We start from the raw sequence: 144179 nt of genomic DNA, 5'->3' as shown, positions 1-144179 counted from the left end.
TTTATTTTATTGTTGTTCATCCACATCTTTGTCTCCACAAGAAGCTATATATTAAGGGAAGAGACTATGCAGCTTCTTAGTGATACATGATCACTAATATCTTGTGCCAATCTGTGTTTTCATCTTCTTTCTTGAGCTAAACTTTACTTCAAGAAAAGTGATGCTCAGGTCTTGGGTATGCATTATTATGTAATATGTATGAAAGCTGATACTGACTTACCTCTTCTCTGAATAACTGGCTGGATAACTGTACTCAGAGAGTAGTTATTAATGGCTCCCAATTCTGCTGGAAAGGTATAACAAGTGGAGTTCCACAGGGGTCTGTTTTGGGACCGGCTCTGTTCAATATCTTCATCAACGACTTAGATGTTGGCATAGAAAGTACGCTTATTAAGTTTGCGGACGATACCAAACTGGGAGGGATTGCAACTGCTTTGGAGGACAGGGTCAAAATTCAAAATGATCTGGACAAATTGGAGAAATGGTCTGAGGTAAACCGGATGAAGTTCAATACAGACAAATGCAAAGTGCTCCACTTAGGAAGGAACAATCAGTTTCACACATACAGAATGGGAAGAGACTGTCTAGGAAGGAGTATGGCAGAAAGAGATCTAGGGGTCATAGTGGACCACAAGCTAAATATGAGTCAACAGTGTGATACTGTTGCAAAAAAAGCAAACGTGATTCTGGGATGCATTAACAGGTGTGTTGTAAACAAGACACGAGAAGTCATTCTTCCGCTCTACTCTGCGCTGGTTAGGCCTCAACTGGAGTATTGTGTCCAGTTCTGGGCACCGCATTTCAAGAAATATGTGGAGAAATTGGGGAGGGTCCAGAGAAGAGCAACAAGAATGATTAAAGGTCTTGAGAACATGACCTATGAAGGAAGGCTGAAAGAATTGGGTTTATTTAGTTTGGAAAAGAGAAGACTGAGAGGGGACATGATAGCAGTTTTCAGGTATCTAAAAGGGTGTCATCAGGAGGAGGGAGAAAACTTGTTCACCTTAGCCTCTAATGATAGAACAAGAAGCAATGGGCTTAAACTGCAGCAAGGGAGATTTAGGTTGGACATTAGGAAAAAGTTCCTAACTGTCAGGGTAGTTAAACACTGGAATAAATTGCCTAGGGAGGTTGTGGAATCTCCATCTCTGGAGATATTTAAGAGTAGATTAGATAAATGTCTATCAGGGATGGTCTAGACAGTATTTGGTCCTGCCATGAGGGCAGGGGACTGGACTCGATGACCTCTCAAGGTCCCTTCCAGTCCTAGAGTCTATGAATCTTCTTGTCACTTTCTAATCCTCCCAAACTCAGCAACACAAAGCTCCAGGGTACACTTTTGAGATATTGTTTTGACAATACTCTTTAGATGTCTTTACAGAATTGACAAAGCCACAAGAAAGTTGCTAGGAAAAGTTTGTACAATATTCTCCACCTGATAGTTATGAGCCCAAGGCAAAACCAACTGCAGGCAGCCAAGCAGCTAACATTTGGATTGGACTATCCTAGGGATCCTAATTGTGTCATACATCCACATGCACAATACAAGGAAAATAAAAACAAAGCACTTTAGTCAAGAAAATTGTTTTCTAAGTTAAGAAATTGCTTCAAAACAAAGAGCAAGGGAAGAAAAAGTGGCAAGACACATGATGATTTTAACAAAATCAGTTTACAGCACTTGTGCATGGAGACTCTTGGTGGGTACTTGTCCCCTTCTCTTCTCCACAGGCCTTTGGGAAAGAGCAATTGTGATAAAAGAGATGCAGAATGCTGAGCAAACAGAAAAGTGGAGACCTGTCATGTTTCTTCTATGGACAGTCTGGTTTAGTTAGGTTTTGGAATGCCTTGTAACTTTAATTCCACCTCCTCTGGGACATGAGCAACTGCACTGGGGTGGGCTTGTTGGGCTTAGCAACTTGGTGGTTGCCGGATAGTCACCTGACTATTCTATTTAGTGTCCTGCTTATTGACAGTCTGCATTTATGAGTCTATATTATGGAAATCATGGACCACAATAATAGGCAGCATCCTTGCCTCAGTGACAGGAAAAGTTTTGCCAGTTTCTTCCCCTCTCATCTCTGTCTGCAGTTACCCTTCCTTGCTCTAGAATAAGGTCAGCCAGACCCACATAATTAGAGGAGATTGTATAAGGTTGACCCTGCACCCTGTCAAATCCTTTCATGTGTGGGCAGTCTTTATCAGTAGCAGCGTAGAAAACAGAGTGAGAGATGTGCTTATAGGTGTGAGAATGAGATGGTTAAGAATTTTTTTCCTCACTCTCCGCAAACTAAGATAGTACCTCTGCCACTTGGGTGAACTTAGGTTATTCCCACTCATATCTAGCAGCCCATGGTTTCTTTCTTTATCTTGACTTCTGCTATTTTTGTTCTGTGATGTCTCTACTTTTGCACTATTGGGAGTGGATTGTGTGTGGATCACTAACTTTTGGACAGGTCAGCTGTCTCAGCCTGAACACCACTAGAAGGATACTAATAAGAGGAAACGAATACATCAAAAAACAATTCTCCCTTTTTCACTCCATACCCCTCTCCCAGGCACACTGCTTTCTTCTGCTCTCGTTGTTGCTGCCCTTTCTCGCTCTGCATTTATACTCTGGTTTCTGTAGATGGTACTGTACCAAGAAGAGATGAAGATTGACTTTTTAGGTCTGGTGGTCCTGCCTGAACAAGTCAGAGTGGAGTCTGCAGTTCAAAAGGGGCAATGGAGAAAAAGATCATGGACATTACAAAATCTGCAAAATTGTTTCCATTAAAAAACAAACAGCAGCAGCAAAAAACTACCATAGTAGTTGTTGGAAGAAAAGTGAAGATGCTGTAGGGAATGTACCTATGCAATTTGAAAATGGTTCTCTGAATGTCAAATCTGATCTCTGGGGTGTTCTGGGGCCCCTAGCACAATTAAGAAGCAGTCATTGACCACTGGCTGTTGCTGAAGCTAGGCTTGGGAAGACAAGGAAGACCTAGGATATATAAAGCGTATCTGTTCATTCCTTGACTGAAGCTGAGGTGTAGAAACCTTGTAATAACCGAACTTGTGGAGGTAGCAGCTTCATTTTGCATGGCAGGATCACATGGAGTGCTGAGAACAGAAATATGGGGGTGAGGTAGGGTGACCAGATGTCCCTCTTTTACAGGACGGTCCTGATATTTGGGGATTTTTCTTATATAGACGCCTCTTACACCTCCCACTCCCTCCCTCAGTCCTGATTTTTCATACTTGCTATCTGATTACCCTAGGGTGGGGGTTGCTTCAGTATTTTTTCATATGGCTGGGCAATGTCTAAGACCATGCCAATATACCTACCACACACTCTTCTATCAGCCTGCAAGGAGTTCTTGTAAACACTTCACATTTGCTTCAGTTTATAGAAGAAGAACTGTGCAATGCAGCCCAAGTCCTGTGTTTCATGAAATCTGTAGGGAGAAATATCTACAACTAAATCACGTGAGTTTCACATAAAATGATAGGTATGTTGAGGCCATTAGTACAGGTTTGCCTGGGAGCTAAGTAATGAACCAAGCTTTGGTCTCCAGAGACCTCCAATATCCCTGGAAAACTGGAACTGCAACCTGTATTGAAAAAAAAAAAAAGAATTTTCACTCTACTTTCACCATAGAGGGAATTTCACGCTACCCACGTTCACTATAAACACCCAATTCCATATCCCTAAAATAGGCAAGGCTACCAGTGAAGTCAGTGGAATTTCAATGGGAATTTTGTCTGCCTGGGGATATTGGACTGGTGTCTTTGGGGATTCCCCTTTATTGGATAGATGGTGGAACCCGATACACCATTGCTCATAAAATCCTTTGCTTATCAAATATTATCCCTGCATTTGTATTAATTTATCACCATAAATATGGGTTGGCCACATCACTCGCAAGTGGAGAGCTGCACATGTCTTAGTTGTGTTGGCACAAGAGTCTCTGGGGACCAAATTTGGCCTGCAGAATCTTTATTACCAATGATGATCCATGAAAAGGAAACAGCCCATTTGGACTCTCAGAGCCCAGACTATGTTTACAGGGGTGGCAGTTAGAAAAACTATTCTTTTACTTGTATAAAATGAGCAAATTGATTTGGAATCAGTCAGCTACAGTCAACATGGAACCTCACAATAATATTTCTACAGTCACTGTATTTTAGGGATCTGCTAGGGCAAGAAGCAAGCATTGTGTCCACTGGAAACCTGAGACTCTCCTCTTTCCACTGGACTAAAGCTCTCCCTTTTAGACCTGATAGATTACAAGTTACCAGACCTTAAAGCTATCACTGGTCCAGCAAACAATATTGTCCATTCTGTAGCCCCGATCACAAATTAGTAAAAATTTATCTGGGAGAATGTTGTGAACAAATGAAAAGTGTGGTAGTTTGAAGCTGCTCAGACGTTTGAAGTCGTCTTAGTGGAAATAGGCTAGTACAGAAGTTCTCAAAGTGCAGCCAAGGACCACTAGTCTGCATAACTTTTGCTGGTGGTCCACAGAGATCAAGCTGCTAACATGATACTGGATTTATGTAGCCACTTTTGACTGCATCAACTTTTCCAAATAAGCAATTGCTGTAGTTGCCACAGGAATGTTAAGAAATTGCAAATGAGAGAAGAGGTGGTTGTGACTGGAAGGGGAGGTGGATAATAAGAATCTTTCCACACTAAGATCCACACTGTGGAGAAGTTTCCAGACTCTTGGTTAGTGAAGAGGAAGAAAGGGAAGCAGACAAATATGCATAATAAAGTAATAGCTTTGTAGTTTGTCATGTGGATAACACCACTATACAAATGGTGGGTATTTATGTTGGAAAGATTAAACAGATACTGAGATCTTGTGCATAAAAAACATGCAGATAATTTTCAAATCTAGGTTCCAAAAATGTTAAGTCTAGAATTTATTTTTTATAAAGACCAAGTCTTCATCAATTATTCATTTAAAAGGGCTTCACTTTATTATGGAATATATTTTTTGTTTGATTCACAGAACGTGTATTCTCTTAATAGGTTTGTTTCTTTAAGCGGAATTAATATAAATGAATCCAGTTCTACCAAAGTTTCATTTAGATATGTTGTATTTCTTATTCCTCTTTATATGTAAAGTACCTGTTTGAAATTGTTTTAATGTAAATGCTATACACCATCACCCTCTATGTGATAAAGTATGGACTAGTCCAGGGACAGCTCCAGGCACCAGCGAAGGAAGCTGGTGCCTGGGGCAGCCAATGGAAAAGGCCAGCACTCCGTCCAGTATTGGAGCGGCATGTCCCGGTCTGCGGCGGCAATTCGGTGGCGAATCCTTCAGTTCCTCTCTTCCTCTTCGGCGGCACTTCAGCTGCAGCTCAATCGGATTTTTCTTTTTTTTCCCCCACCGCTTGGGGCAGCAAAAAGGCTGGATGAAACTTTTGTAAGGCATCTCAATTGTCTTTTCTTTTTACGAAATAATAAACAATCTCCATTAAGTTCTAGGGCCAGCTGTTAGTTGCAGCTCTGGTTATTAATGAGTTAACAGGAATCACTGCCCATTTATTCTCAGAGGACCTGTTCCAAAGCCTATTGAAGTCAATCTATACTTACATTGTTAATGGTTCAAGTAATCAGAAATGAAACAAGAAGTTGAGGCAGATGTGGCTGTTGTACGTACAGACAATGTTGTCTAGTGGCTAGACCATTAAACCAGGACTCAGGAAACCTGGGTTCTAGTCTTGGCTCTGCTACTAGGTGACCTTCAGCAAGTCACTAGACCTCTGTCAGCTTCAGTTTTCCTTTCTGTAAAATGGGGCTAATCATGCTTACCTCCTCTGTAAAGTGCTTTGAGAACTATGAATGAAGGGCACTATGTGAGAGCTAGATATTATCATCATTATGGATGTTTGGAGCCAGAGTGCAGGGAATTGTTATACTGTACTCTTTATTGAAACCAGGATCCTGATAGGCTATGTCTACACTAGAAGCAACTTGCCAGTATAGTTATATGGGTGTGCTATACCTGCAAAGGGCTTGTACTGCAGACACAGCTTACAGCAGCAAAACTGAACTTTTGTCAGCAGAGTCTATTCCAGCCCCAAACTCCTTACCCCAAGTGGAAAAAAATAACTACACCACCACCCCACCATTTTGCTAGTAGAGCTGCATCTATGCTCAGGACTTCTTTCGATATAGCTCTGTGGGTCAAGGATCATACCTCTTCACGCTCCTGCCCCACAGAGCTATATTGGCAGAGGTTTGTAGTACTCAATCACAGTGGTGTTACCATAGAGTTGTGAGTCAGTCATTGGACTCTGGTCTGGTTTGTCGAGATCATTCCACTTCATTATGAATACATAAGTGGCACTTGCAAGTACATTCTTCACTTTATGTTACGGGCCCATATTTTTGTTTTCAAACAGCACTGTTTCCATGCAGTATTTCAAAGACTAAAACACTAGTCACCTCTGACACGGTTTCTTTTTAAAACCATGCACATTTTTATGTAGGATGACATTTTTATATATCCCATGGTACAGCCCCCGTGGCTGTACTGGCAAAGTGCAGTATGTTTAAATTTCTCAACATAGACTGTGGAAAGATCCTCCTGAATATTTTCTGTAAGGCTGCCTGGAAAAGTGGGGGGAGGACCTCCGGAAATCACTTTTAATTTTTCATCAGAATTTCAAAATCTTAGAAATTTGCTGACCAGCTGTCATTTTCTGCATTCTAAGGCATTTTCAGCCTGCTGAAGTGCCACTGAAAATCAGCTTGCATGCCACCTTTGGCACGTGTGCCATAGGTTGCCTATCCCTGGCTCAGAGCATTGGTGAGCATAGCTATTTAGCCCCATCCTGCTGTTGGTTCCAACAGTATGAGCAGACTCTTGTGCCCACATAGAGCCTCATTGACTTCCAAGGGGCTCTGCACTGGCCCATGCAGATCTGAGCTATCCCTAGTCAATGTAATGACTTACAGTGAGGCCTGGTCTACACTACGTGTTTAAACTGATTTCACCAGCGTTAAACCGATTTAATGCTGTACCCGTCCACACTACGAGGTCCTTTATATTGATATAAAGGGCTCTTTAAATCGGTTTCTGTACTCCTCCCCAACAAGAGGAGTAGCGCTAAAATCAGTATTACCATATCGGATTAGGGTTAGTGTGGCCGCAAATCGATGGTATTGGCCTTCGGGCGGTATCCCACAGTGCACCACTGAGACCGCTCTGGACAGCAATCTGAACTCGGATGCAGTCGCCATGTAAACAGGAAAAGCCCCGCGAACTTTTGAATTTCATTTCCTGTTTGCCCAACGTGGAGCTCTGATCAGCACGGGTGACGATGCAGTCCCAAATCCAAAAAAGATCCAGCATGGACCGTATGGGAGATACTGGATCTGATCGCTGTATGGGGAGACAAATCTGTTCTATCAGAGCTCCGTTACAGAAGACTAAATGCCAAAGCATTTGAAAAAAAATCTCCAGGCTACACAGTGCTGGCTTGTGACAAGCATAACGGAGAGCCAAAGAATCAAATGGATGCTCATGGAGGGAGAGAGGGGTACTGAGGACTCCAGCTATCCCACAGTCCACAGCAGTCTCCGAAAAATATTACATTCTTGGCTGAGCTCCCAATGCCTGTAGGTTCAAACACATTATATGGTGTGGTTCAGGGTATAGCTCGTCAATTTACTCCCTACCCCTCACTGAAAGAAAAGGGAAAGAAATCGTTTCTTGACTTCTTTATGTCACCCTATGTCTACTGAATGCTGCTGGTAGATGCGATGCTGCGGCAGTGAAGAGCAGTATCCGCTCCTCTCCCTCCCTGGTGGCAGATGGTGCAGTAGGACTGCTAGCCGTCCTTGTCATGAGCCCATGAGTGCTCCTGGCTGGCTCAGGTGAGGCTGGCCGGGGGCGCCTGGGTAAAAAATAAGAATGATTCCCGGTCTTCCCAGTAGATGGTACAGAATGGCTGTAACTGTCCTCATCATAGCAACTGGGGGCTGAGCTCCATCAGCCCCTCCCTTTCCTGTATAAGAAAAGATTCTATACTGCCTGGACTGTCATAGCAGTTGGATGCTGGGCTCTCTCCCCGCACCGCTTAATGTTCTTGCCTGACTGTCAAGCAGCGGGAGGCTGCCTCTCCCTCATTTTATCTCACTAAAAAGTCACTGTTTCTTATTCCTGCATTCTTTATACTTCATACACAAATGGGGGGACACTGCCACGGTAGCCCAGGAGGTTGAGGAGGAGGGAAGCCATGGATGGGGTTGTTGCAGGCCCCCACCCCCCGTGAATGGCATGTAGCTCATCATTTCTGTGGGATCCGACACGAAGCAGCTGTGCTCTCTGATACACTGGTTCTCTAGCACACTTGCCCCATATTCTAGCAGACTGACTCTATTTTTAGAAACCATAAGAGGGATGACTCGGGGAGTCATTCCCTTTTGCCTTTGCGCCCCGGCCAACCTCAGCCAGGGGGCACCCATGATAGCAGCAGACAGTACAGAATGACAATAACCGTCATCTTATTGCCAATTACAATGGCAGCAGACGGTACAGAACGACTGATAATCGTCTCTGCTATGATGCAAAAGCAAATGAATGCTGTTGTGCAGCCTGCCAGTCAGCCTTTGTTAGCGGCATCCAGTGCACATACGGGTGACAGTTAAAAAAAAGGCTGAACGGGCTCCATGGTTGCCGTGCTATGGCACCTCAGGGCAATCCAGGGAAAAAGGGCGCGAAATGATTGTCTGCCTTTGGTTTCCCGGAGGAAGGGATGACTGACATTTACCCAGAACCACCCGCGACAATGATTTTTGCCCCATCAGGCACTGGGATCTCAACCCAGAATTCCAAGGGGCGGGGGAGACTGCGGGAACTATGGGATAGCTACAGAATAGCTACCCACAGCGCAACGCTCCGGAAATCGATGCTAGCCTCAGACTATGGATGCACACCACTGAATTAATGTGCTTAGTGTGGCCGCGTGCACTCGACTTTATACAATCTGTTTTACAAAACCGGTTTATGTAAAATCAGAATAATCCCATAGTGTAGACGTACCCTGAGATAGCATCTTTCCTCCTCTATTGCTCCAAAGGGCGTTACAAACTCATTGACAAGATCTGAGTCTAGGAATTGCTTGCCTTCGCTCACCACTGAAATGCAGCTCCCTCTGGGGTGAAATGCTGCAGCTGTTTAACAGACCATAGCTATTCAACTGGACAGTTTAGGACAAGAAGTGAAGAAGGTCATGTCCATTTACACTGCTGTATGGGATGAGTGGGGTGGAATACCACTAATGGCCCAGGGGACTGAAATCTCTATTGTTATGCATTGGCTCTGCTGCTGCTACTTTAATAAGACAATTCATTTAAGCAGCCTTGGTGGTAGGCAGACAGGTCCCGGAGATGCCAAGTAAAACAACTTTTTCCTGCAAGGCTGATACACGGATGGAACAGTCTAGTGAGAGGGGCGGGAAAGTCCATTTCTGGACCTTTTGGCCTGTTGAATTGTTCTACTTGTAACTTTTTGTACCAAACCTGTAGCATGGGACCGATGATTCATAGATGCAGTTGAATGAATTAATACAAATATTGGTCCAGATCATACAGCTGTGCAGTAATACTCACATGGCAGCAGGAAGCACTGCCAGATTATTCTTGAATCCTCACAGGGTTTCCTCTGCATTTCTCCATTGCAGGGGCAGGGGGGGTACGGGGTTCGCTTACGGGAAGAGCAAGGGATCAGATTCACAAATACTGTGGCTCTCCGAAGCTCCATGTGGGCTGCATGGACTACAAGGGGACACAGAAGCCCAGTTCCTCACAGCAACTCTGGTAGCCTCTGCCCCAGGCAACCTGAGTCCACTGTCAGTAACTCTCTTGACCATGCCTTCCCTCAGAAGCGTCTTTCAGGGGAGTAGCAGTGTAGAGGGGCTCTCAGAGAGTGTTAATATATCTGTGAGTCCCCTGCTCATTCCTGGGAGTACGCTCTACCCAAACATGGATCCTCAGGCCTGGAAAACCCTCCTCTCAGGGGCATAGCAAGGCTCCAGAAGGCCCTGGTACAATAATATGATAAAGGATCCCTTCCCAGTTCCAAAATCTTTCCTTCACTGCCTTTGAAAATAAAATTAAAAAAAAAAGCCATCTTACCCATAAATATATAAACACACTGTGCAGGCTACTCAAAAGGTTCTACGTAAACCTTTATACAAAATGCTCAGTGGCAGCGACGTAGTGCTACATCTTATAGTGCAGAAGTCCTGCAGAAATGATCTCTAGCTAGCAGTTCTGTCACATGTGAGATAGTCGCCAAAATCTATCATATGTGATGTCATCAAAAGATAAAGCATCTATACTCAAAACTTAACTTTTACAAGTAAATTTTATCTAACACACATCATATCACCATAAAACCCAAGTAACACAGCTTTTATATGCCAGCTTTCAACTAAGTAGTAAGGCACATATGTAGTTAGTCAAACAGCCCAAGGGCTTGAGTCACCATTGTATTACTCCAGTTTCGAGTTTGTGCAACTCTTCTGGAATTAAGAGAACAAGGTTACACTGCTTTAAAAGAGGAATAATGCAATGGAGAATCAAGCCCCAGATCTTTAAACCTGAACCCACAATTTTACCAATGGAGCAAAACTTGCAATTTGAGCATAAAGAGGATTTTACTTGCATTCACAAATCTCATGGTTAGGCACCAAATGCAGACAAGAGTTGTCATAAATATACAAAGCACTCTTGAAAATGTGGTGTCTGAGTCACAGAAGCAGAACGCAAGGATCCATATTGTCATACAAACAAACAAACAAAAACCACTAGTCTATTAAAACAACTACTCCCTCAGCACTTTTCCAAATATCATGATAGCTAGTCCATTTTACACTGCTATCTAAATCAAACCCTTATTGTATATCTGCTTCCGTACCATAGAAATGTTAACTGGTCTAGATTAAAAAGCCAGCCACCACCACCACCAGCTGTAACATCTTCCAAGTATCTCTAAGATACATTATTCAGATAGGGTTTGATCCTGCCCCATATGGGGCAAGTTTCACTACCAAGCCCCAGCTATCTTTGGACCACTCCATAAATCCAACTAATTGGCTGATCAGACCAGGCTGATGATGGTTTTCCACTGTCAAAATGTTCCCTGGAAGCTAGAGTACACCAGTGAATGTAGACTTGTTCAGAGAACACATTCTAACAGAGTAAGGAGACTGATTCTGATCAAGGGCTGCTCCCTGTCTGTCCCCTGCCACCCTCCCCTGGCTGCCACCTCCTCTTTCACTTCATGGGGACGGAGACCATTCACCATCTGCCCTTCACAAACCTCCCCCAGCCTCCTCATCCTCCACCCCAAGGGGGCTGGGGCCTCCTGCCCACACCTGCAGTTGTTCCCCTGGCGTTGTTCAATTCAACCACAACAGGACCCAGGAACCCCATGCAGCCCCCTTCCCTTTGCACCCCACCTGCGCACTGCACTCCCAGCCCACATACCCCGCCTGGGCCCCCATTCTGCCCCCGACACCTGTCCAGATGAGCTCCTCCCTGTTGGAGCAATGGCCATAGTGTGAGTCCACGGTGGCAGTCAGGAGCTGCCCAGAAAGCAGGGCCCTTGGGGGCTGGGCTTGCCATGAAACCCTAACCAGGAGCAGACCCTAGCTGCTCAGAACCTGAGTCACAGCTGCAATCTTAGCCAGGGCGGCGGTGGGGAGCAGCTGAGTTGTGGGCAGCCCAGTAGGGGGGCACTTCTTGCTCCTTGGAGCCCCATCTGCCTAGACTGTGGCACAACTACAATGATGCCAAAGGTAGAGAGGTCTCTGCTAGTTGGGTCCCCATATCCTCTTGGGCCCTGGTGTCACTGGACCACTTGTGCTCCATTGTAGCTATGCTACTGCCTCCTTGGAGGGTGTAGGGGGAGGGAGAGATCTGCAGGAGACAGATCATAAGGAGACGATCTGGTCCGTTGTATTAATAAAAAAAATCCCATATATCCCAGGTACAATATCTAGGAACCAGCAGATGGGAACTGTTGAAATAAGTGTTTGCTATGGATGGATTCCATTCCTTCCTGTGCATCATTATCGGAATTGTTTACTACATTCCAGTTATAAGGCCAATCAGTAAGACCTATGCAAACCCACTGAAGGCAAGGGTGCTGTTCAGGTCTGACCAAGGGCATGATGTGGCCTGCTAAAGCTTTGTCTTTAGTAATAAATAAGAAAGAAAAACCCCACCTTGACTCTTAGCTCAGGCTGAATTTCCAGGGCTGATACCTGGGAGGAAAAAACTTTGCTCACAGAAATGGAACACACTGGATATAAAACAATGGAGACACCTAACCAAGCAACCCTACAATGCTATTTTTATCATCCCTTTTCAAGTAGAGCTTCATCTTCTGTAAATGTACAAGACTGATAATTGTGGAGATTAAAGTCCTCATAACCCCCCAAAAATTACAGCATGAGCAGCAAGGTCCCCCTTTGCTTTTACCGTCTTCTGCAGGGATCACTCCTGTACAGTAACATTAATATTAAATTCTGTAACCTAGTTCTTATACAGTGCTCTCCATCAGTAGATCTCAAAGTCTTGGACAAAGGAGGTCAGTGTCATTATCCTCACAGTTACAGAACTGGAAACTGTGGCCCAACGAGGTGAAGTGACTTGCCCAAGGTCACCCAACAGGCCAGCAGTTGACCCTAGTGTCCTGAGTGCTCTAATAGGTCACCTTGCTTCTCATAACATATAGTCACTGCCCTTTTTGCTGAGAATGCCAAGAATGGTGCCAATGAGGGACAATGAGGAATGTGGTTTTGTAATGTGTGAATGCCTGTCCCCTAATAACTATACGGAGACCAAAAAGCAAATTTCGCATAAGCTACCAAACACCTGCCAGTAAAGCTTGGAAAACATGTGATTAAACAAATGAAACAAAGTTCTTTTACCTTCCTAATTTTCTAAACGTCCAGCCATTATGCATTTATTTAGAATTCATTGCCATGAAGTCATTGTGTATTCAGGTGGAATGTAAAGTGAACACCATAGGAGTTTGACAGTAATTCTGCATTAGTTAAGCATTAGTTGACAGATGTACAAAGCAAAACCATTATTTCTCCCATACTTTCTGTCATGACTTTTTTTTCCTATTGTGATTTTCATCCAATGAACTGACTCTGAGCTCTATATAAAATGCTGAAATGAAAGCCTTAGCTTACAAGAAATGTTAACTATTGTATGGCTATTATCGCAAAGGGTTTTCAATGATAATTAGAGGTGAACAAGAGGGAAACAATTTTGTTTAGGATGGAAACATTTTGCAAAACGTTAGGATTTTTCATTTAATCTGTGTTTCTCTTACCCAGATTTCACCAGCCTGAGTTTCAGGTATGTACAAAATTTCAAATATAATGTCTTGCCTGGATATATCAGGATAAGTTATACAGCTAGATATATTGAAATAAAATTCAGAATTTACAATCGTTTATGTGAATCCCAAATTTTATCCAAGTCAGAGTTTATTTGAAATTCAGCTCATGATACTGTGAAATCACCAGAACTCTCTGGAAAATGTTGCCTTTAATTAGCACATTAGTATGTACAGTACACACTGACCACAAACACTATCAATACTGAACTCTTCAGGCATCTTGCACTGAAATAAGCAGGATCTATAATTATATAAAGGAATAGATCCATATTATTATTCTATAGAGTAAATTTCTGAAAATATTAAACAAAAACACTTTTTTAAACCAATGCAAATTACACATTGAGCTCAAATTGTGGTTATTGAGCACAAACCTGGAGATAAGTTGAGCAAATCATTAAATCTATATTAAGTACTTTTATGTTCCCATTTACTATAGTATCTAAGCGCCTTGTAATTTTCAATATATTTCTTCTCATAACAGACATGTGAGATAGGGAAGTACTATTATCCCCACTTTACATTGTAATCATTAGAATAGATCTAATATTTATACACTGGTGTGGAAGGATTCAATTTTTATTGGTAAAAGTCAGTAAACATCAATTTCACGACACACAAACTGACAAAAAATACTTCCATTGATAAAATCAAAATTTACAGATAGGCAAAGAAAGAAAAACGCTGCTTGAGAACTTAGAGTTTGATTTAAGGATATTTACTGTGTGTATTTTGATATGTGATGTTGACAGTTAGTGTTTTACTGGTTAAAATGCTTTAACTTTTTGAATCTCAGCATCTACTCATTAAATAATTATTGTCCAGCCTCCCTCAGTGTCTGACCTTCCCCATAATTTCCCACAACTGTGAACATTTAAATCAATTTAAAAAATTAAAAAACATTGATATTATCTATGTAATTATTTTTTTTAAAAAAAGAAAAATCTAATTTGCCAGGCCAACTTAGATAACACTTTACATCCTTAAATCTCAGAGCACTCTAGAGGTTAGAGAACATTATTCTTCCCATTTTACAGACAGGGAAATCAAGGCACAGAGCAAGTAAATGATTTGCCCAAGCAAGCCACTGTCAGAGCCAGGAATAATACCTGTGTTCTCTGACTTTCTGCCCAGTGCCTTAACATCTGACCCAGGTTGTCTCTATAAACTTTGTACTGGTACAAGGAAAAGAATGTATACTTACTGTTGGACCTCCACCTTGGTAGTATGCTAGGAAAAATAGATTGCACAGTTCATACCTAAATTCACCAGTGAGAAAACAAGTGGAACCAGACCCTGTGCTTCCATGAGAAACTACTGATAGATTTTACCTTCTGCGTTCACATTGGACTAGAAAGTCTTAAGACTTCCAAGTCTTTATGATCCTACTGGAGTTTATTAAATGTTTATGTTCAACTATTTGAATAGGAAGATTTGTTAAATTTCAGCAACGTCAATCCCTCCTGGTATTAATTTTCAGTATTTTCCCCTATATATTTTGCTGTGTTGTTTCAGTCATTTTTGAGGATACAGATGGACAGTGCTAATAGTAAAGATATTTGACTGTAATAAATCTTTTTGTTTTAACTTTGTACAAAGGCTCATTGGAACAAGAAAATCAATTAGACAAAACTGGCTAGCACATCTAAGCAACAAAAAACTATTGAACAGTTAGTGCAGGGGTGACCCTGGCATTCCCATTGTTTGGGCAAGTGGAGATCAGGAATATTTTGGCATTTAATGTTTGATTTCCAAGAGGATCAAACACAAACCATTTCTCTAGCAATGAATAATGGAGTATTAATGCAGTTCTCAAAAAGGCCGCAGATTTTTCCCACTAGCCCAGAAAATAAGTCCCAATTAAGAGTGAAAAAGAGACAAGACTCCAAATGAAATTTGCTCCAACTTGGGGTTTCCTGCAGTCTCTCTCTCTCTCTCTCTCTCTCTCTCACACACACACACACACACAAAAAACAAAATGGAAGAAACTAGAGCATAGGTTCATCTCCCATTGACCACACTTCGTTGTGTCACACTAAATATCCAACTCAGTAGTATCCCAGTTGATCAGATGTATTCTTAGGGCTTGTCTATACATAAAAGTTGTACTGCTTTAACTGTACCAGTATAGTTAAAATGGTACCCCCTCCCCCAGTGTGGATGCATTTATATGGGTATGAAAGCACTTTATATTGGTAGCGCTATTTTCATATCAGAAAAGAAATAAGGTATACCACCATAACATACCCTATACCAGGGGTCGGCAACCTTTCAGAAGTGGTGTGTCGAGTCTTCATTTATTCACTCTAATTTAAGGTTTTGTGTGCCAGTAATACATTTTAACATTTTTAGAAGGTCTCTTTCTATAAGTCTATAATATATAACTAAACTATTGTTGTATGTAAAGTAAATAAGGTTTTTAAAATGTTTAAGAAGTTTCATTTAAAACTAAATTAAAATGCAGAGCCCCCTGGACCAGTGGCCAGGACCCAGGCAGTGTCAATACCACTGAAAATCAGCTCACGTGCCACCTTTGGCACGTGTGCCATAGGTTGCCTACCCCTGCCCTATACCAATATAACTGCATTTGCACTAGGGTTGTACTGGTATAATTAAATCAGTATATCCTATAATCGTGGATAATACTTAACCATCTGTGCAGTGAGCTGAGACAAGCCCAGAGCAGAGGCCATAGTGTGGGCTATGATGTGGTATAACTTGAATACTGGTATGGACAGGGTAGGGAACAGAGAGGGGTACTGAGTTTCCTTTAAATAAAAAGCCTTTCAAAAATTAAAATAAATAATGAATCCCAGGAAGAAGAAAAGCTGGTGAATGAACAGCAGTTTGCTGAGACCCCAAAAATGTGTCCTCTAAAACACTTTTTTAAAACGTAATTTTAAATTCAAATACAGGACTCAGGTTTGTGATTTTATTATATTTTATCTTATCCTGTGACTTTTGACTAGTTCATTATTTCCTGCAAAATTTGTGTGGCATATATCACCATCCTCAACAAAATAGATGAAGGCTAAACAGCGAGTCTGTCCCCTTCTTCCCCCCAGTATCATGTTGCTTTAACTACTTAGACACCAGCTATCTTTTAATGACTGTCTGGAATGTATTGCTTTCCTTTCCTATTTCATATCAAACTATCTTTTTTCCCTTCCCTCCCACCTGTTAGATCCCCTTCTTAATAAATTATTAAATGCATTTATTTAGATCACAGAAGGAAGACAAAGAAATTAGATTAAATTGATCCATGGCAATTTGCTCTCAAGTCATTTCTCCATGAAATCCGTCCCATGTTTTATTCATGCAGACATCACTAGCTAACTCTTATTGCCATAGTTCAGTAACATTTTCATTGTGCTCAATTTACAGTTACAACTGCAAGTTACGCTTGGGATGGGCATGAGTGTCTGTATATAAACACCACAATGGCCTGCATCTCAGTGATGCCTCAAATTGTCTAAGTGATGGTGTCTCAGCCAGGCAGATGCTTTGAAGCATAACAGACAGTGATTCTAGTAAGATCTAGCAGGCTTTGGTCTAAGGGAAAAAGGTTTCAGAGGGCAGTCTAAGAGAAGATACAGTGAGCTATAATGAAGAAGCTACTGCTCTTGAGGGAAGAAGTGCTGAGGGAGAAGTGGTCCCCACTGAATAAGAAGAAGTTTCAGGCAGCTGTTAGTGCTAAAGGAGAGAACTAATAGTAGTCTCTACCATGATCACAGGGTCAGCTTGAAGGAAGATGTCGGCCATGACCAAATCCATTCAGACTCAGGTTCTTACTAAGGCTGCAATGTGTCCCTAAAGAAAGGTTAAGCTTTTCAAAACTTAAAACGTGATATTTTCTTTTTTCCCCGGCATTTTCACTAAAGCAGAAAAGACCAGACAGTTGGATTTTTTTTTTGAGACTTTCCCAAAGAACAAATCTCTCACTGAAGCAAATAAATGTTGACAAATCCAGCTGTGTTAACCTTCAAGGGTATAGTGTATGACAGCAGACCTCTGATAATGTTTGGATAGCTACATTCCACAGTAATGAGGTTGGTATAGCCAGCCTCAGAGCTCTGCTTTTCTAAAATGCAGGCAAGAGGAGACTTTCTAGCTAAATGCCTTTTTTTTTTTTAAGTACAGACTCTCTGTTGCACATTGAAGGCTTGGTTTGCAAAGATTGGCATCAAAATTAGGCCACCAAATCCTGCAGTTAGGCGCTGAAGCCTGCACAATATCCAAAGTAGTATCTAATTGCAGACACTACCCAACAAATAACTCTAACTATTGTATTTTACATACACAGATAAACAGTATCTTTCACTAGAGGATTGCTAAGTGCTTTGCAACTATTCGTTAAGTCCAACTCATTCATAACCCCCTCTTTTGTAAGGTAACAACTCCACTTGTATGGAAGGGCAAAATGAGGCACAGGTAATTGAAGTGTTTTGCTCAGGGTCACATGCGGCTGGTCCTCTCTGGTAAATTGCATTCCAGAAACTAACCGAGTGTAAAACACTCCATGTGGATCAGGCCTGTTTAGTTTAACATCACATCAGCTAGTTGTGGTTATTCCTAGGATATAGTTAGACACAACCAGATAACAGGATATTAAATAGGACAGTCCTTGTCTACACTGAGTGCTAAGTTCTGTTTTGTAAACTGCTAATTAGCGTGTGGTCTAACATGTTGTAATTTCCCAGTGTGGGTAAGGCCATAAAGAGCTGGTAGTAAGAATCCTACTCTGACCGCAAGACAACACTTAACAATGGTCCACACTATGGAAAGGAGCCAGTTTTCCAATGTAGCCTTATCAGTTACAAGATATGCTTGTTTTTAATCTTGTCATTCTGTTTATCTTGGGTCTAATTCTGCTCGTCTGACTCACATCAGAAAGCCTGACATCCAAGAAGCTATTGTGAGAGTAAGAGAGGCAGGATCTGTGCCTTGTTTTAACATTGCTTTCTAGTGGGATCACATATGTTTTATCATCTCTGTCTGTGACCTGTGATATAACAGTATCTTTTTATTGCTTGAAATTTAGAGCAATGGCCTGAGATTTTGTTTTTGTTTTTAATTTCTAGTGGCAATGGTGTAATGAAGCCGAGCTGGAATACAGTGGGTGATGTTATTTCAGACGAATCCAGCTTGATACATTGGTTTGATTTACAGTTTGGTCTCTGAGTACATTTATTTTTAAATCAATACATCTCTGCTAAATTAGCATTTTTGGAGGCTAAAGAGGTGATATTCCACAGGCATAATGTTTACAAGGACAAATTCTGCCCTCACCTCTGTATGTGCTCCTTTAGCAGCAAAATCAGCGCAATGGGAGGCAGGACATAGGGAGACCATGCAGGGGGAGATCACACCCTGAAAGTGGTCTCTGATCTGCTACATGCAGGGAAGTTGGGAGGTTAATGGGCTGGAGGATCTTTTGTTACAAAGCCAGCCTAGCCCATCCTCCCTCCCTAACGGGGGCTGTGAGTACCATGGAGGCTATGCCACCCTTAGGCTGTGGAAGAGGATCCCTTTCCCCATGGATCTCCCCAGACAGACTAATGGTTGGATTGACAGAAGCATGCAATGATTTACTGACAGATGGCAGAGCCACAACTGAGTCATACAGGTCTACCCACAAGTGCTGTTGGAAGTGATAAGTCAGTAAGAAGTAGAGGTGAGAGCTGTGAAAGAAAGGGTTTGGCAGTGAGTCCATGGGGTTCTACATAGATACAGTCAGCTGCCCTCATCTTTCCTATCTGTCCAGGTATTTACAAGGCCCTAGTCACCTTAGGGTACGTCTATACTACCTGCCGAATCGGTGAGTAGTGTTCGATGTATCGGGGATCAATTTATCCTGTCTCGTCTGGATGCGATAAATCGATCTGCTAATCGACACCCGTACTCCACCTCGCCAGGAGGAGTAAGCACAGTTGATGGGGACACCATGGCAGTTGACTCACTGCCGTGAGAATGGCCAGGTAAGCTGAACAAAGATACTTCGACTTCCAAACCCGCCCCCCACACCAGTGTAGACCAGCCCTAGTGTGCGAGTACCATTGCTTCCAGCGGAGCCACCTCTGCTTGGACCAAGGTGGATCATCATCCTTGTGGAAGGCACCTGTCCATTAAAGAAGAAAGCAAATAAAAGCTGCTCCATTTATGTAAATTAAGTGCAGCTTCTTGTTGCCAGTGTGGTGCTCGCTCATTCGGGCAAAAGTTTGGACATCTCTGTTGTAGAAACGTATCAAGTAAATTCTTGAGATGTTACGAATGGTCATTTTGCTGCATTTGCATCCACGTCAAATCACTTTGTTTCATTTTGCCACTTTAGAAACTTGTGAAAAACAATATTGTAAGTTGACTTTGCCACTACAATGTGTTGAGCTGTTACAGGAAGGAGCCCGTGAGTTTTCCTCAACGAGGCAGATTCAGTGGGAAACAAATGCTCTAAAATTGTTAAAGCACTTTACAGATAGAAGCCTTTCAATAGCATTTGTTGGGAAAGTCTAGGATTCATAGGAGAAGCAACACAAATGAAACTCCATCTGCTACAGCTCAGTATGACAAATTAATACAACTTTTGATCTGAAGAGGATGTCTAGGTTGAAATCACCTTAAATTTTGCAATATCCAGTTAGATGGTACAAGCTCTGTTTGCCTCTTTGAAGGCTTCAGAGAAATCCTTAAGATGATAGGACAAATTCAAGGCCTTTCAAATGAAATCCTAGCTGAGGACTCAGGCTTTTCAGTTCCTGGCTGTTTGAGCTGGGCAATAAATGGTATTGTCACTGAAAACATTCAGACAACATGAAAAATTGTTTCCCTTTTTCCATTGACATTTTAAATTTTTTAACAAAAACAAAAAAACCCAAACTATTTGGGCCTGGAGGTTTTCAGAAACCCCAAAATGTTCAGTTTCTGTTCCCCTTCTCTCCTTTTTCCTATTTCCATTTCCAGTTGCAAAAAAGGAAATTGGAGGGGCGGAGCAGTGCAAGAAACTCTAAACAAATAGTTTTCCTTCTAAAGGCTTTAATGAAAATTTTCATTTTGTGGGGGAAAAAATATTTTGATTAAATTTTTCCTATCAGTGCTTTCAGCGAACTTTCCTTTGCATTTGATTGTCATAGACTCAGGGCCTGATCTTTACCAAGGTTGTAGCTGCAAGACTCACCCACAGAAAATGGCTTTTACAGATGTCATTGTTCTTCTATGAACACCATTTTCTTTTTGAGCATTTATCTCATGGTCTCTCTCTGCCCTATTTCCCGCAACCCTGGTTTTCAGATTGTTGCCTTTTAACTCTGTGATTTTCCCCTTGGTTTTTACAGTTTCATTTGAAAAATCTCATGTTATGCAGACTTACTTTTCCCTTTGTATTCCTTCCATCTGCTCATTATTTCATAGTTTGAGAGAAAGAGCTGTTTATTGGCTAAGCACAGTGTAGAGTACCAAATCCAGCACAAATATTTACACCAATGGAAAGACCAAGACAATTCCTGCTAGCTTCCCTGCCCCTCCCACCCCCCAAAATAAAAAAAATCTTTAAGTCAGATATCGTAGTGTTATACTTTCAGGGCCTGTGCCATTAAAATCAGTGACTTCAAAAGGCTGGCTCATCATGAAGCAAAATTTGGATTCATTTTTTTTCCCTCCTGGGAGCTTCCATAAGATCAATCTCACCCAGGGGCGGCTTTAGGTATTTTGCCGCCCCAAGCATGGCAGGCAGGCTGCCTTCGGCGGCTTGCCTGCGGGAGGTCCCCAGTCCCGCGGATTCGGCGGCACGCCTGCAGGAGGTCTGCCAAAGCCATGGGACCAGCGGACCCTCCGCAGGCATGCCACCGAAGGCAGCCTGCCTGCCGCCATCGCGGCGACCAGCAGAGAGCCCCCCGTGGCTTGCCGCCCCAGGCATGCGCTTGGCGTGCTGGTGCCTGGAGCCGCCCCTGATCTCACCTATACTACCTTAGGTTATTCATATCACCTCTCTGCAAAGACCACAGCCAGTTCTGCTAGTTTTCTCTCCCTTCTATCTTCCTATTCCACTCTGCACCTCTCTACCTTCCTTCCTGGTTAACCTTCAAGGAATCACTTAAATAACCCAGCAAATCACAATAATGAAACTTTTGACCAGAGCCCCAGATAAAGAGCAGGCAGGCAAAAACCACACTAACAATACTGTCCAAAGGGTCAGCAGCATGGCACCTTCTCTGTTATGACTGATGGTTATTTTTACTTTGCTTAAATAAAAAATAAAAAAAATTCCCCTCTCACCCCTATGGGTGGTATGTGTCTTCCTCAACCTCGGGTCCTCTACCAGAGGCCTGGGAGTTTGAGGGTTCTGCGCAGTATCTTAGCTGTTCCTAGCACTGCACTCTTCTGGACAGAGAGCTCTGATGTTGTTCCTGGGATCTGTTGGAGCCACTCACCCAGCTTAGGAGTCACAGCCCCGAGTGCTCCTACCACCACTGGGACCACTTTGGCCTTCACTTTCCACATCCTCTCTAGTTCCTCTTTCAGGCCCTGGTACTTCTCCAGCTTCTCATATTCCTTCTTCCTGATGTTGCTGTCACTTGGCACTGCTATATCTATCATCACCGCTGTCTTCTGGTCCTTGTCTATTACCACGATGTCTGGTTGATTGGCCAGTACCTGCCTGTCCGTCTGGATCTGGAAGTCCCACAGAATCTTAGCCCTGCTATTCTCCACAACCTTCTGTGGAATCTCCCATCTGGTCTTGGGAGGGTCTAGCCCATACGCTGTGCAGATGTTCCTGTACACAATGCCAGCCACTTGGTTGTGCCGTTCAGTGTATGCTGTTCCTGCCTGCATCTTACATCCTGCCACTATGTGTTGGACTGTCTCTGAGGCCTCTCTGCACAGTCTGCACCTTGGGTCCTCTCTAGTGTGGTAGACCCCTGCTTCAATGGATCTGGTGCTCAGTGCCTGTTCCTGTGCTGCTATGATCAGTGCCTCAGTGCTGTCTTTTAGTCCAGCCCTTTCCAGCCACTGGTAGGATTTCCCAAGGTCAGCCACCTCAGCTATCTGTCGATGGTACATCCCATGCAGGGTCTTGTCTTGCCATGGCACTTCTTCTGCTTGGTCTTCCTCCCATGTCTGCTGCTGCCTCAGGCATTCTCTCAGCAGCTCATCTTTGGGGGCCATCTTACTGATGTACTCCTGGATGTTCCGGGTTTCGTCCAGGACAGTGGCCTTGACGCTCACCAAGCCCCGCCCGCCTTCTTTCCGGCTGGTATACAGTCTCTGGGTGTTGGACTTGGGGTGGAAACCATCTGGACGAGACAAGAGAACCTGGAATATATATATCTATATATCTATATATCTATATATCTATAAGCAAAGTAAAAATAACCATCAGTCATAACAGAGAAGGTGCCATGCTGCTGACCCTTTGGACATATATATATATACATGTACATACACACACACACACACACACACACACCATATTCTGTCTCCATCCAATAAGTTTAGTGAATATTTTGCTTTTTCGTCATTTCCTTTCTTGCTGCACTTTCTCTCATTTTCTTCTTCTAAAAGAAAGGTGGTTGTGTGGGGTTTATTAAACAAACACACTCTCTTCTCCATAGCCTCTTTCCTCCAACAATCCCACCCCCAGAAAAAAAACAACTGATAATTTAATACCTGTGAATATATGGTTTGCTGTTTTATCTGTTTTTACAATGTTGACAGTTTTGCCTGTATGGAACAAGTGTTTTCCTGCGTATGAGAAAAGCAGACACATAAGTACCTAGTGATTTATTAATTTTAAAGCTGGAATGCAAGAGCCTATCACATTTAAAAAAAACCCACTACAAGATGATACAAATATAATGGTTTTCATTCTTAACTCACTCACATTGCTGTTTGTTAAATTCTCTTTTAGTAACATACCTCTGGAATCTGCATAACCCCACTTTCAAAAATTACCAGAAAATAGATTTTAAAATACCATTATTTTTTAGAAAATACAATTCTGCAAGGACACTAACATCCATTCCAGGATTTTTACCAAAGTTAGACATTTCCTGAAGTAGATACACCACAAAACTGCTAAAATGTGGAGTCTGAGGCAGTTTGCAGAAGGGAAACACAGCCCAGCTGAGCCCAGTTTGTCTGGGAGAAAGGAAAAGCTTATACCAGTACTATGAGTATCTTACTGGCCAAAATCTGATAGGAATAGAAAGGAACTGTTAAATGTTTTAAAATATCAGAGTTACATCTAAATCATAAAGATAAAATACAGAAAGTCATATATCACTAATAGGATTTTTTTCCATTGTTCCATAGAATATTTTTCCTATGGTGGGGGAATAATAAAATAATAGTTTTTATACTGAAATGTTATTTCCGCATTGCCACGCTGTTTAGTACTGTTAACAAAATTGTAATATCATTCTTCCTTGCACAGGAGTAAATGGTAACTGTCCATATTTTAGTCAATGAATGCCCCCTTCTGGCAGAAAGCAAGTCTTTCTGTAACCAGAAAGTGTGAGAGGCGGGGCACTGTAATGCTTTCTCATGTGAATGATGTGCAGTGTGATCGTGTAATTCACAAAGGAGTTGTGGCCAAGTTGCTTTTTAACTTTCTTCCAGGGGAGTTTTGTTTAATGGCAAGACCACCCTGTTCCATTCTTACCGCCCATATTTAAATTTTGCATGGGATCGCTCTGTGTGTGGGAGATGGAGTGGGCAGATGAAGTCTAAAAGGTATTTTATCCATCTTTTTTCCCCCTCTAAATCACTGCAACATTCTGTCTTTTCTCCCCAAAGCAGAAATGGCAGAAAAACCATCCTTTCCTGCATACCTCAAGAACTCCTGGGTGTAGCCCATAGGATTATTTTGCTAGCTATTATATTTTATTAATCCAGCCAACAGTATCACTTAATATGTTTCTTTTTCTGAAGTTCATCCAGTTTATTTTTATATTTTATCAATATTAATTCCTTGGAATTTAGGATGTGTTGAGGCGTGTGTTTCCTAATAATAAGTTTTGCTGAAATGCAAGAAGCCTGCTGACCTGTAAGATCAAGTAAGATCTGCTATATAGCAAAAAGTAGATTTAGTTATAAATAGATCATAAAAGCTGGCAAACCTTTGGCACTGATAAGAATGGTCCCTGAACTTTGGGGAACCAAACGGAGGAACTATCCACATCACATCACAGGTTTATCTGGCATCTACAACCGGTTGATAACCACAGGGTACACCACAACTTGAGGTCATCAAGAGAGCCTAGGTTGGCAGTTTTGGAGTGAGATAATCCTTATTAATATATTTAGAAAGTAAGTGTCATAATCCACTAACCTATAGAAGGGTACAGAAATAAGATTTGGGTATAGTAGGTTGGGCCTGAATTATACAGGTCAGGATCCTATAAAATACCTTGTAAGAGAGCTCTTAGTAAGCTCTCGCTCCTCTAAATTCTAAGCTCTTCTAACTCCTGAAGCTTCGGTTAGTTGGAGTGCTTTTCATCTATCTATTCTATCAGCTCGGCTTGTGCAGTATAGTAGAACTACTCAACATTCCAGCCACTGGGGAAGTCAGCACCACTGTGTAATTGGGCATGCCAGGAGTGAGGCTGATCCTTCACCTCCTATTACCAGGTGCTCAAGGAAGTGTGCGAGTATGTCAAGTTAAGGTACTTACAATAGAAATGTTACCATCAGGAGTTTTGGAATTCTTTTACTGTTTTGCAGTTATAAGTTTCATTGCATTCCTTATTTTTATGTTAATAGCAATAAAGATTTTAATCAATTTGGTATGGTCCTCAGTGTATGCATTCTTGCCAAGCACCCCGAGAATCCTCTCCTAGTATAGCACTCTCTAAGTTCTTGAACTCTGTAGTCTGAATTGGGTAAGAAGTTATAAGTCTTCTGGTTGGATGTGATCAGTGGCGAGCCATAAAAACTAACCCATCAAATTCAGGTCAACATGGGTCCTAGTCCATGCTTCAGCTATTGGCCCACTCTTCTCTCTTGAAATAACTAAATTAAAAGGGGGTAAGAAAGAGGAAGGGGTGCCAGGAGGAAGGGACTAAAGGACCTTTTGCTTTGCCTCTCCTGGAATTGACACCTCCTCCCCAATTATTGGGAATGGACCACATCCACCCTGATCGAATTGGCCTTGTCATCACTGGTTCTCCACTTGTGAGGTAACTCTCTTCTCTTCATGTGTCAGTATATTTATCCCTGTATCTGCAATTTTCACTCCATGTGCCTGAAGTGGGTTTTTTTACCCACGAAAGCTTATGCCCAAATAAATCTGTTAGTCTTTAAGGTGCTACCAGACTCGTTGTTTTTGTGGATACAGATCAACACGGCTATCCATCTGATACTTTTGCTTAGTTTCAGTTCCTTTCTTGCTTCTGCCTTGTTCTAAGCATCATTTTACCTGAGAAGAACTGGCGAGAAAATGGAGTTCTAAGGGACCAAAAACTTTACTTTTTAGCCAGAAACTTTTTGGTTATCAAGTTTTTGATGAAAAGTCAAAATTCTCCATGGAAGACAGACACTGTCTGTGAAAATTTCAACTTTCCTTGAAAAATCTGATTTTTCATCAAAAAAACTGTTTTAATGAAAATTTTTGACCAACCCAGTTTCAACAGCCTCTCCCTAATTACCAGAGCTGCCATGCGCTGACAACTGCTGTTGTTGGGCACAGGCTTCATCTGGAGCAAATTCAAAGAATCACAGGTGTGACGATGGGGAATACATGGGAAGGAAGGTAAGAAGGGGATTGTTGCTGTGTAAAGGACCTGAAACAGACACATCCTGTCCTGCTTGGAACTCCAGGAAAGGGTGCCAGGGAGAGGAAAATTCACGTGCAGCCTCAGGAATGGAGTCTAGGATTCTGCTTGTGCCTTTTGTTTATGTGAACTGTAAAGGCAAAACAAGGCTTGTGCTCTGGTGTGCTTCTTCGTGGCATATAAAAACCCTAGTTTTAAAGCAATTCTTTTTCATTTTTGTCTTGTCTGGAAACATCTTAGACGTGTCAGGTCTTGGTTTTCCTTCCTCATGTTTACTGGAGGAGTCCTTGGGAAGGCTAGAGAATTGGAGTGGGATCTTTTGCCTTCCCCAGATGAAGGGGCACAGGGGTTTCAAACAATTTCCACTTCGATCTCCCCCTTTGCAAACTGCCTTTCATAGATATTTTGTACATTAAGTCTTCTTTGGCAAATATAGTGGCTGGCCTGGTTACACTGAATTACCCTGAACTATCTTAAAACTGGTTTCAGAGAAGCAGCCATGTTAGTCTGTATCAGCAAAAAGAACAGGAATACGTGTGGCACCTTAGAGACTAACAAATTCATTTGAGCATAAGCTTTCATTGGCTAAAACCCACTTCATTGGATGCATGCAGTGGGAAATACAATAGGAAGATATATATAGATATATACACAGAGAACATGAAACAATGGGTGCTAACAGATCACTCGTTATAGTGTGTATGGTAAGGTGAGCTATTACCAGCAGGAGAGGGAAAAAAAACAAACTTTGTAGGGGTAATCAAAATGGACCATTTCCAGCAGTTGACAAGAAGGTGTGAGGAGCAGTAGGGGGGAAAATAAACATGGGGAAATAGTTTTACTTTGTATAATGACCCATCCACTCCCAGTCTTTATTCAAGCCTAATTTAATGGTGTCCAGTTTGCAAATTAATTCCAATTCAGCAGTCTCTCTTTGGAGTCTGTTTTTGAAGAAGTTTTTTTGTTGTAATATTGCGACTTTTAAATCTGTAATCGAGTGGCCAGGGAGATTGAAGTGTTCTCCAACTGGTTTTTGAATGTTATAATTCTTGACATCTGAGCGTGTCCATTTATTCTTTTACATAGAGACTGCCAGGTTTGGCCAGTGTACATAACAGAGGGGCATTGCTGGCACATGATGGCATATATCACATTGGTAGATGTGCAGGTGAACAAGCTTCTGATAGTGTGGCTGATGTGATTAGGTCCTATGATGGTGTCCACTGAATAGATATATGGACAGAGTTGGCAATAGGCTTTGTTGCAAGGATAGGTTCCTGGATTAGTGTTTGTGTTGTGTGGTTGCTGGTGAGTATTTGTTTCAGTTTGGGGGCTGTCTGTAAGCAAGGACTGGCCGGTCTCCCAAGATCTCTGAGAGTGATGGATCGTCCTTCAGGATAGGTTGTAGATCCTTGATGTGCTGGAGAGGTTTTAGTTGGGGGCTGTAGGTGATGACTAGTGGTGTTCTGTTACTTTCTTTGTTGGGCCTGTCCTGTAGTAAGTGACTTCTGGGTACTTAAAACTGCAACCACTGTTCCAGCCCAGCACAGACATTGTAGGTGTGAGCGCATGTTACTCTTCTTCATATAATTTTCTGTTCCTGGGCACGTGCCAGGCTCATCATTCACATACACAAACATTTCTACACTCCGAAAAGTGGCAATATAAACACAAGCTGGATATTTTAGGATGGGAGGTAGTGTGTGGCTGTCACAATATATATCTATATTTTTAAATACTGGCAACCCTTCAGGAATAACAGAGCCAAATCAGTTCTTCTCTCAGAAGTTTCCTGGTATCTCTGATCGCTAAAAAGCATTCAACATCTTGCCAGTGTTTGGGCTTTTTTATCTGTTATGTGAAAACACAACCAGATGCGCTTAATCAATGGGAGTTTATCTGCAGGAGTAGGACTGTGGGATTGTACAAAGTGTTACCCAGATTAGGATAGCTCAGAGATCCTCATTCTCCCATTCTCCGTTCCGGTTTCTTCTGCTTGTAACACGGTTCTCTTTGTTGCTGGAACATTGATCTGCAGAGAAGTTTCTCACTTTGCCCATTATTTACCCTTGGTCAGGGATTCCATTTGTGTCCATACTTTGTCTCTCTTCATTTTTGTATCTTCCAATGTCCATTTTTCTCACTGTCTTCTCTTTCCTTCTCTCCCATTCTGCACCCACTGAGTAATTCCATTACTGTTTAATGGTGACTGCACCACCTGTCATGGTTGCCCAGGTTTCCACAGGCTGCACGTCAAAACTCCTTTTTAAATATCCTCAAACTCCAAATGGGAATGGAGGTTGTGATTGTTTACAAATATGGAGGGGGAAATCAGTCCCCAGACCATGCAAAATATCTTCAATGCCTTGAATTAAGATTTTTATACATATGCAGCACAAAGAAAGGGGCAAGTACTGATCCTCCTCTCGCAGGTTGGAGGAAGGAGAGGGAATTTTTTGGAAAACAATCTGAAAAGTAATGGTGCACTGGGGAGGTTACTTTTCATTCTGCAGAGTGGAAATGTTTCCCTCCATTTCCTGTTGGGTCACTGCACTTAGGACTCATAAAACAAGGCACCATCTTAAGTAGTCAGTAATGAGCTCACTATTCAGTGCCAGGTTTTGATTCTGCCAAATCCTAAATAAAGAAAAAGCCACTGTTTTTCATCATTTGACCTCTGCTTCTTTAGCTATTCTTGCAAGAAGCTAGAGCCTTATCAAAGTGGCCATCCTCCCCCCCAGGGAAACCCTGCTATAAGCCTATTACTACACATTACAAGAGGAGCAAACCATTGGCAAGTGCTAACTTGGTACTGGTTTAGGACTTCCAAATAATGGTTCATTTTATGAATAGGAAAACTAGTTCTAAGGAAGGACTTTTTGCACTAAATGATCTCTGGCCTTGGATTAGAATGATCCCTATAGAGGCAAGGAACCAGGATGTTCAGAAACATGCAGTTGTGCAATGAAATAAGTGCACCTGTGCGGCACAGAATTGCGAGAGAGAGGTGTCCAGTTCCCTTCAAAGGTCAGCCCCTCAGCCCAACTGATCCAATCAGCTTTAAATAAAACATTCAGAGGGTAACAGTCTCTCAGTCTCCCAAAGAAGTGGATGGCAATAGGAGAATGGTCCAGAGATAACATCCCTCCGCAAATTCCTTCTTCTCAGCACAAGTGGAAACCATGACCTGCCAATCAGTTTGCTTTGGGAGGACTGAAGACCACGAGTGAAATCCTGGCCCTGTTAAACTCGATGGTAAAACTTACATAGACTTCGATAGGGGCAGGATTTCACCCAATGTCTCACCTGATCAGCTACAACTAGACACCTTCCAGCATGAATGGCAAGTGATATTTTGTACAGTGGGCTGTGGAGGGTTGGGAGTGCAATTGGTAAACTTGCAAAATTGATGTAATGAATCAGCAATATCGTTAAATGGCTCAATAAAGGTGACACTACACCAGGACACTGCTTCAGCTACAAAGACAAGAATATAGCGAGTTAGCTGTGGAGTTGCATTAATACCAGAGCACAGTTTGGCCCACTCTAAGAGACAGCCACAGGGCAAGGAGAGGGCTACCGCTAGTGCGTACTCTTTTGCTGTGTGACAGAATACAGCTAGAATCAGTTCCTAGTTTTAATAGTGTGGTGATTGTGTTGTAAAGGCACAGTTAATGTTTAAGATTATTTACAATGGAGGAATGGAACAAAAAAAAATTACCTGTGATTAAATGTATTAACTAGATGCACTTTGCAAAGTAACCACTTATGGGGAGGTCCATGAACCTATTAAATTAATTTTCAGATCAACTCCTCTCGCCTGAGACCCAGCCAGGCAGAAGTTTTTTTCTGTCATAAGCCCTGAATTATGTAACTATTTCTTGGTACTACTAACTCAACAAAAAAAATGAAGAGCTAACAGTACTTTAACGCTCTAAGCTATTTTGTAACCTTTGAGGAGAGAATCTGAATGTTTTCAGTGAAAAGTTAAGACAGGCTGAAACCTCACCTTTTCCTATTAAAAACGGTGATTTATTTGCTCTTGCAATTTCAGTTCGGCTCATGAGGGAAAACAGAGCAGATGAGCTTTCATCATACATATTCTCATGCCTAAATTGATGTGTCATATTCACCATCCTTACCAGTACCTAATGCATTTTTAAATCACGTCTGGCATTGTTCCTTTTAAAAGTCAGTTTACTAGCAGAGTCATCAACAGAAAAGACAGAGAGAGTAGGAAAAGTTACTTACTCTTTCCATAATTGTCTTGTATTGTACTACACTTGAGAATTGCCATTGAGCAAATAGAAAATGGATTGCTGCAGTTGTTGCTGTCAAGCATGTTACTCTGACGGGTTAAAAGGAACAGAAACTGTCAAGAAATCTATAAAAAAATGACAGATTGTGACAGTTACATTTGCTCATAATTGGGAGCTGAAGCTTTTAAATTATGTAAAAGTGCATCTTTTAACAGTTTTAACATTAAACAGAAGCTCTAAAGGCTAATTTCAATAAAGTTCAGTAACGGGTTTGAGTGTCTCAGTTCAGCTCCAATATCTTCACAGTTTTGTTACATATGACAAGAGTTAAAGCAACACAATAACCCAGGGGCTGGCAACCTTTCAGCAGTGGTGTGCTGAGTCTTCACGTATACACTCTAATTTAAGGCTTCACATGCTGGTAATACATTTTAACGTTTTTTAGAAGGTCTCTCTCTAAGTCTATAATATATAACCAAACTACTGTTATATGTAAAGTAAACAAGGTTTTCAAAATGTTTCAGAAGCTTTATTTAAAATTAAATTAAAATGCAGATATTATTTTAGTGTGATCCTTGCCCTTGCTTTTCCTTGCTGAGTTTTCCAATGTCTGGCACATATTTGGATACTTTAGGCTGCACACAGGCTTCTGAGTGATCGGTTGTTAGCTGACTGGAACCCCAGATCGGCAGTTGAGGTGAGTGGAGCTGGCGGCTGGTAGGGCTGAGCAGGGCCAGAGATCTGGACCCTGTCAGGGGGCCTGTGCTGGAATTCCAACCAGAAGCAAGGTGAGTGGGGTTGCAGTGGGGACCCCGGCTAGCAAGAGGCCAGCAGCCAGATCCCCAGAGCAGCGACTGAGTGGCTCAGCCCGCTGCCGCAACTCTGGGGTTTCGGCTGCTGGCTCCTGCCAGCTGGGATCTCAGCCCGCTGCCAGCCTGGGGTTCCTTCACCCAGGCCAGCAACGGGTCCCAAGTGGGACTTCGGATGGGGGGGACACCAGCTGGCAAGGGGCCAGCAGTGGGAACCCCAGAGCAGTGGTGGGCTGAGCCGCTCAGCCCACGGAGTGGCTCAGCGCGCCACTGCTCTGGGGTTTCGGCTGCTGGCTCCTGCCCGCTTGGTTCTCAGCCTGCTGCCAGCCTGGGGGAAGGAACTCCAGGCCAGTGGCAGGTGCTGAGTGGGACCTGGCTGGCAAGGGGCCAGTAGCGGGAACCCCAGAGTGGCGGTGGGCTGAGTGGCTCAGCCTGCGCCACATGCCATCAAAAATCGGCTCGCGTGCCACCTTTGGCACACGTGCTATAGGTTGCCGACCCCTGCACTAACCTATGAACTATTCCTTTAGCAATGCACATCATACCATTCTTCTGAAATCCAAATAGAAAGTCATTGTAGATAGGGCTGGTTGTGCCACTTATTATTTAGGTTCACTTCACACAATAAGACTCTTTTTTCAGTTGCTTACAACTTCGGCAGACTTCAACTGTTTGAACTGAAATATTGCGTGCAGGGTGTTGGACTTTTCTGAGAAAATGTCATCCAGAATGGTTCTGCCATTTCCAAGAATAAAACTAGGAAAAAACATAATTTTGCTCACGTTAAAAAATTCAGATAACCCTTTCTTTGAACAGCTCTAGTGCCTCCATGCTTTAGAGCCGTGATTTGAAATTTGGAAGGAGGATAACCTTTGCATCAGGGCTGTATATGTTGTCATGCCCATGAAAATCTGCCCAGATTTGGCCATTATAAGCCTCTGGAAAAAAAATCATAATTCACACATGCGATGTAGAGACTTGATTTTAACAGCTTAAGTCTCTGAAGAGTCTCTCCGGGGTATGCTTAAACCTTTCATATCTCCTAGGCTGACCAGCCTATGCATGCACCATCCCCACAAAGCAACTGAGCACATGCTCCCTCCAGCCCAAGGCTACAAGGGTGAAGTTGGACTTCCTCTTCAAAGGCTGCTTTGGGCTAGGGTGAGGCCCAGCCCTGGAACAGAGAGCAGTGAACCTGTCTCTTTGCTCATAATGACCTCCCACTCAGGCAGTGTGAAGGAGAAAGCCATGTGACTGGAATGTAAAGGGAAAAAAAACTAGAGTAGGATGGGGAGGGAAAGCCATAGACAGAGACTGCTGGAGACTAGGACCTGGGTAAGAAGCCTGAGTAAGCAAGGAATGGGTTAAGGAGCCAGGGATGGGAAGACTGAGGACTAGGACAGTGACAGATTGGAGGGGACAGGGCAGAAGAGTGTGTCCACTAGGAGCATTCCAGAGATTGGAATGGAACTCAAGATTCCCAGGTCTCAACATTCTTCCACACATATCTGTGAAACCCACTGGCAAAGCACACGTCTCATACCATGCAAGTCTGGTTCACATAGAGGATGACAACCTACTGCTGCTAGTTACTCTGTTAGCTCAAGTGGCAGAGGTCTGTAAGGTGCATCTAGCAGTTTGGTATCTGTTTGCTTTTTTAAAAACCTAGGAAGTTATACACCAAACCTGCTATTTTTTTTCCACAGGACCTCTGCCTCCTGCAGCACATAGAACAGACCTGCCTTGGGAACGAATCAAGGTTGTAGAGTGAAGAAAACTGTTGGCTGGATGACCCCTGGTTCTCTTGTTGCAGAAGTTGAAAGGTCTGTGTTGAATGAGACAGGGCTGCAGGAAGAGAAAGGATGGTCATATGGCTAAGGAAGTTGAATGCTGCCCTGCAGAACTGGAATCTATCTCTAACTCTGCCACAGAATTTCTGTGTGATCTGCGCAAGTCAATTAAACTGAACTTTTCACCAGTAGCCACCAATTACGTGTTCCTTATTTTCTGGATGTCCAAGTTCATACCCCAAGGTCTGATTTCCAGAAGAGCTGAGCGCTTACAGTTTCAACTGAAGTCAATGGGAATTGTGCTTTGAACCTATGAGATGCTGTATAATCCCAAGTACTCTGACAAAGTCAAGTTTAGCAGGGACTTTTCATCTTAACTTCTCTGTGGCTCAGTTTCCCCATCAGTAAAATGGGGATAATACATACACACCCTTACCTCAGGGAGTTGAAAAGATAAATCAGTTAATATTTGTGAAGCACTCAGGTACTATAGTGATGAATGCTACAGAACAACCCAGGACGGAATTAATAATTTTGTCTTCAGAACAGAGTTTGAATAGTGTGCTGCAGATAAGGCCTGTGGTCACTCACTGACCAACAAGAGTAAAACAAAATATTGAATAGATGCTCATGTCTACCCTGTGGACTGAATGAGGCAGGGGTCCTGTTGAAAAATATAGTCTCTTATCATGTAATTAAAGACTTTATCATGATGCATACTCATGCAAGTGCTCAATTAAGGTTGCACAGGCAACATTAATTCTTGCAGTTCTTAACTTTTAGTGCTTGACTTTGCAATCTTAATATTCTTTTAACATACAGTTTTTATATGATATATTACACACAGTGCTATAGCAATACACAGATGGCAAGTTGATATCCCCCTTTTATTAATTTCAGAAGCTGCCATTCAGATTAAGATCTACTAGTGAAATAAGGAATTATAGTTACAGTGTATACAGAATATGAAAGCGAACAAGTCTGAATAACTAGTTCTCACTGAAGTGATATTAAGAAACCAACAAGATATCAAAGCAATTTAAGTACTGATAAGCCAACAATTTACACCATTTCATTCATGACAGACCTGAGAATGGAAATCCTCCTCACAAACACATCCTTTCAATATGTAACAATGTTATAGTTCATTAATAGTAAGTAGTAAAATAAGTTGCAAAAATAAAGTACTAAGAAAAATATGCAATAAAATATTTATTTTTACGAACATCAGAAAGCTTACAGTACACAAATGAACACAAAAGAAAGCAAAAGGACTTTGTGTTCACCCCATTTAACTTAGTCTACAGCCCAAGGAAAATCAAGTGCCATACAACATAATTAACTGTGTGTAACAAGTGGAAATCTCTCTTGCTGGATATCCATGCAATTTTCCCCATCTTTAAAAGAACTCAAGTTTAATTATTACAAACGTTTTTAACTATGTCAAAGTAAAAAGTATTTTGTATAACTGACCCATAAGCTGATGGACTACCACAAATAACTTCCATAAAAATGTTTGGGGAAAAATGATAGAAATTCTGATGGGGAAATTTTTTAAAAAAGGCATTATAAAAACATTAAAATGCTTATTTACCAAAATTTCATCATGCATTAATAAATAAAAGTAAACATTCACCTTCTCATAACAAGTACTACAATTAAAATTGTATTTTTCATTTGTATTTTTCAGCATACATTTGTGAAAGTTTCATGGGTGCAGACTGACATTTACTACCATGACAAGCTGAAAGAAGGTAGCCAAGCTTCTGGCCTGCATGCTTTGCTTTTAAGTAACTTGCAAAGAAAAAAGGAAACTTACCCTTTTCTTTATGAGCCACACAGTTGCCCTATGTGTTTGGGGATTTCTTTATGTGCGTGTCTTGGAGGTTTTCCCCCCTAATGTAACAAAAGCATTGCAATGTTTGTCCTTAGAATAAGGCTCAGCTCTCCTTTCTGCACTACAAGGAACCAGCAAATGGGCACAAAGTCATTTCCCTCACCTTCTTCCAATTACATTTAAACAACCACCTCAGATCTAAACAAACCTCTAACTGAAGCAAGCTGTGCTAATTCATAGGTTATTCTGATCATAGACAGATGTATCATAAAATAGCCATTTACCAAAGTACGCATTTCCCCCTGTACAAATACAGCATTATGGCTCAGGGTGTTAGCGGCCATTACAAAACTGCTGAAGCTGTGGAAATGTGTTAAAAGCTAGTTTGTGTTTTTTCCCCTCTACTAAAGCTATCTCACAGAGACTGCTGTTCTGCAGAGGGGAATGAATAAGTCTAGTACCTAACTGCTAATGTCTCTGCACCTTAAGGGTCCCCTTTGCCCCACTGCGCAGTACAGCTGAGCTCCCCATCCCAGACTGGTGCACAGCCCAGCATCTCACCTCTCCCCCACAGGCCATCTCCGCACACAGCTTTTTCCCTGCCCCAAGCCTAGCTATATCTCTGGCCAACCACTCTCACTAATGCCACTGAAATCCCCTAGATCCCTCTCAGCCACTCTGACCCACTTACAGAACACTCTTCCCTCCTCATCTTCAGCCCTAACCCACACCCTTGCCCTCATCCACCAACTGTCCCTTCTGATCAGTCTGCCTCTAGCTTTCCTAGACTATGAACACTGACTTGTAGTGACACTACATATAGACAACCATGAAAAACAATGCTCTAAATATCACTTTTAATCTATTCTGGGGCTGCAAACACTAACATGCATTAATCCTAAATGTGTTGTTATTGCACAGCCTCACTACGGGCAGAGCGAGGGCTGTTTGAGGGCCTAAATGGTATATTTTCTCAGCATAACACATTGGAATTTAGGTTTAACCTTAATTCTGAACTTCCCACATTTGTATCACTTGGCTTTGGCAATCATTCCAACATCTCTGTTATATTTATACCCTTATTAACTCTCAACTTTAACTCCCTCTTAAATTTTTTTTGGTCTGGAAATTCAAATAGAATCCTTCAGAACTGGTCCAGGGTATTGCATTCTCTCCACTGCAGCCTTTGGATAATGCAAGCCACCCACTTCTAACAAACATTCCTTGAACTGTTATGCTGAAAAGTAATTTTGTAAAACTGGCATTGTGGGGTTCTATGCTTTGTCTCAGCTAATCCCAGCACTGTTTTCTGAGTGAGTTTACACGAAAAGATGTTTTAGCTGCTAGTCCTGCAAATTTAGCCGGGAATCTGAAAGATCAACTATTTAGTTTTGCTTACGTATCATAACCCGTAAGAAAAAAATTTCAGTCCTACATTCTTCCTTCTCTTTGAGAGCATATGGGGGCAGAAGGAATTTAGTTAAAAATTCTGCATATGATGCATAAATGGACCATAATCCAGCACGCACCCCTAGCTCTGGTGAATGAGTAGCTATACAAGAGTAAAATGCTTTGTAAAGAGTGGGGTTTAGTAAACTGCTAAATGACTAGTCATGGTCAGTTTCATTTCTTTAACAATTAATTTAGGGCTTATACCCAATTTCCCCTTTTCCAGAGTAGGTATATTAGGTACCACAGCAGCACCTGCCTGCAGACAGCCAGCTGCTGCTCCCAACAACAGAAGGCTGCTTAGATGTGTGTGTAAATAGCAACTGCTCCCAGCTCTCTTCAGCTGGGGGGCAAACACTATGGGTCTTTTTTATCCTCATTAAAATAAATGGACAGCTGAGGGAAGGAAATTATCTGCTTTGTCACACGCTGCTGAGATTGTAGCAACTACAGGGTTTTCTCTAGACCCTTGGTAGCCCTTTGATCTGCTAGTGCAAGGGAACCCCAGACAGCCTTTTACCATTCTAGCCTGTGTGTAAATCCAGATTCAGAGTGAAGAGCTGGAAGACAGAAGGGCAGGGTCCTGCTCCCTTTGTGTCAGCCCTTTAAACTGAAGTGCCCACAACAGCCCCTACACTCTTTCAAAGAGCTCAGATGCATCTTCTCTTTCCCATTTATTTTGGGGGGGAGGCCATGGTTCTTGCTTCTCTCTCCACAATGTCTTCAGGCTGATGTTGCTATTGAAAGCATTAGACTGATGTGGGCCTGGAGTCAGAAACTGCTGTATTAAGCTATTTGTAAAAGGGAAAATGAATCTGATGTCCCAGAGTAGGGTGAAATGATGTCCTAGTACTGGGGCTTTATCTTATATAGGCAACTATTACCCATCGCCCTGTTCTAATTTTTCCTATCTGGTCACCCTACCCCCGAGTAACCTATTTTTTTAAACTAAGAAAGGTGGGTCATTAAGTCACCAGTATCTTCCCTTTTCAAAAGGGGAGCTCAAGTGAATAAAGCAATTATATCCCCCACCCCCCCACAGTTTTAGTGTTAGTTACCAGAACAGGATCATTGCTGAGCAGGAGACTTGGCTTCATCAACAAGACTTCTGTTTTACTCCCATTCCTACACATACAACACTGAGTTCAGACACAGACATGCATCCACTGGAAAACTAGTGAAAAATCGAGACATACTGCCAGAAAAGCTAACCAGAAATAGATGGCGAAGGGTGAGAAGTCAAATACAGCTTTGGGAAACTCTGATACTCAACGGCTAAACGCAGAAGTCAACTGAAGTCTTAGTGGTGTGAGGGATGTTTAACAATTCAAGCATCCCGGTGGATATTGGCTTCAAGTTCACAGTGAGTGTGTCTTCACTTTTTTACTCTAGTCTTAGACCAAGTTTCTGGTTAAAATCACACCAGACTTTTTTTTCTCATTTTAAATACGATTGAATGTTATAGGCACTAGATCAGGAGTGGGCAAACTTTTTGGCCTGAGGGCTGCATTGGGTTTCCAAAATTGTATGGAGGACATTAGGGGAGACTGTGCCTCCCCAAACAGCTAGGCATAGCCTGGCCCCCACTCCTGTCCGACCCTCCTGATTCTTACCCCGAGGCTCCTGCCCCATCCAACCCTCTGTTCTGTCCCCTGACAGCTGCCAGATCCCATCCAACTCCTCCTCCTTCCCGACGGCCCCCTCAGGATCCCGCCCCATCCAACCACCCCTTCTCCCTGTCCCCTGATCACCCCTGGAACTCCTGCCCACCCCATCCAACCCCCCGCTCCTTCCTGACTGCCCCCTGGGACCACTGCCCCCACTCAACCCTCCTGTTCCCTGCCCTCTAACCATCTTGACCCCTATCCACCCCCCCACCCCGAGCACCACCTTGAACTCCCTGGCCCTCTATCCAACACCCTCTTCCCTGCTCTGTCCCCTTACCGGGCTGCCTGGAGCACTGGTGGCTGGCGGTGCTACAGCCGCACCCCTCAGAGTGCCAGGAGAGGCAGCCGCGCTGCCCAGCCAGAGCCAACCACACCACCATGCAGCACAGAGCACCGGGTCAGGCTGCGGCTCTGCAGCTGTGCTGCCCGGCAAGAGCTTGCAGCCCCGCCACCCGGAGCATTGTGCCAGTGGCGGGGCAAGCTGAGGCTGCGGGGGAGGGGGAACAGCAGGGGAGAGACCGGGGGCTAGCCTCCCAGGCCAGGAGCTCAGGGGCCGGGCAGGAGGGTCCCATGGGTCAGATGTGGCCCGCCGGGCATAGTTTGCCCACTTGTTCTAGATTATACCTTGATGCAGCTAGGCAAAGTAAACTCAAGGCCTTCTTGCCACTAAGATTTTATATTGAGATAGCTACCCTGACGGAAAAACCAAAACCCAAAACTCATTCTTTTTTGTAGTGAAGACATAGCCTCACGTCCACTGGCTTTCATGGGTGTAGGATCAGACCCTTAATGAATACAGACTATATTCATCTTTAAACCCTTCTTTCAAGGGGGAATGATCTTGTGATTAAGGCATTACACTGGGGTTCAGGACGTCTAGGTTCAATTCCAAGTATTGTGACAGACTTCCTGGGTGCTTATGGGAAAATCTTTAAGTCTGTGTTTCAGTTCCTCACCTGTAAAATGGAGATAATACTTCTGTACTTCATATGAGGGAAGATGCATGTATTAATGCTCGAGGCCCTCAGATAATTACACAGTAGGAACTAAATGGGCTACAATCACTTCAGAGGACCTACGATAGCAGTTTATTACTAACATAAGAGCTTTGAAACCCATACCTACTTAGAAACAAAAAACCCACAAGTTAGGGTAAGAGTTGATTAAAGAATAAATTACATACACACAAAATTTAGTCTGAATAAAAGTTTGAGTTATCTGGCAGCTGGTTCCTAATTCAGGATGGTTTAACTATTACTAGAACCAAAAAAGTAGCAATAAGATTGCATAATGCCAATTAAAATAGATTAGCACGCTTTGCTGCACTGTTTTTAACCTGCAGTAAAAAACAGGACCATTTTCCTAGTGTTCATGTTGGGGACTGTATTTTGTAGCAGCTCTGCTGAACTGAGACTTATAGATGAGTCCTGAGCTAAAAGTTAAATAAATGCATTTGTTGAAACAAGTGAATTTCGACACAGCTGGCCAACTAAATTCTTTCTACTATGAGAAGAAAATTGCACTGGAAGTTAGTTTTGTAAGCTTCTAATTGATCAAATGCTCTACTAAAGAATCTACAGTGAAAGTACTCAAGAGTGGCTATAAATATGACAGTGAAACACCAACAAAAATAGATTCCACATTAGTCAGTGCTGCTTTAGCTCGATGTGTTAAGACTCGAAAATCCTGCATCCATAAAATGATTAAGAACAATTATAACATATACAACTGACAAAATTATATGAAAGTAAGAACTCTCCAAGTTAATTCCTATTCTTAGGAAGATACATCAACTTACAAAAGTCATGTTTTTGTCTGAAAAAGCATTTTACCTATTGTTATCACAAGTGATACCTATGATTAAGAAGTTTTTTCAGTTCTTTTAACTTGTGTTTGTCTGAAGTTTAGTTACTGAGCTAGCTGATTCTTTTAGCTGTATTGTCATTTTCCCCTTTTGTTTGTGTGGGTCTTTCATAAAAGGTGAGAGGAAAAGAAAACCCACAATAAAATTTAAGGGGCTAATATTGTAATTTTGAACTTTGACACTATAAGTGGGTAACTGGGTGCTAAACTATTTTTGTGATAACTAAAAAATTACATGTCAGTTGGAACTATATTTCATGTTTCAGTGGAATGACTGTACACGATTCTTTTTTAAAGATTTTACACAATGTAACTGTATAGCTTAAATTAACAAGTTAAATCTTGTACATTACTGGTCTGTGTGAAACTACATGGAAATTAAGGTAGTTCTCAACATTAATTTTCTTAATTGCATCTGGGAGAGTACACTGAGTATAGAATTTTCCTTAATTCTTTCACATCCTGTCATTAAACTTCAAATTATAGTAGAAATGGAAAGACTAACATTCCAACACATTGAAGACATAAGCTATCATGGCATAATATAGTAATAAACAAGAGATCTCATTTTAAAATATTTCAAAAATATGAGAAATCCTAAGCAAGTGACATACTGAATAAGGGTTGAGATATGGTCAACGTGTATTTATCTTTACTCAAGGAAGATGCACGGAAAGTAGAGACAACACTTTTGTATTATATAAAAAACACAAAATCCCAACAATCCATAGAGACTTTTCACATTTAGAAAAAGAACAAGAAAGAAAAAGAAATTGCATCCATCTCTACCCAGCACAAGCACTGAAATGAAGTCTGACTGGGTCTGCTTATCTTTCTAAAATAATCATATGGAAGAGTCAGGTAAAACTTAACCACAAAAGAATCAGTGATGAGTTGTGTAAAACAAATATTTTATTGTGTGACCATATCTATTTAAACAATTCCTAATTTATAAGACCATGAATCTACAACACTGACCTTCCACAAATACCAATTTTGTCTGAACAGAAGAGCGCCCTGAAATTTTAAAAAGTTCCCATAGGAATGTATATTACAGAAAATGAGATACATTTAAGTTTGTCTGGGTGTACGGACACTAGCAATACAAGTTTATCATGCTCTCTGCTGTCTTGGAAGAGGGATGCCACCATCAGGTTTAATGTATTCCATTATTAGTCATGGTGTCTGTGATGTCGTCTCAGTTAAGCAAAGGCTTTGGTTTAGCTGCCCGTTGGTGTTGCACAGGTTTAACATGAACAGCTATGACAAAGATAAAAATAAACAGTGAGGCTGTTTTACATATAAATGCCCTGCCCTTCCCTCCCCCTAACTAGCTAGATGTGCCACAATCACTGAGGACTCCTCACCCTGTTGCACTGGCAAAAGGCTAACAGCTACCTCTACTTTAGAGAGTTCTGTAATGCCCATCTCTGCAGCTACTGTAAAGAACTAGATTCTTCTATAACTTTCCTGTTACTGCCTTCAGATTTAAGAGCAATTGTCCACAGCCCTGGAGTCGTCTCAGATTCCATGCCACTGAAAGCCCAAATAGCAGCCAAAGACTTCCACAGAAGTGATTGCACCCCCAACTTTTTGACCATAGGTATGACCACAGTGATCAATACATTTGACCAACATCTTCATTATTGCAGTTCCTATCTAGGAACAAAACCACCCCTCAATGAAAAGGCTCCAACATATGCTTGAATAATATGTTTCTATGCTTGAATAATAAAAATATAGCAGTAGGGATATACTACCGACCACCTGACCTGGATGATGATAGGGACTGTGAAATGCTCAGGGAGATTTAGAGAGGCTATAAAAATAAAAAACTCAATAATAATGGGGGATTTCAACTATTCTTGTACTGACTGAGTACATGTCACCTCAGGATGAGAGGCAGAGAAAGTTTCTTGACACCTTAAATGACTGCTTCTTGAAGCAGCTAGTCCTGGAACCCACAAGAGAAGAGGCAATTCTTGATTTAGTCTTAAGTGGAGCACAGGACCTAGTCCAAGAGTTGAATATAGCTGAACCACTTGGTAATAGTGACCATAACATAAAAAGATTTAATATCCCTGTAGTCGAGAAAACACCAAAGCAGCCCAACACAGTAGCATTTATTTAAATATTTTTGGATGTTTTCAAATATATCGATTTCAGTTACAACAAAGAATACAAAGTGTACAGTGCTTACTTTATATTTATTTTTATTACAAATATTTACATTGTAAAAAACAAAAGAAACAGTATTTTTCAATTCACCTAATACAAGTATTCTAGTGCAATCTCTATCATGAAAGTTGAACTTAGAAATGTAGAATTATGTAGAAAAAAACTGCATTCAAAACTAAAACAAATAATGTAAAACTTTAGAGCCTATAAGTCCACTCATTCTTACTTCAGCCAATCGCTCAGACAAACAAGTTTGGTTACAATTTGCAGTAGATAATGCTACCCGCTTCTTGTTTACAATGTCACCTGAAAGTGAGAACAGGCATTCATGCGGCACTGTTGTTGCCAGCATCACAAGATATTTACATGCCAAATGTGCTAAAGATTCATATGTCCGTTCATGCTTCAACCAACATTCGAGAGAACATGCATCCATGCTGATGACTGAGTCTGCTCGATAACGATCCAAAGCAGAGCGGATTGACGCATGTTCATTTTCATCATCTGAGTCAAAATCTCTTTTGTGGTGATTCGGGTTCTGTAATTTCCGCATCTGAGAGTCTCTCTTTTAAGACTTCTGAAAGCATGCTCCAAATATCATCCCTCTCAGATTTTGGAAGGCACTTCAGATTCTTAAACCTTGGGTCGAGTGCTGTTGCTATTTTCAAAAATCTCACACTGGTACCTTCTTTGTGTTTTGTCAAATCTGATGTAGAAGTGTTCTTAAAACTAACATGTGCTGGGTCATCATCTGAGGTTGCTATAACATGAAATATATGGCAGAATCTGGGTAAAACAATCCTCCCTGAAAGATCAGTCACAAAACTGAACTTAAACTTAAAAAAAAAAAAAAAAAAAAACAAAAAAAGAGACGAGCATCTTCAAACATGCCTCTGGATGGTGGGCCGAGCCATGAAGAGAGCATAAAATGTTTAGCATATCTGGTATGTAAATACCTTTCAATCATGGGCTGGCTACAAAAGTGCCATGCAAACACCCTGTTTCTCACTTTCAGGTGACACTGTAAACAAGAAACAGACAGCATTATCTCCAGTAAATGTAACCAAACTCGTTTGCCCTAGTGATTGGCTGAACAAGAAGTAGGACTGAGTAGACTTGTAGGCTCTAAAGTTTTACATGGTTTTGTTATTGGAGTGCAGTTATGTAACAACAACAACTCTACATTTGTAAGTTACACTTTCACGATAAACATTGCAATACAGTACTTGTGTATGAGGTGAATTGAAAAATATTTCTTTTGTTTGTCATTTTTACAATGCAAATATTTGAAATCAATAATATATAGTGAGCACTATACACTTTGTATTCTGGGTTGTAACAGAAATCAATGCATTTGAAAATGTAGAAAAACATGCAAAAATATTTAATAAATTTCAATTGGTGTTCTATTATTTAACAGTGCAATTAATAACGATTTATTTTTTTAATTACAAGTATTTTTTTTGAGTTAATCACGTGAGTTAACTGCGATTAATCAACAGCCCTAATGTATAGTTCGGATTATGTTTTCTAGTGTGGATTACTTTGCATTTATCAGCACTGAATTTCATCTACCATTTTGTTGCCCAGTCACTCCATTTTGTGAGATCTCTTTTTAACTCTGTGCAGTCTGCTTTGGACTTAACTATTTTGAGTAGTTTTCTATCATCTGCAAATTTTGCCACTTCACTGTTCACTCTCTTTTTCAGATCATTTATGAATATGTTGAATAATACTAGTCCCAATACAGACCCCGAGGGAAACAGCTATTTACCTCTCTCCATTCTGAGAGCTGACCATTTATTCCTACCCTTTGTTTCCTATCTTTTAGCCAGTTATGAATCCATGAGAGGACCTTCCCTCTTATCCCATGATAGCTTACTTTGTTTAAGAGCCTTTGGGAGGGACCTTGTCCACATGCTTGTTGAGGCCCCTCAAAGAATTCTAGTATATTGCTGAGGCATGATTTCCCTTTACAAAAACGATGTTAACTCTGCCCAACGAATGGTGTTCATCTGTGTGTCTAATAATTCTGTTCTTTACTATAGTTTCAACTAGTTTGTTCAGTACTGAAGTTAGGCTTACAGGCCTGTAATTGCCAGGATTGCGTCTGGAGACTTTTTTTAAAAATTGGCGTCACATTAGCTATCCTCCAGTCATCCGGTACAGAAGCTGATTTAAATGATAGATTACATACCATAGTTAAATGTGAAATTGCAGAACTACTGAGTTCTTTCAGAACTCTTGGGTGAACAAACAATAATAAGTTGCTACGACCAGATGGTAATTTATCAATTTGTTCCCAGACCTCGTCTGATGACACTTCAATCTGGGACAATTCCCACTGAAAAAGAATAGCTCAGGTGTGGGAATCTCCCTCACATCCTCATCAGCAAAGACCGATGCAAAGAATTCATTTAGTTTCACGGCAATGGTCTTATCTTCCTTGAGTGCTCCTTTAGCATCTCGATTGTCCAATGGCCCCGCTAGCTGTTCTTCAAATTCTTTTTTGGCCCTTCTAATTATATTTTTTACACTTCACTTGCCAGAGTTTATGCTCCTTTCTATTTCCCTCAGTAGGATTTAACTTCCTCTTTTTAAAGGACGCCTTTTTGCTCTAACTGCTTTTGTTGCTTTGTCGTTTAGCTACGGTGGCATTTTTTTGGTTTTCTTACTAGGTTATCTTAATTTGGGGTATACATTTAAATTGAGCCTCTATTATCGTGTCTTTAAAAAGTTTCCATGCAGCTTGCAACGTTTTCACTTTTGGCACGGTACCTTTTAATTTCTGTTTATCTAATTTCTTCATTTTTGTGTAGTTCCCCTTTCTGAAATTAAATCCTACCGTGATGGGCTGCTGCGGCGTTCCCCCCTCATCCCTGTAGCCATATGGAACTCACCCCTGCAGTGCCTCCTGCTGGTGTCTTGGGAATTAGCTCGTTTCTAGCCTTGGAGCGCCCTCTGCAGGCCGATGTCTCACTGCTGCTAGGCCCCTCCATCCCTTCCTGTACTCCAGTGCCCTGTTATCTGGGGTGCTGCCCCCTGGCAGTAACCCCTCACTCTCGGGGTTTCCCTTCCCCGGGGAACCCCCAACCCCTATGCCCACCTCTCCTCAGTCGTAGGCTACTGCCAGTCACCGAGCCCCCGCTCCCTGGGGCAGATGCAGTATAAGCCACTCATCACAGGCAAGGTTGGGTTTGGACCTGCTGCCTCTGCCTAGCCTTGGGCTGTCCCCTGCAACCCCAGTACCCGTTTGGCCTTATACTAGGCCGCAACCTGGGGGTTTCCATGCCAGAGCTCCCCAGCTCCCATAGCCTTCCCCCAGCCCTGCTTCACTCCAGGTACTTTCTCTAGCTCCCCAGCAACCAGGCCTGTCTCCCCCTACAGCTACAGGAGACTGTGTCTGCCCCTGGCTTCCCTATCTTTTATAGGGCCAGCTGAGTCTGCTTGGGGCGTGGCCTCAGCTGAGGCTGCCTTCCTAAGCAGCCTGAGCTTTTCCTTACAGCCCCAGCCCTCTCCCAGCGCTGGCGTTAACCCTGTCAGGGCTGGAGTGGGTAACCACCCCGCTACAATCCCTCAGATGTTAACATTTTTTATGTTATGGTCACTGTTATCAAGCAGTTAGCTATATTCAACCTTGGACCTGATCCTGTGATCCACTTAGCATTTTGGATAGAGTACAGTACATAAACAAATAGAAACGGTTTTGTATTAAAACATCTTGGTTCCTTGGAGATAGTGTAATTAGTACAAGGGTTTTCTGATTCTATATGTCGCTTTCACTCTAATTGCAATCATTATACATAAAGCAAACATATCCCTCGTTAGCAGATTAGCCTTTTTTAAGGAAGATTATTGCATTTGTTTTCATTGGAAATCTCAAAACTTTTTAGTTAGGAGAGAAATCTGGCTGGCTAGCATCAGAAAGTTTTTAGCTACAAGAACTGCATCTACTACAGTAAATAATATTAAATCGATGTTCAGAAAGACAGCAAAGTAGCTGGTTTCAAAATATTACAGATTCTAAGAATCTACAAAGCTTTCTCATCCTCACCAGGTGTTGGCAAAAGTCCAGGTTTCTCTCCAAGTAGTGGTCGTTTTGCAGGCTGATGGGGTGAATATCCTAGAAGACCAGGTCTTTTAGCAGGTGCTGCTAGAAGAGGTGGAGGTTTACCCTTTGCACCAGACATCCCTGTTTGGAAATTAGGGTGTTGTTTTTTTTTTTATTATTTTTTAATAAAAAGAACATTTAATTTGTTTGAGCAGGATACTCACATTAATATTTAAATAAACATTGATTTTAATTATAACAATATCTGGAAACATTCAGCTTGTAAATGCTGCTTCACTATTTGAAGTTTCTATAAAAAGTAGAGTTGCTACTAGCATCATTCAGATTTTGTTAAGTCTTCAACTGATGACAGTAAGAGCATTACTTTATAAAAAAGATCTAACACTACAGAAGTACAAGTAAAATCCTTCCAAGTTATTTAACACTACACCTACATGCAGGCATGCATATTGGAAAGTTTTACATCTCTACCACAAAGTACAGTTTTCTGCTGCATTAGTGGTGACCTGTAAACATGTTTACACTACAAGACAGACAGACAAATTAAATTAATAAAGTGTCCTCGTTAGTAAAGGAAGATTGATAAAGACAGCAAGTGAAACAGGACTAAATTACTATGTTACAATTCTTGTTAAATATATTTGACAAAAGATCCTAAGCAGACCCAATAACGACTAAGACAAGACAACATAGCAGGACACCAGCTGTGATGCAAATTTGTGCCTAGTATTAGCCCCGAGGCTGAAGATTCAGATCATGTACAAACAAAATTGTGAATGTCTTATATTCTTATCATTAAGTTATGCTGATTTCCCAATAATTGTTAATATGCATCCCAATCATAAAAGCAACAAGCATTTAATTTTAAATTAACCCAGCACAGGCTTACTACTGCACAAAAGTCTTAAGATCTAGGAGAATTCATCTTTAAATCCTGAACTGCTCTCAAATATCCCCGACGCCCCTTTGGTTTTCTATACGCTTTTGTAACTTCAAAGAATTATTTTACTAGAGCTTAACTTTGGCAACTGGAAAAGAACGTCCCTATACTTTCATAATATTACAGGAGATTCATTTTTAGATAGGAACAGAATAGTTCTTCTGTACCCCCATCCTGGAAAGTTTGCTATGAAAGGTAGTATGGCTAAAATCATCCAACTTTTCTTTTTATTTCTTTAAACTACTGTAGCCTTTTTTATTTAATACAAAATTACTAAATTCAATATAAACTCCCATGGGTTCAGCTCCTGGTGCTACAGTTTCAAGCTCAAAGTGAAAATCACCTCTGGTGCTTTTCTCAAATTTGGAGACTCCAGGAACACAAGAGGACCATGGATAGTGACCATAGAGACAATCAAGTACAAAGTTTTATCTGTACTACAAGTTTTATTAAACCAATAAGCGAAGCTATAATTACCCATGCATATATAAACCCTACAAAACCCAAGACTGTAGTCATATTCACATCCTCAGATATTCTAGGGTCCGATGGACCTCTCAACAGATGATCATTGACAGAGGATGGTTCCTGCTAGATCTTTCTACTTTTACCCAACCAGGAAACATCTTTTATATTGTTGTTCTGACCACATCTAACACCCTATGCATATGCATGGGTGTTTCAACCCTCTTTTCCCTTATCTGTAGTTCCACACCCCACGAATACTGGGGTGCCTCATTTTTCATAGGTTACTTCTTAGTTCATTTTATTCAACTTGTAACCTGTGGTCAGGACATGATGTTACAATCAGATGTCTCGTGCTCTTGGACAATACACTGCAGTCTATTCCACTTTTCTGTAACATCACCTAGTGGCACATCTTTTGCAGTAATCTTGTGACCTTACTAGCATAGGGTTATTCCTCGATCAACCACTCACGTCAAGCATTCTTAAGCCTATGGCTTAATATGGTGCAGCTAAAATCTTACAGGCCTCAGACTGCAGGCCTTTCATTCCAGCCATGCTTTACTTATATACCCAATACATACTCATCACTCCTAAATACTTGTAGGATTATAGAAGTGTAAGACTGACAATTTAAATCTATTTAGCATATATTGATTATATATGAAATAGCATATGAACTGACCATAAAAACAAAACACAATGATACGTGGATGATAAAATAAACTAATTGGCTACGCTATTATTGAATCACCACTCCAAATATTTGCAAACGACTCTGATATTTTTGGAGTCCACATCCCTTCACTTTATTATACTTCCCGTAACACTGATTATAATATTTCTATTACTTTTTTGTGAGCAAATCTATTGCGTGAATGATCGAATCAGTCATGAAAAAAAAATCAAGGTAGTAAAATAGTTTTAAATATGAAATTTGACAAACAAGGAAGTTAAATTGTTACTAACCTGGTGTTGGAAGAAGAGCTCCTGATGGCCTATCACCCAACAATGCAGGTTTAGCTGGAGGAAGGGGCGACTGGCCTAAAAGAACGTTCCTGTTGGGTGTCGGCAGAAGGGGTGGAGGTTTACTTAAGGTATGGGTGGCAGTGCTTGTACCTGGCATCACGTTTGCTTGATACAACGTGTCTTCAACTTCAGCTGAAGGATCAGTTTGTTCAACAAGGGCTAGTTTAAGAGAACAAAAACAAACAGCAGCAGAGTAAGTAACTCTTAAGAGTACATCATTACAAAGACGGCGTGACCTATAATGATAAGATTATTCTAATTATTAACCCCTTAACCTAGAGGTTCAAGAAGTTTCTATAGGGCTGCTCCTAGGGATCAAGAGAACACCAGAATATCTTTCCAAAATACACGTTTTCTGCAACTTATGCAAGTTTTTTGGTTTGTTTTATCTGTTAAAGTTGTTCTGCTGAATTTCTCTTGAATACTTTGCAAAATATATATAATGGTTGAATTAATGGTTTTTATTAAACCATACGTGAAATTCTGCATAATGATTCCTTCTAAGTGACTTTAATTTAGAATGCTTTTATATGTGTATGGTATTATCAAAACTTAAATGTGTGTCAGTGTTAACAGAAGAGCTACAAAAATTTACTTGTAACAGTGAATCTTATGGGAGAGTGATTGCTCATTTGGTGGCTTGGATATAAAGATGAAGTGTTTGATGTGTGACCATTTCTATAGGGAATATGTATCTGATTTTAGGATAGATATACACGTGCTTTAATATACATTGACATTTACAGGTGGACTTTTGACCTTTTTCACATTTATCTTTTATATTTGTAGACTATTTATGTGTAATGTACCTGAGAGCTGGTTTTGTAACACAGGTTGATTTAAAAAAAAAATGTTTGAAGTTGTATTTTGGGGAAAAAAGCATGAATACCTTCAAGCTCATCTTTCCTGGTCTTCAGGTAGTCACTTATTGAGTTCAACTCCTCACGATATAAATATTTTCCCTCACTTAACAGAAAGAGAAGATGTCTAACGCCTAGAGGCACACTGTAACTCCCACAGAGCTCCCGTTCTAGGTAGTCATCCGCCAGATCAGCTGCTTTGTGTGAAATTTCGGCACGTTCCTGCTGCTCACGCTCAGCAAAAATTTTCCCAAATGCTTTAACTACCAGAGCCAATGCATCCTCCATGGGCATATTACGGTGTACTACAGAGAAGAGAGATAGCTTGCTTTATCAGTCTTGTGTTCCCATCTACTTGACACATTTACAAAAAGACAAAAAACAGAGCCGTTAAGTCTGTGTGTAATTCAAATGAATGAAATTTAAAAGGTTTCTGTTTCAGTATTGACATGGTTACCCTGTAATTACAGAAGTTAGTTTGATTCAGCACAGCTATGTGCAATGTTATTTAACTACAAGTTACATTTAAAAAAAAGTTTCCCCAATTAAAAGATACAAGTCACTTGTCATTTTAATTTAAGCTTGGGCTAAAAAGATTCCTGGTTTCACCTTTGTACAGTTGCGCACACATCTGATTGAAATAAGAGGAAAAGTAGGATTAGCATAGACTTTTTTCTTAAATTCAGAACATATTTTACCTGAATAGGGGAACAGGACAGTTAGGTATTTTTCATTTAAAAAGGAAGTGCCTTTTTAATAATGACTAGAACAGCTGTGTTCTTGTTGAGGGGAAAGATGTGAAATCTGAAGTTAAAGTTTTAGAAAACTGAAGACTTAAAATAGATGGATTTTAATTTGATCCATCTATGTAGCAGTAAGATAAGAATGTGAACTGTAATCATGTTATTTATATATAATGCCCTACTATGTTTGACAGCTTTTGTTGTCGATTTCATGCCATTTAGGAAAAAGAAATTCAGGGCAGATGGATTTGTGTTTTGTGAATTATTGGAAATTAATTCAATGAAGTATTTACAAATTGTCACATCTTAACTAGGTCAGGCTTTGTTACCAAGAGGTGTAATGTGTCAGTATTTAATATTTTAACATGTTCAGAGAAAATTAAATTGCAGTTCTGAATGGGGACTATTTTAAGTGACATTTCTACATGAAGCTAAACTTACTTTTGATAGACTCATGAAGCATGATTACGGTGCAAGAGGAAAGTGCTACATTTGACTGTTCAACAAGAATACAAAATGGGGAACCATCATTTTTAACTTCTTGGAGGGCGCGTGTGAGACCCAACTCAGATGTAAGGTATATCATTTCCACCACAAGGCCATGATCCTGCAACCGATGGCCTATGACTGTTGCATATTCCCTTAAAGAAAAAAAAGAGGCTGGTTATTTTACAAATAAAAGTCTGTGTCACTGTTAGTTGTTGCCATGCTGTAGTTCATGTTTTGTATGCTCTAAGTTACAGGTAACAATTCTAGTTATGTGAAGTGTAAGAGACAATTTTCTTTCCACAAATGGCATGTTCCTTAAATCAGACAAACTCTTTTAGACGACAGAATGGAGATATTTAAAAAACAAAAACAAACAAAAAAAAAAAAACCCCATATACTGTACCGACTATTTTAGAAAATACTTGTATTAAGGTTCAACTGTTTGGAAATCTGATCCCTTCATATATGGGATTTTTTAATTGAGGATCCCTGTGGGTCATGTATTAAGTGCTATTTTTGGAAAGTATGTATATATATTAATACATTAATGACTGAAACTATTTATATTTAGCATTTTATTAATTCTAATTCATCACCTATATATCATCGCTGATATAGTCAATTAAAACTTGACCTCTTTTCTCTTTCCACAATAGTATAAACTGTTATGACTGGCTTTAGTGTAAGCCTTTTAGTTACATTAACTAGTTGGCTTTTTAAAAATAAATGTGTGAAGATAAAGAAAGGACATTAGGTTTAATAGGTATTTATGCTGAGCAAATGTATAGCACACATCATACTATATGTGTACACTGCTCCCTATGTAACTTCCGAGTCTTATCTGCTTATTTTACAGTTGAAAGTTTATTAGTGTCAACCTAGGGAAGCAACATAGATAGGGAAAAGCAAGCCCTGATCATTTCGGCTTCCTCATCAGAACTGTTAGCTAACAGCCAATAACTATATTATTACATACACAAGACAAAAATGCAGATAACTTTGCGTACTACATGGCACTTTCTGTTTTGGCAGTTAGGAAGATTCTGCTTTAACATGTAAATTAAGTATATTTGATGTGAAAGCCAGTGAAGGAAAATGGTGATCAAGATATCAATTTTATACACAATTATTTCTAACTGTATCAACTTTAGAAGTCTATTTTTACTAACTGCTTAGAGAACTGAGTATGATCACTGCACTTCAGGTGACTCAACCAGCCAGGCTAAGTTGTTCCTTCAGACAAAGCTATAATAATGGCAGTGTTTTCACCATGATCGCAGGTCTCTCGACTACTGAATACAGAAGAGACATGTCACAGAGCACTGGCCCCGACATCATGTTATGCTGGGTACTGACAGAGAATTTGCCAACTGCATTTGAAGTGATCACCCACCATAACATCTTTCAGACAAATTAAGAGATGCCACGAATTAAGAGATGAGCAAAATATCTAGTGTAATCCAAGTAACATCTGAATATCAAAAGACTAATATGTCAGGTAGAGAGAGGAAAGAAAGGGGATTCTCAGGTATCGTATTTACAGCACCAGAATCTAACACTTGAAGGAGAGTAGCAATATCAGCACCACTTTAAACTGATGAGTTTGATTCCCTTACTAGAAGTCGTGTAAGATTCTAAAAAGTATGATTTATTATCTATAAGTTTCCATGTAGTTAACCCATTTAAAAATAGCATATTGGTAATTAATTTTGTACTGGACACTAAATATAAAACACTCACTTTGTTATGGAAATGTCGAAGGCAAGAGAGAAAGGAAATAAATACAATTTAAATGGTGATATTGAACATTAACTAAACATTGGATGTTAAAGTTATGCTTTCTTGCACCAATCCTTCTGGTCCTCAAATAAATCCTATGACGAATGTATCAATGGATTGTCAAGACCTCCATATCCAAGTTGATCCTGGTCATCTCCAGAAGGTGGACAATTATGATATGAAAGTTAATAGTTCTATGATAACCAAGAAGAAAGTTCTTTGCACTCTGCCTCATTTAACTCTCATTTTGCCATATATGTAATTTCACGATGTTTCAAGCGTTTTCTTTGTATTTGTTAGAAAATGACACTGAATGCTTTAAATAGAAAATGTAAGGTCTTGCTATGAAGACTTCACTAGTCATAAGGATTAATCTGAAAGAAAACCAAGTTACCTAAGAGGAAAAAAACCCAGAAAGTTTGCTTTCAGTTTAAAGGGATGTTACACTTAAAACTTGCAGATTTTTTTTTTTTTAATTTCTTTTGCTGTAAGCACCATTTAACATGACTAAAAGATTAGAGAATAAAACCTGTCTGAGTTTGTGCATTTGATAGTGGCTTGTATATAGCCAGTTCCCCTTTTGTTTATGTGGATCTTTCATTTTGCAGCTGCAGAGAAAAACATTTTTTAAATTAGGAAAATATGTAAAATATTAAAATTGTCAAGGTGATTCAAGGACAGGTGTAGGATCTGAACCTACTTTTAACATTATTTTATATTGATTAGATTTCATGGTTTCTAAGAAGATCCTCCTATTAAGTGCTAAAATGTAAACAAAAAAATTAAGAGTTGATTCAGAGTTAATTTGCTTTAGAACTAACTTTTAAAAAGTTCCTCGGTGTGCCCCCATGCACACTTAATATGCCCAATGGCCAAAGAGATGCATAACAATTTAAAATACTTTAGAAAAGACTAAATAGAATTATGTTAAGGAACTTCAGAGAGGAAAAAGTAGGCTTAACATTCAAATATTACCTACATTCTCAGCTCTGAGAGAACAGTATTATTAAGTGAACATCTTAACTGGAAACCTTAAACATTTCATTTTTAAATTAGAAACCTACGTTTGTTCCTTGCTGATGGCCACAATGATACAGTCAGAAGGTCTTTCTTTATCATACTCTTTCTGTATCTGCTGGTAAAACTGTAGGTATAGCTTCTCCCTACGATCATCCCTGGTATAGTCATCATCTAAAATCAAAGAACAAATTGATTAAAAGGTAACAGTGACTGGAAACCAGCATCGGAGCTTCAGGTATTTTTCCCATTCAGTTAAGTATTGTGGAAACAGAGAAGTCCACTAAAAAGTGAACTGTGAAGCTAGTAAAAATGTATTTGTCTTAGACATGACACAAGGAATGTTATTTAACTAGGCAGCAATTTTATTAACTCATCTGGGAATTATCTAGTAATAACTAATCCTATGCATGTCACCCTTCCTCTCTAAATCTCTTCTACCTGATGGAAGACTGTCTTCAGACCCCTGCTCCAAACCTGAGCCCAGCCCATTGTTAGCCCACTGCCCACTCTTCATATTAGGTCTAAAATGCTGGGGGGAAGAGTCACTGTACGAGACATTTGGAGGTCCAACCCTGTTCCCCTATCTTCTTTGGAAGATGCCTTCCCCTAAATCCACTTCCCACTCTGGTTCATCAAGAAACCAGACCTCTATTTAAAAAGTACTTGCACTGGAAACATGCAATCAGCATGGCTACCTCCCCACATCCCTAACCAGGTTCCCACATGTTAACAACTTCTTCCCTAACATTGGCCAAAAATATACTCAAGTCCCTGTCAGAGTCTTCCCTGAACAGCTGTGGTAATGCAACAGATTTTTACAAATTTAATCACTTCCTGATTTACACATTTTCTGGCCTCATGAACATGTGGAGGCCTAGTGGCTCTCTACCATAATCTCTGCTGCAAGATTTCAAACTAGATTACAGATACCCATAGGAAAAGGTCCTGATTCTGCCCTCTCTCTTTGCCTTAGTTGTTAAGTCAACCCCCTTACAAGATCCCAAATTGTTTTCACCTTGGTGCGCAATAATCCTTTCAGATGGCTACCGAAGAGTGTAAGAAGAAATCAGCTAATCCAAGAGCATGCTGCTCCTTCTATGCAATCATCCCCTCACCAAGGCCTAATACTGTGAACCTTCTGGGCAACTGTCTGCCCACTTCTGGGCCCAATGAACAACATTGTGCTCACAGATCTAATCACTATCTCTTGTCATCCTCCCTTGATCCAGAAAACCAGGTATGCAGCAAAACATAGCACATTCATACCACTGGTCTCTAATTCTCAACTGGAGGCCTCATATGCACCAAGTATGCATTTGGATTCCATCAACCAATTATATCCCTCAAGCCCCTATTGCCAGTTGCACTGCAGAAGTTGCTGCCCTGATCCTGAAAGAATGGCACCCAAATTCACCAGCAGGGAACCTGATAATGTAAGCCCCTTTTATAAGACTGACACAAACTGGAATTTTCTTGAGAAACTCTTTTCAACAGGAAGAAAGAGTGGCCCAGCATTAGCCAGCCTCAGCAATATGTGGGTCCTTAATGCTCTGACTGGGCAAGTCCCTGCCTTCCCAAACTTCCCAAACTCTTGCAATACTATAGACTCCCCTTCCTCTCCCTAATCCATTGACATTATCAGAGTCAAAATGACTGATCTCTCCCACAATGTAAGTCCCTAAATTCCAAAACTCTACCTGAAATATCCCCTTGCTGATGTAGGCACGAGCTCATTAACTAAATACTAAAAACCATTAATACAGCTGCCTTGTTCAAATCTCCATACTGGCTCTATTAACATACCTGATGAACTCCCACTGGATCCCAAAGAATCTGAATAATGATGGCTTAGCAGGAATCTTCTGTAAGGCTTGTGGGGCGAGACCACCCATCTAACAGCTTCCTAACTAAAAATCCAGAATATCCAACATCCTGCTACAAAAGGTAATGCTGATAAACAACTGAGACAGTCATTGATGCCAGCCCATGGGGTATCAGACACCACACACTTCAGGAACTGGCCAAATCTTGGGCAAGCCTACCCCAAAACTGAGTCAATTCTCTAAAACCCTAAACGTTCATTGGGCTGCTGATCTCTGCATTAATCCAAGCACAGTCACGAGCCAAGGTTCCAAAGGGCCAGCGACATCTGCTCAGGCTCCTTGTCAGCTCCTGGCGCCAAATCTTGAAATCCATCCACCTGCAATCAAGACAGCATGGGCTATGCCATTATTAATCCCTGGCATATGTTAGCAGTAAAATAGATTTTACAAGTTAAGCACTGCAGGACAAGTGCCCTCACCAACCTTGTAACTCTGAGTGATCTGGCGGAATGGGTGTTAAAATGTACCAATGCCATGTTGTCGCTATAGAATTTCACTTGTTTGGGAGATCCTCTCCCCCAGATCATCACTGCAACTAAAATGGGGGAAAAAACCCAGTATAGTATCTCCCAGTGTATATGATCACTAGACATCTCCAAGTGCACTACCTGCCCTGGTAAAGGCCTCAAACCTGGTGTCCCCAATGAGTAAACTTGGGTATTCTGGAGTGAACTTTCAGGTCTGTCTCTACCCCAGCTAGGCATCTAGCAGGAGATGCTCTTCTCTCCAACAGGTAATTCCCTCAAAGTGATTTAGGAACTGAGCTGTTCCCATGCCCATAAATTTATCTTCATTTCTTTATTCATACTTTTAAAATGGCTGGGCCTAGCTATCCCTGACATGGCAGCTGATGGCAGGGGACAAAATGCTTATCTGGGCACTATCAGACTGCATACAAAACTAAGAAGGCAAACAACAGCCTGCAGTTCATGCAGCATAATCTACTTGGCTGCTCTGTCCTGTTTCATCCCAATAATTCTGCAAGTTTATGCACAGAAAGTCTAGGGATGCAAGTCTCTATATCTAACTTGATCCATTTTTTCTTCTGATAGCAGTTATCACAGGGCACCGGCTAAGAGGAGATCAACAAGCTGGCACACTTTACAATCTGCCCTGCCCATAAACAAGAAGGCATCCAGGTAGTTTGCTATTTGCTGTAAACCCAATTCCCATACCACTGACCTCCAGTTTTGGGCTGAGCCCAATATTGAGCATCCCACTGCTATGGCCTTGTCAAAATAAAAATCGACCTAGCAAATAAAACCCGACAGGTCTGAAATCTGAGGGGGTTTACTGGTAGCAGTCAAAAAGCCAATCTAATGTTATATTTCACTAAAATTGCCCTGGGGCTGCAAGTTCTCACCATGTTCACAATGGTACCAAAAGAAGAGTAACACACTGAACATAATTCCCGGTCTATTGCATCATACATGGAGCTTCCAATACTCCTTGGTGCCTTTTTGGGGATCAAACCCAAAGGAGAAACTTGCAGGTCAGTCATAAGTAAGTGCATGAATAGCCCTGTAATTCTGTTAGAAATAATGTGTTAAATCTTGCCCCTTATTATGTCTCTCAAACCCTCTACAGATGTCAAATTTTGAGAGATGTGAATTCCAACTCCTTCATATGGTATCCCAAATCCTACTATAAACTCCTCCCAAAAATATGCCCCATTTATCTTGTTAGGGTAAACCCAAGGAAACACCCAAAGCACCTTGAGCTGGAGATAAAGCTCCTTCCTCCATTCCTGCTACTTGGTCCTGTGTGTGGGGATAGAGGGAGCATCTGACTGATCCCTCCTTCTACTGGTCTGGAACTTTCCACAAATGCTGTGGCAAATGAGTGCCCGGTGAACACCGAAACACTTCTCGCATGTGATTTTTTTATCTGCAGAAGTCCCAAAAACATCCACTTTCACTGAAGTCCCAGCATACTTTACTGCAAGAATCAGATCTCTGGTTAGCCTGCTGTGGAAACAATAAACTGCTGTTGGTATGTATGAATGGCACTGACCAAGTCAGGATCATCTGCTCTAACCAGAGGCCATTATCAGCCCTGTCACACCTCATTTGTGGATATGTAGCATTCAGTCTGCAACTTAAATTCCTTACCTTAATGGGCCCATGCTATACCCCCAAATGTATTGCAGACCCAATAGAATATGTACATATATTTGTACAAGGCTAAGCCTCTCTGGATATTTGCCAGACATCACCCCAGCGTACATCAAAAAGGTAAGTTGTCAGTTTTCCCAGGTTCAAGCCACCCTTTGATACCTCGCATTCTCAGTGTCCCCCTTATTCCTCTGCACTCTACCTTCCATCATTGTTTCCCTGTACAATGATAATATTTCTGTGGTTTTTTTTAAGTGGCTTTGAGGAGGTGCACCCCTGACTGGAGATAGCATTCCTGTACAAGCCTGTCTTATTTTCACCTGGAAGACAAAAAGCTGACAGCTGCATTGGAACCCGCCATATCACCTGCTCCCCACCACCCTGTGATGTACCCATCTCTATGGCCTTGGCACTTATCCCTACATTGCAAGCCTAAGTGAGATTCAGCACCTGCATTCCTATTCCTCCTTGATTGGTAGCTCTTACCCTGCTAATGAGACCAGAATTGTTTTGGCTGCTGCCATCACCCCAAACTGGAGCCCATGTTGGGCATGCAGTGGTTCCCATGCTAGATTCCCAAACAGAAGTTAGGGGATAAGGAGAACAAACTTCTGTAATTTGAGGACCAGAGAATCCACAATGGAGGATAAGTCTGGCCACCTGGCTGGAAGACTAATTTCTCCTGCAGCTTGTACCCTAGACTGCCTGGGGAACCCAGGGCAAATGGGATGGAACCCTCTGTGGAGGCCCACTCAGTCACCCCAAGAGGAGCTCCAGGGGTATCCTCCAGCTCAGAGGCTCTCTCCATTATCCCTGTGGAAAAATCTGCTGCCTATCTAGTTCTCTGATTCTGTCCATGGGGGAAGAGGCATGGCCCTCCACACTTTACCGTCCTGTTCCGCCCCCCACCTGTCCGGGTGCATCTTCCAAAGTACATGCCCTCTGCACTCCCCAGAGCCCAAACTCACCCACTACCGGCAAAGGAGATACCCCTGCCGGGGGGACCACACTTGCAGCCCTTGCTGTTCTCCACTTCTCTCGGGAGCAAGGGACGGTTGGGCCAGCTTCCACTGCTGAGGATTCGTGCTCCGGATCCTGTCGCCTGGAAGAACCTGGCTGCTGGGCTGCCACTGCTGCCTCTTGTCTTCCGGGTATCCCTGGGGTCTCATGCAGACTGGGACCTGCTGGGACCACCGTTGTCAACTTGATGTATCTTGGGACTTCCTCACACCAGGAGGCACCCCATGCTTCCACTCTGCTGGACTACTTCCCTGCCAGCACCTAAGCTATTGCTTTGAGTGTGTAATGATGTCCCAGCCAGAGGGAAAGGGCTCAGATGCATAGGAGTCCCTGGGCTTCTAATGTGCTGCTCAGACCAGACAATTGTCCAGAATAAACCCAATCATCCCTTCCAAACCTAAGAGGAAGCTGAGTTCCCACAGGGCGTGGGTGACCCTTAAAGAAGCCTGTAGACTGCTGGCCTGTCTCCTGAGCCAGGAAAGATTGACACCATAATTAGAGTGTGATTCGGGCCCTTTTCTCAGGCTTCAGCTTTATTCTTCCCACATAAACTAACACAATATGTCAACTGTCTCTTCCTCTCAGTGCAAGGTCTTTTGAAGAGGCCTACTGATTTCCCACACGATTAAATTTTTTCCCGGCCATTTGCCAGAATCATCCTGCTCCAGGGCCTGCCAAAGGCGCCAACTTGCTTCCTGTAGCTCTCCCACATGAGCCAAGAATTTCTTACCAGAGCCTCCTGGCTCCAGGCCTGCTACCAAGTCACCTGCTGTCTTTTACAGTAACCTGATCCCTAACTGATCAGTCAAAGGTGAGGTTGGGCCCCAAGTTCTCTTAAGGGCCAGGCACTCTGTGACCAAACCACGGAGTTCCTCTTTCTCCTGAAGACCCACACAAAGGCTGCAGGGGGTATATTCTAACAAAAAGGAATATCAATTAGTTATAAATTCTTACCTTTGGGGGAATACTGATATCTCTCATAGTAATCTTCATTTCCAGTTGAATAGTCATACTGTTGTCCAAATAGTTCTTCAAAACTAAGGAGGAAATAATATTTTGGGGAAAAAAAAATATATTCAAAACATGATAGCAGGCCAATGCATACAGATATATACACAAACTAGGAAGATAAAGGTTTTAAACAGTTGTAGTGCAAAAGTTGTCAATATTGAGTTTCAGAATAGATGACTTTAAGCCATGGAGAGGTAAGAAGTGTTAGTCTTTCCATACTTAAAAGACTAAGCTAATTTTCCATTAAAAAGCATTTGACTTCCCAAGTAGCTTCACTAAAGCTAAAGTACATTACAAAAAAAGATCATTGTACAATGATCTATAAAGCCCTGAAAGTTCTTGGATCCAATTGCTAGAGTTCAGTCAAGACTGGTTGAAGCAGAGAGCGGAAATGCCTCCAAGACTCAACTCTATGATCAGTGGCAGGGCATCTTCAACAGACAGCTCTCTCCTCCAAAATTCACCCCTGTGAAGATTCAAAGTTTGGTGTTTCAGGGTGCAACCTTGGTAAGTTTTACTACTGGGGTCTGACCATCATACAGAAATAATCTTATTTTAACTCTATTTTAAAACAACTGTATGGTGCCCATGTGCTATAGCATTAAATACCATGAACAAACTAGTTGTTTAAAAAAAACTCAACACTAATTAGGAAGTTTTAACAGATATACAAATTCTTGTCATGTAAATATCAGCAACAAAACCATAGTCATTACAAAAGTGAGGTTGTTTATAGACAGAAGTATTTTCCTACAGACAGATGGGTTGTTCACAAAGTCTTTAAATAATTTATATAGTTATCTTATTGAAAAGTGTGTCTTACCTATTCAGATCTTCAAAGTCCTTTGAATAACTATCTTGGGGAGAATAAGGACTTTTCTGGTATGGTCTATAAGGATTTATGCTAAGAGAGGCAAGAAATAGGAGATTAGGTATGTTTGATCAAAAGAGCTTTTGCATGGCTACAATTAAAAAGCTTAAGTTTTACATACTAGTACTCTAAAGTTCTTAATGGACTTTCCAAATTCCTGTTAGTTTTGGTTTTAAAACAAATGCCATTATAAAAGAATCTGCTTAATTCCAGGGCTGCAGTATTATGGTGAAGCAAAACATATCTTCCTTTCAGTCAAAGGTAGACAAAACATTCCCAAAAACTTTTTCACAAATCTTGGGCATCTGCAAGCCAGTGACACTTTCATATTTCCTCGTAAGGTTTTGCCTGCATTGAGCTAGGTCTACACTGCAAGCTAGGGGTGCGATTCCTCTGCTCCTCACACATACTTACACTATCTCTCATCAACATAGTTCAAGTATAAATAGCAGTGCCGCCAAAGTAACACTGGTAGTGGCCATAGAGGGATGGCTGAGCCGTGCCAAGTATGTACTCGCCTGAAACCAGCTCAGCCATGCTTCCATGGCCGCTATCAGTGCTTACGCAGCTGCACTATTATTTATACTTGCGCTATCTCAACAAGAGCTAGCATGTGTGTAGGAGCAGGGGAAATCACATCCCTAGCCTGAAGAGCAGACAGTCTTAGAAAAAATGCGTTATGACAAAAAACAAGGCAGCTACATTTTGTTTATAGCCAGCTTCTGCTGATGTTTTATTCTTCCTTTTAATAAAACGTTGATGTCATACCAGCTGTCATGAAGTTTTTCCAATCACAGATGAGACATTTTAGGGCAAGTGTTATTTACATTCTGCTTACACCACCTCTATCGGTAGCTTTGGATGATCTAACATTTCCCCCGAACCCATAGTTGCTAGTGAGTGTAGAGTCTGAAGCACATGCTGTTAAGCACAAGCTAACACAACTGATTTTGGATCTTGCAGTTAAGACTTAACTGATTTGTTGTCCATAACAAGATGCGGTAATGGGGTGAATGGGGGAGGCTAGTATGAGAAACTTAAGTCACGAGTAGACCTTGTGCCTGAGGATTTGATGAAGATCACATAGGCTTAGTAGAAGTTTTGTTTCACGAAGGTAGTGCCAAATATGAAGTCCATAGGATAAAAGGAATAAGCAGATGGCTCAACATGAACTAGTCAAAAGTAAGTTGCTTTGAATGGGAACACAGGCTGACTAGGATGATGTCCAAAACCAAAATCAATAGCCACAAAGAAAAGTAGCATGATATTTGGATGCCAACCAACCAACAGGAGAAAAGACAAAGTTAAGACAAAAACCTCTTGTCAAGAGATCAGGAATCTTGTGACACCAGTAGAGAGCCAGCTTCACTTGAAATAAATACTGTAGTTGACTTAAGTTATTCATATTTTTAACTATGTTGTCAAAGTTACAAATATTTTATCACCAGAAAAATGGAACTGATAGCTATTCATGATAAATTAGAAAACTGTTTTGGAAATCCTAGCACATCAAAAAACTATTCAGGAACTAACTATATATAAACTGGATGTGCCTAATGCTTAGTTGCATGTCAGGCACCTTGACAAGGTAGGGCCAATTTACCACAAGAGAAATGGTACCAGCAGCAGGTAATACAGATTATCACATTGCTCAAGTACAGAAGTGCTGACATCTTGGGAGATATCAGCCATTTGAAATGGACAGGGATCCTGCAACATTATCTTGTTGCACTTGCAGTCAGCTCTACCAGTATCAGCACTTTTGGGCTGTGCTATTCCGTGGCTGCTGCTGAGATAGCAAGAAAGAGACAAGGATGAAAGGATGACGGATGGACAAAAGTGGTGGTCCCAATACTAGTCCAAAAATTATTTTGCAAAGAATGAGAAGAGAACACTTCCATATCCAAAAGATTAGAAGTTTAGTTTTTAAAACTTAGTTTCTAAGAATTTGGATTCTCCAGGAGTCTTAATTATTTTGATGGAATAATCTGATATAGCCAAGAATCTAAGGTGGATCATTCTAAATAAAATATTGTTTCCACAACACAAATCTAATAACTTCTATAAGTTTTCATTCATTATCAGAAAACTTTTGAGAAAGCCAGTAAAAGAATGCAACTGTAGAGTTACTTCACATTTCAGGATTTCTTCAAAAATAGTCATTCTAGGAAGTATCAATGTTTATCTTATAGTCAGGAGAAACAGACAAAAGTCTTAAATCACTGTGTTGGTAATACAGAACAGAATATGAAAATGTGGGAAGGAAATGAAGAGGGAGATAAGAGGCTAAGGAGGCACTACTTGGGGAAAGAAAATGGTAATAATAGAAGAAACTGGGGAAAATAATATGCACATTGTGAAGACCTGAAGACTGATCAAGAACTCGTTCATGCTAGTACTAAAGGAATATTAAGAAAAAGTGAACAAAAGCTGTAAGATTGTCCCCTCTAACAATTACTAAACGAGTTTTGTTTACTTTGATACAAGTCTAACTTATGAAGACATCTAGAAGGGAAAACAAATGTATGCTTACAAATAGAATGCACAATAGCGTTTTTACACACAAAGCTGGATGAAGAAAAAGTCCACCTTTTTATAATCTACTTAAAAACTCAATAAATCTGTTACATATTACTTACTCCAGAAGGCGTGGAATCCATCCGGGTCTATGCCTGGACCCAAAATGAAAAGAGCTTGGATTAAGTTATATTGACGACAAACCGTAAAAAAACAGCAGTTAAATCAAGATTAGTAAAATGTGCTGAGTTTCTTCAGCAGCATGACCTCATGCACCACACTTTCAGGTTATTACAAAACGTTTTAAAGAGCGAATGACAAGCTAAAGAAAAAATGGAAATTGTGTTGTAAAGGAATCTGATTTTTGGAGTAAGCGTGTTCCTTGAAGCTCTCTCTTGTAGGCCCCAAGTACCCAGAGGCATATGCAAACCTTACTCACCTCAATCGCAGGAAGAGAAAAAGAGCAAAGAAAGGAGAGTTAGCGATACTGATTAAATGAAATTCAACTATTAACACTAGCAATCTATATTTTGTTCCTCATGCCATGAACTATGCAGCAGTTATGAGCCATATAGCAGGGCATTAGATTGCTCCTAAAATTGCCATTTCTAATATTCTATCAAGAGATATGTACAGATGAATATTTTATATGTATTTATACAACATACCCCAAAAATGATCCAGTTGGCTGCTCTGCTACTGGCAAACAAAAGATTTCCCTTTCTCCAGATGCAGATTGTTGGTAAATCTGGCCTTTCCTTGACAAACTTCAAAGGGTTTTGAGATACATGATTTAGTTCACCTGGCAAGAATAATTGTTGGCCAAAATAAGAAATCCTAAATTCTGATCTCCTTACCAAAAGACATTCTTGGATATGTAGATTAATTTTGTTTAGAGAGATGAAAATTTGGAAAGAAACAAAGGTAATTGCTTGCTAAACATGAAATTTAGAACGCTGTTCAGAAAAGAATTAGAAATTGAGTAAGAAGTTACCCTTGGGTAACTGAACAAAAATTACGATAATAATCCTCCAGAACTTCTGGACGAAGTAGCTACAATAATAAATAAATGGCCTTATACAAAAGTGGGACTGACTGAAGATCTAGTCTCAAATACTTTCTACAAGAGCTTGAAATTTTAACACTAGAACTTTAAAGTGACATGGTGCAATAGGAGAGTGGACTGTACAGAGAAATAACATGAAGAACAGCACAGGAGGAAAGAAAGAAACAAGTGAGCTGTCCTAATTATCTCCTACAGACACTGCTACCAGATGCTCTTGCTTATGCTCAAAGTATCACTATGAGATCTAGGAACGGATACCAAAAGATCCTGTACCAAGCGAGAGAGATTTTTTTTTCTCTCTGTACCACAAAGAAAAGACACTTCATATCTAATTCTATGCTAAAAATGCAGGAGTCTTCACACTCTGAGTTTCAGATATTCTGTGCATTTAACTACTGAGAAATCAAAATGCACTCTAAGCCCTTCCATTTAAGCCCTTCTAGTTATAAGGCTTCACGCACAACAGCAGAAAGATACATCTAGGATTACACTGACAGATGTATAACTTAGAAGAAACAGATTCTTCAAGCTACAATGGTAGTATAATAAGGACAGCTGTTTGGTCTTACTTCATTTACTTTGACTATTCTCAATTGAATGTCACTGGACAGGAGAATGTAAAAGCTACTTAAATTCAACTGATGGTATCAGGTTCTATTTAACTGCTTGAGTTAAAAAAAACATATCCTGGAAGTTTTATATGAGGTCTGAAGATAAAGATATAGGTTTGGACTTAGTGCCTCCTGGGTCAATTCTCATTGCTCTAAAAATTGCTTCTTGGTGTAGGTCAAGACTTTTAGTGTCCCAAAGGTCAGAAAATTGACAAAGTTACTAAATATCTACTAGCTAGAGGAGTAAACGTACTAGTCAATGATAGATACAAAAGATAAGTAGAGAGCCTTCACATCAGTGAGCTCCAGGAAGAATCATGTGTTGTAAAGTACAACCTCCTGCCATAGGTAATGGAAGTGCTAGAATTCATGCATTGGGCTCCAGCTTTCATATCAGCATCTGGCTACTTGATATCTGATAAATGTGAAGCTTCACCAACTTCTAGCTACTGGAAAGGAAAAGACGCTCTCTGGATACTGCAAGGGTAAGAAAAACACAGAAAAAGCTTCCGGTACTCTGATCTTCTCCCACACCACAGATTTTTCTTATTTATTTATTTATTGGGGGGGGGGGGGGGGGGGGAGGAGTTGTGAAAAATTCTAGCACTGATTTATACTGATGAGATTTTGCCAGATGCCAGCAGACCAAAACTGATACTCTCCACTATTTCACTGATGCCCACAGGGTTGCCCACACAAATAGGAGTGATTAATCTCATTAATTTTACACTGCTAGTGGGCACAGCTATGAGGCACTGCAGACTCAGGAAACCACCAACAGCACATTGGCTTATGTTCAGTAGGTCATCTTCACAACAGAAGTGGCTAGAAACAGTCTGTTTTTTTTATATGAAAGTTTGAATTCTGCAAAGAAGTGATGGTTTAGGCCTCTCCATTAAGAGAAGGCTTCCCACTGGTGAGCAGGCACATGATTTTTTCAATCTCTACCCTTGATACAATAATGCTTTGATGTCTGTGTTACCTTGAATAAGTTTGTTCAAAAGATATTTTGTAAAGATAGTCCGTCTTATCTATTTTAATATACTTTTAAGTTAGACAAGTTGTAATCCAGTTTCATTTTGGTCCTTTATTATTTATCAAACTATGGAACTCTAGGCCTTACCCACCCCTTAACATTTTCTTGAGCAAATATCCACATTGAAAATGGGTGGAAGGACAAAACCTTTCAGGACACTGGCTGATAATTAGCAACAGTAGTTCCTCTGTAAGAAAACTGTGAATTATTGCTTCCCAATCCTTGGAGACTAGGCTCCTCAACAGAAGCCTGCTCTCTACTTTCACAGTTCATCCATTTAGCTCTGAATTATCATGCCCCTTCCTTTGAAATGTTTAACAACAATTACAGAAAGAAGTGTATGAAATTCTTTGAATCACAAACTGACCTTCCACCAGAGCACTAAAATGTCAAATTTATCATTGTGGATGAGATTTCTCATACTTAATTTCAGTGCAAGATTGATTTTTTTTTTTGTTTGGTTATGCAAGCACAAAAAGAAAACACTTTTACACAGTGATTCCTGCCCCCCTTCAAAAACAAAGAGATATGAAATTTGAAAAAAACAACCAATTTGTCATGTACTGGTCCTCACTGATATACATGAAAAAATGTTCAACGTCTTGATCCTGCAATTTACAGCATGTAGGCAAACTGCTGCACCCTCATGGAGCCCTACTGAAATCAACATGGCTCTGTGTGGGCACAACAGTCCATACATATGTTGCAAATTGCAAGATCAGGGCTTAAGGGTGAAATTCACTCCTGTACAGAGGACCAGCACAAGGTCTGTGCACCACTTGAATTCTCATAGGATGTAAAGACTGCTTTTGGACATCACCTGGGATTGAAGTGGTGCATAGACTTTGCGCTAGTCTTCTGCACAGGAGTGAATTTCACCCCATAGAAGTTAGAATTGAAAATGTAACTGACTGATTGAAAATGTGTTGTCCAAGGACAATATTTTAGGAATGCTTTTGAACACCGATTCACACAGACATCTGAAAGGTGTACTCAGGGTGTGTTCAAACAGTACAGTACTACCAACAACTGGATAGAGTAATTCCTTATTCTTCTATAAATTACACAAATGACACTAACAGTATATACAACATTCATTTCAGAAAATTTTACAAAATTGTAGTTCTGATACTGACTATAAAGTTCATTTCAATCTATTGTTTCATAACATAAAATGCACACGATAAAAGTAACAATTCCCAGCGGATACCAAATGCTTATATGTTGATATTTTAAATGCTTAGCTAATTTGTTTTCTAGATTATAGAAGTAGAATATCATTGTTTCATGCTAAACATAGGCTCAAATGTTAAGCGTGTGATTAACTTCACACACTAAGTAGTCCCACTGTAATCAATGGAATAACTCACTGCATCAAGTTAATATGCTGAAGTCTACCCAGAACTGGAGCCTTAAAGAATACTATAATTCTATGAAATACATAATTGTAAGTAGAATTGTGTGTGGCTGTTTCTATTTCCTTTCTTATATATTCTTTATATATGCATGTTTGTTCTGTTAAAGACATTCAACTCCTTAAAGTGACTGAATTTTAAAACAATGACAGTGAAATGAGCACAATTCTCAGACTTGTATATGAAAACACTAACACATATTTTCATAAGTATCTGTAGAAACAATTGTTGAAGTATTTATATTTATTTTACTTTACCTTTTATCCACAATAGGTTTCTGAACTTGACCCCTGGTAACCTTAACCCAAGATGACATTTTAATTCCTAGGAAAACAAAATACATTGCATTTATTCTCTTCACAAGTGAAGTGAGAAAACAGTCTTAAAACAGCAATAGTACATTGTAAAACTGACAGCTTGCAACTTGTTAAAAATATTGTATTTCATAATCAAGCTTGTGGATCATCTCTAGTTGAGTGAGATACTTTTGTATGTTTTTGCAGTAATCTTAACTATCTTGAGTAATTTTTATCATCATCTGTAAATGTTGCCAGTTCCCTGTTCACTCCCTTTTCCAGATCATTTATGAATATGCTGAACAGTACTCATCCCAATACAAATCCTTGAGGGACTCTGCTATTGACATCTCTGCTGCAAAAACTGACCATTTATTCCTACTCTTTGTTTCCTGTGTTTTAACCAGTTACTGATCCATGAGAAGCCCTTCCTTTTATCTTATGACTGCTTACTTTGCTTAAGGGCTTTTGGTGAGGGATCCTGTCAAAGGTTTTCTGAAAGTCCAAGAACACTATATCCACTAGATCACCCTTTACCAAATACTTGGACTGGACTTGATGACCCTTTGGGGTCCCCTCCAGTTTTATGAGATAGGCAAATACTTGTTGACGCTCTCAAAAAATTCCAATAGATTGAGGAGCCTGGTTTCCCTTTACAAACATATTGTGTTCATCTAGCTCTTTGAATTTTATTCTTTACTATAACCTCAATCAATTTGCCTGGTACTGAAGTTAGGCTTCATGACCCGTAATTGCCGGGATCACCTCTGGAGCTTCTTTTAAAAATCCAGTATTACATTAGTTATGCGCTAGTCATCTGATACAGAGACTGATTTAAGCAATAGGTTATATACCACAGTTAGAAGTTCTGCAATTTTATGTCTGAGATCCTTCAAAACTCTTGGGTGAATACCATCTGGTCCCAGTGACTCTTTACTGTTTAATTTATCAATTTATTGAAAAACCTTCTCTATTGACCCAGATTCGAACCCCCTCCCAAACCCTAACTCCTTCCCAGACCCCACACTTCCACCCCAACCCCCTACCACAGGTTGGAATCCCCTGTGTATCCTAACTCCCTCCCTGCACTCCCACCTCCACCCCAACCCCCTGGAACAGGTTGTAAATCCCTCCCACACAGTAACTTCCTCCTAGAACTCACAGCCCCACCCCAACCCCTGGGGCTGAAGCCACGAGAGCCTGCTTGACCCACTGCAGGGGGAAGCCTCAAGCCTTACCGCCCCTTACGGGGCTGCGTGTGGTCCGCAACCAATTTTTTCTGTGGGTTAGCAGCCCCGATAAAAAAAAGGTTCTCCTCCCCTGGTGTAGCACCTTTATTATCCAGTGGCCCCTCTGACTTTTTGGCAGGCTTCCTGATTCTGAAGTACTTTTCAAATTCTAATTGCAATTTTTTTTTTTAGAGCAACTAGCCAAGAACACAAAAACTTTCTTGGACTGCCTAATCATACTTTCTACATTTGACTTGCCAGAGTTTACGTTCCTATTTTTCTCAGTAAGATTTTACTTCCAACTTTTAAAAGATGCCTTTTTGCCTCTAACGACTTCATTTACTCTGCTGTTAGCCACGGTGACATTTGTTTTGGTCCTCTTACTGTTTTGTTTTGTTTTGGTTGGGGGCGGGGGACGACAAAAATATTTAGCTTGAGCTTCTATCACAGTGTTTTTAAATAGTCTGCAAGTTGTTTCCAGGGATTTCACCTTTGTGACTGTTCCTTTTAATTTCCATTTGACTAGCTTCCTCATTTTTGTATTAGCCCCCTTTTTTAAGTTAAATGCTATTGTAGTGGGTTTCTCTGGCAATTTCCTCCCTATAAGGATGTTAAATCTAATTACATTATGGCCGTTATTACTGAGCGGTTCAGCTATATTTACCAGTTGGACCAGATCCTGTGCTAAATCAAAAATTGCCTCTCCTTACATGGGTTCCAAGACAAGCTGCATTTATTCATGTTGTTCCTGCTTCTAGTGACATACCTAGTCAATATGAGGATAGTTGAAATCCCCATTATTGCATTTTCTACCTTTGAGCCTCTCTAATCTCCCTAAGCGTTTCACAATCATTGTTACCATTCTAGTCAGGTAGTCAGTAATATATTCCTTCCACTGAACTCTTATTGTTCAAGCACAGAATTTCTATCCACAGAATCCTACAGTACAATTTGATTAATTTAAGATTTTTATGTTGACTCTATGCTTTCTTTTAGTGTCATTCCCAAACAGCATGACCTACTGTGTTATTCCTATATATTTGAGTCTTTGTATTACTATGTCTCATTGACTATTCTCATTTCCCCAAATTTTCATGATGCGCATTATACCAACATACTCATTTAAATGACACTCTGGTTCACCCGTCTTAGTATTTAGACTTCCAGCATTCACATATAAGCACTCATACATTTTATCAATATGAATTTGAAGTCCAGTACTGGTAGGGTGAGCATATTTCCCCAAGGGAAAGTGGACACTGTGTGGTGCTGACCTGAACCCCTATGCAGGGCTGGCATTGCATGTTCCGCCTGACCCCACTTCTTGACAAAAGTGGTCATTTGTCCTGTTTGCTCCTGCCAACTGATCAGGGCTTTAAAAAGGGACTGCCCCAGGCAAATCAGGACCATATGGTCACCCTAAGTACTGGTTTCTTTGCAGCATAATTTCAGAAGTAACAGAGTGCGCAAAATGGTCCGGATACATGTACACTTGGATGTATTCTCAAAATACAGTTTATGAAAACAGGGTGACCTGATTAGAGCAGCATTCTAGACACCAAGGCCCCATCTCGACAGGCAAAAAGGTGTATTTTTCAATTGAGGAAGCTTAACACCCATAGAGGTGCCAAGTTCAACGGATCTCAGAATGGTGCAATATAAACGGAGAGAAACAAATGGTTGCATCTCTACCTGGCTTAACAACTGGTTGGAAAGATACAGTTAAAGAACGATAACTATCTGAACGGAAGTTTCCCTTCACTGCTCGCTAATGGACCGCAGGAGCCCCAGCCCGTCAGTGCAGCCGGCTCCCTCCATCCCCGATATGGCTGCGCGTCGGGGGAAAGGGCCTCGGGGGAAAGGATGCTCTGCACTAACAACGTAATCAGAGGCCGAAGCTTCACGCCCGCCAGCCCTTCGGGACTCCCCGCAGCCTCCCGAGCTCGGGCTGGACCCAAAGACATTTAACCCTCGGCCGCAGGGCGCACAGTGGACGCCACCCACCCCTCTCCTCTGCGCCGGGGATGGGCTCCCAGGCTCGGGCGGGGACACCAGGGGAGGGCGGACAGCCCCGGCCCAGCAGACCTGCCCCTCTCTAGGCCGCGGCCCGGCAGGGCCTGGGAGTCCCGCACTCACGGCTTGGGGGCTCCGCGCAGCAGCCGCCGCCGCCTCCGTTCCTCGCGCACAAAGCAACGGCGGCCGGTTAGCGGAGGCTGCCTGGGGTGAAATGGAAGCACCTCCCCTTCCCTCTCGCTGCCAGGAGAAGACGGAGCCTCGGGGCCAGCAGCAGCTGCAGCCTCCCACCACAGTGACCCCTTTCGGTAGTGCCGGGGAACTGTACCCCTGAGAGAGAACCATTGGGGCACCCATCTCTCCCTGCCCTCGGTGGGGCCCTGGTCACCATGGAAACCACCCCAGCACCCATCCCTCCCCTCCCTCTGTGGGACCCACTTACCATGGGGACCCCTCCTAGCACCCATCTCTCCCCTTCCCTTGTGGGGCCCTGGTCACCATGGGAACCCCTCCCAGCACCAATCTCTCCCTGCCCCCTTGCCAATGAGTAAAAATATAGTTGGTCTTAAGGCATTCTTATGATTGGTGTCCCTGTTATTTCTAGTGTTTGGTTTGAAGGGGACTAGTTTAAAGCATCAAAAGAAATAGTTTAGAAGTTTTATTTGAGGTTCTCTTAAGCCAATTTACTTGGATTTACAAGGAGAAACATATATATATACAGTATTACATTGTTAAAATCCCAAAATATATTTACTTGGGGTGTCAGTAGAAAGACTGCAGATGCAGCAAGGTAACCTTAACAGAATGGAAAGGCTATTGGCTAGTATAAGCATCCAATAGCACTTACAAGGTTCTGCAGCTTCTTTGATAGATTCAGCAAACTCTGAAGTTCCACACTAAGGTTCCACTGTTTTAGTTTTAATTGGAAGAGAGCAGATCACTTATTTTGTACTGGTCATTTGTCAGGCTCCCACTTTTCTGCTCCCTCAGTTTCTATGCTACTTACCTTGATATCCAGTAGATGGCAATGGTGTATAACAAATGTCTTTTATCCTTCCCATACTCTACTTTTAGGGCACAGTCAGGATGGACTAAGCACTCATTTCTCCCTATGTAGAATCTGCATCTGTAGGGGCTCCCCTTTACCTTCTAAGTACCCAACTTTCTCCCTTTGACTGATACAGGACACTCCAACCCCATTATTAAGGAACTAAACACAAAGCACGTAATGCTATTTTAGATGTACATGGCATGGTTTAGAGATGTCACCTTCTGAACTGGTCCAAGGAAAACATGCCACTAACTAGAAAACCTTGCTGTTTGAATGGGAGAAAGGGATTAAGCCAAGCACCAACATCTTTGTAGGAGCAGCAACAATTTTAATAAAGTTAGAGGAGGCCATGAGAGCTGAACTCTAATAGCTCAAGAGAGACTCCCAGATCCTAGGAAAATATAAACTTTAAACATTGCTGTTGGCCACTGTCTTTTCTAAGCAGAAATCAACAAGCCATTTTCTGAGCGTAACATTTAAAGAGCAACACAAGTAATCCAGATTAAACTCTGGCATCTTTCAGGATAGTGTAGAAGTAGTAGCCAAGAATTTTTATAATTTCTCCACTCTTCAAATGTTTGTCCTCTCTCTCAAGTATATGGCAACATGTGCAGAGCATCATTCTATAGATGCAGTTGTACATCCATAAACCTTTTCAAGGCCTCCTCTGTGATATCATGGGTATCATCCCTTTGAATCCATATTTGGGGCATTGCATTATGATTGGATGTTCTCATCACAATTGCATGAAAGGGAGTCTTTGATTTTCCACTTTTGGGTCAAGTAGCTTCATCTTCCATGGTTTATTTGGTAAGTCTGCCTGGCAGATTAAAACCATGAGGTTGGGCTTTTGGGGTCCACGGTAGCATGTTTCTTTGGAACAGTAGATGTAGCTGACACTTTGCTTGTCCTAACCATGTTTAATATCTTTCACAAGCGGACAGAGACAGAAAAGGACTACATCTGTGTGAATTTACACCTTGTTCGCTTTGAAAAAATTAAATCCATACACAAAAAACACAGGGAGTTTGGTTTTTGTTTTGTATCCCCTATTCACTGCCCGGGCCACTACTTTATATGGTTGTTCAGACACGTAAATTGCTCTGACCCCTGCTGTGCGTTTGAAAGTGTCTTCTTTGTAAACTAAACATAATTTCTAATGATCCTGAAAACTAGGCTCTCGCTGTGGAGTTTTGGCATTACTCAAAGGGGGCATCTCAACTTTGTTATTTTTACTACATATATTTAAAGGCTGACATCAACTCATTAATCCTCATAACTAGTCAAACCTACTTGCAACACTAAAACAAGAATGAGGTTTGATGGTATAATAAAGTTACCAAAATAAGTTATATCCCTTTTTGGACTACATTTTTAAAGTGGAACCTATTAAACATTCAGTCAGTGTGCCAATATAACAGGTATTCATAGAATCATAGGGTTAGAAGGGACCCCAAGGATCGTCTAGTCTAACCCCCAGTTTTAAGTGACTGTGACTTGTTGTGTGGACCAGATTGCAGGACTGCGGCCTGTGTATGGCCCCTCAACAGAAAGGAGAGGTATTAAATACTTTAAAATAGAGCTGTGGGAGAACTTCTCACATTTATTTTCAACTGCAACCTCCAAACCAAGCACTTATTTTTGCTGGCCTTTTATAGTCCACATCCGTGTATTGTTTATACAGATTCAATTTTTTGATTAACATATAATAAATATACATTGGTTTAATATTTCTTTGCCCCACCCCCCACACCTACACAACCCCATGCAGGAATTTGCAGTACTTAACATTAAGGAGATACATTTACTGAAATGGAAAATTACCCTGCCCACATTTTTCGGGGAATAGTCTGAAAGAATCGCAGAACTGTCCCTAGAGTTGTAAGTGTAAGAGACCAAGGCGTCTTTTCACTGATCCCAAGTGGTCCTTGGATCGGGCCTCTCCTCCTCGCTCTGGTTTTGCACGTGCAGACCGATGCCCTCGGGACTGTGACACATGCAAAAGAAAAGCAGCACCGCACAGTTTGCTCAGCCGGGTTCCCGCCCGCAGCTCCAGAGCGCTCCGCTCTAGTCGAACGTTACAGCACAGCGATAAGCCAATACGACACCGACCCCGCGCCGCAATCTTTCCTCCTGCAGCCACGCCCCTTCCCTTCCCAACCAATGGGGATGGGGTTTGCTAGGGAGCGGTGCGGTGTGGAAGGGATGTCCAATGGAGAGCGGCGTTGTTGTGGGGGGCGGGGGACTGCGGAAGGGGCGGAGAGTGGGACTAGGAGCCGGCTCTCTGGGCTGCGATGTGAGCGGGTTCGAGGCGCTGAGGTGGGGGCGGCTGTGCGCTCTGACCGCCCTCCCCCACCCGCCATGAATTCGCTGGAGCAGGCAGAAGGTAATTGCGGTCCCCGCCCCGCCGGGCCCAGTGACTCTTTCCCGGGGACACGCCGCGGGGGGAGTTTCTCTGTGCGGCTCCCGCGCCCCAGAGCGGTCCCTTGCCTCTGCCCCACGACCCGGGAGCTCTGAGACCGGCCCCTTCAGCTAGAGGCGTCAAAGGGCGCTGCCCGGGGCCACCCGACCTCAGTCTGAGAGTGGGGAGGGACGTTCTCCGCGGTATGGCTGACAGCGGGAGCCAGCGAGGGGTGTGAGGGGCGCCCCTCAGCCGGGGGTCACGGTTTTCTGTAGGGTCAGAGGGGCGCCGTGCAAACCTGCCGCAGGACAAGGTTCCTAGTGCCCACAGCCTCACGCACTGGGGGAATGGCTCAAAGGCGAGCGGCCGGTGAGTCGAGCAGTCCGGGGGGTGGTTTAGTGTTTTGTTTGCTCGCTTGTTGATGGAGGAGGGGCATGTTGCTGGTCTGCAAGCTGCGCTTGCTATAACGATGTGGAAAGCGGATTTGGTTGTAAAAGGGCAAAGTTCTGCCTTTTAACTGAGCCAAGTTATTTGAACGAGTGTGTGTGCATCGGCTTTCTCCACCGGGGACAGACTGAAAGATCTTCAGTAGTTTGCAAAACTTCCTTTTTGTCACCTTTCTTTGGTTGCGTTGTTTCATGATGGAGCCTGGCTTTTACAGTGTGGTCTGTTATTTCTGCGTTGGTAAGAGATTTGCTGTACAAGTTAGAAACTTGTTATAGACTATTCACTAATTCCTGTTATTTTTTAATCTAAGCTATATAGTCAACACAGCTGTAATTCTTTAATTGCATTCTATATCTCAAATACATTGAGATGTAATAATCTAACCAAGGAATTCTTTTTTTCAGGAAAAATACAGCTCACTGAGCTTCACATTCTTATTTGCTAAAAGAGATCCTTGTTTTAAGTTTTGGTGCAGATTTCTAGTAAAGGATATTAAAAAGGAACTTAAAGCTGCTTTCTTTCTGCAAAAAATCAATACAGGAGACAGTACTTCAAGATTAGATTAGTAAATGTCATATAGAACAAACAAGATGTGTATATACATTAGCAGAAGTACTAGAAATTATGGGAATACTGAAGTGACTGTCAACACTTATTGTAACACTGTAAATATCAGAATCATCTCTTTGGTTAGCACTGGTAGACAAATTTTTAAAACACCAAACCCATCTTTTTTTTTTTTTTTTTTTTGAAAGAGGTTCTTAACAATTTGGGCTTCCAAGACTTTTAAAATGTAGTTCAAGCCTTTATTTTTTTATGTACACTTTATTTAAAACACAAAATCATATCTAATTTACAAATGTTTTCTGTTGGTTAACAAAGTAGTTATATTTTTTCCAGCTGATAAACATTGAAATAATCTCTGCATATATTTTAGAGTAAGTACACAGTTCAGTAACAGGCATACATTTTAATGAAGGTATTTTTCTTGTAGTTTTTGCATTGTTACCTTTATTGGAACTTGACATTCTAATATAACATGAAATTGTTTCAAAGAACAGTAGTTGTTACTTGAAACCAGTTTGCCTTTAAAGTGTATACCTTTATAAATAAATAAATATCAAATTTCAAACAATAAATTAGTGGGACAGTTTTAGGCCCAAAACTTCTCTGGTTGAAAAGGAAATCTTCACAGACGTTAAAATGAATAGTTGAAATTTTTTTTTTAATCTGAAAATATTTATAAAGTAGACTTCTCTTCATGTTAAATAGTTCCCCTGTAATGTTGACTCTATTTCATGAGTCAGATTCTAAAGCTGGCTAAAACTTAAATAATTTATGACTGTATTTTCATTGTCCAAGATGAGTGGCATGTAAAAATAGATTATTGAAACTGAAAGGACTGTTAAAAAAAAAAAAAAAATCTCAAATGATGCCAACTGAGGTAAGAATTTTTGTAGTGAGTTATGGTGATAGAATCATTCTAATCACAAACAAAATACCAAACTCTACTTATCATTAGCGCAGACCATAGAGTATAACAAGATTTTCCTAACACACCTTACATTTCAAAATATACCTTGTTTTAGAGCATTTTAATCTATCAATATAAATGGCTTGCATTTTGACTTACAAAGGGATACCATGTCAAGGTATTCTAACCTCTTCAGTATATATTTCTGTATATGGAAATGCCTGTCACTTAATATATTAATTTTTAGTGGGATGCTTAACCAAAAAGTGTGGTAAATTCTACAGCTAATGTGCTGAGATGTAGTGCTAAACATCTTTCCATTATCTATTGCTTAATCTGAGATGCAAGCGATTTTTGATAATTACATCATCAATCCATTACAGCTTTCCTCTGCAAGTTATGGGTCTGAGCTGCACAGAACATAAGTAACAATAGAATCTGAGGCATTAACTATTAATCTTCAACTAATAGACCAAGACTTATTAGATCTCTGCCTGTCTTTTCCTCAGATCTCAAAGCTTTTGAAAGAAGACTTACTGAATATATTGCATGTTTGCAACCAGCTACAGGACGTTGGAGAAGTAAGCTTAATATTTTAAAGAAGTTGGATTGGTTCTTTAATACTGCAGTTGGCATTTACCCATGTATATTCCTATGGATTATGTTTACAAAAACAAATCTAGGCTTTAAAAATCTTATTGTATGTACTTTGTATGTGAGCCTAAAAATCTTTTAAATATTTGAAGGTACCACACATACACAAATTTAACAAAAAATAGCAAAAGTAAAATAATGGATTGATGTTATTGCATCTGTACCATGTGCACAAAATGCTTATAGCATTTGCACAATTGCTATTCAAAAGTAGATATTAGTTTACTTTAAGAGGAATTAGTCTCTTTAAAAGGAATTCTCCAGGACAAGTTTGAGGCATATTGAGGCTTTGTGATTAAAGTCATGTCTACACTACCACTTATGGCAGCAAAATGTATGTCACTCAGGAGTGTAACACCCCCCTATTCTCCCCCATGAGTGACATAAGTTTCACTGGCATATTGGTAGTATGCATGTGCTATGTCTGTTTATCGATGGCTTTCTCCTATTCCTTAGTATATTTTCCAAGGTTCCCCCAAAAATCAATATATTAAGTTCACTGGTTCTATAGTTTATTTTTTTAACGAGTGTGTTCATTTTCCAGTTGTTGGCAATCTCTTCCAAACTTGTTCAAATATATCTAAATGCAGGCTCAAGTTTTACTGACATAAAGTGCACTCATGAAGAAGTTTTCAATAAAAATTGGATGTGGCATCTAGTGACTTCATAATTCTGTTGTCTGTTTAATAACACCAGTTTTCCAGGAATAAAGTAGTTGATATAGGTAGATCTTTACTATCTTTCTGTGTGAAATTGGAGTAATAATTTTCATTTTATATGGCATATAAACTTCTTTCATTCCCCTTTGAATGTGCCAATTCCAGCCCCTAACTGTTCCATTTTTATTTTATCAGTATTATCAGCACCCAAAATTAAGACGACATGAATATGCTTTACAAGCATTGAGGTCTGAACCTTTAGAATGTGCACTGTTCACATCTTTCTGGCTTTTATCCGCAACTATGAGTGGAGGGTTAGAAATAAAACTTTTTTAATAAAAGCTGAGATTCTCACATAATCACTTGCCTCACGGAGCTGGAGCTTTAAGAAAAATACCTGCACCTACACTTGCAATGAAATTGAAAGAGTTGGCAAGGCTGCCTGCCTCCGTGCAGAGCAGCTTACAGGACTGGTACCTTAGTGTTATTGGCTCTTGGATGTTACATGCAGAATACTGTATGGGTTTTTAGCATATTGCTCAAGAAAGTTATTCTGTACTACTTTCCCTCAATTTTCTGACTAATGTTTCTAAATCCGTGTCTCTAGTAAAAACTTCTCATAGCCTCCACCCTCCAAACCACAGCATGTCTTTACTTATCAAAACACTATCTGGTACTACGTTTTTGTCCTCTCTAGGAGGCCGATAGAATCTTCAAAGGGTTGCGTTGTTTTAAATGGTAAAACATTTTTTTACCTCCTTCCACTTTGACTGCATAAATAGAAAGGTGGGAGTCCAGATGAGAAACAAACATGATATGCAGGTAGACCTCTTCAAATAAATCTTGCTCTTCTCTGGACATTCTTAATAGAAGAATGAAGAGGGGAAATAAAATAGAATGTAATCTCTTTCAAAGCTTTTCATGAGCTATTAAATACTTTCTAATTAATATGAACCAGATGTGTTGCTTATGACTTTTATTTTTCAACAGTGATTCTTATAGTGGTATCAGTGTGCACGGCAACTGGTGCTTGGAACTGGTTAATAGATCCTGAGACACAGAAGGTAAGTTATACTCTAATGCTGAAATATTAAATGTCTCAATGTTTGTAATCTAGATGATAAAAACCAGGTTTATGTAGTGAGGAGTTGTGGACTGCTTTGAAGAGTGAAAAGCTAATAGCACGGTTATTTCCCTGACTGCCTAACTCAAGATATTAGTGACTAAGAGCAAATTCAGTGGATTATTTACATCACAGGAATCACACTTTGATTTGAAGGGGGGGAACTAAGAATATTAGAGGCATTCTGCAGCTCTGCTGAATAGGGGTGATTTCCCCCAAAGAATAACTTTGTTCTCTCTGCTTATAGAGCATAGTCTGCTAAGGCCACCTTCAGCTAGACTGATCCATGATCAAGAGAATTGAACTTGTGAAAACACTAGCAAGTTGACTAGTCCTAAAAGTTTTTTCTTATGTACCTCTGCACTTTGGAAATATCTCCCCCTTTCTCCTTGAAATAACTTTTTGTAGCAATGGAACAGTTTAAAATTTGTCACACTAGATATGCATACACCAGCTATGCATTTGTTTTTGTTTAACGTGAATATCTAAGATGATCAAACTGATTTTTTCCTAAATTGTGTGGGTAGAGTACTTTGAGGCTTGGTATTCTAAATTTCAGACTTAGGGTGACCAGATGTCCTGATTTTATAGAGACAATCCCAATTTTGGGGGCTTTTTCTTATATAGGCACCTATTAACCACCACCCCCATCCTGATTTTTTAAATCTTGCTATCTGGTCACCCTATTCAGACCAGACTTGTGTTGAATGATGCCAGACTTCTAGGCTACATTGTATCTGTGAAACTGAATCTGAAACTATAGTTGTTCAATGAACTTTATATGGTGCAAGAGAACTTTACCACCAAACTGAAGTAAACTGATAAAGGATTCTTAACTTATTTCCATTTTTACACCTTAGCAATAAACTGAGGTAGAGCTTTTATATTCTATTCAGAAGTGGAAGGGAAAATATGAGATGAGTGATGAACAATTGATGATTTTTTGTCATTAATAAGAAAGTACTTTTTAATTTTAGACTGTTTCCATGGAACTTTAAAACAAAAACTTAGCTTAATTACAGAGACTCAAACAGCACTACTGCAATGAGAAATGTCGTTATCAAATCAAGAACAGGAGTACTTGTGGCACCTTAGAGATTAACAAATTTATTGGAGCATAAGCTTTCGTGGGCTACAGCCCACTTCATCGGATGCATGTAGTGGAAAATACAGTAAAAAGAGATATATACACACACACAGAGAACATGAAACAATGGGTGTTACTATACACACTATAAGGAGAGTGATCAGTTAAGGTGAGCTATTATCAGCAGGAGAGAAACTGTTTGTAGTGGTAATGAAAATGGCTCATTTCCAGCAATTGACAAGGAGATGTAAGGAACTGGGGTGTGGGGGTGGAATAAGCATGGGGAAATAGTTTTACTTTGTGTAATGGCCTGTCCACTTCCAGTCTTTATTCAAGCCTAATTTGATGGTGTCCAATTTGCAAATGTATTCCAATTCATCAGTCTCATTAGAGTCTGAAGTTTTTTTGTTGTAATATTGCGACTTTTAGGTCTGTTCAATCTCCCTGGCCACTCAATTAGTGTTCTCCAACTAGTTTTTGAATGTTATAATTCTTGACGTCTGAGTTGCGTCAATTTATTCTTTTACGTAGAGACTGTCCAGTTTGGCCAATGTACATGGCAGAGGGGCATTTCTGGCACATAGTGGCATATATCACACTGGTAGATGTGCAGGTGAACGAGCCAAACTGGACAGTCTCTACGTAAAAGAATAAATGGACACAACTCAGACATCAAGAATTATAACTTCTCCCAGGAAAACCAGAGACTGTTTTCATAGAGTTTAAGGTCAGAAGAGATGGGCAGATTTATGTTACCTTCCAAAATATCTGAAAGCAGAAGGGATATTCATTGGGAAGATGTTTGGCAGAAGCACTTTTTGTGAAGAGTAGCAGGGTTACAAAGAAGGAGTAAGTTCTGAGTAACAAGGGAATTTTTAAGAGATCTATTCCATCTTAGATTAGTGGCCTAAACATCAGGTTTGCAATACTTCGTCTCCAGCTTGATGATGTCCCTTCAGTCATGGAATTTTTTAATAATTTTTCTTCAAGCCAATTTTATTTCTCTCCTAGGTGTCCTTTTTCACATCACTCTGGAATCATCCATTCTTCACAATTAGCTGCATTACTCTAATAGGCTTGTTCTTTGCTGGCATACACAAAAGAGTGGTGGCACCATCAATGTATCCTTTGATAGTTTGTCAGGTGAAAGTTGAGGTAATTCTTACTGTAACTGCAGCCCACATAAAATCTTTGTTTAGTACTTTTCTTTGACGAAATCCACACAGCATAGCAGCCCGATGTCGAACAGTCTTGGCAGAGTATAATATGTCCTGCGATGATGTAAGTGACTCTAGTCTCACTGACTACATGTACATGTTTAAGGCAGGAATAAATGCAAAAAAGATGAAATTGCTCTCTTTCTGAATAGACATTGCATTCACAGATGGCACAGGTCTAAATAGCAATGTAGATGGTGAGACAAGGCTTAAGTGTGTAGACTGGCTTACTTGCATGAATCGCCTGAGCAGTGCCTCTCACATAGCAGCATAGTATCCCAATACTGGAGCTTTCTCTGCTTCAGGGAAAGGCCCTGGCGGGGAGGAGCAGTAGTGAAAAGCTCTGGCAGTTCCCTGTTGCCAGAGCCTTTCACTGCAGCGCCTGGTCTCTACATGCTGTTAAAGAGTAGACAGCCTAGAGTGCATATTTACATTTTTGCAAATATGTATGGTTAAAATGTGAAACTACAAGTTACTTAATGGTTCCATGGAGGCAAACCCTTAGTTTTCACCCCAGTTGCAGACTAAAGAGAAATTAACACAGATAACACTCATCTTTGTAGTAAGGCTATTTCAGGGTTTGTCTGAACTTTAATTTTTCTTTTGCAGACTGGAAAACTAATTTTGAAACCTAGGCCCCATGTTCAATAATCGTGATCTTCCTTCAACTCTGTCCACTGCCATGGAAATCAAAAATGACCTTTTCTGAAGGTAGTATGGCACAAAAAAGCCAAACAGGACTGGTTTTCAGTTGCCTAGGAGTGAGTCTTATTTACAGTTGACAGTGAAACTGTGCAATATTACCGTCTGGCATATTTGTCTAAATTCTCTTTTGACTACCCTCATGTTATCAGTGCTTTTGCTACCTTTGATTACCTCTTTTTCAGTATTAGTGTCACTTTTGTTCTTCAAGTAGAGCAAAACATGCAGGTGAAGTATGTTAATTGGTTACTAAGTTAAACTTGGAAACCAAACCTCGTTTGTTTTTTATAATGTGTTTTTTGCAAACTACTGTAAATAGCAAATCAATGCCAATGTTAAGCAAAGAGTAATACATGCTGTGTGAGTTCTTGTTCCTGTGAACCAGTATTTAAAGGGATGCTTATCTGCCATTCCCAAAGCTTTTTATTAATGACAGTTGTCTTTTTCAATCCTGGTTACAATATTTTTGGAATCAGCAAACAAAAGAGACTTAAAAGAGAAATCTATGATATGGGGAGAAAGGTCTTATTATGTTTAAGAATATTGCAAATATGTTAAAGTATCACTTTGACTATATGCAGTACTTCAGCCACTTTCACTGTGATTATCCTTAGTTCAATGCTTTCATCTAATTCACAGTACAACCTGTTTTTAATTATTTTAACTTTTTAAAAACTCTTGAATATACTTACATCTTTCAGATTATAAAAGTTCTGTACTGTATCTGAATTCCATAATCACACTGTTTTAAGAGTGGATTTTATGCTGTGATAATCTGGCCATGAAATTAGTATTGCAAATATTTAACTCTGGATTCCAATCATTTGATAAAGGAAATATATGATCAGTGCCACAAATAAATTAATAAAACTCTCTAAAGTGTTAAGAGAAACTAAATGTGGCTGTTATGTATACACAGTACAATAGTTCTTGAAATATTTACAATAATCATAACAATTTAATTTTAAGTGTTCAAGGTGCCTTTTTACCTGTTCCAGATTTTTTAAAAATTTAATTGAGCATAAGTCAGCATAAAAACACAAAGCTATTGCTGGCACAGTAACCTCTCACTACAGATAAGACTAGCAAGGCTGCCTCTTAAAGTGAGCATAATTTGACTTTCATGTATGTTAAATTTTCACTCAATTGAGGCAATAAAATCCTTTGCTCCTAAAGTCTCTTCCAGAGGTTTTGTACTTCTGTCCTTCCATTGTTTTTAACTGATGTAAATTGTTGTAGGTAAATATGTGCATTAAATAAATACTTTATATAATAGTATGTTTGGGGGTTTTTGTATTGTAAATTGACAAATTTGTAGATACAGGATGGGAAGTGACAAAAGCTGAACAGTTATGTACTTTATTTATGAACAGCTGAAGACTCCAGTGATGGAAGTATGGCGCTTGTTTTTTTGTGAAATGTCATGTCGTGTCATGTATGTTTTGTTCTGGATATTGATGTCACCAAAATAGAGACAGCATGGAAAGCAGCAGCAGCCCATAGTCCCTCTACAATAATCCACCAGTCTACCTCAACCCTGTTCCAGGCACCTTCTCATGCCTAGAGCAGGTATTGTGTCTATCTCTGTGTGAGTTCATTCAAGAGTTTAATGATTGGTTTTGATCAGATACACCACTATGGGCCTCTTGGCTGGGAATGGCCCTTGAAATGTATTAACTACTTACGTTAAACAATCTGGTCCACCTTGTATTTAGGTGTAACACAGAGGACATGTCTACATTTAAAACTCTGTTGGCACAGCTGCACCACTGTAGCGCTTTAATGGAAATACTCTAGGCTGATGGGAGAGAACTCTCCTGTTGGCATAGTTAATCCACCTCCTGGCGCAGCAGTAGCTATGTTGCTAGGAGAAACTCTTATTGACAAAGCATTGTCTATATGGAGGGGTTAGTTATACCAAGCTATGTCGCTCAGGGGTGTGGATTTTTCACACGCCTGAGTGACAGTTGTACCAATATAGGTTGGTAGTGTAAACCAGACCTGAGGAAGAGCTTTGTGTAAGTTTGACAGCTTGTCTCTCTCACCAATAGAAGTTGGTCCAATAAAAGATGTTAACTCCCCCACCTTTTGTCTCTAATATCCTGGGACCAACCTGGCTACACCAATGCTGCATATAACTATGACGATAACTTCCAAAAGGCTGCAAAAACTAAAACCAGTGTGCCACATGTAAAAGGCAAGGATAACAGTTCTGGATAATTTAGGAAGAATCTGGATATCTCCACTCTGGTTCCGGTGTTGGATACAACACAAGAACAGTAATTCAAAAGTATTTATTAGATTATTAAAGTAATCTGCCTTTGCTGCTGTTGTAAACATTTTAAAGAAAACCTACACCCTCCTTTTGGCCTGGTCTCCATTACTCTATAACAGCCTGTAGTAAATATGCAGCTAAGTGTTAGGGACAGATTTAAAAAAGTATCCAAATAATTTGTATCTGATGTCGAAGTGGTTTCTGTACATATTATGTAGCAAACTGTCCATCGAATAAAACATCACATTTATGCAGAAGTGTCCATCTACATTAATCACTTGTCCTAGTCAGCTGTGAACAAATGAGATGCAGTTTACTCTAGGTGCTAGGGTAGTAGTAGACTAAGAAGATGTTTTATTATTTATTTCTATTTAGGGGCTCCTAAGCTCTCCACTAGTCCATTGAGTAGAGCTTTGTTGGATTTGTAGGAACCTAAACAAAGACTTTTCCTATGGCAATGTCTACACTACTGGTAAGTTGACCTAAGTTACACATCTCCAGCTACGTAGCACTGGGTGAATGGGAGATGCTCTCCTGTCTACTTACCTTATTCCTCTCCTTCCCAATGGAGAACCAGGGTCAATCAGGGAGTGCTCTGAAGATATGCTAAATTGACCCCTGGTGTCATGCTGGAGCATGCATCCCATGGTAGTGTACACACAGCCTAAGGCTATTTGAGGCAGACATGGGCTATGTCTGCACTAGCACTTTTGTCAGTATAACTTATGTCACTCGGATGTGAAATAAACACCCCCTTACCTGACATAAATTACACCACCAGAAGCCTGGGGCGGACAGCCCTATGTCCACTAGAGAAAAGCCTTGTACGCTGTGACTCCAGGAGTAGGAGCTTTAAGAAAAACATGTACTGTGCACTTTGGGACCAAACCGAGTTGATACCACTGCTCTTCTCTTCTCACCTGTGAACAATGTAGCAGGGGCAGCCGCGGAAGGAAGGAGCGGATGGCTTAGCTTCTTTCCATCCTGGTAGCGAGCAGCCGGGTCTGGCCTGGTCTGTCCCAAAGCAATGTGCGCTGCGCTGTCCGTGCCCCTGGGTGTCCTGCCACCGGCGCGTGCCGGCCGCCAGCCGGGTTGTGGCGCCGAGAGAGTTTGCAATTGCGCACAGTCCAGGGCGCTATTGCGCGCTGCGGCGCACGCTGCCGGGCCGGCGCAGCTCCCCCTAGCGGATCGGGCACCAGCCACCGCGGCGCCTGCGCGAGGGACAGGGCTGCCCGGGTTGCGGCCGCACACGTGGGGGCTCTGCGCTGTCCTCCGGCCGGGCGGGGCAGGGTTGCTGCCCCCCATCCGCGGGCAGACACCATGGGCAAGAGCAAGGCCAAGAGGTTTCGGAGCGCCCCGTTCTCCCCAGCCGGCCCGCAGCGGCCGGTTAGCAGGGAGGGGCCAGTCGGGGAAGACGGCGATGGAGGCTCCTCGGCCGCTGAGCTCCTGGAGAAAGTAAGCGAAAGCAGCTCCTCCCCTTCCTCCCCGCAAGTTGGTGTATGGGGGGCTGGAGCCCTGCTGTTCCCCCCCTTCCTGCACACGGCCAGTGCTCTGCAAGCAGCTCTCCCAGCGGGGGGGGGGGTCTCTCCTTTTGTGGGCCGGGACCCTCCAGCCTACACAGGGACGGGGGAGTTTGCCCATGTGTGTCAGGGAGGAGGAGAGGCCTGTCTGTGGCTTCAGTAGCGTGATTTGAGCCCTGCAGGCTCGGGCAGATTGATGGGTAGGTGTTTTTTGAGCCTGGTTTTATCTTCCCCTGAATCTGGGAGGGGAGCTGTGCTGTCTGTGCCGGAAGAGGCTGTATGGTGCACCTGGCTCAGGCTTGATCTGTGGTGGGCAGTAGGTAGCTTTGGCTGGCTAATTTTCTCACCTGGGATGAGTATGCTAGCACCATACAGCAGGAGTTCTCAAACTGGGGGTCGTGAGCTGTCAGCCTCCACCTCCAAATCCTGCTTTGCCTCCTGCATTTATAATGGTGTTCGATATATAAAAAAGTGTTTTTTAATTTATAAGGGAGGTTGCACTCAAAGGCTTGCTATGTGAAAGGGGTCACCAGTAAGAAAAAGTTTGAGAGGCACTGCTATACAGGGAGATGGACTCCCCTCCTCCCCCCACAGCTCTTCAGAGGGGAAGGAGCTAAGATGTGGGCAGTAGCTTCTGTGAGAGAGAAATGCACAGACTGCTGTCAAACATCAAGTGGTGGGTTGTCATCTGCTTAGCAGAGAATCATATAAGTGTAGGGCTGGAAGAGCCCTTGAGAAGTCAAGCCCAGTCTGAGGCAGAACCAAGTAAATCTAGACCATCCTTGACCAGGTGTTTGTTCAGCCTTTTCTTAAAAATCTTTGATGATGGTGATTCCATAACCTCCCTTGGAAGCCTATTCCAGAGTTTAACTACCTTTATAGTTCAAAAGTTTTTCATAATATCTAACCTAAATGTCCCTTGCTGCAGATTTTAAGGCCATTATTTCTTGTCCTGCTTTTAGTGAACACAGAGAACAATTGATCACTATTGTCCTTACAAAAGCGCTTAACATATTGGAAGACTGTTATTGGTCCACTCTGTTGTCTTTTCTCAAGACTAAACATGGCTAGTTTTTTTTTTTTTTTAAACCTTTCCTCATAGGTCAGGTTTTCTAAATCTTTTATCATTTTTGGTGCTGTCCTCTGGACTCTGTCCAGTCTGTCTGCATCTTTTCTAAAGTGTGGTGCTCAGAATTGGACATACTACTCCAACTGAGGCCTGATCTCTGCCAAGTAGAGCAAGTACTTTCTGTACCTTACATATGATGCTGCTGTGAATACACCCCAGAATATTAACATTTTTTGAAACTGCATCATATTGTCAACTCATTAACCTCCACATCCTTTTCAGCAATATTATGACCTAGCCCAGTGGTGCACAAACTTTTTCAGTCACCACCCCTCCTTAGCATTAATGGAATCTGTTCTCACCCCTCCCTCCATTACTGCACAGCCAAGGCTTCCTCAACCATGGAGCTTGGGCCAAAGGTGGAACTGGGGAGAGGAAGGAGTTGGGGCTAGAAGTGGAACTGATCTGGGAGGCAGAGAAGGAATGAGGGCAGGAATGGATAGGAGGTGGAACGGGGTGAAGTGGAACTGGGGGTGGATCTGGCCTGTTTATTAATTGTGTTGCATATTTGGTCCCTATTAACATTTTTAGTGATGGTTGAAGCAAAACCTTAACTGCCTGGATGTCATCCGTTATTATTAGCTCTCCTTCTCCATTAAGTAGAGGACCTACGTTTTCCTTCATCTTTCTCTTACTCCTAATGTATTTAAAGAACCTCTTATAATGTTTTAAATCCCTTGCTAGGTGTAACTCATTTTGTGCATTAGCCTTTCTGATTTTGTCCCTATGTGCTTGTGGTATTCTTTTTTTTTTCTCCTCCTTAGCAATTTGTTCATGTTTCCACTCTTTGTAGGATTTCTTTTTAATTTTCAGGTCATCAAAGAGCTTGTGATACAATCATATTGGCCTTTTACTAGTCTTCCTATCTTTCCTTTGCAATGGCATAGTTTGCAGCTGTGCCTTTAATATTGTCTCCTGAATATTGTCAGCTCTCCTGAACTCCTTTTTCTCTTAGATTTTCTTCTCAGGGGACCTTACCTACTAGTTCTCTGAGTCTTTTTGAAATCCATTGTCCTTATTCTGCTGCTTTCACTCCTTCCTTTCTTAGAATCATGAAATCTGTCATTTCTTGGTCACTTTCACCCAAATTGTTTTCCACCTTCAGTTTCATTACCAGTTCCTCCTGTTGGTCAGAATCCATCAAAAATGGCAGTCCCCCTGGTTACTACCTCCACTTTCTGAAACAAAAAGTTGTCCCCAGTATATTCTAAGAACTTACTGGAAATTTTGTGTTTTGCCGAATTACTTTTCCAACAGATGTCTAGCTAAGTAAAATAATCCATTATTACCAGGTTTTGTGTATTGGATATTTCTGTTGTTTGTTGTAGAAATGCTTCATTCAACTCCTCTTCCTGATTTGGTATGGAGTAGCCCCTCCCATGACATCACCCCTATTTTTTATCCATTTTCTCTTTCCCCAGATACTCTCCACTGGTCTGTCTCTCAGCCCCTGGAACTCAAAATAAATCTATATATTCTTGATGTATAACGCAACACCTCCTCCTCCTTTACCTTGCTTGTCCTTCCTGAACAAGCTATACCCTTCTGTACCAGTATTCCAATCATGAGATTTATCCCTCTAAGTCTCAGTGATACCAGCTAAGGCATAGTATAGCTTGTGTACTCCTATTTCCCCTTCTTCCTGTTTGTTTTCCATACCTCTTGAATTTGTATATAGATATCTAAGATGTAGAGCAAATTTCTCCACTAATTTCCCTCTTGTTGCTTCTATGGCAATTGTAATTTTCTGTCTCTCTCCCTCACCCCCCAACAACTAGTACTCTGTTAAGGTCATCTTTTTTTATGCTTATCTGTGAGCTTTTATCCCCTGCCCCCTTTGAATGTAGTTTAAAACCCTCCTTGCTAGGTTGGCGAGTTAGTGCATGAAGATCCTCTTTCCTTTCTTGGTCAGGTGGACCCCATCTCTTCCCAGCAGACCTTCTTCCCAGAACAGCATCCTGTGGTTGAGCAAACCAAAGCCCTTCTGTCAACACCATCTGTGAAGCCATGGATTCACCTCCAGGATGTGCATGTTCCTCCCTTACCCTCAACCAGGAGAATACATGAAAATACAGCCTGCACTTCTGATTCCTTCACCCTCCCTCCCAGAGCCCTATAGTCATTGTTGAACTTTTCAGGGTCATACCTGTCAGTATCATTGGTGGCCATGCGGATGAGCCACCTGGAGTAGTGGTCAGAGGGACAGATGAGCCTTTGCAACCTTTCTGTAATGTCTCAGATGCAAGTTGTAGGTAGGCAGCACACCTCTCAGGACATCATGTCGGATCTGCAGTTGCTGTCCGCTTCAGAAGAGAGTCTCTGACTACCAGCACCCTGTGCTGCCTCCTCTTGTGTGCAGTGGTCGTGAGCCTCCCAGCTTGGGGGCAGGTGGCTCCTCCTCAGCCATTGAGGTCTGCTCCTCTCCTCCTGTTGCTAATAATGCATACTGGTATTTTATCTTGATGAATGGGGGACCTGGGTTGAGGGCGGAACACAGTCTATGGCCTGAGGTGGCAGGCAGCCAGTTCTCCTTCTCTGGTGCAGTCGTCGTCTGTAGTTCGGTAGCATCCTTCATCTCAGATGTTTCCATGTGCATCCTGTCAATAAAGTCCTCATGCTCTTGGATGCTGTGCAGACAAGCTGCCTCATCCTGCAGCTCTCTTACCTGTTTCCTGAAAGACTCAATCAACAGACACCTCTCACAGCGGGTGGGAATGTGCAAGCTGTGTTCTCAGCAAGTCAAGACCAGGGCTTGGGCAGAAGCCTCCAGGGTCAGGTTGTCTGGCGAGGACCCCATAGGTGCAGATAGAGGAAAATCTAGCTGTGGTTTTGGCAACCCATTGTCGTCTTCCATGGCAGGTCCTTCATTGTAGAGTACCTGTAAGTTAAGGGAAGGCGGGGGTGGGGGGAATGAAAACAAAACCAGCAACAGAAAGGGGGTGGGGGCGGAAGTGATTTGGGAAACCACAGTCCTGTTAGTTTGTCCTCAATTGTATACAAGGTTTTGGAACAAATTTTGAAAGAGTAGTTAAGGACACAAGGTAAACAGTAATTGAAATAAGATGCAACATAGTTTTATAAAAGGTAGATTGTGCCAGACTAACCTGATCTCCTCCTTTGAGAAGATGACAGTACTGCAATCAGTTGTCTAATCTACCGGGATTTCAGTAAGGCATTTGGTACAGTTCCACACTGAGAACGGAAAGGTGGATAAGGAACTGGTTAAAGGGAAGACTACAATGGGTTATACTGAAAGGTGAACTGTCGGGCTGGAGAGAGATTACTAGTGGAGTTCTTCAGGGATCGGTTTTAGGACCTATCTTATTTAACATTTTTATTAATAACTTTGGTACAAAAAGAGGGACTGTGTTAATAAAATCTGAAGATGACACAACATTGGGAGGTGTTGCCAGTACGGAGGAGGATTGAGATATCATATAAGAAGATCTTGACATTGAAAACTGGAGTAATAGAAATGAGATGAAATTTAATAGTGCAAAGTGCAAGGTCATGCAGTTAGGGACTAACAACAAGAATTTTTGCTATAAGCTGGGGCCTTATCGGTTGGAAGTGACAGAGGAGGAGAAAGACCTGGGTGTATTGGTCGATCATAGGACGACTATGAGCTGCCAGTGTGATGCAGCTGTGAAAAAGGCTAATGCAGTCCTAAGGTGCATCAGGCGAGGTTTTTCCAGTAGAGACAAAAGAGTTAGTACCATTATACAAGGCACTGGGGAGACCTCATCTGGAATACTGTGTGCAATTTGGGTCTCCCATTTTTAAGAAAGATTAATTCAAACTGGAACAGGTGCAGAGAAGGGCTACTAAGATGATCAGAGAAATGGAAAACCTACCTTATGATCAGAGACTCAAAGAGCTTGGCTTGTGTAGCTTAATCATAAGAGGGATGATTGTGCTCTATAAATACACCAGAGGGATAAATACCACAGAGGGGGACGAGTTATTTAGTGCTAATGTTGAGACAAGAACAATGGATACAAATTGGCCATCAACAAGTTTAGGCCTGGAATTAGAGGAAGGTTTCTAACCATTAGAGTAGTGAAGTTTTGGAACGGCCTCCCAAGGAGGAGTAGTGGGGGCAAAAAACATATAAAGCCTGAGCTTGGTAAGTTTGTGGAGGTAATTGTATGGTAAGATTGCCGTCAATGGCATGTAGCTGATTTGTGACCTCTAGTAGCAGATGTCTCCAATGGCTAGTGATGGGAAACTGGATGGGGAGAGCTGTGAGTTGTTACAATGAATTCTTGCCCAGGTGTCTGGCTGGCTGGCCTTGCCGATATGCTCAGCGTCTAACTGACTGCCATGTTTGAGGCTGGAAAGGAGTTTCCCTACAGGTCAGATTTGCAGAGACTCTGGGTTTTTTTCACTTTCTTCTGCAGCATGAGGCACAGGTCACTTGCAGATTTAAACAAGTGTAAAGGGTGGATTCTCTGTAACGTGAAATCTTTAAACCGTGATTTGTGGACTTCAGTAACTCAGGCAGAGGTTATGAGTCTACTACAGGAGTGAGCAGGTGAGGTTCTGTGACCTGTAAAGTGCAAGAGGTCAGATTGGATGATCGTGATGGTCCGTCCGTTCTGGCCTTAAAGTCTGAGTCTAACATACAACCATACCTCCCTGCCTTCCTCCACTGGCAAACATTCAGGTGCCTCCATCTTAACGGTTATCTGTTGCGCCATGTGTACCTCAGCTCTTCCCTTGAGTCTTGGTACCATTCTTGAGGAGGGAAAGAGGAGGCAACTGGACATCTGAAGTTTGACTCACTCTTTTTTCACCCTGACTGTTGCTTTTCGTAAACAGGAAGGTCACACAAAGTAAATGACCAAACTTACTCTCCCTTTGAAAGAAAAATAGTGTAGTTTAGTCTTTGACACGTAAGGCCCCCTGAGCAACCCACTCCTCTGTGTTCTTCCTGTTTGCCACCAGAAGCCCTGCCTTGGGGAGCTAGTACGTCACTGGAGAGGGCAGGGGCAGCAGAGATGGCCAGTCTTTGGTGGGTGGCACAGCTGTGCGTCTTCCACCTCTTTCCACTTGTCTGCTGCTCCTGCTCTTTGAATAGCTGTTGTTGGCCCAGCGGGCCGTAAACCCTGTGAAAAATTGAGTCTACCTGAGCAGAGCTTTCGCCTGCAGACAGGGAAAGGAGATTGTCAAGGACTCAGCAATATCAAGAGAACATACATGAATTCCCTCCCACCCCTGAATAGATGTATCCACTTGCCCATCATAACCCTTCATTTTTCACTAGCCTCATTGAAGAGGTTTGCACTTAAAACTCACGTAAACATGTTATATGAGTGTGAGAAATCAAATCTGTTTTTCAGTAATCAGACTTTTGGTAGTCCCTGATCACTTGAACTGATTCAACAAATCATTGCTTCCCTTGTCTCTTGTATGCTCAGTTTTCTTTTGATATGATTTTTGCCTTTCAGAGTTTAAAACCTAGGTGAAGATCTTCTGATTTTTAAAAGTCTTTATTTCTTTTAAAAATTGTTAAGTTGTCTTCCTTTATAGAAATAAGAAAACATGATAACGAGGGGGAAGACAATGCAGTGTGGTGGTGGTGGGGGAAATGACAATGTTTCTCTCTTCCTACAATGTAACCTTCTGGTGAACTTGCTTTCTAATCTCCCTTGTCCTATCTCTTCAGCTGCAGTATCCAAGTGCTGATGTAAGAGAGTTTGCCTGTGCCAGCATTTCCAAAATGTTGCAGCAGAAGCATGCAATCCCAGCCTTTCTGCAGAGAGATGTTGTCCGGTGTTTGGGTCCCATGTTGCTTGATCAAAGTTTAGCTGTTCGTGAGACAGCTGCGGGAGCTCTCCGGTAAGTGATTAATAATGTATTATAGAAGGAGTTACTATTGGCTATTGGTACAGTGGAGAAGAGGAATTTCTGATAGAAGGAAACAAACTTGAATATTGTCATCTTTGGGTTTTTTTTACTTTAACCCTATTATATATGTTGTTGTGATCAGAAAAGTCTTGATGTATGAATGACTATGATCCTGATTTCACAATGAGATTCATATGGACAGATGCTCATTAACTTCAGTAAAGCACAAGCAAGATCACAGCTTACCTTAGTAGTTGTTGCTCCTCTGCTTCCTGCTTCTTGTGGCATGTTGTTTTCCATCTCTGTAATAGAAAGAAGAACTAAGGGATAAAATTTTAAATGCTTGAAAATGTTTCATGTGCAAATCTTTGTTTTAATAATGGTTTGGGAGCAGCGGGTTAGTGAGAAGATTCAAAATAGCTAGCTTTTATATCTGACAAAGTTGTATGGGACTAACTGTACTGCACCCAGACCTACTGTTGGTTTTCTTTGTTTGCACAAAAGCATAATGTTAGTATTTCCTTTAGAAATGTGTTTAGTAACAGTTTCCTGTAAATGTTTTATGCACACATGCTTTAAAGATTAGCTGCCAGGATATCAGAAGGAAAGGCCTGGGGATTTGTCTCCCACATGAAATGTTGCTATATTTTAGTAGGAATAAAATAGGCTCAGGGTACATCTACCTGCGGCGGGAAGACTCATGACAAACTCTGAAAGCGCAGGTCATCTGACTTGGGTTTGTGCTGCAGGACTGAAAATAGCAGTGTAGACATTTGGGCTTGGGGTTGGAGCCTGGGCTCTGAGACCTTCTCTCCTCACCAGGTCACAGAACCCAGGCTCCAACCTGAGCCTGAACATCTACACTGCTATTATTAGCCTCGTAGCGCAAGCCTGAGTCAGTTGACCTGGGCTCTAAGACTTGCTGCCGTGGCTTTGGCTCATTGCTATGCTATTTACATAGATCTGTTTTTTTTAAAACTGAGTTTAATATATTTTTAGATTAAGACATGTAATAGACTAAAAGCAGGTGATTCATGCAGTATCACCTTAGTAATTAAACGTTACTTTAAAAAAAAAAGTGAAACCTGTCGTAAGCTCTAAATCTGTTACTGTAGAAATATTTAAATATATTTGAAATATTCAAGGCAGATAACTTTATAATATGTGATCAAGGCATTTAACATCTTCCAGAAATCTCAGTGCTTGTGGAGGATTTGAAGTTTGTGATGACATGGTGACTAAAGATATCATGACACCCCTTGTAGCACTTTTGAAAGAGGTATGTTAGTGGATTTTTTTGTTTGTTTGTTTGTTTTTTTTTACTTCTATACAATTTTTAAACTTTCCAGGTCTTTCTGTTTTCAAAACTACTGTGAAGTGTTTGTAAAATTGTTCTAAAGAAATCACTTGATATTTAAGCAGAAATTCTGGCAAGATTAACGTATAGTGTTAGAATTGTAAATGTTTTTTTTTCTATTTGTAGTAGATACAATCAAGCAGAATTAGCATATTAGCTGAAAATAAATTGCACATGTGACGATCAGCAACCAGACACCTCAAGGGGAGAACAGGGGGTTTGAACTCTAAAGAATAGGAAGTTGAATCAACTGATTATATATGATTATGTTATACTAGACAGACATGCCAAATAAGGTCTTTTGTGAAAGGTTGTAAAGTTCTAAACTTAAAAATCATTGAGGTATGTATACAAACGATGGTTATGGAATTATATATTTGTGTATATGGAGAACTGTGCTCATAAACTTCAGTTCCACCTCCCAGCAGGACATTGAGCAATCAAACAGGGAGAGGCACCTCCTGAGCCAGGTGTGTTCACACAAAATCAGACTCTAACCATTGCACAACCCAGGAAAAGACAATGATAGGCCATTAAAGTTAATGAAAGTCATTGAGACAAGTGGGTATTTTCCCACTTTGAATATCTGTAGTGATTGAAGAAAAAGAAAGCCTTGCAAACCCTTTTAAAATGGAAGGGTTTGGAAGTGAAAGGCAACTGAGGGACAGTCTCTAGATGGGAAGCAGTCTGGGGATGTTAATGCCCCCCGTATCTAGGGTGTATGCTGAACTGTTCAAAGGCAATAGGTAACTTGTATTAGAAAAGGGATTTTATTGAAGATGGAAGTGTAAAGCCTGAGGGCAGTTCTGCGCTGCAAAGTTACATTGGCACAGCTGCAGTGAGTCTGGTGAAGATGCTCTAAACTGATGGGAGAGAGCTCTCCTGTCAGTTTAATAACTCCACCTCCGTGAGAGGCAAAAACTATGTCGATGGGAGAAGCTCTCTCGCCGACATAGGACTGTCTACACAGGAGGATAAGATCAATATACCTTCGTCGCTTGGGGTGTAGATTTTTCACACCCCTGAGTGACGTGTTTGTACTGAAGGAAGTGTGTGGTGTAGACCAAGGGCGAGGCTGCATCTTTGTTTGTTTGCTGGGTATCTTGTGTATGTTTGGGTTCCTTTACTATTTCATATTTTAGTCTCGGGTTTTTCTATTAAATTCACTTCTTTTGTATTTGTTTTTTATCCCCAAGCAGACCAGTTGTGCTAACTGTATGGAGTGTGTGCGCCAAAGTAAACTGATAACTCGGGGGCTTGTTTTATGCCTTCACGGGAATGGTCCAGGTGACTGGTATTTACGAACTCGGGGAGGATGGATGTGGGGAGACTCAGGACTCCAAGGGTATTGGAGTCACCCCTCAAGGAGTGACTAAGCTGGTGGAGGCCAAGGTGAGACCTTGTGCTTGTGGGCTAGCTACTAATATCAGGGTTCTGAGCCATACAGCGTTTAAGGCACCCCAAGGTACAGGGCGGGTGGTTGCAGAGCTCCTTACTCATCTGGATGATCTCCAACATGTCACAGTAGTGTAGTTGGTACAGGAGTTGCACTCCAGTTTCAGTGAACTGAAGTTCACACTCCAAACACTTGCTAAACAAATTCTAGTAGATTCAAAAGTGAGGGAACAAAGTACAAGCTCACAGGTTGTTATTTTCTTTTGTTTATTTCGAGTCAAGAGGAATGATGAAGGAAAGGAGAGAATGAGAAAATTAGTCTTTGTATGCAATGAATAAAAAGCAACTTGGGAGCTTATGTTTGAAATCGGAGCCATAGCAGTAGAGCATTAAGACACCCCAAGGTCAGAGGGCAGGCAGTGACTGAGCCCCTTACTGATTGGAATGATCCCCAAAATGTCACAGCTCCCTAAGGAATTGCTACTAATCCCTTTTCACATAAATTATTATACAAATGGAACACTTTATTTCTATGAGAGTTTACCAAAATTACATGCAAATCTAGAGAGAAATCCCAAGCAAGGACCTGATTCTGCACATAGAGGTCCATTGAAGTTAATGGGACCCCCCCCACAGGTATAGGGAGAGTGAATCAGGCAAGCAAATCTGATTGCAGGATCTTAACAATTTTACATTACATGCTATGTCTACTGAGGTTCACAGTGAGTGCTGTTGTCCAAATTACTGATTGAATTTACAGTTGGCAACGTTGTTATTGTACCAGTCATAGTAAGATAAAGTGTTTCTAATACTGCTGATTGTACTATATAGTCTCCATTTGGTCCAGTGGATAAGGCCCAAGACTGCGAGTCAAGACTTGGATTCCATCTGGCTGCTGACTTTACTGTATTTTGGACAAGCTACTTAACCTCTGTGCCTAACTTTCCCCACTTATAAAATGTGAATAATGGTCAATCCCTGTGTGGGCTGCCCTTCTGAGATTCTTTTCCAGTCCACTGAGTGCATCCCTTTTAAGTGGAAGGTCTCCACTTCCCTTTGGGATGGGATTCCACGAACCTCCACTCTCCCATTCGGTCTCTGATTTATACCTGCTAGCTGTTAACCATATTATATAGTAAGCCCATGGGCTTGGCACCTGCAAGAGTTTTCCTTGGGGGGTTTGTGGACGGGCATAGTATGCAGTGACACAGGAACAGATTCTTGGAAACAAAGAATATTTGTTTTGCCAAAGGGTACTCAGCTCTTAGAGAAGTGGATTTAAATTAACAGAGATCTACATGTACATTGTCTTACCTACACTTGGCATTCCCCTTGAGGCCCTGGGTAGATCTGATTTAGCTCTGGTGTCCCTCTCTTCTCTTTGGGCACCAAGTTATAGCATGGTTGCTGCAGGTGACTGGTCCAGGTGACTGGTCCAGGTGACTGATATTTACAAACTTCCAGTAGGTCTCTGTGTCAGCCTAACAGCTTCCCTCAGCATAGGGGCAGTCATTTAACAGAATAGTGTTTCTCCTAAATTCTGAGTCTTTCCAGTCTGATTTCTTTAACAATCCTTTTTGGTCTAAATATGCATTCAGACAGAGTGATTACACAGAGGGGCATATGACATTTATAAAAAACCAACATATTTCCCAGTTCTCCACATTAGCCATGTTTGTAAAGTGCTGAGAGATACGCAGATGACATTCTGTAAAAGTATTTAATTATTAGCATTAATGGACATTCCAGTGTTTCTGAGAAGCATCTGGCCTTGTCTTTTCTTGTGACAGTCAGACAAAAGTTTAACAAGTTTATTTGTCTATAAGAAAGTGCTTCTGAAAACGAGGGTATGTGTGACAGGACATAGTACAAAGTGATTTTGTAAAGGTGTGTAATTTCTTTTCTGTAGAAACGAATAGTTGAATTCGTGTATGACCCTATTTGCCATGAAGAGTTGCAGATTCGCTGTAATTTCTGTCATTAAGTAGCTGTCCTGAGATCTCTGCTTTTAATTTTTTTTCTCTTGTCCAGTTCTTTTCCAATTCCTTTTTTGCCTATTTGGTTACAGTGCAGTGCTGGACTAGAGGCCAACGAGGTCTCCCCCATGAAATGCAAAGATTCAAAGAAAAATTGTGTTGAAGACATAGCCAATGAGGCTGTTAATGTGCTGTGGAATGTATGGTAAGCTCCATTTTAATATTAACATAGATGCTTTTCTTTTGAAAAATGGTTTGACCTTATATTTCCCAGTGAAGATAAAAGCAATAATATCTAATCACTTCATTCCTGAAAGTACTTTATATATCAACATAGTTATTCCTTTTCAAACTGGAAAAATGTATTTATATACCTTTCTCCATAAATGGCAAATAAGATAAAACATATTTTGTAAGTGAAAGATCTTGAAGCTCCACAGAGTTATTATTTTAAAATTATTATTAATCAAACAGGTCGGACTGTGCTGAAATCTGACTTCCAAGAGCTACTCAGCCTAAATTGTGATTTTGGCTTTTGTACTATATCATAGTCACTCTGAAAGTGAAGACTTTCTGCAGTTCATCGGAGAATGAAGACTACACCTCCCAAATTTTCTGTCGGACCATTCTGTAATGCAGAAGTAGGGGAACATTATATTCCAACCCGGAGACTCCAGTGCTGTCCCAGCCTCAATGGGGAATGTAGGCCCCATTTGAGTCCCTGCTGCTGGAGCCTAATGTTTTGCTACAATTAAACTACTCTTCTGTGGGGCTGATTATGCACTCAGTGAAGCCAATAGGAGTTTTATAATTTATTTTGTTGAGTTCAGGCTTCTTGAGTTCTGGAATGCTCCAAATCATAGATTATATAAATGGGAGTCACCTAGAATTCATAGCGAAGCCACAGAATGGAAATCTAGGGTGCCCCATATACCGCTGGGCTCTGCATTCTTCACTGAAGGGGCAGAGTGGAGTTTCCTGATCTTCATGTGCTATGCCCATTCTATCAGCACCTGGGGATCACTGCGTGAAAGTGTAAAGAGTGCTGAATCTAGAGGGAGAGGACATTTAAGGAAAATGCAGAATGTCTAGATAGGTGTATGGAATATTGAAATAGGGAAAGAATTAAGACCTATAGAACATAGAGGTTAGTAAACCTTTGGGATGTCTGTAATGGAGAGAATGCTGCAGAAGAGTAACAGAATAGTGAAGAGAGTGCTGAGATAGGAGCCTTAAAGTGACCTATGCAGATCTGTAGCATAAAGAAAGGGGACACTGACTAGGAACTAAGTTCAGCAAAATGTTAAAATCAAAGGCAACTGAAGCAATGTGCAACCTGATAACACAGATTTGTCTACCGTATGCTTTCCCCAGGTACTGCAGTCACAAGGGGAAGATTAAAATGATGGATCATGCCAGCCTTGCTAGAAATAGCTTCCCCCTCCCTCCTGCTATCTGACATTGTAAAGAGAAATGCCACTTGTTTTAGGCAGTCATCTTCTCTGTTGGGTCAAATCCTGCCACCTGCTGTGTGGAGATGGGCGACCTTGTAGCAATGGAACACATCCAGTTATACTATACATAAGAGCCATGATTTTCTAGCTATTAGGTGCCACTGCTCTGCGGCCATATAGGTGGAAAGAGTGAGGATTTCTTTTCTTCCTCCTCGCTCTGCAGATGTTCCCAGTGCCCATTAGTGCTTGGATACAGGATGGGTTCTTAAACATATTTAAGCATGTGAATAGTCCCATTACTAATTTACATCGATTTGTGTAATTGACATGAAGAAAATTATAGGTTGCGCAAAGAGAAACGGAAACAATATTAATAGAAACTCTAGTGCAAACATCGAGATGACACAATCTGACACAGACTTGAGACCATATGAAGCCCTACTGTCTTCATTTGGGCTCTAGGCGTCTACCAGCATGGAGTAGTAGCGGGGTTGGGGCCTTAGTATCTAAGACACATAGAACTATAAAATAACTGCATGCACAAGTCTCTGTGCTGCCACATAACCTTTTATTGTGTAACTCTTGTCCTTAATAGAACTGGATTTCTTGTATTCATTTGTCACTTGTCAGGTCTTATTTCAAATGTAAGTGACTCTGAGACAGGGACCATGTTTTGTAAAGCACTTACCATATTTTGGGAACTAGACAAATAATAATTCTCGCAAGTTTCCTGGCCGTTGGCTGGGTTCTGCGGTGTTTCTGATCTGTAGAAGTCACAGTCCCGTCTTAATATTTTAGTTCTAAGTGAAATAGGTGAGGCAATTTAAATAAATACAAATAAAATCAGCACTTTTCAGATGGTTTTAGAAATGTAGTACAGACTCTCGAATGCCAACTATCTGTGCTGGAACGATGACTTCTTATTACTGACTGGAAAAGAACCACCCTTTAAAGTGGAAAATGTGTCCTGGAGCTGTTAGTTTTTAAAAAAATGGATTAATAAAAATATAAATTCCAAAAATAAAATGTTTGAATAAATTGTTAGAGTTCTATTAGAGTGACCTTTGTTAAAAGTGAAAAATGTTTTATCATTCTTTGTTTTTCTTAGTGAGTGCAATGGTACGGCAGTATCCATATTTAATAAAGAAGGGTGTTTGGATGTTGTGTTACAATATTTGAAGAAATTTTCCACAAACATAGATCTGGCTATCTCAGTAGGTAAGTGGTGGATAGGGTAGTGATCATCATGTAGTTTGAGCTACGACTATATATCTAGCCTTGCAATACATTGTATTATATGGTCATGTTAATGATCCTATTGAGTCACAACTGAAAATAAGAACTTCAGAAAGGCTCCTTCTAAAAATTACACTTTGGAGTTTGAAATCTTGTATGCTTGTTCTCACTCCAAAAGGGAATGATATATTGTAGTGCTCGAGTGAGAGGGAAGGTTTTCCAGAGAAAAATAAACTAATTTAGCTTTTTTGGGGAGAGGGGATGTGTTTGTAATGCAAGAAGGCACCATCAATTGAAAAATCACACTTCTCTCTGAAAATGCTTGCTCTAACTAATATTGTTACAAGAGCTTCACAACACTTCCACTGTTTCTTTTGTACAGTCAGTCAGGGCTTTATCCACACACTTCTGCATATGAGTAACTCAATTCAGTGGGACTGTTCCCTTAGTAAAGTTATTCATACCCAAAAGGGTTTGCAAGACTAAGCTCTTACGTTGCTTTCACCTGTTCATGCGTGTCTTTCATGCAACAAAAAGAGAAGAAAACCCTTCTTTAGTAGAAAAAAGATTATTGTCGGGGCAGTGTAGTACCATAAACTACTTTTATCCCACCCTTGTGAAATTGAGCAGCTTTCATGATGATAGTGTAGTATCCAGTTAGAGATCTGAAAACATTACATTTTTGTTTGGTTGATTTTTGTCACCACAGCACATTGCTTGCAGACAGTGACAGAAGATAACCCAGACCTGCTTTTTTCTTTCAATGCTTCTGCACACCAAGTATTGGAATCCATAATGTTGTCCCAAGACAATACCATGGAGCATATTCTTTTAAGGACATTGTTGGCAGGTATGATTCAAATCGACCCTAACTTTTGTATTTGGAACATGCTGTATAGAAGATAAAATGGGATGGGAGAGGCAGAGGTTTTAGTTCTCCATCATGCCAAAGTAATAGCAACAAATTATGTTGTTGCCAAAGTGCCAGCTTAGAAGCAAGAGCTGGATAGATTGTTCTCAGATCTATTCCTGCCACTGTTATAGCTTTGTCATGGAGCCTGGGGTTTCATATGTCATCTTTCACAACCAGATAGCGTAAGAGAGCCAATATCTGAATCATGCCAAAAGGCAATGCTCTCTCTTGATTGTGACTTCAGTCCCAATTTGGTTTGGTGTTACTCATTCGTTAGTTCTTACTAAGGAAGTAAAGCAATAATAAATATTAAAGAAACTGTATTGCTCTTGACCTTACCTATGCTAGGCTTTGAAGCATTTCGAAATAGATTTTGAACTTTGGTTTGGCAAGAACAACGTTTAAATCATTTCTAACTTGATTTATCTGGCCACTCTATTACACTGCAACAGAGATTTTGAAAGTAGTTTTACAACAGGCTGGCCTGTCCAATCAAGATTTGCCTGAAATTGGTTTAGCTGGAAGCATGTTGAAACAGACTTTGAAAATCTGTTTTCAAACATGGTTTTTAAAGCCCAGTATAAGGTGCCTGGGCCATTGTGTCCTTTCCCTTCAGCTTCACCGTCTTGTGTTACACCTTCCAGTTAAGATGCTTTCTGACACTGAAGTACAATTAACTAGAATTCTCCAGTTTAAAGCACTCAGTACCTGTGCTTAGAAAGGGAGGGTTTTATTTAATTTCTCTTTATTTTTTGACTGTTTATAAGTCTGCCAAATAATAAAATCAAGCAAAGTAACGTGGAAGAAAATCTCTCCCTTCGTCCTTTTAAGATCATGAATAGCTCAAAATTAAGCTCATTCAGTGTCCTGAAGATCTGCTATATCTATCAGGCAAAGTGTCACCAGGATTTTCCTATGGAAATATTTTGTCCATCTTCACATGATGAGGTTTGCCCCAGCTTACGGTTTTGGGCCCTGAATGTTCAATATAGGTTGGCACTTGAAAGTCACAAGTCTATAGGAAACTTCTGAAATTTCAATTCGTAAAGTAGTCTTACCTTTCTGAAGGAGGCAGTTGTTTCTCAGTTAATGCAAGGGATTGGAAATCGAGGGACAGGGTTCTGTTTTCAGCCATGCCATGAAGCCTCTGATCACCGCGAAACTTTTTTATGCCTTAGATTCTCCTTTCGTAAGATGGGGATCTATATCTGTCTTTGAAAAGTATTTTGAGATTCTTGATGAAAGATGTGACATAGATACCGAGTACTATAGTTAACACAAGCTCTGGTTTTGCAATGGCTACAAGAAGGCCATGCACCATGTAGTTTAAAGGTTTTGACATTCTAACTCTCCCATGTTTAGGCTCTGTCTGGAATATAAAGGACACCATTCCATCCAGTAGCCAGGCAAGCACAATTAATGCTATCCTGAAGATTTTCTCAGAATCACTAGTGGTGGATGCTGGTGAAACAGTTATTCACATGAAGGAAGCTGAAACACAAAGGTTAAAACTCACCGCAGAAGCAGAAATTGAGGAAAATGTGGGTGATACAATAGACAACTCTGTATTGAACGAAGATGATGAAATGGAAGAACCACCTAAAGGAAAAGTCAAAAGACAAAATGACATTTCAGATCTACTTCCAGTAAGTATGGCCGATTGTGGTTGACATAGCACTTAGTGCAGTGTTATGCTTCTGATTAGTCTTTGGTTAACTGTCAATCTCACTTCTCCATAACTCATTCGCAGAAGGGTGAAACTTTCCCAAAATATTTAGCCTCAGACTCCTGGCATAGAGAATTTCATCCTGATCTGTTAAAGTTTGGCAAAGTTATAAGCAACTGAAAATAGGGTCCTATAATGGAAGGTTCACCCTTAATTATAGGCAGAGCTACCAGCATGGTGTCAGTGCCACCTCCTTTTCTCTGCCAGCAGGCCGCCCAAACAGGAAGCCACAGTGGCTGCTGGGGCTGGAGCATGGCTTCCTCCCATTCCTCTACCCACCCCCCTCTGGCATAGGGCCATCATGCTAACCCCCATCATGCAGCCACAGCCTCTCCACAGAGTGGGAGGTGAAGGGGAGCTTGGCACTTGTGCCTGTCCTGTGAAATTCCAACCCTTACCCATGATTCTCCTGGGATTCTTTTTTTTTCTTTTTTTTTTAAACCCTGTAGTTTACAAAGGGTCTTACAACTAGACCAAATTTGGGCAGATTTTCATTGGGACCACAAAAGGCACATGCCTGACACAAAGCCCAACCCTTGCCAAATTTCAGGTCCCTGCTCCAAAGCATGGGGGTGCTAGACCTTTTCAAATTAAAGAGTGCCAGAATTTAACAAGGGAAAAACAATAGCCTCATTCTCAGAAACCGCTGAGTCATTTTGGCTGAATTTTTTTAAACTACATTCAGCCTGAGGCAGACACCCAGCCTGTCAAATTTCAGCCCACATGGTTAAAGTTTATGAAGTAACTGGGAATCAATGGGAAGTGCCTGGCAACCTTAGTAAACAATGGTACCCGTCACAGCTGTAATTCTTTACAAATTATGAGAATTCAGACCTACTGAAAAGGGGGAAAACAGAACAACTCTGAGTTTTTGGCAGATTTTGATGAGATTAGACCTTTCAGGATAACAAGTGATCTGTGCTATTAGTAGGTTCTGTTAGTCTGCAGAACAAAATACTAAACAATTTCTGAAGTTTGGCGCACATCAGTATTAGTAGAACATTTGATATTCTCTATTCTGTTAGTTTTTTATGCGACACCTATTCACAATTATCATATTTTATCTGCTTTGGTTGACAGTCTAACACTTTAAAACTAGAGTGCTATCCTCCAAAATTAAGTTTTGTTTGTTTTCTCTAGTCTGATAAGTGGGAGCTGAAACAAGTGACAGCCTTACTGATGGCTCAGCAGACTGCCCTGGAAATCATTGTTAATATGTGCTGCAGTGAAGGTATGTAGGCAGCTTTTTCGTTGTTACCAAGGCTTCCGTTTTTAGTAACATGGCAAATTTACCTGGACTGTTCTGGGATCTTATCTAACTTGACCTGCTAATCCTCTCATTCTTAAAAGTGAACAAACCATAGATTTGCATCCTTTAATGCCCCTTACTGTATGTAAAGAATCTCAAGATATTAATTTCTAATCCTTTTTTCGATGTGTTTGACATTGCAGATTTGCAGATTTGAGGTGTATCAGCTTCAGACTCCCCACTTTGTTGGAATCCTTTGGCAAAATCATACACAATCTGAAGCCAGATCTCCACTTAAGTTCCACCAGACTTATCTATGTTGGTTAGGGGTGTAATGTTTTTCTTTTTTTCATGATATAGCTGTGCTGTCAGAACCCCTAGTGTCTGCACTTACATTGGCAAAAGAAGTGCTTTTCTGGCATAGCTTATTTTGCTGGCTGGACACACAAAAACTGTATCAGCTTTTGCTGGGATAACTGCATCTATGGTAGGAAGGTTTTGCCTGGCTTTCAAGTATAGGCAGGTCCAAAGACTCAATAGCTATTTCATCTTCAGTAAGGGCTGGGAGCACTGTAGCTCAGGTTTCAGCTTTTTGTGGTGTTGCTAGGGTGACCAGACAGCAAATGTGAAAAATCAGGACAGGGGTGGGAGGTAATAGGAGTCTATGTAAGAAAAAGACTCCCAATTCAGGATGATCCCTATAAAATCAGACATCTGGTCACCGTAGGTGTTGCTATCCAGGTCCGCTATCAAAGAGGGAAATTTGAACCTGATACAGTTGATACTTCTAAATTAAAACAAACAAAAACACAGAAGGGAAATGTTTTAAAGAGTAATGTAGCAAATGTCTTTTTTATGGAGCTGGAGCAGCAACTCTTTTGCTTACTCACTAAATTATAAAAGTCATAAATGGTTGGTTTTAAAAGACATGGACAATGCCATTGAAATGTGCATTGTTTATCCTTTTAACCTTCTGTGTGAAGAATCTCTTATGAGTGCAGCGATGTCAGAGAATTGTGAGTTTGTTTTTAAATCATGGTTTGTATATATAATATGGTTTTTATCTCCATTTTTGCTATCGGACTTACTATAGCAGCTGCAGTTGAGCATCGCGGTTGCTTTCTTCAGATTTGAAATAATGACAATAACTCTAGCTCTGTTTTTGTTAATCTGTGCACGAGACATTTTTCTTTTGCGGACATTAAGAACCTCCCCAGTCGTCTTGCAACTGTTTAAAAATGTCAGCTTGAGCTTCATGAAAGTAATTTCAAAAATTAACTGTCTGATAGAGCCCCTTTTTAAACAATGTGTCCAGACTTCCCTTTTTATTTATTGGGAGTGGGAAATAAATAAATAAAAGTTTTTCTGATCCCTTGTTTTGCTTATGAGAGTTTCCTGGGCAAGCCAGAGAGCAGCACCACTAAACCTGCCCAGGCCCACCTTTCTTCCCATCCCCTTCCTTTATGTGCATAGATCCACCTCTTCAGTTTTAGCTTTGCTGCTGTTACTGATAAGTACTCTCTCGGGGAAGAATATGTGCATAAATTCCTCCTAGAGCAATGCATGAAAGAGGTGGAACTAACCACCAACAAAAGAGAAACTGATTAATACATGAACTTCTGTGCAAATATACCTAGTAATTGGAAAAATAGATTTTTTTCATTAATTTTTTGTTCTAGTGAACTTAATGGTTATTTGCAGGAATGGTAGGTACAACATATTCAGCTGGAAATGTGGTTTTCAGGTTGATGATGGCTCTTTAAGAATAACTTAAAAAACCTTTTCTCTCTCCCCCGTTCCCCTCCCCCCCAACCTTTCCCTCCCCCGTTCTTTATGTCCCAGGGCTTTCAGTGCTATTAAAGGCTTTGATCCTACATTTGGATCTGTATGGAGTGTTCAGAAAGATGGCTCTTGAGCAGAATACTGGACAGTCAGTAGGATTCCATGAGCACCTGGATCCACTTGCAGGATCGGAACCTCAGTTTGTTACAGTAGATCGATCTTCTGCTGTGCAATCACTTTCTTGTTATGGAGCTATCTTCTTCATCTTGCATTGGCTTTCTTGTTCTCTTTTGTTTTGTACCATTTTTCCTTTAGTGTCTTTGCATCCTAAAATTATGGAATGCAACTTCAAAAGAGGGAGGAGAGACAGCTTTTGTACTTTGCTGACAATAGGAATTATATGTGAACAATGTGCTTTGTGCGGGTAGTTCACAGGGCTTTACATACATGAAGCTTCTTTTGAAAACAGCCTGCTTTACTTTTAAAAGGGGAACAATATATATATACATTTTTTCCAGTTTTGGCTAGTCTCTCCAGTAGTTAGTCTGTCTCTTCTTTTCAATCCTAGTTTATTGGTCATTCTTCTGACAGTTAATAAAATAATCAAATAACTGAGGAGTCCTCAACATGAATAAAATGAGCAGCTGGAATTTGTAATCTCTGACACTGTTGCTCCTGACTATAATGTAAATTTGATCCCTAGGCTGCCCACATTTAGGTGATAACTTCTTAAGTAAATCTTGCCGGTTCTGATGAAAACCCTATTAACACCATGTAGTCCGTTTGGTAATTTCTGCCATGTGAGAAATTCTGCACCTAGTAAATGAAGGTCTTTTAAAACTGAATAGCTAATCTAATGAACAGTAATTCATAAGATTTCCTCGTTTAATTAGAAAATCTCTTGTGGGTAGCCGAATATCCTGCTCTTTGTTTACTCACTATAAAATACAAACCCCTTGCGTTACTACACTCCATGATTAGACAGAAATAAGGTCTGTAGGAATTAAGAGGAATCCAGAGACGGGTGTTCATTTAATTTTCAGGTTGCTTAGGGACAAATATATTTTGATTTCCGAACTTCAGCCAGTGTACTGAATTCACAGACATACTCTGCTCACCAGGGGACCCAAGGGAATTAGCTGAACTTTCATGAGACAGACTCCACACTCCAGATCCCAGCTTCCTCTCAATGGGGGCATAATGCAGGGAGCAGGAGTTGTCAGGTGGGGCTGCAAATGTGGGTTGACTGAGGATCAGCTGTAATGAGGAAATAGCTAAATATACTGTAATATATGTATAATATTTATATTACATATGTTTATATGTAAATCTATCCCTTGCCCTCTACAGATGCAGTCTCAGAATGCATAAAAATATACCAAACTCAGCAGTATGTTCCATCCTGTAGTACTTGATAAATTGAATAAGCTTAACCTAAACATGAGCCTTTTATTAAAATAATTCATATGATACTGTGTGTGTGTGTCATGCACAAGGCTGTAGGCTTGAAATGTACGAGAGCACTAGTTCCTAAAGACTGCCTTGTAATATTTTTCTGGAGTTAAACTGGGCATCAGACGCTGGTTTGCATACTTGATAATTCAGGAGTTGGGGGTACCTCGTTTGTGTGTGACTTCAAATTTCATTCTTAAAGCTGTGTTCTATTCTCAGATCCCTCTGACGACGAATGGGAAGAACTCTCCAGCAGTGATGAGAGTGATTTGTTTATGGAGAACTCTTACGATGAGGGAAGTGGACAGCCCATGTCACCCCTTTGCCTCTCTGCCGAGGTTCACGCAGCACTCATGAACAACCTTATTCCAAAGAAGGTAGAATCGCTATATATCATCTGATCACAACTCAGATTCAGTCTTTTCACTGGTTTTGATTTAGACTTCAGTTTAGACCAACAAATTATTCTAATCCAACTTCAGTACAGGAAGATTTATTTTTAATCAACCTTTAGCGTTTTTAAAAAATCCTGGATATACAGCATAATTCATACAAGTTGACTTAACCTAAATAATTCTGTGGTGTAAATGGGACAAGACAATTTCTCCGGTATGTCAGGAATGAAGTCAGATATTGGTCTTTTCTGAAACTGTACATGATTTTCCAAGTTGGATATGTTAAGAGTGCCTGCATAGAGAAAATGGAAATTGAACAAGCCATGGGAATAAATGCCAATTTTCACTTCTAGCCAGGCTGGGGGAAAATGCCAGAGAGCAAACTGAAATAAATACAGACTTCTCCCCCCGTCCCCCACCCCTTAAATTGTTCATTTCGGTAGTCTACTTGCCAATTCTGAGTTTGCTGTTGAGTCCCCAAAACTCATCTTAGTAGGATTTCACAGGCATCAGAAAATATGAAATGGTCATTTTTTAAAGTGACTATAGTAAAGTTTTTCTTAAACACTGTACACCAGTCCCTGTCTCTACACACTTGGAGGCTCTCTCTGTTGCATCAGTGCTTAGATAGACTCTGTAGCATGAACTGTTCTGGAACTAGCCTTTAACTAGTGAGAAGATTTCTGTAGAAGCTGTAAGAAGGGCAAAATAAATCATCTGTGCTGACTACTCTTCACAACCTAGATAGAGACAAGGTGGATGAGGTAATATGTTTTATTGAACCATCTTCTGTAGGTGAGAGACAAGCTTTTGAGCTCCAGCTGAAGCTGGAGGTCACTTGAAGAAGAGTTCTGTGGAACTTGAAAGCTTGTCTATTTCACCAACAAAAGTTGGTTGAATAAAATGTATTGCCTCATCCATCTTGTGTGTGTCATATCCTACATAGCTACAACACTGAAAACTGCATAGTCTACTCACATCATATAACGTTCTTCCTAGTGTACTAATAGCTCAAGAGGATGTTAAACAGTAACTGTTCAAGATAGACATTTTAAAATCCAGCAGTTCCAGATAACTAGCATCCAAAAGTTTTAAAGAAGGTGGCTGAGGAGTTTGCAGGACCATTAATGTTGATTTTAGGTTTTGGAATGCTGAGGAAGTTCCAGAAGACTGGAAGAAAGCTAATGTTGTGATTTAAGAACATAAGTACGGCCATACTGGGTCAGACCATTGGTCCATCTAGCCTAGTATCCTGTCTTCTGACAGTGACCAATGCCAAGTGCTTCAGAGGAAGTGAACAGAACAGGTCATCATCAAGTGATGCATTCCCAGCTTCTGACAAACAGAGGTTAGGGATACTTCAGGGCATGATTTTGCATCCCTGGCCACCCTGGCTAATAGCCATTGATGCACCTATCCTCCTTGAACTTACCTAGTTCTTTTTGAACCCTGTTATAGTCTTGGCCTTCACAATATCATCTGGCAAGGAGTTCCACAGATTGACTGTGTAGCAATACTTCCTTTTCTTCGTTTTAAACCTGCTGCCTATTTTTGTTTGGTGACCTCTAGTTCTTGCGTTATGATAGAGAGTAAATAACACTTCCTTATTTACTTTCTCCACACCAGTCATACTTTTGTAGACCTCTATCATATCCCCCCTTTGTTGTCTCTTTTCCAACCTGAAAAGTCCCAGTCTTATTAATCTCTCCTCGTATGGATGCTGTTCCATACCCCTAATAATTTTTGTTGCCCTTTTCTGTACCTTTTCCAATTCCAGTATATCATTGTTGAGATGGGACAACCAGAGCTGCTTGCAGTGTTGAAGATGTGCCAAATATTGTGCCAATATTTAAAAAGGGTAAATGGGACATCCTACGTAATTATTGGCCACTCAGTCTGACATGGATTCTGGGCAAGATAATGGAGTGGCTGATATGGGTCAATTAATAAAAAATTAAAGGAGGGCGATATAATCATGCCAATCAACATGGGTTTATGGCAAATAGATCTTGTCATACTAACTTGATATCTATTTTGGATGAGATTGCCAGTTTGGTTGATAAAGGTAACTGTGTTGCTGTAATATACTTTTGTAAGGCATTTGATTTGGTATCACATAACATTTTATTTTAAAATTAGAACAATATAAAATTAACATAGTACATATTAAATGCAATGAAAGCTGGCTAACTGATAGGTCTCAAAATGTAATGGGGAATGGGGAATCATTATTGAGTGGGTATGTTTCTAGTGGGGTTGTGCAGGGATCAGTTCTTGGTCCTATGCTATTTTACATTTTTATTAATAACCTGGAAGAAAACATAAAATCACTGTTTTCAGGTGACACAAAAATTGGGGGAGTGGTTAATAATGAAGAGGACAAATCACTAATAGAGAGCAATCTGGAGCGCAAGCAAGCAATTAGCATTTTAGTACGGCTAAATATATACATGTAGTAACAAAGAATGTAAGGCATACTTATCAGACGGGGGACTCTCTGTTGGGAAGCAATGACTCTGAAAAAGGTTTGGAGATTGTGGTGGATAATCAGCTGAACATGAGCTCCCAATGTGCTCTTGTGGCCAAAAGGCTAGTGTAGTCCTTGGATGCATATACGGGAATCTCAAGTAGAAGTAAAGAGGTTATTTTACTGCTGTATTTGGCATTGGTGTGATTGCTAGTGGCAAACTATGTCCACAGTTCCAGAAGGGTGTTAATAAACTGGAGTGGGTTAAGAGAAGAGGCACAAAAATGATTAAAGGTTTTGAAAACATGCTTTGTAGTGATAGACTCAAAGAGCTCAATCTATTTAGCTTAACAAAGACGAGGTTAAGGGATGCCTAGATCACAGTTTAGGAGTACCTACGTGGGGATCAGATATTTTATCATAGGCTCTTCACTCTAACAGAGAAAGTCATAACACACTCCAATGACTGGAAGTTGAAGCTAGACAAATTCAGACTGGAAATAACCTACACTTAAAAATGTATTCCTTATCAGGCAGTGGAACAGTTTACTCAGGGTCTTGGTGGATTCTCCATCCCTAGCAATTTAAAAATCACGACTGGATGTTTTTCTAAAAGATATGCTCTGGGAATTATTTTAGGGAAGTTCAATGGCCTGTTAACAGGAAGTCAGATGATGATCACGGTGATCCTTTCTGGCCTTGGAAGCTATGAATCTAGTTATTTCTGTTCCTACCCTTCCCTGCCCCAATCTCAGCACAGATTTCTGTGGTTAGCAAATTTTTGCTTTTGCTCTCTAGGCCACTTTAACAGAAGCAGAGCCATGACTCTTACTGTTTATTTTAAAATATATGTACATATGCTTGGATCCTTCTCAAAAATACACAATATTTTGTTAACAGGTTAAGAGCTTTGGGTTGTTAAAACTTATTTCTAATTCATCTTTATAACTGATGCAGCCCAGGAAAATAACTTTAATCCTCTAGTACTTAAAAGGACACCAACTTAAAAAATCATGTTTCTGGAAATATATTTCACCTGCTACTTTTACAAGTAACAACTCAGATAACTGTAACTGGCAACATGAGAAAAATATTTGTTTTAGTTTGTTTGCTTTATTTGACAGTGTTTTGGGGTTTTTTGCTTGGTCACTCCTGACTTTACACAGAAAAAACTAGTGAGTTTCCCCTGTGTGTTTAGGTTTTTCATGCAGTAACAAGGAAGAGGAAAACATTTTTTAAGATAAGAAAATAGGACTGTAAAATAACAGAAATTCAAAGGGGAACTTCAGGCTAGGTGTAAAGTCTGAGACAAGTTTGAGTACATTTAGAAAGAAAATTGACTGATTTCACATTGAAGCTGTTCCTTTGTAATAAAAAGATCAAACTTCCAAACATCTTGTTCAGTGATAGTACATAGTCATATTGGGGACTCTGCCATTAGGGGTTGATGTTACCATAAAATTGCTTCATCTAGTTGTGCAGGTGAAGTAGTTTGATTTCTTTCAAATGTGGATCCAGAATGGCACTGGATGATCTGAATAACATCTGATTTTTTTTTTTAAAGCCTTTCCTGTCATTCTTTAATAGTCTAATTTGCTCCCTACTTGCTAACAAGTTCTTTATGTGAACAACGGGAAGAACTTTGGAAGTTCTCTAGTTAATCTTTCTATCTTTTCAGCTGCGGGAATCTTACCTAAACTTTTTAACCTTAAAAACTTGGTATGAGGGATTGGCAAAAGTTCAGGGTTATTTGTAAAGTGCCTAGCTCATTCTTAATTGTGGGTTGTGAAGGTAACATGCCTCATCTTGCAGTAGTAGTAGTGGTATGGCAGTGTGATAGAATCGAGAACAAAGGGGGTGTTTACGTAAGGTTAACTGTATTCAAGGCCCTGTGTACTCTGTGGCAAACTGAACCTAAAATCTCTGGTAAGGTCCCTGGATTCTGCAGCATTGTGGAAATTATGCAGCATATTCATTTTCAATTGTTTAAAGAGGTTTTTAATTAAATACGGAAACATTAAACTGTCCTTCACCCCCAAAAAAACTGTTGCCGAACTTTTTTTCCAGATTCTTGAAAAAACCGCTTTTCCGAACAGTGTTGCTGTAGACATCTGTACACACAGTCCATCTTGGAAGCCATTAATTAGAAAGTAGGAATTTCTTTGACTTTTTTTTAAAATTTTCAGTGCATTTGTAATTAAATTATGAATGTAACACCAGATCTTCAATTTCAAGATTTTCTGTATTATAAACGTTGATACTTTAATGTGGGGGGGGTTCTTGGGTCGCCCTAAAGAGCTGGACTTTACAAGTCTGCCACATTGTTTTAGTAACAAGATACAAATATTTACATGCAGATATTGTGTGATCCCCAGGTAAATTATACCCCACCTCAACACTGCATAATTAAATTAAAATTCCTTGTTTATATTGATTATTTTTTTATTAATAGAGCCTCAAAAAGCATATTCCTGTTGTTTACTTTGTTCCAGAATGAACACGGTACAGTGCAGAGCTCTAACGTGTCTCCATAGCATTTTGTTAGTATCAGATGTGGATTGTCTTGGAGGAGCTTCAGCACTTCAGTCACTTGCACAGCACCTCTCCCAGCTAGTTTTTTCTCAACCAGGTAGGTTTAAGGCCATAATGTTAGATAAACTTTAACTCAGAAGGGTTTGATTGCTTCTATTATAAGTAGATTTTATATTCAGCTCTACCCCAATATAACACTGTCCTCGGGAGCTAAAAAATCTTAGCACGTTATAGGTGAAACTGTGTTATATCGAACTTGCTTTGATCCACTGTCATGCGCAGCCCCATGCCCCCCTGGAGCGCTGCTTTGCCGTGTTATATCCGAATTTGTGTTATATTGGGTCACGTTATATTGGGGTAGAGGTGTATATAGCATTTATTTTAATACAATTTTATTACTAATCCCCTCCGTGCTGCCTTCCAGATGCAAGAAAAACTGATGTTGGGAATATGTTGCCATGCACCAAGGCTATGTAAACCTCACATAGTCTCCTTACCCAGGAAAGTTCTGATCGAATAAAGTTTTTAGAGTGCGTAGTATGTTTTACATCAGTATATGCAAGCACTGAAATATAAAGTGACTTAACCAGTGTGGAAGCCCCATCCTAACATGAGACCACAACATCTACATTTGGTCATACCTGTGATGGTGGCAGTTTTTTCAGTTGATCACATAAGACAAGCTATTGTCAGGGAGAGCAGGACATCTCCCGAGTATATGTAAACAAATCTGAGTGTGAGAGAATTCACTTATCTGAAATGGCATGTCACCAGCATTATAATTCAGGTTAGGCATCACAGGACGCTATTCCCAAAGTGATTTGCAAAGCTGAAACAAACTCTAGTATTTGCATGCTTATCAAAATAGGAAATATAGCAGGCCTCTCTTTCTCTGGGGCACAAGTTATGCGTGTATTTTTTGTGTACCACTCTTGAAAACGTAGATGTCTAATAAATTTAATCATTTGCCCCAAACGTTTTGCATTTAGGACTAAACATCAATGCTGCTTATCAGATTTCCTGGTGTGGTGATGATTTGATTTGAATGAAGATGATAAACCTGTTGGACAATGTTCTTTTAAAACAGTACTGTTGTTGAGTAACAAACTTATTCCTATGTCTCTAAAAAGCTTCTGTGTTAATTCCACTGAGAGCTATTGTGAAGATTTCCCAGTTACTAATGCTGCTTTCAGATTGAGAGGTGACCAGTTGATGAGCAAGCGTGCTGGAGATCAATAGTTTAAGGGCCCATCTACACTACAAGAACAACATTAGCTCATGATTCTATGCTGTGGATAGGTGTGTCGGATGACAGATGCTCCTAGCTGTAGCAGATAATCATGCCGACACACAGTTCTTGTAGACAGGCCTAGAAACACTGTAACAAATTATGTGGACTACTGGTATAAGTAGCTGTTCAAAGCTCTAGTCTCCTAACTGGGATAGGAATCTGTAAGGTGCCACTGCACGTTTTTACTCCTGCAAAAGCCTGTAAATAGCAACAAAAGAACATTAACAGAGAATGAAAAGTGTTAAAATACAGAAGAATATGCATGCAAGAAGGTGGTTGGTATTGGGGAGCAGTTGAGTATTCAAAATTTTGTGGGCGCAGTTCAAGTCCTAGGTTTCCCAGGGTTTACGGCATGCCAGGGGGAAACTAACAGGTGATGTAGAGATGCTAATATTCTGGGTGCATGTTGGAGCTCAGAGTCCCAGGAAAAATTCTGGACGTCTTACAAATTTTCTTAAGAGATCTAGGAAGTGAGTTTTAAAATACCTGCTTAGCTTCTTTGCAGTGCTCCTCTTAGTGCTCCAGTGGTGCTTATGGTCTGAAATATTGGTGTGGGACACTTGTGCTAAATTTTCAGTTTGTCCTTAATTAGGCCTCACTTTTTGCATGCATAATTTTACACCTATATTTGATGTCACTTAGAAGTCCTAGTCCTGGATTGTGTCTGAAAACTAGGACTTCAGACATCTGTGGCATAAATTGCAGATACAAATATGAACATGAAATTGTTGGCAGTTTCCACACACAAAGCTAGAGGCCCAGTCTCTGAAAATCTAGGTTTTAACATGGGGTAGCACCAATAGATGTGGAATGGAAGGAAATTTCTCTCTGCTCTCAGTGCAGAAAGTCCTTAAAATGATTTAAAATTTGTTCTGACTCTTCGGCTTTGTGTTTATTTTTGAGCAGAATTTCCTACACACACTGAATTCCTGGAAGCTGTAACTAGTGCTATGAGGGCTCTCTTGCAAACAATGGCATCAAAGAATATATCTCAGGTGAGAGAGGTTTTTCTACCAAACGTTGGGCATTCTGGTAGATACAGGTTCAGTAAATTTACATCAGATTGTACTTGAATGGTTTTGAAACAAACCAATCTTTAAAGAGTGCTAAATTCTTGTAACTTGATGTTTAATGTTTTAAGCGTTGTAATAGTGCTTATTAACACTGCTAGAATTACAGGTTTAATAAAATTCATCCTAATTTTTCTCATAGATAAATAAGGTTGCTGAAAAAAGTATGCTCCTGCAACAGGGGTGGGCACACTTTTTGGCCTGAGGACCACATGTGGGAATGGAAATTGTATGGTGGGCTATGAATGCTCATGACATTGGGGTAGGGGTGTGAGAGAGGGTGAGGGCTCCGGGTGAGGGCTCCAGCTGGGAGTGAGGACTCTGGGATGGGGCCAGAAATGAGGAGTTCAGCATGTGGGAAGGGGCTCTAGGCTGGGGCAGGAGTGCGGGGGCGGGGGATAAGGGCTCCGGCTGGAGGTGCGGGCTCTGGTGTGGGGTACAGGAGGGGGCTCTGGGCTAGGATTGAGGGGTTCGGAAGGCAGGTGGGGGATCAGGGCTGGGGCAGGGGGTTGGGGCACAGAGGGGGTGGCTCAGGGATGTAGGCTCCGGGCGACGCTTACCTCAAGCAGCTCCCGGAAGCAGTGGCATGTCCCCTCTCTGGCTCCTGGCTGAGGTGCAGCCAGGTGGCTCTGCACGGTGTCCCATCTGCAGCTGCCGCCCCTGCAGCTCTCATTGGCCATGGGAGCTGCGGGGGATGTGAGCAGTGTGTGGAGCCCTCTGTCTGTCCCTATACGTAGGAGCCGGAGGGGGGACATGCCAGCTGCTTCTCGGGAGCTACATTGAGCCATGGCACATGCGGAGCGGGCCATGCCCCCGACCCCACTCCCCGGTGGGACCTTGAGGGACAGATTAAAAGGTCTTGATAGTTTCTTTAGTGTTGTTAATGGTTTAGAAGGAGTTATTCAAATATTTCAGGTAAATATGTGGCTTTTGGTTCAGGGCTTTTTACCTGCAGAGCCATGACAATGAGCCTTGAGCCTTTTTTGGAGGAAATTCCTAAAGGAGTAAAAGGATAGTTTAATAATCTCCACGCTGATTCCATCTTCAGTCTTAACTTTTTTCATAATATACAGATGCTGCTTATCTCTTATGGATTTGTCTGTCTTATATAGAAGCAAATGACCTAAAGATTTTTCCTTGAAATAGTGTTTCTCTGGAAATTTAAATTTGTCTGACCTTTACTTTTCTTTTAAACAGTGTATGACTCCTGAGCAGCTGATGACTTTATGTGAAACTAGTATTCATAACAGTAATATCAGTGTTAGAGTAAATATAGTTAGCATCCTGGGAATTGCTGGCAGCGTGCTGGCAAAAATAGAAGATACAGCTGAAACACTAAAGGTAAAAAATACATGGGTAGCAACCCCGAAACTGCTTTAGTGACAATTACATGCCATTGTTTTATAATGCCATGTTTATAAAAATAAGTCTCTCTTTTCAGATGATTGGAAAATTTCTTCTTGAGGTTGCTATGAAGGATTCTTCTCTTGTGGTAGCTGGAGAAGCTCTGGATGCTCTCTTTGATGTTTTTGCAGATGGGACAGAGGCTGAAAAAGCAGCAGTTCAGATTAAATTGCTCCCTGCACTGAAAGAATTCCAGCCAGTCTTCAAAATACGGGTAGGCATCTCACAAACTAGTAACCAGTACAAGGCCTCAAAACACAGTCTAAGTTAACACTTGAGATTAGTTTTGCTTCTTGTACTACTAGGAAATTTTGTGAGATATGCCCACATGATTTTAAAATATTCAGTGCACAAAAGAGAGCAAAAAACCAAATCTCACTTGCTCTTAGTATGCTTTAGATGGAAAGAAAAGTTCCTTTCTTGACAGTCAATTTAACCATGTGCATAAAGAACTAATCCCATATTTACTACGAGGCACCTTTGGTGTTATTGGCCATCTTTCTCTGAAATCCTGGTACATTGATTCTCCAAATTCATCCATGGGTAGAGAGGGCCAAACATGGTTAACCTTTAGAGAGGAGAGAGGAAATCCTCTTCTGAAACTAGTTTGACTTCTTGTTTTAATTTGCATGAGTGTCCAAATGTGCATGTATTTATCCTGTTGCTGCTTAGTTAAGATAGGTCTTAACCAGAATCCTATAGTGTTAAGTGAAATTATACAAGTGAAACTTCTGATCCCTCAAATTAATTTTTTTTTTCTTTAAAAGGGTGGTAAATTTTCAAAGCATTGTGTTCCTTTAGCCAGGTGACACCCAGGAGGCTAAAAGCTCCAATAAAGTTTTAAAATAGATACATTTTTATTTCCATAGTTTATTGCTGGATGGCCTAATATCTATTAGCCCATCATTCTAGGGCACAACAAATTCACTCTAGCAGAAGCGGCTGTCATACTCCACCAATTGACCCTTCATTAAATGTGAGTGCTTTGCCCTAAAATATCTACAGAGGATAAATACATGTTACAGATTTAACTGTGTAATTCTTGAAAGGCAGGAGCATCATATCCTGCCAGTGGGCATCTGAGGAGTGATTGGCTGTCCTAATCTGAAAATCTGCCTTCTCAATTTTATATATATATATATATATATATATATATATATATAATATATATATGTGTGTGTGTGTGTGTGTTTTTATTGCAGATGCGAAAAGAAGGAAAAGCACAGTACAGTACAGATCAGTTGTGTGTTCTTGACAATGTCAAAATGAATTTGAGAAGATTCATTGCCTATCAAGAGACATTAGGGGGAAAAAAGACTTCTTGAAACGGACTTTAAGGTTTTCTTTATTGATTGTCAAATATATAAGTTTTGAATTCTAGAATTTTGGGGAGAGGGAGTTCTGTTTTTATGTTAACATTGCATTTCTTACATTATACGTCTTTTATGCTCTCTGGGAAGATGCAATATTAAAGCTGGATTCAGCATATGAAAGTATTGCATTACTTTGAAATTCCATGTTCATGCTGGCAAGAAATGATGTTGCAGTCTTGGGATATGTAAATACAGTTTACTCTCATTGTGTGGAAACCTTCATATACCCTGGCACAGAATTATACCACAAGAAATTAGTTAAAAAAAGAAAATCACAGTTACCTAAAAAGTTGAGAAAACTCAGAAGAAGCCTAGACTTTTTTTTAGAGGATCTAAGTAGTGGCTGAATGCCTACGAAAGTTAAGGTATACTGTCAGCTGTGTTCAGAATTGAAAGGGAAGCTTTGGCAAGTTTCCTGAGCAAAGTATGATAGGTACATAGATTATGATCAGCATTTGGATTTTTTGTCCTTTAAGGCTTGTCAAAGACGAAGCTATGTCAAATTCACTTTCATCCAGTACAATAAATTCCTACATGACAGGCAATTATTGTGGAAGTTAGTTTAGAAGAAACCTGCAAAAGATATTCAGCCTGATTTTTCACTTCATTTTGTGGGTATTCAGCTTTCTGAAAATCAGTTCAATAGGCTTTACTACCCTTCTGTAGATCCTACATTAAGGTAAAAGTTTGGATTCGGGGAAGTAATACACCTAATAACAAATACAACTATTTTTGTATTGAAATGTGATATAAAAGATTTTTTTTTAAATTGTTTAAATGATATCTACTCAAATGTGTGTTAGAGATTTTAAACTGAGACCCGTGAAATGCCTATAAAATACATTACCTATTTTGAAAGAAGTGTCACTGATTATGGATGCATAAAGACAAAGATGGACTTTTATATATGAAACAATTTTTATTAATTTTTTAAAATGTATTCGTTTAATTCATGAAAACAAAAGTATCTCAAATACACAATGTAGAAAAATAAGTTTAGGGGATGTGTGTGTGTGTGTATGTGGCTTTGGAGAACTGGGAATACAAACATTACATCTAAAAACCAATCAGTTTTATTCATTATGTGAGGTGGAGCCTTATTCAAAGACAAATAAAATTGGGAAGAATTGAACACTTCAAAGATGTAAAATATTGTATAAACCTTTGGGAGGGAAAGGGGGAGTATTTTTAGAGCTTACCTGTTAAGCCTTGTTGCGTGATTGAAATGGAATATTTGAAGACTTTAACGTTCTGATGCTATTGTGTCAGTTCCACAGAGGTTTTAGTAGCGAACACTAAAGTGGATTCTTCTAAATACTCAGTATTTTAACTGTTCTGATCAGATTTTTACCCCTATCAGCCCAGAATTTTTTACCAGATTCCAGGAATGGATATATTTTGCTTTATTGTTCAGTGTCCTAGTCCCAGTGAGGAGAAGAAAAAATATATTACTTTATCCCTCTGGAAGAGGAGATTTTACTCACGGCTTCTATGTGTGGTTTTCCTTTTTGGACAATTTTGAGTTTGTCCATTGTGAATATACGAATCATTCCTAAGTGTGAACTAGCAGACTTTTTAATAAAATATATTTTGCAGTAAAAGTTAGAGAAATTAGTGTTGAAAAACTAACTTGGTGGTTATTCAAGAATGCTCTAGTTCAAACAGGAATTAATTCAGGGAAGACCTATGATCTGTGTTATGCAGCAGGTCATTCTGCATCCTACAACTCTGATACCTCTGTTCTAGTCCCTCGTGTCTGCAGTTTCTGCAGGCAGTAAGAAGCTGTAGCACAGCCCATGCTATCCATGTCACTTCTCTGGCCTTCTGCCAGATCTGCTTCTGCAAGAGCAGTCAAGTGGCTGTTCACTTGGCTCCTGATCTTTTCTTTCCATTTTGTCCAGCAGTAGTATGCAGCCTTTCTTTCTTGTCTCTCTCCTGATTCGGATATTGAGCTGTGCAAATACAGAGCTAAATCCAAGCAGTGTTCTATTTGTGAGGCAGCTTCTACAGGCTCTTTGGAGAACTAATTATGCCCTTCCTGTTCTGAGTCAGTTGACAGTTGCACTGAATTGGGTAGCCATGTTGGGTGGTGGTGTCCCCACATTCACTCAAGAAACCATGACTTCAGCACAGAACAGCCCAATCTGGAGACTCAGAGCAGAACAAAAAGGAAAAGAAAAGGTGTAATAATAAAAACTAAAAGATATTTTTCTTCTGATTCCGATACCTTATCCCCTACTGAGGAAGGGGAGATCTTGGGTTCAGATTCTGAGCAGGACATTTAAAAGATACAATAAAAGATTTTTTTCTCCCCTGAGATCATAGAATCCTACGATTAGAAGGGACTGCAAAGGTCATCTAATCTAACGCTTCTGTTTGAAACCACGTGCATCCACACTGTAGATCCAACCTGAGCAAGCACTAGAGGACAAGCCCAAAGGCAGATGCCTACCTTGTAAATCCTTGCTTGAGACAGAAACCTTACTGCACGCATCCTTCGTGGATGTAATTGGAGAGGAATGGGAAACCCTGATAAGGGTAAATGCATAAGCAGGTATGTACTTAGACATTACAAGTTGCAAGAGCCAAAAAATGCCATTATAGGTACGCCAAAGGTGGTGCAGTGGTATCACTAGCAAAAGATAGGGTAATCCCATTTGAAAGGGATTCTTTCCCAAAGATCCAGCTGATAGAAATGTGGAAGCCACTGTCAGAATGGTCTTCTCAGCTTCGTTGTCCATTCATAAGAGCATCTACATGCTTTGCAAAAGCCAGTGTCCTGGCTTGATGACCTTAAAGCCATGAAGGACAGAGACTATCCTGATTTTTCTGTCTATGCTTAAGAAAATTTCCCTAGCAACAGCTTTTGGAGGCATATGCCACAATGCATGCAATGAGATTTTTAGCCAGAGCCATGGATCCAACTCATCAACCAGATGCAACATCTGGCTTTGCTCCAGGAAGGTTGATGTTTGCTCCAAACAAATTCTGTGATCATTTAAATTCACAAGCTTTCTACTCTTTGGGTAAAAAACAGACAAAATAGTGGCAGAAAGCGCTGAAACAGTCTTACCCATTCCCTCCCAACTCAGTACTCTGAAAAGGGACTACAAACCCAGTAACAGACAAAAACACTCCTTCCATCTACCTCACAAATGTACCAGAAGAAAGAGAGCAGGTATACTGGGGAAAACCCAGGAACTGAGGATCAAGAGAAAAATCCAGAGTGGATCCACCATCTCTAAGGGCAGGTCTTCACTACCCAGCAGATCGGTGGGTAGGGATCGATTTATTGGGGATTGATTTATCGTGTCTCGTCTAGACACGATACATCGATCCCCAAACGCGCTCCCCGTCGACTCCGGAACTCCAGCCCGCAAGAGGCAGAAGTGGAGTCGATGAGGAAGCAGCAGCGGTTGACTCGCCGCCGTCTTCACAGCCAGGTAAGTCGATCTAAGATATGCCCCCTCACCCCCCACCCCATCCCAGTGTAGACTAGGGCTAAGATCCCACTATGGCAAATGATCATGCCTCCTCCCAGGCCTGAATCTAGGAGGCAGAATTTCCCACTTCTCAGGTCAAGTCTACACTAGCAGTGCTGCATTGTAGAACTCTCTCCCGTCAGCATAATTACTCCACCTTCACAAGAGGCAGAAGATATGTCAGCAGGAGAGCGTATCCTGCCAGCATAGTGCCAGTGTGGACAGCACTTGGGTCACTTTAACTTGCATCACTCAGGTGGGTGTCTTTTTCACACCTGAGCAACGTAAGTTAGATTGACTTAAGTGGCAGTGTAGACCTGCCCTTTTAAGAAGAATGGTCTCGGTCAAGCACAGACAGGTGGTTGAGGGAAGTAATGAGTTGTAAATACTCCCTTGAACTCAAGGCCCTGCCCTATTTCTCTTTCATCCAATCCTCCTTCTTGAGTGACTCCATCCAATGTGAGTTGGTGTTAAAACAAAATTTCACATTGTTCTCATAACACAAAAACTAGGGGTCACCAAATTAAATTAATAGACAGCAGGTTTAAAACAAAAGGAAGTTTTTTTTCCCACAACGGACAAGCAACCTGTGGAACGCCTTGCCAGAGGACGTTGTGAAGGCCAAGACTATAATAGTTTTCAAAAAGAACTAGATTAGCCAGGGTCAGCAGGGATGGTGTCCCTAGCTTCTGTTAGAAGCTGGGAATGGGTGACGGAATGGATCAGTTCATGATACCTCCTCTGTTCATTCCCTCTGGGGCACCTGGCATTGGCCACTGTCAGAAGACAGGCTACTGGGCTAGGTGGACCTTTGGTCTGACCCAGTATGGCTGTTCTTATGTTCCTATCTCCTGAACATAAGAACAATAAAAAGAATTGCCTCAGAAGAAAGATTCTTAGGACTATGCTTCATTTTCTTCATTGTCCAGAAGCATATGGGGGGTGAGGGGTATCAGAGTCATCCTGGATCTCAAATGGCTCAACAACTAGATGAAGAAAATGAGATAGAGAGGCTAGCATACCTGTCCCAAGGGGACGTCCTCATTTCTGTGGACTTAGCACAGGAGTCAGCAACCTTTCAGAGGTAATGTGCCGAGTCTTCATTTATTCACTCTAATTTAAGGTTTTGCGTGCCAGTAATACATTTTAACATTTTTAGAAGGTCTTTTTCTAGGTCTATAATATATAACTAAACTATTGTTGTATGTAAAGTAAATAAGGTTTTTAAAATGTTTAAGAAGCTTCATTTAAAATTAAATTAAAATGGAGAGCCCCCTGGACGAGTGGCCAGGACCAAGGCAGTGTCAATGCCACTGAAAATCAGCTCACGTACCACCTTTGCATATGGCACAGATTTGCATATGGCACAGTCCACTACCATTACCAAATGCTCCTATTTTGCGTTTTCTTCTTCCAGGGTCTTTGCCAAGTTAGGTGGGCTCAGGTTTCAGGGCAGTCACTTGTACCTCTTCCTAGATGACATCTTGATCAGAGCTCCAACCCACAGTGCCACAATCCAGATGCTAGATCTGCTTCAAGCACATGGATTTGTGATAAACACCAGGAATTGATGCTTGATTCACTCCTCAAAAATAGCTCACATGGGAGTGGAAATGGACACTTCTGTGGTAAAGGTGTACCCATCACTGGTCGATTCCACAAGATCCATAACCTGATATCCGTGTTGGTAAAGTGTGCAAGGCTGACCATAGCTCATTGTCTACAGCTACTTGGCCTCTTGGTTTTGTGTTCAGGAATCACCTCATGAGCAAGTTCCCATATCAGGTGGATTTAGTCCTTTCTCCTCAAAGCATGGAACTGGTCACTGTAACGCATGGCAATGGTTCCAAACTAGATGCTGATCTCTCTGTAGTGGTGGACAATCACACAGCACATCTGCAAAGGTCTTCCTATAGGCCTTTCAGACCAGGAGGTACAATCAGTGCCAGCCTGGGGCACAGGAACTGTGCACGGTGCCTGGAACCCCAGGGAAAGGTACCATAGCAGCATCCTGTTGGAGCTCAGAGCTGTCAAACTAGCCCTACAGAGGTTCCAGAACTACCTAAAGGGTGAATGTGTTCTGGTTCAATCCAACAGCAGGATCACTGTTGGATTATATCAACAGTGGTATATATCAACAACAAAAGGGAGAACAGAGTGTAACTCTGCCCGCACAAGTGATGGAGATAATGGAATGGGCAGAGAGGACCCTCCCTTCCATAAGAGTAATACAATTGAAAGGAGAGCTGAACCAAAAGGCAGACCTGCTCAATCTGGTTCAGTCAACAACTCAGATTGATGTCTGACTCAGGAGGTCTTCACTCTGATTTCATAGGAGTGCAGTCTTCCAGCAGCTGACCAGATTGCCGATCAAAGAACTTCACTTTGGAAGCAGACCCCAAATCTCTGGGAAGGGATGTTCTTCACACAGATGGTCACAAGACCTGCCCTTTCCACTTCTGGGGAAGGTGATCCAGAGGGTAAGGTAAGAAGCAGCAAAGGTGATGGTGTGAGTTCTGAACTGACATTGGAACTATCATTTCAGCTGCCCTTGAGACCAGATGTCTTTTACCCAAGCCCATTCTTCCATCCAGACCCACACTGGCTACAACCAATAGCCTGGCTATTGAAAGGGAACGGTTAACTCAGACTATATTCCAAAGTGATTGGAACTTTACTCTCCTGCAGGCGAGCTTCAACACACGGCCTACTTCTCCATCTGGGCTAGGTTTAGCTTTTGGTGTTGAAAACACACACAATCCCATGCATCCTGGTATCCCAGTTATCCTGGATTTTCTTCAGGAAGCCATAGACCAGAGATTTCAGTCCAGCTTCATAGCATGTCAGATGTCATCTGGAAATAGCGTTCCATTTACGAGACCTCTGGTTCCTTGACAGAGAACCCTCAGGTATCCGAATTTCTTAGAGCAGTCAGGCTGGCTAAACCTGTGATTAGACCAAACTTTCCTAGTGTGACCTACCACTGGATTAAAAGCCCTAACAACCTATCCTTTTGAGCCACTGACACATCTCCAGTCTACCTATCCTATAAAACCCATTTTTGTGGTCGCCATCATGTCTGCTACATGAGTCTCTGAACTGGCAGCTTTATCTATGCAGGAATCCCACTGTGTATTCCATGACTAGGTGATACTAAAAATCCCAGAATAGATCTTGCCTACAGTGAATTTTTCCGTGCGTCACAGGAGATTGTCCTCCCTCCATTCTGTTCAAAGCCACAGCCCAATAGAAAAGCTGTAGCACATTTTAGATGTTTGAAGAGCACTGAAGAGTTATGTCAAGGACACCAAATCAACTAAATGACCAGGCTCCTTGTTTGTTTCCTTTCATCTGAAGTGCCAAAGGCTCAGGGTATCCAAGCTCCCACTAGCTAGATGGATCATGCTATACATTGTTGAGGCATATAAAGCACCAGGTGCTTCTCTGCTAGATGGCATCAAGGCACACACCACAAAATCTATGACGACCTTGTGGACAGAAAGAGCTTGCGGTTTCACCAGAGGTCTGTGGGTCGGTAACATGGTGATTGGTTAACACCTTTATTAGACACTATAAAATGATCTTTCTGTCCTTTGCAGATACCTCCTTTGGCAGAAGGTGCTGCAGGCAGTGATCTAGTAATAGCACTGCCATTTTGGGCAATTAACTCTAGGGGCTTGTGACACAGAGGCCTATTGGTGCCAATTGGCAAAAGGCTCACTGTTCTTTACAAGCAGCTCCTGTCTCAGACTTGACAAACTCAGTGCACCCATTACACACTTTCATGGTATTTATCCATGTAGGGTAGCATGTAAGGTCTGCTGAAAGCTTGTAACTTACTGATACCCATAATCATTGCGAGATGTGTGTATGGGTAATATTTAAGGAATAATGTAACTATTTTGAAAATTACGACTGCATGGTATTGGAGTACAAGTGAGTCACCAGGGAGTCATGCGTCTTGGTGATGGTCCATTCAAGCAGGAGGGGATTATATAATGTATTGTTTAATTGCCTACTATTGCAACAACACAGAAAAGTCAACGGAAAAACACCAAAGATATACTGTACCCATAGAAACCACTTGGAAGTGAAGAGGAACAGTATGACAGTGAGGGGATTGCCCTGTATGTGAGTAAAGACAGAAGGCTGAGTCAATATATCATTGGGTGGAAAAAGACACCCGGGAGCTATTCGCTGATTAGGCACCTTGAGACAATGAGGTGCTTCATGAAAGACTGCCCTGGCTCCTTGGGGCCAGCAAAGGCTATAATGAACTGTGGGATGAGAATCTCTTTGAATCTCTATTCTTAAAATACATTTATTTTTGTTTTACTGTGATTAAATTCAGGTGTTGTGTCTGATGCAGGACTGGTGGTCTAAGGTAAAACTGGCTAACTGAGGCGAATTGTTCCTTTGAAAATGGAGGATCTGGGACTTCTGTGGGTGTCCAGTGAACAGGGGTTGTACACACCAGGGGGACACTTTGCAGGCACAATGGCAGCAGGACAATGGCAACAAGGTGACTTAGCTTTGGGTGCTCTGAGAAACATCACAGGGCTCTTCCCTATCTCATTCTGTTTTTCTTATCCATCCCTACTTCTGTTCAGTGCTTGCTGCTTCCCGTAACTATCATAATAGTGGGAGATGCAGAGCTTGCAGAATGGTAAATTTCTTACCAGACAATTTCCTTCCTGCTAGCAGTATCTTCCATAATTCTACCCTCTCTGGATGGCTTAACAGCCAAGGAACAGTATTTAATTTGGTAGTTATACTTGTAGACCATAGCCTACTGTACATAATTTATTAGCTGGCATTGAAGTTATTTTTACTAATCACAGTGTATGAGTTTTTACACAGTTTTGGAATGAATCACGTGGCAGCAGGCCACAGAAGAGGGGCGTGGCTAGCATTGGCCGTGCTATACGCTTGAACTGCCTCCGGAACCCGGAGATAGGGAAATAGCCAATACGTATCAGAATTATGAGAGATGTTGCTAGCAGAAAGGAAATTATCGGGTAAGAAATCTTGCTGTCAATCATCACAGTGGCTGCTTCTAGCCTTATAATCTATAAATCTGTTTATAGGCTCCATCCTTTAAGATAATGCAACTCTGACCACAAGCCCAGACCCGTTTTCTGCCAGGGACTTTGGTTGATGAGCTCCATGCGTACAGAAACCCAGTGAAGTTATATGGTGCCCAGCTGCCTTGATTTCTTCCATGGTCAGTTGTCTGCAATAGCACGGACAGCAAATTCTTGCCTAATTTTTGTCCATACCCTTGGTGCTAGGTTTTGGTTTTGCAGTTCTTAGCCTAACTGTTAGTGGGTTTTCAGGTTTTTGTTTTTTCAGTATCTTTCTGTCATTTAAGCCTTGCAGCCTGTCGTAGCCTTTTCCAGGCTTGATTATGGCTGAGCTTGAAGAATTCATGAGGGAAGAGTGTTACTGAGTTCTTGCCTGGCCTGCACTGTCCTGTCTTCTTCAGTCTATGAAGATAGAAAGGGCTTTGTCCTCAGGAGCTGATACTTTGGATGTTTAGGGCACTGACAAGTAAGAGCTGGTAAACTGTAGGATACTAAGTTAGCCCTGGTAACTGTCCATACTATGTAAAAATCCTTAGACGTGGAAAATTACACGGCACTTACAAGCCCTAGGATAGCAAGAAGTTAATCGCCTGTGGTCCATAAACATGGTTTTGAGGTATGAAGACAAAAGAAAAGTTATCCTAATTTAGATACGACAGAACAAGAAGCACTGTTCCAGAACATGACGAGCTACTATGAAAACAACTACTGTTACCACTAGAAAAAGAAATAAATGTTCCACAATAGTATGTTCTGCTGTGCAGTCTGCTCCCTCCAGCCTTTACCTTCCTCAGTCTTTCCCTGCTGCTCTAATATCTGGTACAATTTTCCCTTTGTCCTTGTAGGACTGATGAGCTGCTAGAATTTTTCCTTCCGAAAAGCACTCTTGCTGAGTGAACACGATCCTTCATGACACCTTGAGCTGAACATTCTAAGCCAAGTTGCAGATGACTACTACTTGTAAGCTTTGAGCCTCAATACAAGCTAAAAGAGCTACCTGATGAGTTACCTTGGCAACCGTACAATGGTCTGAGTCTGCAGATCTTTAGCATGTCACAATAATTAGGCAGCCGATACAAAGGAGAGGATCATATTTTCCCTGTACTATTAAAATAATTATTTGTACAATCAGACCACTGTATGACATTTGCATCCATATCTCTGTGGGCCAGGGCCCAAATCTATGATAAAGAAACAAACGAGGAAGACAAATTGCTGAGGCAGCAGCTTTTGCATTTGATTTCTGCTGATCTTTCATCTTCAAACTCTAGTCCTCCTTCTCACTCCCCTGTGGAGCATCCTGCTACCCTTTTCCAAATCTTCCTTGTAAAGATTATCTATGCTTTTCAGTGTAAGTTCTATATGTCCTATACTGTCACTTTTAGATCCTTCATATGTTCCCATCACCACCTGCGGACTACCTGAACAGCGTGGGTCTTCCTTCCACTGCAAGTTAAGATTTTTATAATCAGTAACCCTGAGACTTGTTTTTGATGCTGCACTGGACCAAAAATGTTTTGTTTTAATCAAATAGTAAATTTGTGTTGTGTTTTTGTTCTGATATTAGAGGGTTGAATGTTAGAACGTGTGGGTATCCTCTTTTGACTGACTTTTCTTTTTAAATTCTACTGGCAACATAGCAGAAAGAAAACAAAATAATATATTTGAAAAATGCTATATGCTTTATTATTCATTGCCCTGTCTGTTAGCATGATCTGTGTACCAAGACAGTAACTGGCTAATGTATAGAAGACAATAGAATACTCCCAATTGGATTTGTAGGATCCAGCAAATTAAAGGATCCATGGAGAAAGATTAGGGTGTTTTATATTTAGATAGTGTCCTTTGTTTCAATTCAGTTACTGCTGGGGTGGAAGGCAGGTTAAAGAGCTGGCTGAATAGTTTGAAAATATATACAAATTTTGTGAAGTTTTTGAAGTAAAATACTTTGCCAAGTGAGTGAATGGGATAGAGGAGAAAAGTGAATCTAATCCAATGGAGCTGGTTGCAGTTAAATTCCTTTCCTTCCTACTGCTCATCAGAGAGTAGGCAAAACATGCTTTGTGATGCCCCATTAGTGTGGAAAAAGGAGGGAATGAGAAGGTTCCATGGCAGTTAAGAGTGGCAGTTGGAAGTAGGAGGGGTGTGAAGGATGTGTAATTGACTAAGGAAAGATCCTGTGAGGCAGGGAGAAAACAATGTGAAGTAGCATAGATTGTGTAAATGTGGAAAATTGAGGAAAGGCTGGAGTTGTGTTTAAGGCACAAGAGTGGATGGCAGGAGTTTGGGTTCCATTCCCAGTTTATACAGTCTTCCTGTCTTGGCAAGTCATTCAGCACCCTCCGTACCTCACTCTCCCTATCTATAACACCTAGCATATAGAGAGTGTATGTTGTAAAGTATCTTGAAGTGCTCCTCATGTAATAATTATTGAAGTTGTGAGGTGAGGAAAGGAAGAGGCTTGGAGAAAGAGAGCACAGAGAGAAAGTCAGAAATCTCCCTGAATAGATAAGTGAGGTCCTGCTTCTCTCTGAACAGACATGCGTGTGAGCATGTCAACCTAGTACCTGCTGTATACTTTTAGTCAGAAGTTCAGTAGTGGGACCTGTTGGCAAGGTTCTTTTAAACTGCAAAGCAGAACTATGTTAAAAGACTTTGCCTGTGGAGCTCCCCATATGTTCCTTCTGTCAGAAATGATTTAACATTTCAGGAAGGTGACCTTCCATAGTAATCACCTCATAAATACTGAGATTAACACTGTACTTAATTTTTTAAATACAGTTAGCACTTTTCACAGCACTCCCTCGAAGCAATGCTTGAAGTGGGCCATGCTATCCTTACTCCCCTTCAGTACCTTTCTCCAGAATCTGACCCGGAACAGTTAGAATGCTTAACCGAACAAAATCAACATAGCTTTTTTTTTTTTATACAGGTCATTAATAAAAAGCCATACATGCCACCTTAAAATACAGATCTTCCAAGCTATAACTAAATCCACAAAGAGAACAAAACTATGGCAATGAGCTACACTGGTGGACTGTGCATTGTGTGAAGAAGTACTTCCTTAAATTTGTTGTAAACCTGCTGCCTATTAATTACATTGGAAGACTCCTAGATTTTGTGTTATGTGAAGAGGTAAATAACATTTCCCTATTCACTTTCTCCATACCATCCATAGCTTTATAGATATGTCATGTCCCCCATTAGTTGTCTCTTTTCTAAGCAGAACATTTCCTGTCTTTAATCTTTCCTCATATGGAAGCTGTTCTATGCCCCTAATCAGTTTTGTTGCCTTTCTCTACACATTTTTCCAATTCTAATATATCTCTTTTGAGATGGGGTGACGAGAACTGCACACGATATTCAAGGTGTGGGCATACCATGGATTTCTATAGTGGCATGATATTTTCTGTTTTATTATCTATCCCTTTCCTAATGGTTCCTAACATTCTTTTAGGGGGTGGTTTTTGTTTTTGTTCTTTTTTTACTGCTGCTACATGTTGAGTAGATGTTTTCAGAGAACTATCCGTGATGGCTCCAAGATCTTTTTCTTGCATGGTAACAGCTAATTTAGACCTCATCATACTGTATGTATAGTGGAGATTATTTTTTCCATTGTTCATTACTTTGCATTTATCAACATTGAATTTCATCTGCCGTTTTGTTCCCCAGTAAGTCAGTTTAATTAGAACCCTTAGTAAATCAACTTCGGACTTAACTGTCTTAAGTAATTCTGTATCGTCAAATATTGCCACTTCACTGTTCACCCCTTTTTCCAGATCGTTAATGATTATGTTGAACAGCACAGGTCCAGTAAAGATCTTTCGGGGACCCTGCTATTTACCTCTTTCCTTTGTGAAAACTGCCCATTTATTCCTGCTTTTTGTGTCCTGTCTTGTCACCAGTTATTGATCCATGAGAGGACCTTCCCTCTTATCCCATGACAGCTTAGTTTGCTTAAAAGCCTTTGGTGATGGACCTTGTCAAAAGCTTTCTGAAAATCTAAGTGCACTGTATCAGCTGTACTGAAGTCAGGTACTGTACTGTATCAGTAGTACTGAAGTCAGGTTTACCAGCCTGTAGTTGCCAGGATCGCCTCTGGAAACTTTAAAAAGAAATTGGTGTTGTATTAGCTACCCTCCAGTCATCTGGAACAGAGGCTGATTTAAGCTATAGGCTACATACTACAGATAGTAGTTCTGCAATTTCATGACTGAGTTCCTTCAGAACTCTTGGGTGAATGCCATCTGGTCCTGGTGACTTATTACTGTTGAATTTATCTAGCTTCTTCATTTTTGTATCGGTCCCATTTTAGAAATTAAATGATACTTTGGTGTATTTCTTTGCTATTCTCCCCCTCCCCCACCCCGATGTTAAATTTAATTACATTGTGGTCGCTATAACCAAGCATTTCAGCTATGTTCAGCTCTTGGACCAGATCCTGTGTTCTACTTAAGAGTAAATCAAGACTTGCCTCTCCCCTTGTGAATTCCAGGACTAGCTGATCCAAGAATCAGTGATTTATGATGTCTAAAAACTATATCTGCATTTGATCCTGAGGTGATTTGTACCGTCAATATGGGAGTAGTTGAAATTTCCCATTACTGAGTTTTTCTATTTTTTTTTCCAAAGCCTTCTGCATTCTACAAATACAATCACAATTTTGTAACCAGGTCATGATACACTCATTTGACCTAGTTAAAACAAAATTGTGTCCACACAGCAGCTTTTATCATAATACAACCAAGTGTCAACTGGACTGGGTTTTCCACATCTCCCATGCTACTGAGCACTATTTGTATTAGTGTACTGGGGACAGGGCCGGCTCCAGGCACCAGCACAGCAAGCAGGTGCTTGGGGCGGCCAATGGAAAGGGGCGGCACATCCGGCTCTTTGGCGACAATTCGTCAGCGGGTCCCTCAGCAGCGGTGGTAGAAGTCCCAATCTCCGCCTTTTTTTTTTCTTTTTCTTTTTTTTTTCCCCACCGCTTGGGGCAGCAAAAATGCTGGAGCCAGCCCTGACTGGGGAAAACTTGGACAACTATCCCGTAGTGCCTCAGCTGCTGCTGCCATCAGAGAAGATTATAGGTGTTCATTCCATGATGTTTTCTGTCACCCCCACTTCCCCTATTCAGATTCTGGGACTGATTATAAAATCCCCATAATCCTCCCTTCTCATGGATACTGGGTTTACACTTCAGGTTGCTGAGTCTTTCCACTTCGGGAGTTTCCTGCTTAAAAGCAAAGCAGGTCAGAAATGCTTATAGAAGACAGAGAAATCAGTGACAGGGGAGCTGCACTTCAAGAGGTTTTTGTCCAATTATACTACAGAAGCAAACCACAGAAAAGTCAGTTTCTGGGCTGAACAGACCCAGCTTTACCCAGTAGTAGCCAAGAAACCTGTGAATGACAAAGTTCACTTTCAACTCTGGCAACATTTAGAGCATCAAACCAGGCCTGTGAAATACTATCCCTGCTACTACCAGCTTCATTAGTAGCTGAGAAGCTGCACAGCAGCACTGACTATTGCTTTCTGGCGGAGCTGTTAGGTGTGGGGAATGTGATGGTCTTGTCATAAAATCCAGAACTGTATGCCACTGTGTTAGCCCTCTGCCTCAGCAAGAGTGTAGTCTGCTCAGTTCACCAGCAAACTCAAGACTCTACCATGTAAAGTCTTTTCTTTGTCTTGCAAGTAACAATACATGAACTCCAGTTCCTGAGTTCCCCAGGGTATGTCTACAATATGGAATTATTCCGATTTTACAGAAACCAGTTTTTTAAAACAGATTGTATAAAGTCGAGTGCACGCGGCCACACTAAGCACATTAATTCGGCGGTGTGTGTCCATGTACCGAGGCTAGCGTCGATTTCCGGAGCATTGCACTGTGGGTAGCTATCCCATAGTTCCCGCAGTCTCCCCCGTCCATTGAAATTCTGGGTTGAGATCTGAATGCATGATGGGGCCATAACAGTGTTGTGGGTGATTCTGGGTAAATGTCGTCACTCAATCCTTCCTCCGTGAAAGCAACGGCAGACAATCATTTTTCACCCTTTTTCCCTAGATTGCCCTGGCAGACGCCATTGCATGGCAACCATGGAGCCTGTTTTGCCTTTTGTCACTGTCACCATATGTGTACTGGATGCTGTTGACAGATGTGGTACTGCAATGCTACACAGCAGCATTCATTTGCCTTTGCAAGGTAGCAGAAATGGTTACCAGCCCTATATCACCGTCTGCAATTGGAAATTGTTCAATCCTTTTGTAACCTATGCTGCTGTAGTGTGCCTCTGCTGGGCTCACTGAGGTCTGGGGCGGCGCATGACAAAATGGGAATGACTCCCCCTCATTCCCTTCTTTATGTTTTGTCTAAAAATAGTCATCCTGCTAAATTTGGGCAATGTATAGAGAACCAGAGAGCACAGCCCTCTGGTCAGAGCCCATATCTGCAGAATATAAGCTGCATGCCTTCAGCGCGGTGCCCCTGCAACAGCCCCCCCTTTGCTTCCTCTCCTACACCCCTCCTGCTACCGTTCAGTGTCCCCCACTGTGTGATGAAGTAATCGAATGCAGATAAGAACACTAATTTTTAGTAATAAAATGAGGGGAGCAGCTCCCGTGCTATGATATCCATGTATTACAATCTTGATGAAAGGGCAGGGTGAGGAGCTCAGCCCCAGTCTTTTTCATGAATGTTTTCAATCCTTTTGCACCATCTGCCGGGGAAATGCAACCGATCATTCCCATTTTTCGCCAGCGCGCCGGCCGACTCACCGGAGGCAACCAGGACACTCACGGAATGATGAGGTTTTTCAAGGCTTTTGTACTGTCTGCCATCAGGAAAGGAAGGGGAGGTGATGCTGCTGTTCAGCGCCGCAGCACCATGTCTACCAGCAGCATGCAGTAGACATACGGTGACACTGAAAAAAGGCGAGAAACGATTTGTTTCCCTTTTCTTTCACTGGGGGGAGGGGGTTAAATTGACGACATATACCCTAAACCACCCAGGACAATGCTTTTGATCCTGCAGACATTGGGAGCTCAGCCAAGAATGCAAATGCTTTTCGAAGACTGCGGGGACTGTGGGATAGCTGCAGTCCTCAGTCCCCTTCTCTCCCTCCGTGACTGTCCGTTTGATTCTTTGGCTTTCCGTTATGCTTGTCATGCAGCATTTTGTTGAGTCCCTGGTGTGGCCTCTGGAGATTTTTTCAAATGCTTTGGCATTTCGACTTCTTGAATGGAGCTCTGATAGAGCAGATTTGTCTCCCATAAAGCGATCAGATCCAGTATCTCCCATACGGTCCATGCTGATCAGTGCTCCACGCTGGGCAAACAGGAAATGAAATTCAAAAGTTCGCCGGGCTTTTCCTGTCTACCTGGCCAGTGCATCCGATTCCAGATTGCTGTCCAGAGCGGTCACAATGGTGCAGTGTGGGATAGCTCCTGGAGGCCAATACCGTCGAATTGCGGCCACACTAACCCTAATCCAAAATAGCAATACCGATTTGAGCGCAACCTTCGTCGGGGAGGAGTACAGATATCGATATTAAGAGCCCTTTATATCGAAATAAAGGGCTTCGTTGTGTGGACAGGTGCAGGGTTAATTCGGTTTAACGCTGCTAAATTTGGTATAAATGTGTAGTGTAGACCAGGCCCCAGAGATGTCGGTCTTTAGTGTCCAGTCCCTCTCACTGGCCACTCACAGAATTTAAGTTTGCAGCCTCTAAAGAGACAGAGCACACATACATCCTATTAGTTTAGCGACGGTTTCACACTTATTTATATATAATAGCATTGAGATGGTTTACAGTAAAAACTAATCACAAATTTATTAATAAAAAAGAGATTTAAGTGATACTAAGCAAGAGAAAAACGGGCAGGTATGATTACAAACAAAACAAGATACACTTTCTAGTGACTAAAACTTAATTTTAGCATGTTACAATCTTTATTTAAGTAGGTTTCAGAGTAGCAGCCGTGTTAGTCTGTATCTGCAAAAAGAACAGGAGTACTTGTGGCACCTTAGAGGCTAACAAATTTATTTCAGCGTAAAAATATGGAATGCTTCATGCAAATTTGTGAAGTATTCCATATTTTTATGCTGAAATAAATTTGTTAATCTCTAAGGTGCCACAAGTACTCCTGTTCTTTTATTTAAGCAGTTTTCTCGCATCAAATTGCCAGCAGCTCTAGCCCTTCAAAATCCAACTTTCACAGTTCCTGTTCGCTAAGTGATGGACAATTAGAATGCCTTTTGGTTCCCCTTATGTTTCCCAAAGTCCATTGTCTACCTCCAAGGCCAGGAAGACTTTCTGGGGGTGCAGACTCTGTCCCCCAGTGTTTTCACTAAACTGTCCTCCATCACTTGTTTGTTTGATTGCTTTGTTTATATTATACGTAATTGTACCTTCATTGTCATCTGCCTGCAATCAAGCTGATCAGACAGGTAAATTCACATTCCTTTGTCTAGGGCAGAGTTAATTTATGCACTACTTCCAAAACACATTCTATACATATATTTCCAGCATACATACAGAATTATTTACAAATAATCCATACATACATCACTCAAAGATATTCCTGACCAGCATGTCACCAGATGCATATGATACCTTAAAAGATATGTTTTGGATACATATTGTGACAACAGTGTGTTGCAGATAGTGGTTGTGTTAGGCCTGATAGAAGTTACAGTATAATGGGCCCTCTGCCAGTGGGCATTGAGGGGCTCTTAGGGTCTTATGGAAGCTCATAGTGAGTGGAATAGAGTTAAATGAAAAAAGCCATTTTTGATTTGCATGAGTTCATCATGAACTCAGGATGAAATTGGAGGGATACCTGGTGAAACCTACCCATTCCAAACAAGTTTTGTTAATTCCTTCTCACCAGTAGTACCCAGCACCTTCCTTTATCTGAGAGGGTGGGGTCCTGGACTGTAATCCATTCTGATTTATATAGGACTTGGCAAAATGACCCTAGCCCTCCTCCTAGATCTTTTACCATCTGGCATTGGTTAGGCAAGTAGTGAGCGCAGACTTCTGCTTTTATGCTAAACTCTGTTTTTATTGTTACGCCTCCCTTTTAATCTGTTCCATCCACCTATTGTGCCCTCATTACCTAGGCTGTAAAATCTCTGTGACATGGTCTGTTGCTTTTGTTACTTCTCTGTACAACACCGAGCAGAATGGGGCTCTGACCTTTTATTGAAATTCCAAGTAATATAAATAACTAGCCAAGTGTACAGTTTGGAGAGTTCATGTTTTTTTTAAATAAAGCGAATAAGAGAGTTTTTAAGATATCACCTGCCTGACCACCTCCATTGGATGTTGAGCTGTTGATCTCATAGAAGAGAGGGGTCATGGGGGAGAATGTGGTAGTGGCTGTGTAATTTAATTTGGGGAGTGTATTCCATGCATACAGGTCAGGATGGAAGACAATGTACACTTTTACACATCAGGGAAGAGGCTGCTCATTGCTAATGGAGTGACCTAGTGAGATAAGAGACTGGAAAAGTAAGGAGGAGCTAATTTGTAAGGGATCTTCAAGATAAGGATTAGGAATTGGTTTAAAAGAGGGAATGGCACAACTGAATTGATGAGTTAGGAAGATAATTTTTGAAAGCAGCCTTTTAAATTGATTTAAAGTGGGGGTAAGGTTACAGCAGCCCAGGCGGGAGATGAAGAGGATGCAGCTAAGAATTTTGGTAATCTGGATACAGACAAAGCCAGATCTTAGAGATGTTTTGAAAGAAAAAGTGGAATGATTTGGATATGGCCTGCAGTGAGGATCCAGAGAGAGGGCAGAGAATATTGTGGTCTAACATCTTATATCAGTTCATACAGTCACACAGATTAGATATATTTCAGATGCCTACTCTGATACCATATTCATTTCCTTGTCATTTTATGCCTGTCGCCGACCCCAGTCTGTCTTTTAGATTGTAAACCCTGCAGCCCGGGGGATTGTCTTTTTATCTGTATTTGTACAACACTCAGCGTAATGCAACTTTGATCCCACCTGAGACCTTTGGGTGCGCCCACAATATGTGTTCTTGATGACTTCTTCACACAACACATGGTCCATCTGTGTAGCTCATTACCATGGAATAGTGTGAAGGCCAAGGTATAACTGGCTTCAAAAAATAATTAGATAAATTTTTGAAGGATAGGTTCATCCATGGTTATAAGCCAAGATGGTCAGGGATGCAACCCCATGCTCTGAGTGTTCCTAAACCTCTGACTTCCAAGAGCTGGGCCTGGATGACAGAGGAGGAGGGATCACCCAATACCTTTCCTTGTTCTGTTCATTCCCTCTGAAGCATCTGACATTGGCCACTGTCGGAAGACAGGATACTGGGCTAGATGGACCACTGGTCTGATCCAGTATGGCCATATGTGTTTAATAACCGGGGTCCTAGAAATCTGTTTAGCATGGAAAAACACGGATTTTGCATTTTTACAGAGAATCTTTAGTTTTTACATTTGGGGAAAAAATAAACACACATACAGTGGAACCCCAATTATCTGATTTAATTGGGACCAGGGTCAGATCGGATAATCAAACATTTGGATAATCCAGGAGAAATGGTGGGGATTGGGCTGTCAGTTTAAAAATTGTAAATATATCAATAAAGTATTGTGTTTAACTAATACCTATATATATTGTGGCTAGGGGAACTAAAGTTCACTGTTTCATTTTAATCACGGAAAATGTGGATTTTTGGTATTTAATCATGGAAAATTAGGATCCCAGTTAATAATAAATAGGCCTACTGCCCAAAGGAAAGGAATTAATGGAAGTGAACTTCCTGCTTCACTCCCCGCTCAGTAGCAGTAGGGTAGGCAGTACTTGCTGCTTCTCTGCCTTTTCCTCAGTCTGCGAATTGATGCATCCCAGGTTGCACAAATAAGGAATAATTGTGCCTATTGACTTTCTTTCACAAATAGTAAAAACAAACACCAATCAGGAACATTAAAAAAAGTTTGTTTAAATACAGTTGACTTGTCATGCTTTTACAAATTCAGAAAATACCTCACTTATGTACGTTAAAGTTAAGGCTTTAACTGTCCATTGCTCCAAAAGACCTAACTTTTAAGCAGTATTGGTTTGGTTGTTCGTTTTGTTTGTAGCATGTAATGTTCTCTCACTTAAGATACAAAAGTGACAGCAAATTAAAGATGGGATGTGAAATGAGAGAACACAATATTGTTATAAAAACTACTACATTAAAAGCAGAATTTGTATGCAACTGCAGTTCACTGTTATAATTATAAATTAAGTGCACACTTTGTGGAACATTGGTATGTTGCATAACAAAAAAACATGCTTGAAAATTCAGTTTCTCTCAATAACTGATTTTCAGGACAGATATTCTCAGGGGATTTATAAGGAATATAGAGCCTTGTACCTGTTGTTGCAAATTCAAATCCAGTTCAGGGTAGTACGGAGTTATCTGGTGGCTCTTTTCTGGCATATATGAAATGAGCAGGTGTTCTCGGTCCACATAATAAAAACCATGCCACTTGACTGGAAACCCTTGTGGCAGTCTCAATGGCGGCCAAGGATTGAGGATCGTCGTGCTCTCTCACTCTTAGAGGACTACTGCAGCAGAATCAGAGCTGAGGCACGTTGACATGGCAGTGTGGGAAAGCTTTTACTGTCTGTGTTTGTTCTCTGAATGAAACCCTAGGGCTGTCAAGCCAGCTCCTTTCGGAATTCCTAAAATTCATCTCAAACACCTGAATTCTGCACCAATCAAGAACTGATTTCTGAAAACTAATTACACACAAGAGAACTCCTGGAAATACCTGAGGGACAAAGACTGAACTGGGGAAGGTGCTGGATCCAGACTAAAGGGATTTCTAGCCTGTGTGTGAAGACCTGAGAAACCCAAGCTGTAGAGCTAATGCACCTTGTGCCTTAAGAATCTACAAGTCTGCTTGTACCATCAGTTAGGGTGAGAATCTGCTAATTCATATCCAATCTATCTATCATATTAAGCTTAGTTAGCGTTTTTGTTTAGTTGCTAGGTAATCTGTTTGATCTGCCTGTCACTTAAAATCTATCTTTTGTAGTCAATAAATTTATTTTATGTTTTAATCTAAACCAGTGAGTTTGGCATGAAGTGTGTGGAAATGTTAGCTCAGTTGCATATTCCTCTCCACGCTGAGGCGGGAGGAACTCTATGAGCTTGCATTATACAGTTCCATCTGAAGAACAAGACAATACAGTTTTGGATTTATGCTCCAGAGGGGGTGTATGCTTGGGGAGCTGAGAGTTACCTTGGCTTTAGCCTTTCTACTTTTGGTTCATGCAGTGGCTAGGCAGAGAGCCTGCATGTAACTGCAGCTGGGTTTGTCCCTACCTGTGTATATGCTGGTTAAAGTGTAAAACTGGGAGCAGGTCTGCAGCTTGTCACAGCAGCGCAGTGTGAGAGGAAGCCCAGGCTGGTGCGTCACAGGGCTCAGTGGTACGCCAGTTCCAGGTGGCACCTCAGGAGGAACCCATCACATGCAGATCCCGCAATATTAGACTTCAACTGCAATTTTGACAGCGGGAGCCTTGCCATGTGTGGGGCTGACAGTGGAAGCAAGGGGGATAAGCTAACAGCAGGACCCCCTGCTCTCAGCCCTGGGTGGCCCACAGTGGAAAATTGCGGAAGACTAATAATGGACCTTCTTACTGCAAATAATAAGGTCCATTATTATTTTTCCATGATTTTCCATGGCTTTTCCGCAACTCAGATGAAATTTTTGGACAATCATCCCACGATTCAAGTAGGGCCTTGATTATGTTTAATTTGTATGCTGTTAAATAGTTTCCTAATAGACTGTTATTTTTACATCTTGTAGAAGTTATTTTGATAACTAAAATATATATGTAATCAAGAAAGAAAAAAATATTTATTATAGGAATTTTCACATACAGATCTCTTTGAAAGTTTTGGCCTGCATTTCTTTGCCTGTAATATTAAAGAAAGTTTGACATTGTTAATAGTATTCCAGTGACTTGGGTTTTATATAATCTAAGAGCACTGAGTCAGAGATCCTTCTAATTTGTATGAGAAGCATCTTCTGTATAAGGTAAGCAAATCTGAGCTGTTTGTTATGATTTACATCAAGGAAAGGAGCTATCAGTAGCCTGGAGCAGGAGCGAATGTGGAGCTGTAGGAAGGAAGTTCACTACTTGAGAAACAGCAGGAGAGAAGAGAGAAGAAGAGTGGCATCTTGCTTTAGAAAAGTAGCAGGAAAATGATACAACCCAGTAGCCCCATTCCAATTACACTCTGTCACTGCTGTATTATTTATCACATACAGTGCACCACATTTTATTTAAACTGGGCTTCAGGCGCTCCTTGCATTGTGGGATATAAGTACTGAGATGCCCCAGAATAAATCTCCATCACATCTAAACACCATTTTAAGTATTCTATATACTGTTATAACTTTTGTAATTGCTAAAAGGATTTTGCTACCTCAGAGGGCATTTGTGAAGATAAATCCACTAATGTTTGTGAGGCACTCAATTATAGTAGTAATGCGGGGTGGGGGTATAAGTGCTTAGATAGATTTAAATGGATTGATGGGAGTTTCATTGGTGGGTGTTCCATTTTCATGCTATTAACTTGCTGAAAATTCTCTGGGACTAAAACTTTCCATTCTTTGTCTTATCCCTGAGATGAATTTTTTTTCTTAACTTTTAAAGAAAATTATACTAGCAATTTTTCAGTTATTGGAGTGTGAAAGACACTTTCAGCATTTTTTTTGTTTTGTTTTTTGCTCTAACTGATTAACTTAAAAATGGCTGATCCAAAAACAAATTGTGTGCCATTTTTGCAAGTAAATAATCTTTATTGACAGGTTGGCCCTTTACTAGGTTGTGGGGGAATAAAAATTGTGATTGAAAAGTCACTTCTGCGTATGCTCAGTTGTTTTTTGTATGGGATTTTTTTGGACAGCCTAACAAAGTCTGCTCCCTTTGTGGCATCACACTTTTCAGACATCCTGGCCTCACTTTGCCAGGCATAAGGGCACACAGAAACAGAGCCACCCAAAAGCACTAGTAATTTCTGAAAATATAGGCCCAACTCAATGAGCCCCTGGAAGACACCTGAGCTCAACAGCTGGCTGCGCAATGAAAGTGCACTTTGGCCTTTGAAGAGGTGTACATGGTTTGGACCATGAAGTAATACTTACAAGGCTTAAGTGAGGAGTAAACTTCATTGCAGGGTTGGGATCATTTGATAATAACATGCCTATGGAATCTGCTGGCCTGCAATTTAGCAGTGTAATATTCTGCATCGCTAATAAACTGGTTAATTTGTATGTGTTCTTCTGCAATGACTCAGAAGTTTATAGTTCACATGCCATGAAAGAGCCAGATACTTCAATTTCACCCTCATTGCTGCTGTGTAGTCCCATTTGGCCCTGGGTTCAGATTTATTACAGTATTTTATGAACTAGAAGCATAGTGCTTTCAAAAATCCACCAATCTGTATGTTTTATGGAATTAATTATAGCAATTAAAGGAAAAACATACTGAAATAACTATCAAAGCACGTCTTCCTGTATTACCAAGCATAACATGGTTATAACTCAGTAATGAGACTGGACAATAGGAAAGTAAAAAATATTTTAAAAACTATTTTAAACATTTAAAACCACAAAATACCCTTCTCCTGTTACTAATAAGGTAATCAAATTTTCTTTGTACTATTTATGCAGTTTGTTTACTTTTTATATTTAATTCCACTTCGTTTTTAGTTGGATTCACTCTCTCATTTTCAGACCCTATTGCACACAGGGCGGGGAGATATTTAAAACCAAATAAAGATCTTGATTCTGAGACTGGGTCGGCCCACGTGGCCCCATCTGTTCAAGTTGCCTCATGGTGCAAAGAACCACTTGGGCGAATCCCGCTGCAAGATTAGACACAATAACTGCTTTCACTGCAATGAAACATTTCCTGGAGTGCTTTCTGTTCACGAAATCTGATTTGGCACCTGAACGCCCTAACAATTTCGCTGTCTCGCGTCAGGTCAAAGGATAGTGTAATTAATTTATGACTGAATATTGAGTGGCTCAAACACACGACAATGAGGGAGAACGGGGGGCCCCGGGAGAATGGGGCGGGAGGGGTAGCGCTTGCCGTGTGAGAGGAATGGGGTGGGGGAGGTGAGGAAATGGGAGGATAAATGGGGTGGAGGGGACTGGGGTAGGCGCATGAAGATGGGCAGAGCGAAGGGTACTAGAGGGGAGAGTTTGGGAGCGAGGTCTGGGCGCCTAGCAGGGGACATAATCCGGGTTGCTGAAAGCCAGGAGTGTTAATGTGCTAGAGGGACCGAGAATAACGCGGCTCAGAAGCTCCCCTCCCCGAGCAGCCACCGCCGCCTCCTCTCCTTTATTACGCGCGGCCCGTCGGCCGGGGGCCCCAGTGGGCCCCGCCTCGCCTCGCCTCGCTCGCTCGCCCGCCGTGAGGGGCGGGGCTGTGTGGAGCGCAGGCAGGCAGGCGCAGAGCTGCCTTTCCATAGGAGCCGCCATTAGCGCTGGGACCCGGTGACAGGGTCTTGGCGACGGCGGCCGGCGCGGAGCGGGAGCGGAGGCAGCCGGGGTTGGTCCCCGTTTGATGGATCCCCGGATCGCCTGGTTCCAGCCAGAGCAGCTCGGCCCCTCGAACCGCCTGTGGATGCAGATCTGGGAGACCACGCAGGGGGTCCGCAACCTGTACTTCCCGCAGCAGCGGCAGCAGAGCGCTCCCGCCGGGGTGGGCCCGGCCTCCCCGCCCGGTATGTACCGTGTCCCCCGGATCGAGCCCCAGCCCGACTTCCTGCCGCTCGAGAACGCCAACAACCAACACAACCACAGCCGCCACCAGGCCCCGCCGCCCCCGGGGCCCACCGCCTGGGCCCGGCCTGCACGGGGGGCGCCGCCCGCCGCCTCTGCCTCGGCCGCCGGCAACAAGAGGAAACGTGACAACAAGGCCAGCACCTTCGGACTCAACTACACCATCCTCCTGGGGCCCCCCGAGCAGAGCGGGGCCCCCGCCCCCGGGGACGGGCCGGCCGCCAGTGACCAGGCCCAGCCGCTCACCCCTTGGAAGGGGAGGAACTACAGCCCGGGAGTGGTGGGGTAAGCGCCCCGGCATGGCCGGGAGGGGGAGCGGGGGACGGGCGTTGGTGGAGCAGGGAGAGGCCTAGGGCATCGAGAGGAGGCGGGCGGGGGAAAACACAGCACATGCGAGGAGAAGCGACCCGTATGGGGCTGGGGCTGGCCGGCTCTTTGGGGGAATCTCCTCCCCTGGTTCCGCCTCTTCTTGCCCTGACAGGACGCACATGGGGTGGGAGGGCGAGCAGAGCATGCTCCGACCCCATCTCCCGCTGTCCCTGCACAGACACGCGTATGTGGGGATGGGGTGGGGCCTGATGCACGCCCTCCTCCTGTCATGGCACAGACACCCATATTTATTGGGGGGAGGGGGGCACTGTTCTATAACCACCTTCTGCTGTCACACGTCAGGAGCATCTTTCACAGGCATCGCGCCCTGCTGCTGTTGTACAGATGTGCACTCACATGAGAGAGGGAAGGGAGGCATGTTACCTACTGTGGCATCTTCTCTTGCTGTCATTGCCCGGAGGCAGGCTCACATTTGGGGGAAGGATGAGTTATTTCAAAGGCATCTCCTCTTGACCTGTTTTCTCTTACATGCCAGGGCAACAGGCTTGTTAGAAATATCTGAGAGAATTATACAAGGAAAAGTAGAGGAGTATATTTGCACAGCCAACGTGTTATACACCAATGAGTAGGAGTCATCACCTTTTCTGCTTTTACCTTTTAGACATATATGCATTACCTTTTAGACATATATGCAGGATAGGACTGCTCAGAGGCATATTCATGTGAGGTAAACAACCATAGTGGATGTAAACCTGCTAATTTGATTGTGGACATTTGCAGGGAATAGTATTTAATTTCAGAGTACATAAAAAAAAAATCTGTTACAACAAAATGTGTGCAGTTCTGGAAATGCCCAGGGAGGTGTCTGTATGAATACTAATATTGCAGACACACCTCTATGCAGGAGGGAGGAATTGCCTTGCAGATGACTCCTGTTGTCACTACATGCACTCCTGTTGTGGGTTTCACCCTTAGTTTAATTAATGAATGTCTGCAAAGCACTTTAGAGATGGGGGGCGGGGGAAGCTTTAGTATATATATGTTTATTTGTAAAAATCCTTCCTAATGTCAATGTGACTGCACATACACATGGGAAGGGTGAGGCATTTTTCTCAGACATCACCTGTCATGTATCGTACATTGTGGTGGGGAAACACTGTGAAAACAACCTGCTGTTGCATGTATGTACACTTGCAGACCTTTCCTTCCGACACTGAGTACATTTCCCTAGAGAGTATATTTTCTGAGGTCTGATGGTACAGATATAAGAGTGCCGTTTCTGCAGTGCTCTCCAGCTGACGCTGTTTCCCTCTGTGAGAGGCAGAAACACACAATCTAGGGGAATATCCGTGTGAGGTTAGTTGTGGTTTGCATAGACCTCTTCTAAATCTGTGTATGTGTGCATGTGGATGTCTTGCATAAATTGCCTTCTGTGCTGTATATATATTTGGTACTATGTCTAACACAGCCCGCACCATCTGGTGATTGGTGAACATGTGGAGGAGAAGGGTAGATGAACAAACATCACCTGCTGACATATTCCCATTTTCTATGTGAAGGTGACACTATTTTCATAGATCCACCTAATGTTATATGTGTGGTCTTACGGTGAGAGATCTGGGGAGAAGCACTTGGACGCTTTTTACTTCATTCACAATCTCTGGATGGAGATTGTATGATGATGGATGGGGATTGTTTTTTTTTTTTTTTTTTTTTAGCTTGTGTGTTGCAAAATATAATATCTAACTTTGGATAGTTGTCTTTGTAGTTGCAAGACAAGAGCATGTCAGTTGGGGAGTGTCTTTGGCTAGTTCAGCGATATCCTTACTTCAGTTCTTTGCACAAAGTGAGGTTTGGTTGCATGGTTCATGTGCTAGATGTAACGTGAATGGCCTTTCTTAAGGCCAAGGTGCACTTTCATTGGGCAGCCAGCTGTTGAGCTCAGGTTCTTCCAGGGGCTCACTGAGTTGGGCCTATATTTTCAGAAATTACTAGTGCTTTTGGGTGGCTCTGTTTTTGTGTGCCCATCTTGAAATGTCTCAGAGGATCCTGATTTTCAGAAAGTGGTGAGCGTTTGCTTTTTCAAAATAAGGCTATTTCAGAGTGTCTCAGGTTAGGCACCTAATATTGTGGTCACTTCAGAAAATATTAACTGTGTAACCACAGGCTTCCTACTCTGTCAATTCTTGTATTGCCCTCTGCTTCTAATCTTAGGCTACTTAGTTAAAATGTTACACTGTAAGTGATGGGATCCTGTTTCAAGTTCT

The 144179-nt window shown here is 41.2% G+C and overlaps 4 protein-coding genes across 21 annotated transcripts in view; 3 read left to right on the top strand and 1 right to left on the bottom strand.

The window, feature by feature from the left end:
- Positions 1-40749: 40749 nt before the first annotated feature.
- Positions 40750-70756, bottom strand: LOC116826970 (uncharacterized). Of its 10 annotated transcripts, none has more exons than XM_032784051.2 (12): positions 70640-70756; positions 67236-67302; positions 62973-63005; positions 60286-60366; positions 59406-59488; positions 58400-58615; positions 53479-53605; positions 50588-50787; positions 49433-49708; positions 48484-48702; positions 46092-46229; positions 40750-41119 (listed from the first exon to the last, which is right to left on the bottom strand). In XM_032784051.2, the coding sequence occupies exons 2-12, from the start codon at positions 67292-67294 to the stop codon at positions 41058-41060; spliced, it is 1494 nt and encodes a 497-aa protein (XP_032639942.1). In that variant the 5' UTR covers positions 67295-67302; positions 70640-70756; the 3' UTR covers positions 40750-41057. The 10 variants fall into 10 exon arrangements, with proteins under 10 accessions (XP_032639942.1, XP_074929743.1, XP_032639941.1 ...); XM_075073642.1 differs by having other exon boundaries at positions 58400-58612; positions 70640-70744; XM_032784050.2 differs by having other exon boundaries at positions 70508-70738.
- Positions 70757-73820: 3064 nt separating this feature from the next.
- Positions 73821-84062, top strand: CNEP1R1 (CTD nuclear envelope phosphatase 1 regulatory subunit 1). Of its 7 annotated transcripts, XR_012657302.1 has the most exons (8): positions 74563-74652; positions 76399-76470; positions 78193-78266; positions 80424-80533; positions 80639-80693; positions 81239-81340; positions 82705-82900; positions 83982-84062. XR_012657302.1 is itself a non-coding variant. In XM_032784063.2 (6 exons), exons 1-6 carry the CDS (start codon positions 73929-73931, stop codon positions 81278-81280), a joined length of 378 nt encoding a protein of 125 aa, XP_032639954.1. In that variant the 5' UTR covers positions 73821-73928; the 3' UTR covers positions 81281-82606. The 7 variants fall into 7 exon arrangements, 4 of the variants coding, with proteins under 4 accessions (XP_032639954.1, XP_032639956.1, XP_032639955.1 ...); XR_004374186.2 differs by lacking the exon at positions 82705-82900 and having other exon boundaries at positions 83982-84058; XR_004374185.2 differs by lacking the exon at positions 83982-84062 and having other exon boundaries at positions 82705-83840.
- Positions 84063-84818: 756 nt separating this feature from the next.
- On the top strand, positions 84819-118778 carry HEATR3 (HEAT repeat containing 3). Of its 3 annotated transcripts, none has more exons than XM_032784059.2 (15): positions 84819-85061; positions 91924-92096; positions 93297-93384; positions 96926-97038; positions 99396-99505; positions 100233-100373; positions 101799-102082; positions 103303-103393; positions 106865-107022; positions 111575-111657; positions 112000-112136; positions 114237-114325; positions 115598-115741; positions 115842-116018; positions 117007-118778. In XM_032784059.2, exons 1-15 carry the CDS (start codon positions 84927-84929, stop codon positions 117127-117129), a joined length of 2046 nt encoding a protein of 681 aa, XP_032639950.1. In that variant the 5' UTR covers positions 84819-84926; the 3' UTR covers positions 117130-118778. The 3 variants fall into 3 exon arrangements, with proteins under 3 accessions (XP_032639950.1, XP_032639951.1, XP_032639952.1); XM_032784060.2 differs by lacking the exon at positions 84819-85061 and adding an exon at positions 85185-85326; XM_032784061.2 differs by lacking the exons at positions 84819-85061; positions 93297-93384 and having other exon boundaries at positions 92027-92096.
- Positions 118779-141260: 22482 nt separating this feature from the next.
- The window catches only part of TENT4B (terminal nucleotidyltransferase 4B), a 52888-nt gene continuing 49969 nt past the window's right edge, over positions 141261-144179 (top strand). The window contains exon 1 of the mRNA XM_032784066.2: positions 141261-141867. Coding sequence (XP_032639957.1) covers positions 141365-141867 — 503 coding nt within the window. The 5' untranslated portion in view covers positions 141261-141364. The remainder of the gene's footprint in view (positions 141868-144179) is intronic.

This window comes from Chelonoidis abingdonii, chromosome 19, assembly GCF_003597395.2.
Source record: "Chelonoidis abingdonii isolate Lonesome George chromosome 19, CheloAbing_2.0, whole genome shotgun sequence".
NCBI classification, from domain to species: domain Eukaryota; kingdom Metazoa; phylum Chordata; order Testudines; family Testudinidae; genus Chelonoidis; species Chelonoidis abingdonii.
The sequence above is the reverse complement of the archived record's forward strand: the minus strand, read 5'-3'. Positions and strand labels throughout refer to the sequence as shown.

Bases quoted from the DNA above. Each gene is read 5' to 3' on its own strand.
- HEATR3 (XM_032784059.2), top strand. From the start codon at position 84,927: ATGGGCAAGAGCAAGGCCAAGAGGTTTCGGAGCGCCCCGTTCTCCCCA. The intron at 102,083-103,302 runs GTAAGTATGGCC...TGTTTTCTCTAG, and splicing joins ACATTTCAGATCTACTTCCA to TCTGATAAGTGGGAGCTGAA. The intron at 116,019-117,006 runs GTAGGCATCTCA...TTTTTATTGCAG, and splicing joins AGCCAGTCTTCAAAATACGG to ATGCGAAAAGAAGGAAAAGC.
- LOC116826970 (XM_032784051.2), bottom strand. From the start codon at position 67,294: ATGTCATCTTGGGTTAAGGTTACCAGGGGTCAAGTTCAGAAACCTATT. The intron at 46,230-48,483 runs GTTAGTAACAAT...ATTTCCAAACAG, and splicing joins AGCTCTTCTTCCAACACCAG to GGATGTCTGGTGCAAAGGGT. The intron at 41,120-46,091 runs GTGAGGATGAGA...TCTTTGTCATAG, and splicing joins TGGACTTTTGCCAACACCTG to CTGTTCATGTTAAACCTGTG.
- CNEP1R1 (XM_032784062.2), top strand. From the start codon at position 74,607: ATGATGGAGCCTGGCTTTTACAGTGTGGTCTGTTATTTCTGCGTTG. The intron at 74,653-76,398 runs GTAAGAGATTTG...TCTTTTCCTCAG, and splicing joins GGTCTGTTATTTCTGCGTTG to ATCTCAAAGCTTTTGAAAGA. The intron at 80,694-81,238 runs GTAAGTGACTCT...TTTCTTTTGCAG, and splicing joins ATAATATGTCCTGCGATGAT to ACTGGAAAACTAATTTTGAA.